Source organism: Apodemus sylvaticus, chromosome 21 (assembly GCF_947179515.1).
Source record: "Apodemus sylvaticus chromosome 21, mApoSyl1.1, whole genome shotgun sequence".
NCBI lineage: Eukaryota > Metazoa > Chordata > Mammalia > Rodentia > Muridae > Apodemus > Apodemus sylvaticus.
This window is the reverse complement of record NC_067492.1, coordinates 48,374,479-48,518,657: the sequence shown is the minus strand read 5'-3', so window position 1 is coordinate 48,518,657 and position 144,179 is coordinate 48,374,479. Positions and strand designations below refer to the sequence as shown.

At 39.7% G+C, this 144,179-nt stretch overlaps 1 protein-coding gene and 1 long non-coding RNA gene across 13 annotated transcripts; one reads left to right on the top strand and one right to left on the bottom strand.

Annotated features, from left to right (window-relative positions):
• Nucleotides 1-25,305: 25,305 nt before the first annotated feature.
• Il15 (interleukin 15) lies at nt 25,306-84,400 on the bottom strand. Of its 11 annotated transcripts, XM_052166343.1 has the most exons (10): nt 83,600-83,697; nt 80,015-80,094; nt 65,240-65,361; nt 63,004-63,197; nt 39,146-39,244; nt 37,915-38,012; nt 36,011-36,095; nt 30,441-30,485; nt 28,054-28,191; nt 25,306-25,705 (listed from the first exon to the last, which is right to left on the bottom strand). In XM_052166343.1, exons 5-10 carry the CDS (start codon nt 39,155-39,157, stop codon nt 25,595-25,597), a joined length of 489 nt encoding a protein of 162 aa, XP_052022303.1. In that variant the 5' UTR covers nt 39,158-39,244; nt 63,004-63,197; nt 65,240-65,361; nt 80,015-80,094; nt 83,600-83,697; the 3' UTR covers nt 25,306-25,594. The 11 variants fall into 11 exon arrangements, with proteins under 11 accessions (XP_052022303.1, XP_052022301.1, XP_052022302.1 ...); XM_052166341.1 differs by lacking the exons at nt 63,004-63,197; nt 83,600-83,697 and adding an exon at nt 84,302-84,400; XM_052166342.1 differs by lacking the exons at nt 63,004-63,197; nt 83,600-83,697 and adding an exon at nt 84,069-84,153.
• A 238-nt stretch (nt 84,401-84,638) lies between these two features.
• LOC127671533 (uncharacterized) lies at nt 84,639-86,960 on the top strand. Of its 2 annotated transcripts, XR_007974773.1 has the most exons (3): nt 84,639-85,042; nt 85,602-86,171; nt 86,664-86,960. It is a non-coding gene; the product is annotated as an uncharacterized LOC127671533 (long non-coding RNA). The 2 variants fall into 2 exon arrangements; XR_007974772.1 differs by having other exon boundaries at nt 84,639-86,171.
• Nucleotides 86,961-144,179: the final 57,219 nt, after the last annotated feature.

Below are 144,179 nucleotides of genomic sequence, written 5' to 3'. Positions count from 1 at the left end.
CTTTGGAGCGTACATGCCTGTGGGATTTGGATTAGGTTTATAGTCTCTTGCATATACCCCTTGCTCGGAAGGAGGCTTCAAGTCTAATCAGAAAGTGATGTAGTAACAGCCATACCCACCATTAGATCTGTGGGCCCATCCTACTTGAGAGGATAGTAATGTGCATGTGTGGTCCCATGCTGAGCAAGACCATCAGGGTCCTTTCTGCCAGCATCTGGAGCAACATGCAAGCTACTGCAGCTAGGGGATAGTGAGAAAGTGTCTTCGTTAGTTCCTGCTTGATTTTTCTATGCTGGGCAACAAAAATCTGTGTCTTGTTATCAATAGGACTGTACACATCTAGTTGTACAGTCTAGAGCTGTGGCCAAGAGCCCTGGCGACAGTTCTGTGCTGCTTGCAGGGCCTTTGCAGCTCCCTAAACAACAACCGGTAAGAAGGAAGGATCTATCCTGAAGCCAAAACCAATACACTTCTTTCTGTTGTCCCGATTAAACTAAATGAGTCACAAAACAAATCAGAAGTCGTGAACCTGGGAAAGCAGGAGGTACGTCTAAGAGAAGGTTAATGTGATGCTGCAGGAAAAACATTAGAATACATTGTATACATTATAAAAATTTCAATGAACAAAATTAATCAATTAAAATAAGTTATTAAAAATATTAACTGTATGCAACCAATTGGATCATTACATTGCTATTGATATTTTTAAAAAGACAAGGTACAGCAAATTAGAGGTTCTTAGAAACCTAGTGACACACTCAGATCTCTCCCTACTTTAGAGTGACCATGACTCTATTAACCCTAATAATCAAACGGTAGCCACATTATTTTTTTAATTATACAAAATAATCAGCCTCAAAAGGCAAGATTCGTATCATTTTATATCTTAAAAGCCTATGTCTCCTAATTAAATGAGTCTTCAAGATAACCCCAAAGTACACTTAGCTAGATCTGAAAAGTAAATGGATATTTACACAAGATAATGTCTATCAGAGGCCCATTTCTCTCTATGCTTTAGGATCTCTATCAAAGGTTTATTATTATTATTATTATTATTATTATTAAATTATTTTACTCATTTATATTCAAAAAGTTGTCTCCCTTTCCATCCACCCTCCCCTAGTTCTTTACACCATCCCCCCATCCACACCACCTCTGAGAGGGTGCTCCCCCATCTGCCCATCCACCCCCACTTCACTCCCACCAACATCCCTCTTTGCTGGGACATCAAGTTTCCACAGGATTAAGTATTTCTCTCTCACTGAGGCTGTGCAAGGCGGTCTTCTGCCACACATGTGGCCCAGGGCCATGAAACATCTCCATGTATGCTCTTTGATTGGTGACGTAGTCTCTAAGAGCTCTGAGCGGTCAGGTTAGTTGACACCGTTGTTCTACCTATGTGGTGAAATTCCCTTCAGGTCCTTCAGTTCTTCCTCTGACTCTTCCATATTAGTCTCCAGTCTCAACCCCATAGCTGGCTGTAAGTGTCTACGTTTGTCTCAGTCAGTTGCTGGTAGAAACTCTCAGAGGACAGCCCTGCCAGGCTCCTGTCTACACAGACATATGACCACAAAAAGAGTGTCAGGATTTGGTGTGCCAGCATGGGAAGTATCCCAAACTGGCTGGCCTTTCTTTCAGTTTCTGTTCCATTTTGTCCCTGCATTTCCCTTTAGACTGACAATTCTGGGTCTAAAATTTTGAAGTTGGGTGGGTGGCCCCCTGCCTCAACTGAGGCCCATGTCTATCTACTTGAGGTAGTCTTTTCTAATTCCATCTCCACTCTTGGCCATTTCAGCTAACATCCCTATTGAGTTCTGGTAGCCTCACATCCCAGATCTCTGGGACGTTCTAGAGGTTCCCTCTGTCCCCTAACCCACACTGCTGCATATTCAAATTCATTCTCCTGGCCCTCTAGGTATCCCTTCTGTCTCTCTCTATACCTGCCCCTGCCCCTCCATTTTCTCCCCCCCCTCTTCCTTCTCCCCTCTCTCTCCCAATTTCCTCCCTCCCTCTGCCTCCCATGAACATTTTGTTCCCCTTCTAAGTGGGTTTCAGGTAGCCACACTTGGGCATTCCTTCTTGTTAATTTTCCTAAGGTCTGTGAGATGTATCATGGATATTCTAAACCTTTTGATGAATAGCTACTTATCAGTGAATACAGATCATGCATGTCCTTTTGAGTCTGGGTTAGCTCACTCATGATGATATTTTCTATTTCTATCCATTTGCCTACAAAATTCATGATGTCTTCATTTTTAAAAGCTGAATTGCATTCCTTTGTGTAAATAAACCACATTTGGGAGTGCAAACTGGTACGACCACTCTGGAAATTAATCTGGTAGTTCCTCAGAAAATTGAAAATAGCTCTACCTGAAGACCTAGCTATATCATTCCTGAGAACATACCAAAAGATGCTCTATCACATCACAAGGATATGTGTTCCACTATGTTTATTGCAGCCTTATTTGTAATAGCCAGAACCTAAAAACAACCCAGATGTCCCTTAACCAAAGAATGAATACAGAAAATGTGATTTATTTATACAATGGAATACCCTATCACAATTTCTTAAGAGTTCACTCCCCCCATGGCTTCCTGTCTAGATTCTGTAACACCCTCTCGCCTCCCCACCCCCACCTCCCAAAAAGGAAACTGCCATGTACGTATTTAGCCTTTGTGGTCCTACTCCATACAAAGCCTTCAGTGGAAGAGCCAACGTGCCCTCCCCATACCAGGTTGACCTTGAAGACTCCGAGCAAAGAACCAAGGTCAGGCATGCTCCTTGTCAATTTTTTTTGAGGTTACAGAGAGTGAGGAATGTTTGTGAGTAAGCAAAGCTAGCATGTGGAGGACTAGACTTCCTGTCAGATAGAGAAAATACAATGCTCATTTTAGAGCTCATCAGAGCTTTGGAGGCCAATGAAGAATTGAGTGTACTGGAAATACTTGTGAGAAGTGTCTTCCCCTCCAAGATGCCTCTATATTTGAAAGTTAACAATCTAAAACTGCCGCTCATTTCAAGCTGTTTTGCTTAGTGCTGGCGCTCTGTGATGCATGTTAATCCCACAGTGGCTGCCTCCACCCCCATTGTTTTCTTTATTAGGAAGCAAAAGATCTCCATATGTTTCCTTGGAAGACAGAATGACTCAGCCATTCTATATTTAGTGCGCCCTGGGATAGCTGCCTTCCAGTTTATATCCTGGTACAAGAACGCAGCAATCGACTGTGACACCTTCTGTCAATGAAATGAAGAAAATGACCCTGGAGACAGAATTTTATGTTCTGCTTGAAATATGCAGAAAATCAGAATCTGCCCAATGCTATTATTTGCCAGTATTCTCAAATAAACAGTTGGTTTCTGCAGTCAATCAAATCAAATAACGTAAGTGTTAAGAGTGTCTTGATCAATGTAGAAGTCAGGGAGGAGGGTTCCATCAGCAACCAGTGACATATTCACACAAATTCATGGTGGGCACTGAGAGGGAGAGTTATGTGATGGGACTTACTTTGGTTTTTCCTTTAGATCCAATGTGTCTGGATTGTGCTCTATTATTTTCTTTGCAGCCTGTGTCTTCAGTGCCTTCAGAGATTTGTGAGCAATGTACTGTCTAAGGATCAGATATCAATTAGAAAGTTAGCATGAGAAAACTGTGCACATCAACCTCTAGTTCGGATACTTAAATGTTTTTATTATATTTTAATATAATTATGATACAAGGACATTTTATAAAACTATATAATGTTCTTGGGCTTAGTCCACATCCCCTGGTACGTTACTTGTCTTCCTCTCTCCCATGAGCCCCTTTGATCCACACACACAATTTCCCTTCTACTTCCATGATGTGAAGCAAAATTCTTAATAAGACACCGCAGATAATAAGGATGGGCGGCTGATTAGAAGCTCAGTGTTGTGAGGTTGCAATGTTCAGATCCAGAAATAATAAATCTCGCGTCATCTTTAATTCTAATACTCATTTTTATTTACTTAATTTTAATTGATTAAGTTTTCCCTTTGACAAGTTCATACATGCATTTATTTCATTGTTTACTCTCTCTACTTACCCTCTTTCATGTCCTGCCCACGCCTGTCACCCACCCCATTCTCCTCACAAGCCCACTTTTATATTCATACCCCTTTGCTTTGTTTTGTGACCTATTGGTTTTAAGTAACATTGGCTGGATATCCATGAGCTAGCCACTGAAGTCTGGCAGACTCCGCTCTCTATCTGGTACATGATTGAAGACAGTGATTTTCCCTCTCCCAGAATCTATCAGTTGCCAATAGTCAACAAGAAAATTTGGGTTTCACTATCCCCTCCTTGATCCAGGATTAGCTGTTAACAGGACAGTCTTATTCAGGCCCTGTATCAGCAACCACGGCTGTTGTGAGTTTATATTCTCAATGTATGCCATGCCGTATTACAGTTCACATCCCATCTTCTGGTGCTTGTGTGCGCCCCTCTACCTCTTCTACAATGTTCTCTGAGCCATAGAGGAGGCCAAGTGCTCAACTGCCATTTCTTCTAAGCATCTTGAGCAGTGGTGAGTCTGTGTAGGACCACCATTTATTGCAAAGGGAACCTTCTGTAATTGAACATAGCACTTGTGCATAGATGCAAGGGTTAATTTTTAGTCTCTGTTTTTTCCAATGTTCATTTAGCTAAACATCACAAATGGGTTTTTATTCTAGAGCCTATAACATCCCTAACCATGGATTTTCAACTGGGCTGAAGTCAAAGGGATACAAATTAGAAAGAAAGAAGTCAAACTATCATTATTTGCAGATGACATGATAGTCTACCTAAGTGACCCAAAAAACTCCACTAGAGAACTCCTACAGCTGATAAACAACTTCAGCAAAGTGGCAGGTTATAAAATCAACACAAGCAAATCAGTGACCTTCCTATACTCAAAGGATAAGCAGGCTGAGAAAGAAATTAGGGAAATGACCCCCTTCACAATAGCCACAAACAGTATAAAGTATCTCGGGGTGACTCTTACCAAACATGTGAAAGATTTTTATGACAAGAACTTCAAGACTCTGAAGAAGGAAATGGAAGAAGACCTCAAAAAATGGGAAAACCTCCCATGCTCATGGATCGGCAGGATCAATATAGTTAAAATGGCCATTTTGCCAAAAGCAATATACAGATTCAATGCAATACCCATCAAAATTCCAACTCAGTTCTTCACAGAGTTAGAAAGAGCAATTAACAAATTCATCTGGAATAACAAAAAACCCAGGATAGCTAAACCTATTCTCAGCAACAAAAGAAATTCTGGGGGAATCAGCCTGACCTCAAGTATATATTCCATCTTTGGAGCAAGCCTGGAATATTATCTGAAAGTAATCAGTTAATCCCATACTAGTTGAGCCACTACTGCACTAGTGGACACTTCTTGCCTGGCAGATTTTCCCTGCAGCTTTCAGGGTTCACAGCTGGGTAACACCATCAGTCCATTATGTTCCCTAGCAGTTTACATAGCACCTTCCAGCACTATGAAAGCTATCCATTGGAGAGGAACCTCCTACTCAGCTAATTGGTTTCAGCTGGATTTCTCTCTCAATGGCCAATGATCATCTCCCTTTGTAATAAATCCCTTGGAATGTAGGAAGAGGCCTTTAGTTTCTGCCAGAAGCTAAGGATGCCACTGATGGCATCTGAGACCTATATCAGAGGCTCCACAAGCACAAATTTAATGCTTGCTGGGAATCTTAGAATCACTCCTGATTTTTATCGCTAAAAATTGATGCTCACTAAGTTCTGTAGACTGTACCCTCTAAATGTTGCTTATTCCCATCTTTGCCTATTAGAATTTCTTAATATAGTTAGTTTCCCTCTTCCCTTAATTCTGTCATTCTGGGAACGAAGCCTTTGCCATATGGGTCTTTGAGTGATATCCAGACCCACATTATATGAGGAAAAAAATTGTCCTAAAACTAAGCAAATTATGATACCCTAGATACCATGAGCAGTGGAGTCTCTCGAATGCAAACATTCTGATTTGCATATAGAATAATATCGCCATTTTCTCCCTGTAAGAGTTTTTATTTTTTGCTACTATAGCCATTTTTGAGTGGTACTTTACTCAGACAAGTTTGAGAACTTTCAATGTTCTAAATTTAGCCTGTAGTTTCTTGTGTATTTGCCTCCATGACAACATACACATTGTTGTTTCAATTATAGGAGATTTTCCAGCCCTTTAAAACCTACCAAACACATATTCTTTCCTTGTTTTCAAATGTATGTAGCTTATTTCAGATGAAAACATTTTCTTTTATAGACCTTATTACATCTTTTTATATACATCTAAGATTATCTAATAAAGTATAATTGTACTGGGTATTTTGAGGTTTCTAAAGTTTGAGCAGAAATGATTAGAATTTGTGTACTTTTCATTTCAGTTATTTTTGAGTACACACTTTTAATATTTTTCAACTAAGTTAAAGTTTAAGGAAACATTTAAAATGTCACAAGCATGGGTAGTTATAAAATCCACAGAAACCATTAGAATTGTAACTGTATAATCTAGGTCATTCTGCTCTAAGAGGCAAGTGTCTACAGACGTAGACTTCCTGACAGCATAAGACAAACAGTAACTCTAGTAAAGGCTTCTCCTTTCGCTGCAATTCTTCTCCTGTGATGTATAGTGTAACACCTCGAGAGCCAGTCAATGACCCACGTTATTCTGGATAATCGGTACAGCAACTCAGCTCCCAGCCCAGTGACATTCTTTTTTCAATATAAAGGCCAACACTCAGTACCAGTTATTTATTAAAAGGTACTTAGTAAAAGATATTTGTTCAGGTCACTATCAAAGGTGGTTCCTGGGTAGTCATTCTCACCATGGCCAAGATGTTATTCACCCATCAGTTTTCCTTACAGTTGACAAGAGGTGCTCCTTTAAAAAAAATGCAGGATCCTATTAATGAAGCTTTTAAGTATTCTTAATGAGAATAAATTACCATCTTTAGAGGGATGATTTCAAAAATAATAATCAAGTATAATTTGGAACTATTTTTGAATAAAGAACATGATTAAGCCAATCTCTCAAAAACTGTAAAAAGTGTTTTGTCATGTGAGTTTTAAAATTAGCTGTTAAGATTAAAAGTATGTGATTTAAGTGAAGTCCTACTTCCAAGGACTTTCAAAGACAATAGTGACATAGTCAAACGAGATTAATATGATTTTTAACAAAATAATTACTTATTTATTGGTGTTTTAGGAAGCACTCTGGTACTTCTCTGTCTTCTGTGAGGTTATAACAAATAAATGTTCATTACACTTTTTAAAATATTCTATTTCTTAAAACATGAAGGGCAAATGGGGATTTCATTTTACAGCATAACCAGCTTGATGCATTTCCAATATTGATAAACTGTTCTACAACAATTCAGGGCTGCAATGTTCACACACTTTGCAGCTAAACAACTGTTTTAATTTTCCTAGTACCTGAGCTTATGCACTGTGTGCTGGTCCGGTTTAATGAGAGTCTCAAATCTGAGGACATAACTTTTGTAAGTACCCAGAGACTCTGACAAACAAAAGAAAATTTTCAAGATTCCTTTCAGAAATGACTAAAATCTGACTTTACTATGCTAACGGCACGTCCATGTATCCTTTTTAAAAAATGAAATTAAAAATTCAAAATATGCAGCATGGAGAGACACTTCACAAGGGCATGTTGAAGGTCTTAGTAAACACAGAAGTCAGTATGAGTGACAGTCTTTTGGTGTACAGAACTTATCAGCACCAAAAGAGTTTCCCGTGTGCCACGTACACCCAGATCTGAAGAAAACACCCAAAAATTGTTTTCCATATTCTTGATTGCCATGTAAATGGAACTTTTTAGTTTTTTCAAATTCTCGATTTTTATGTAAATAAAACTTTACAATAGGCCTATGTTGAGTCTCCGTGTTCACTCAACATAATGACATTGGTAAATTTCTGGTTAATTTAAAAACTGACCTGTTGTTGAACATATTTATTACTGTAGTGTTTAATATGGCTACATCACATTTTGCTACCCTAGTCAAATATTTTCTAATTCCTTGTTATTTTCTGTCTAGGGCTATGATGAAGAACATAACTATAAAGCTAAATAAAATAAAATAAAAAACTTTGTAGTTATGAGTGTAGTTGCTGAGTTGTGTTTAATTATATCTGCGCTTAAGATATTTCCCTTTTTTCTTTATTTTTTATTTTTATTTTTTATTGAATATAATCTTCATTTACATTTCAAATGGTAAAACCTTTTCCCATTTCCCCCCTCCCCGAAAATCCCCAACCCTTCCTCCCACCCCCTGCCTCCAAGTATTTGCCCCTCCCTTCTAGTGTCTGAGGTCGTTATGATATGTGGTATCCCTGAAGGAACAAATGAAAAGTGAAGTATTTCCACATGTAGCTTTAGTTACTTTTCTCATTGCTATGACACTGACTTTTAAGGAGAGGGAATTCATTTTGGTTCCTCATCTAGGGGACTACATTCCAACAAGGTAGGAAAGCAGCTGGTCTATCCCAAACATAGTCAGGAGGCAGAGAGGTGAATGTTAGGATGCCAGACTCTGCTGTTTCCCTTTACTCCTTTATTCAGTCTGAACACCCAGCTCACATTTAGAGTGGGATTTCCCTCTTTAGTTTCATATATATGAACACATCAATAGGTATATCTCCTAGGTGACTCCAAGTCTATTTAAGTTGACAATCACAATTAATATAACTACCCAACAACCAGAAATATAAATACCTGTCATTGTAGTCCTTTTAGAAGGTGCAGAGTTGATTCCCACACTTCCCTGAAGATTAATGTTCACTCTCCTTCCGTGTGCTTATTGTACATTTGTCTCTCTTCTTTGGGAGAAGTAGCTCTCTTATGCCAACTGGTTTATTTGTCTTCTTCTTTTGAATTATAAAACTTACTTATGTTCTGGAGAAAACATTATCAAATATTTGGTAAGACTATTTTCTCCAGAAGATTGTCTAGTTGTTGTTGTTGTTCAGTTGGTTTGGGTGTTTGTTTGTTTGTTTGTTATTTTGCTTTGAGACAGTGTCTCCTATATAGTTCTGGCTATCCTGGAACTCACTATATGACCAGGCTTACCTCAAAACAAAGACATCTGTCTGTCTGTGCCTCCTCAGTGTAGAGATTAAAGGTATGTACCATCATGCCTGGCTTCTATATATTTTCTTAATGGTAAACTTTCATGGGGATATATTTTCTGTTAAATTTTAGTTTCAAGGTTTCATTTAACAGTTAATCTTTCAGAGTTATTTCAGAAAGCTTTTCTCAACAAAGGTAGTGGATATTTTACTAAAAACCTTCTGGAAGTTATTTAGTTATTTAACTTCAGGTCCAAGCTTATAATCCATCTCAAAGTGCATATTATTTAGAGTATGTGATGGTGCTCTTTTCTTAATAAATAAGAATAAGCACTATTGTTGAAAATATGTTGATTTATCCAAGGGATTACTTTGCTATTTCAGTTTAAAGACCTTTGCTTTGGCAAATGCAAGACCATTTCCATGTTCTACAGAAAGTTTAAGGCTAATACCTGGTCTCCAGTACAAGACCTGAGCATGAGTATAGTTTCCTGAACTTTTCCCCTCTGTGACACTGATGACTGTCTGGTAGGTGACTCTCCTCACTTTAGATCAGTCTTATAAAGTGTCTCAGTTCCACCTGATACCATCATAGCTCAGCAGGTTACAAATGCAAATGCCACAGAAGAGCCTTTCTGACTATTCTGTTCCATAGCAAATCCAGGCTGCTGCTAGCTCACTTTCATTATCAAGCCTGGATTACAGGATAGCATCTCTCAGTTCTTTTGTATTGCCTTCAGACTGCATTATGCAGGAGTCTTTAGACAGTTCTCCCAGTTCCCTGACTTACCATTAGGCTTTCTGGGGAATGAAGTCCTACACTAACATGGTCAATAGCACAGTGTCTCCTGTATACTGAATTCCAAGGTTTCAAAATACTTTTTCAGCTTACTTACTTTAAAAAGAAAATATTTGAAAGTCTAGTTGTTTTCCTATCACTTGTGCTAACTTCTTTCCCTGCTATTCTATGGAAGATTAAGGTATGGGTTGGTTCCAGGTAATGAACATATCAAAATAGTTATTAACTGTTAAAAATAACCAGAGTAACATTTGTGTTTCTTTGAATTGTATTAGTGTCACTCTCTTATCTATATGAGTAAAGGTTACATAAGCTAAATAGTAACCACAATAAGAGCCTGCTCTACATGTTCACTGGTGGACAATATCTACATAACCACAATAATCACATGCTGTGTACTAGTTTAAACAACAATGCTGAATAGACGCGTTGATATGACATATCATGGGGTATGATGTATCATGGAATCAGGATCAAGTAAGAATGCAAATTCTCATCCATTGACAAAAATAGTCAATAGAGAAAGTCTAGAATTTAAAACATCAAAGACAGGTGTATCAGGCACAGTTCAAGGGCATTGTGTTTGTTATTTGTTTCATGAAAAGATCATATATGTGGAGTATTTTTATTAAAATTGGAACACATATTGAACACAGCACATCTCTCTCTTCTCTCCAATCCCTCTTTCCCCCTTCCTAGATGCATTTTGTACGAAAATATAATTTCACAATTTTGAATAATGGCGAGATGTTAGCACTTTCATTTTACGTAGTGGGGGGAGAGGCATCTGCAGGGAGAGAACAGTCTCCTGAATAGGTGAGATGTGCTCTTTGTGTAATACCAGCTCACAGGTTCAGATAATCACAAACAACAGATCGCTCCAAATAAATATTCTGTCTCTCTAATACCCAGTGCAGGAAAAACAGCATTAAGAGCAACATTTCAGGGGAAAATAAGTCAAAATGTAAGAGGGAATGACATATAGTGTAGGGAAGGGCAGAACAGCCCATGTTGTTTACTTGAAATGGGTACTAAACGGTCTGTGAAAAATGAGGAAATGAACAAAAGGGAAGATAGGATAGCTTATTATTATAATAGTTCATTATTTAAATAGACTTACTTGAGGCTTTCTCATATTGCCAAGTTTTTGCAAAGTATCATCTCCACCTCATCTCAAAGTTTAAGAACAAATTATTGGCATTTCTTTGTTATCTCTGTGTGCATGTGTGTGCATCTGTATGCATGCATCTGCTTGTGCATGTGTGTGCACCTGTGTGTGTGTGTGCGTGTGTGCATGCTCTCACACAGGTACATACACATTCCTGTATGTGAGTGGGGATTAGAGGACAATCTCCAGTGTAGGTCTTCATTTTGTATCTTGTTTGACACAGGGCCTCCTTCGCACTGCTGTGTATTTCTGGTGAGTTGCTCCACAAGCTTCTAAGAATTCTCTCTGCTGTGCTTCCCATCCTGCCTAGGAATACTGGGATTTCAGGTGTGCAGTATCACACTTAGGTATCCTGGGTTTGGGGATCTGAATTAAGATCCTCCTGCTTTCAGACTAAGTGATTTACCCACCGAACAGTGTCCTCAGCACTTTAAAAATTCAACTCTTTGTTTGCCCGATCCCACATAAAACTGTTTCAAAAAGAGTAAATAATATTTTGATCTGTCATCTGAACTACACCATTCAGGCATTAATAGACTAGATCAGCCATGGAATCCCTCTTTCTTCTAATCTCTTCCTACTTAAGAGGAAATTTGGTAATAAATTAGACACTATTATTTATTTTTCAGGAGGTTTCAACAGACCTATTGCTAATTCTTCCTTTTCTATTCAGTAGTTAATTTTTCTTACAGACAGAGATCACTTGGGGATGAATCAGTCCAAGTCATGGCCAGAAGTTTGTACTCATTGGACCAAGGCTTCATGTCTTGTACTTAAATAAATGTTGTTAACCCAGCTCAAAGGAAACATGTCTGAAATTACCAGGCTCCTGTATTTGCAGAAGCCAAATCTCATGACATCAACACTGACCAGTTAACAGAGACTGCAGTTTATACAATGTGTGCGACCAGAATCCTGGTCCTCAGGCCAGGACCTTCTCTTCCTACAGGCTAGAAGTGTGCTTTCATACTCAAAGTCGCTTGTTGACAAGTAAGTCAGAGCCAGGGAAAGGAAAGGATGCAAGCGTTCAGTGGTGCTTAGCCTCTGAGCTTTGAGCAGCTGGCGCGATTACTTCTGTGAGAAGCATAAACCACACACAGTAAGTTAACAATGCCTGTGAGCTGCTAGCATACATGCTTCGGGGAGAAGCTTAAACCCTCTTCAGTAAGATAAGCCAGATATTTAGCCATAACATCTTTCTCCTAAGTGCATATACACAGGCCTCCATTAAGTCTGATGTCCTTCATCTTATTCCAAGTTAAGACCAGTGTTCAGTACCTCTGACACACTCCTTTACACAAGCTGTTCAGTTACAGGGACTCTATCAATACAGTCGACTGTGTTCACCAGCTTTTTTTTTTAGAAACTGTGCATTGCAGAGTACAACTCCTTGATTTCTCTTCCCATCCACTCTGCAATGTCAAATTTCCATGTAATTTCTTCTTATCATTGCTAATAGCATTCACATAAAGAGAAAAATAGATGGATCAAGGGAAAAACATGAAAAGAGCTCCAAAAGGACTCTAAGACTATGTGTGGGAGAGAAATCATTTAAAAACACAATTAGATAATTTCTGATGAAATAATTAATAAAAACTCAATGCTTTACACTTCAACCCAAGGTAATAGGATATATTATTTTAAAACCAAAAATAAATCAAAAGTCTTCCTGGAGGAACAATACATGAATTTAAATTTGGGTTATGGAGTAGCTTTCAAGAAAGTCTTTGAGAGGTAGAATCATGAGGAAACACTTGATAAGATGGATGTCCACTGCACAGGCATTAAAGCCTCCAGCCAAGGTCTGGGAATCCAAGCTGAGTGGTAGACCTCTTGTCAGACAGTCACCAGGCACCCTGCCTTTCAACACTTCCTTTAAATGAGTTGAGATTTCAATTAACATCTGACTCAGTTCCACTCAAAGCTAAGCATGATGACAATGCCTAGGTGAGAAAAGGCTAGCAGGGTAGAGAGCTTGGGAGTCAGCTCAGACAGAGGGGGATGGTAGATGCACTCTACTCAGAGTCTCAGCATAAAGATCTTAACAATCTTAACCCTCTGTGGGTCAGCTGTTCTGGGGAGAGTTGATGTAGAAAGGTCCTATGGCTATCCTCTGACATATACCTCTAGAGAGAGGTATAGACATCTGCAGAACATAAGAAGAGGAGAAAGATCCCTCTCAACACTGATGGGTTCTTAAATACACCCTAGTTTTGTTTTGTTTTGTTTTATTTTCTTTTGGTTTGGTTTGGTTTGGTTTGGTTTGGTTTGGTTTGGTTTGGTTTGGTTTGGTTTGGTTTGGTTTTCCGAGAGGCGTGTATCTGAAAGGAGGAACTCAGCTCAGGGCCCTCACTGAGGTAAATGCCTCTTAACTACAAGTATAAAACAGGGCACAATGAGATATTTTAAACATCCTTTTAGTGATAATGTATATTGTATTGATATGATAGGCTATAGTAGTTTTGTGGCTACTCAAATGAGTCTCACAATAAAGGGTAAAATAGCTTATAAAATATTTTATGTTTGAAAAATTATGTAGAAAAGACTAAAAAAGACAAAAGTTGATAGTGGTTATCTGTAATGGTCATCATGTAGTTTTAAGATTTCCATTCATTAAACACAAAATTGTCTAATTTCCCATCAGAAATATATAGGATTTCTTTAAGTTAAGGACAAATTAAATATTGTTGACTTCTGTTGCAGTAGCCAGTTGGTTGCTAGTCAAATCAACCCTGGTGGTGGCCGCAGAGCTCCTTACTACTCACCTCAATGTTCTGGGTTCTTGAATAAAAGAAACACACACACACACACACAGCCTTTATATTTTAATATGCCTTAAACAGCTCAATGTCTGGGCCACTTCCAAATCTCCACACACTCTCCTCCAATATTCCTGAATTATGAATTGCTGAAACTTCCATTTCATCTTGGCTGCTGTAGACATAGACCTGCAGCCCCTTCTGAATTCCACAAAACCTTCCTGATGATTATGTTCTCTGTCTGGCATCTTTCAGGTGGGGCCTCTACTCCACTCCACCTTTCTGCTCCTTCCTCAGTCCCTTGCCGGAGATCCTCAAGTTCTGCCTCTGTCTCCCTGCCCAGCCACTGGCCACCAGCAACTTAATTTACCAATAAAAACCAGCTTGAGGCAGGGTCTCTCAGAGTCTTATGTGAGGACATGCTGATTCTCGTGCAATTTGGGGGACCAAATCCAAAAACAGATGTCAGTTATGATAATGAGCACAGCTATGTCCAAAATCGGAGTAGAATAAAAATGTGGAGTTTGTTCCTCCATTCCTCAAACACCCCAGTCAGTGAGGCTGCTGTGAGTCTAAAGTCTATTTCATCTAAAATAAATGTTTCCTGCTTTAACTTTCCCCAGTTTAACTGTGTATTCTTTATTGCAACCTTCAAATAAGCTGTGGTGGGAGATTTCTGGCTTTACTATCTGCTTGTTGAGTTACAAGAGAAGCAAACTCAAGCTTTGCTAGTACTTCGAGGATGCCCAAATCAGAAGAGACCAATTTCCTAAAAAGTTTGATGTGTTTGGGGAGGGGAAATTAGGCATGCTTTACACCTCCTGTGCTGCTGACATGATGATGTGGCACTGGACTGTAGACAAGGGGGAATGGGGTCACCAGTTCTCACAAGAGGAGAAGATTCATGGAGAACCTTGGAGAAGACGTGCCTTTACTTACTTTTCTGGATTAGATGAATTTTGATGTTTTAAAGAGGAAAGAGTGGCTTGCCTAATGAGATTAAGGGTGGGGAGAAACCTTAAAGAAACAGAAAGATGAAGATCGCAAGATAAAGTGGGACCACAAACAGTTCTTCCGTATTTATCTTATTATACCCATTGTTTAATCTGCTAGTGGAGCTAAATGCGCGTTCAGTTTTCCATTTCTATATAAGTCACTCTCCAAAACTACTAACTAGAATTATGTAAATTATGATCAGACACACTTTCCTAGATATACAACAGCATCCCAGAAGTCACAAGGTAAAATGTACCTCCAACCAAAGATAGTCTACTAAAACATTGTGTTAAAATATAGATAGATTTGTGCAATAAGGACCAAAATGGAGGTGTGTGTGTGTGTGTGTGTGTGTGTGTGTGGTGTCTACACTCTCTTTTTTTTCCAGAGCCTTCTTTTTTCTTTGGGCTGGTAATATAAGCACTTCATAGACATTCTAAGGATGCATAGGCCTTTCAAATCTACTCACTTCATACTCCATAGCTTAATGAAATATTTTGTCCTGTTTTATTTTTTACCTTAACTGAAGGTTTTTCTCTCCTTACTGGCTTTGACATTGATTGAGATTCAGAATTAAAGTATTCCAATCAAGAAGGACCATGGAGCATGGATCACCAAGACTCACAGAGCTCCCAAAGCGCCATACTGAGTCTTAGAGGAGCCAAGCACATACTAGAAGCTCTGTTTATACAGAGCCTGCCCATCCTCTTCCTTGTACACACATCTTTCTCAGAAACCTCTTTGGACAAGAGGGCACTGGATGGAATTTGTGTAGTAAATCCAGAGTTTCTGACGTGACCCTTTGAGGGAAAGATAGGTAAAAGAATTTGGTGGTTGTACAGAAAATAGCTGCAGAACTAAAGTGACATACAACTATCTGGGGTGATAAGTCCTGTGCTTACAGAGGGCCTTTCTTGTTGACTTAAAAAAAAAAAAACCCTCTGGGTGAAGTTGAGCAGCTTATAAAACACTTCTATGGCCTCAAAATGTCATTCGAATTTTTTAGACATGTGTGCGCAAAGTCATAAAGAATCTAAGCTACCCTCAGAGCCTTCCTGAAAGGTCCATGGCCAGCCCCCTTGATAATTCCTCTCAGAACATAACAGCTTTCACCTTGAGTGAGCCAAAAGAATTCCCTGGAAGATTGGTGAGGACCAATTCATGTGGACACTGCCCTCCTTTCAGACAGGTGCCATCATCCCTGATTAGTTCTTCCATGTGTGATTCTTGGGGCCCAGAGGAAAATCACCTGAAGTAACAATTTTGTTATTAAGTTGCTTGCAAAAACACTACACGGAAAAGACCAAATTGCTAGGTTTTAAAGGAAGGTGGTGATGGCAAAATAATAAATAATGTTCTTTCTCTAAGAGAAAGCAGTTTGCGAGGTACTGGAGATCAAAGATCATATTTTTTTTCTCTCCAGTGTACCTAACATGAGAACATTAAGCAGGGTGCTTGTGTGTTTCTACTCCTCTGTGAGAGAGGGTGAGCGAGGTAGCCACAGTGCAAAGGCACAAAGCCGAGGACGAGAAAATGAGGGCACAGAGTAGTTTTTGAAGAGAAAACTACAGACAGAGCTCAGAGTAGAAATCACCCACTTTTGTCACCTCTTTAAGGAGCCGTGATCCATTCTTTCAACCCCTCTAACATGTCCATGAACACAGATCTACCAGTGTGATGTTATATACCACTCTGTAAAACTAGATGGTAGTTTAGACTCTGCTCTATAATTCCATATGACATCAGAGAGAAGAGCTGGTGCCGTCTTGGAGTGGAGTGGATGTTCTGCTTCAGGAAAGAGGATAGTTATAAAACAGGACTTTGGCCACTGAGTCATGAGAACCCAGGAAGAAACCATGCCATGCAAGTTTAAGATGGAGCCAGGCATCTACAGACTGTAGGCAGACATGCAAACTGAGGTTGATCCTCTTTGGAGTTTCTGAAGCGGAATTCTGAAAGTGGAATCCATCAATCCAAGTTTGACGTGAATCGAGAATCTGCTAGGTAAATCTACTTGTGAGCTACCACAGCAGCCAGTGGTGACCATGCAAGGTGGTAAGATGGGGTGTGGGGTAATGCGTAAAGAGAGTGGAGAATACAGAGTAGAGCCGACATGCGTGCTGCCCCTTAGTGATCTACAGTCTTCTCATTAGGTGCACCCTTCATATATGGCTTTCCTGCCTCCTACCTTCCCTGTCTCTGATCCCTGAAATATTTATAGTGCACCTCATATTTACAGAGGGAGAACTTTGATTTTTTTTAATTTGCAAATCATCTTTCATGGCGAGTTACCCCCGAGATGGTAATTCTATTTTCCAAATTTGTTGCAAATTCAATAAATTGTTCATCATCCTAGCAATGGCTTCTATAGAGTTCAGTTATTTCTAGAATCTAAGTCTGCTCTGCTGCCCCAATACACAACCAGTGGACAATCATAGGCTTTGTCTTTGCCATCTAATAGCACAGTTAATACTTGTCTCCTTGTTTTATCGGTGGCATATTTATTGTAACAAAAAATAATAATTGTTTTCTATAGAAAGTGTGCTTCTGGAAATATGTTCTTCGGATGGCTTTTAACATGTTGTACTTCATTTTTAGTGGTCAGTCACAGAACTTGAAGGATGTTACACGTTTTGACTGGGTACGTCAAGTAACACTGCTACTTCCAAGGAGATCTTGGAGGCTACATACATCACCTCCTGATGCACTTGCAAGCTTAGGAGTGCTCTGGGTAGAGCAGTCATTTTGTACTTAATGTGCAGTGCCTGTCTCTGTAGCTCTGTGTCTTGAAGTGACATTCTATTAAAGCTATTCCTGACATAAACAGGATTAGATGGTAATGGGAGAACCAAACAAGAGTTATGCTTAGCTGTTAACCTTGAGCCTATCCATGTTGAAGAGAACACACAACCAACTTTTTCTTTCCATTTCTTTTTACATCGTGATCTGTTCAAGCAATAATTTCAGAAACTGAGATTTATAAATCAGTGCCAATGTTTTCTAACTAATTTGTTTACTATCATCTGTTTAAACTTTGTCAATGATGAAAATGTAGTAGAAGAATCAAATCAATGCTCCATTCTAGCTATGACCTTAGTGTTTTCTTAATTACAAGCAACAGCTAACAAAGGGTCCCTCCTTTGTGACTTGGGAGTAACAGCATGGAGTGTTTCTTTAGACAGCACTGTAAAATAAACTGAAAGAAGAAATAATCCCCACTGTGACATATTCCAAAGCACTCAGCCTCGCAGCGTTCCTGATACTTAACAAGCTCTAATATAAAGAATGCTCTTGGCTTAGACTTGAATGCAATGCAAGCCTCATATATTTGATTTTTGATGTGAGAAGGTCACGATGCAATAGAAAGTGCCCAGGGTCGTACATCCAATCAATAGTTGGTGGGGACAGTATAAGCAGCTGAATTCTGCAGTCACATTGGTAAAACTATTGCAGTTCTCATTAAAAGAAGGACAATGCCTTATATACAGAATAGCTTTAGGATGAGTTAGGGTGGGGAGAGCAGGAGCTGGAGAATATTGTATTTAGTGTAGAGACAGCAATCAATAGAGCCAGTGCCAGCAAATATTGAAGGAGCAATGGATAAGAGATGGAGCACGGGTTAGGTTGGCCTAAAGTTAGTATTCTGCTAGGCAACCAGCAAATATAACAGGAGCACTTAGTTATCTATTTTGGAAAGTACTGGTGCACACAGAAAGGTGGGAACATTTACAATCTGGAGCCAGGAAGTACTAAAACAAGCATAATTTCTCCAAGGAAATTCTTCACATAATAGCACTGCACTTGTTTTCAACCAGAGGCTAGAGGGGGGTGAGTGGAATTCCTACAGAAAAACTACACTACAGCAAGAGGAAATCTAAATGTGAGAAAAGGACAGGGTTGGGAAAGATGTCACCTACTCAAGAACCGTGGCTGACATCTAACTTAACTCACAAGAGCCTTCCTAGTCAATGATACCATACACTTTCTGCAATGTTAAAATCAACAGGTCTCACTGGTTAAGCATTTAGCCAGTGCACAGTGACTTCCCTGTCTCTCCAGATGGTATCTGTCTAGCCATGTCTATGGCTTCCTACAGCAACTCAAAGGCAAAGGCTCTTTGATGTCAAAGATTATGACATCCTTTCTGCTCAAGAGTATATCTTTAGAACCTGCTGGTACAGCACACCTATGGGAATTGCTTAGTAATAATGTGAATTTTGATAGAATCTTCAGTCACACCTTAAAACATATATGCACATTTTACAAATGTGCTATTATCTGACCCCTTGGCTTAATATGAAGGTCTGGAATATCCTAGAAGCATTCTTTTCTTTAGAAATATTTTATTTTATTAATTTCTGCATGTATGGGTGAATGAATGGGTGTGAGTTTGTGCACATGATTGCAGTTAGTCACAGAGACCAGAAGAGGGCATTGGAGGCTCTGGAGCTATAATTATAGGCTGTTGTGAACTAAAGTCAGATCCTCTGTCAAGAGCAGTGCATGCTTATTAACCTCTGAGATACCTCTTCAGCCTTCCTAGAGGCATTCTTAAACCCTCCAAAGTAATAGAAAACGCTCAGAATTTGTTGAGGATATGGACCTATTTCTCAAGAGGATTTTATAGAATTCTGCACACTGCTATGCACAGTTATATTGCTTTCTGAGATGAGGAAACCCCTGAATCCCATGCATGGTCAACCTAGTCATGTGTTCCCTCCATGTTAACATGTTTCCTGATAAAAGATGAAGGCAACACAGGACCCAAAACAAGCTCAAAAAAAGTGTATTACATGATAATGTTTTAAAATGGCAATCTGAGTAATTGCTTAACATGTGGAAAAGTAATACGTATTATGTGGGGTAGGGTATATCTTAGTACTAGGATTGCTTTCATATAATGATTGATGGTGTACAGCCATGAGAAATACAAATGACCTTTAGTTTGTTTTATCACTAGTTCTTGACAGTGGGCCTCCCTGAATCCTGCACCTGCAGCTTATGTCATTGTTCCTTGTTACCACTGCTTGCAAAGATTAATTCAATGGGCACACTTCATTTCTTTCAGAAGTAAACAGGACTATGGCATGAAGTGAATACCCAAGGACCAGATAATCCTCCAGAATACCAATTCCTTTGAATAAGAAGAAGTCTGAATGCCAATCCAATGCTTCAACGGGTTATCTCATCATCAGGAAGAGGTGGGACTTTTCTGGACCTGCAGTTAGCAGTATGTTCTAGCACAGAGTGCTCCATTTGGAAAACACACTTTCTGACCCATGCAAAGAATCTCTTCTTCTGTTTTTTAATTGAATATAATATTCATTTACATTTCAAATGATAAAACCTTTCCTGGTTTTCCCCCCTCCTTGAAAAGCTCCAACCCCTCCTCCCATGCCCCTGTCTCCAAGTATTTGCCCCTCCACCTGACCCACATCCCCCCCCCTTGGTTTCCCTTTGTTGGGGCATCTTTTGAGCCTTCACCTGACCAAGGACCACTCCTCCCACTGATTCCTGAAAAGGCGTTCCTCTGCCACATTTTTGGCTGGAACCACGTGTACCCCTTGGTTTCGTCCCTGGGAGTCCTGGGGCATCTGGGTGGCCAACATCGTTGTTCTTCCAATGGGGCTGTAAACCCCTTCAGCTCCTCTGGGCCACCATCCAACTCCACCATTGGGGACCCCACACCCAGACCAATGGTTAGATCTGTATGTGTAAGGCTCTGGCAGGACCCCTCCGGAGACAACCATAGCATACTCCAAAATACTCACAGGAGCTATAAAGGAGACAAAGTGTGGAGCAGAGACTGAAGTAAAGACCACCCAGAGACTGCCCTACCTGGGGATTCATCCTATAAAGAGTCACCAAAGAATCTCTTCTATCAAAAATCTATTCAGCTGGAGAGCAGATTAGCAGTGCCGTTCAGCCATTTAGAGGAGAGCTTGCAGCAGCCCACAGCCTACACTGCAGAGGGAAGACACTGAAGAACCAGGCTAAGAGAACCCCAAAGAGAGTGACCACTAAGTATTCTGCCTTTTCCTTGCTTTTCTGAACTGAGTGCTTTGTAGAATTCTTGCTCCTCTGTGGTTTTTCACACCTTAACACCCCCAGGGACACAAAAGGCTGATGTTCTTGTGGGAAAAAAAAAGAGTGGGAATCTTTTCAGATGGAATGTTTGAAGCCACGGTATTAAAAATGCTGTGTCTAGCAGCTGCCTTTATTTATTCATAAATAGAGTTCAAACATCCTCCTTGTCAAAAGGAGAAACTTTTTTTCTTTTACTATAAAGAGGTAATTAATTCAGGCTGGATAAACTTACTGGTGCATTTGCCATGTAGGAAGAGCCAAGGGGGGGAAAAAGCAGAATAGAATTGTATAAAGAAATAGTATCAAAACATGAACCAAAAATATGAACTTAAATGTTATCTTGAACTCTTGAATAAGACACAATTTTCCACCCCAAGTATTAAACTCATGTTTATTTTAAAAGAAATACAAGTGGCAATAGGGCATAAATATGCACACAGCTGAGTTCAGACAAAATTTTCAGGTCGTTTCTTGCCGGATTTTTTTCTTTTTACACATCACTGACAAAAGTCAAATATTTCCAAGGCTGTTTCTCATTGAATCAGTGCCCAGGAGAGGCAAACATTCTCACCAAATAAAATAATATAGATGAAAGTGCTTTGTGAAATGTAAAGATTTATACCTGTATAAAAGAACTGTTATTACTACCATCATCCTGATGCATCCTAAGAAGAGGGCTTACAGACACGTTGGTGGCTTTGACCTTGTTAATCCATCTTGGGAAACAGCTTGGCTGAAGACCAATTATCTTCAAGTCCTTGCGGAAGGATAGTGCCGGCCATCCAGAACCATCCAGGCTCTACCATTCTCATTTCCCCTCTAGGCTCTTTACTGTCTCATACTGAGAGGTGCTTTTTCCTTCCTCTGCCTCCCCTTAAGCCCATCAGCTCCCACGTCTACTGAACCTTCTTACATCTGTCCCCAATGTTATGTACAGCTAATTTTACTTCAGATGTTATCTCTCTCTACCCAGTTACATTCCACCTCCTCCTCTCAACTCTTCCAGCTGCCACTCCTTGGGCCTTCTTCTACTTGATTTATGTTGGTGAGAATGAGTAGCATCCCTTGTCTCAAAACAGTTTTCAGTGATGTATGATTGAGAAAACCCTCCATTCAAAAGCCTTCTTTGTCCAAGGATGCTTTTCCCACATACCTTTTCTGCCCCTGTAGAGCCCGATGCTTCATTGTACACATGTCTCTGACTCCCAGTCTTGCAAGCCCCAAATGATGGATGCAGGCCTGTCACAGTGAGTAATTACTTGCTGATATTGTTGTCCATTCAGTGTTCCAAGAAATCATCAAAGATGATAGAAATGGCACTCCCACACAGTGACGAATTTTATGAGCCTGATATTTATCTGTAAGGAGACTTTGACTTAAAGTCTTTTTTTTTTTTTTTTTTAGTGTTACAAGGAGTCTTCTTTCTATAGGTCCGACACAAAAGTCATTAGTGTAGATCAAGGAGGCAGTTAACTCTTGCGTTACCACACTTTCTTTTCCATCTTTTCCCCCTCCTGGCTATTCTGGGTTTTCTTTTGCGCTAGGACACGCCCATTTTCACTGCCTGGAGTGTCCTCTGACAGTCTTTCCACTCCTCCTATAGTTTAGTTCCTATCCACTGACAGCTCAGCTCACCAGTCACGCTGTCCAAAAGTGCTCGTTGAACCAACACCTTGAATCAACCTGGTTCTCCTTGATTCCCTTCATAGACTTGATGGACACAAAATAAGATCTCAGTAAAAGAGCTAGATAATGCGATGTTTCTGCAGGATTGTGAAACTCGGGAAGTCTGACACTAAGGCCTTCTTACAGCATCTGGTAAACTGCTCACACTGAGTAGGTTTCCAATAACTAAGGCAGCAGTAACCAATACGACTGACATAGTAAATGCTTAATGAAAAAAAAAACACATGACAATGGAGGTAAGTGACTTGGAAATGAATGTGCCTTCCATAATAATAGTCCAAAGAGTCTGACACTATTTCCAAAGGCTAAATATAGCAGCTTTCAAATCTGTTTTTATGTTACAATAGTCTCCTTGGTTTCTTTAATCCCAATTTCAAAATTCAGGGTTGAAGAAATAAATTATAGGATAAAAGCCTCTGTTTCATTAATTTTCTTCTATGTTGTGTTAGGTAGAGCACACAATTAGAGCCAAGGGATTCTTCATACAGCTAAATATTTTACATAACACATTCTTATCGAGAACACAATTCAGGCACGAGACATGTTCAGAAATACTAAACCAAATCTCCTTGGAAATGGGAGTTCCTCTGGGCAAAATATTTAGCCATCGCCCGCATATGTTAAGCATGATTTGCCTGTGAGTGCATATGGCTTGTGTTGAGTTACATGCTCACACAAAAGAAGGAACAACAACATGCTCTCTGGGATTTCTTGTTGCTTAGGGACAGAAATGAGGGAACAATCACATTACTTGATTTTTATTTTGTATATGTCTGTTTGATTTTATAAGTTATTGAGTTTGTCAGCCATAAACTACAATATCAAAACATATAATTCCCTCTTTACAGCTACAGTAACGATAGCAGAAGAAGGCAAATCTATCGATTCGCTCGTCTCAGATAAAGAATGAGATTATATGAAACTAGACTTGCAATTGGGTTATAAAATTCTCTTGGCTCACAAATTACTTACTAGTTACACTTGTGTTTCCAGAGCCCACCACAGAGTCCTCTTACTTTATACCAGAGAAAGCATGCAGATAATATCCTCTCATACATTGTTTCTTTGGTTGAAACAAAGAAAATGCAAGAATCTATCCATTAATGGTATGTTAGATTATCAGAATAATTTTTATTTGGCTTACCTTGTCCATTTGCCACTAGATATGATTTTGTGCTTCTTTCATTATAGGAAATGTGTGACAAATATTTTCAGCAATTAGGGCAGTAGGTGAAATGTAAACATCATATCTCCCAGGGACCCTAGGCTGGCCAATGGAAGGGTACAGAAATCGTGGACTTTGAAATAGATGTCAAGGTTTGACGTTAAGAGCATGAAGATGAAGTTAAATTCAGATGGTGGCACATGATCTCTTATGGTAACTAAAAGGTGGTTGTATATGACCCCTCATACACACATACTTTATATCAAGTTAAAGGATTTTAACAACCACAGACTTGAATTTTCTAAAATCATCTGTGGTGTGTGACATTTAAGAGGCAGTAACACTGAGCACTGGAACATTCCAAATTTTAAAACCATCCTCTGTTTGATTATACAATGCTGTGAGTGGGTTATTAGTCACTATCAAATAACATCAGTAATATGACAAGCATTTTGGTCTCCATTTCCTCATATAAACAAACCCTGGATGGAGACCAATTTTTTCTTTAACAATTAGACTGGAAAATTAAAGTTAAAAATGGTACATTTTCTCCATTTTCTAGCAATGGGGATGCTAGAAAGCTTGCTAATTTTAGACAGAACAGTGAATAATATTAGCAAAGATTATAAGAGCTTATGAATAGCTATTTTTAAGTTGCATTTGGGGGTTGAATGCATGTGTGTATACATGTGTATGGAATGCCCTGGTCTACTACTCTCCTCTATATCCTCTTAAGACAGTGTAACATTGAACCTGTACCCAAGCCCATGGCCAGCAAGCCACAATGATCCTTCTTTTCCTCCACAAAGCACAGTGTAGACATAGCCATGGCGAGCTTTCCAAAGATGCTGAGGATGCAAATGTGGATGCTCATGCTTGTGCAGGAAGATTCTCACCCCGAGCCACGCCGCCAGCACCTATGAACAACTGTATTTTTGTCAAACCAAATGGAGCGCAGCAAATCAGGCCTTTAAAAAAATCCAGCAATCGTGTGTGGCATTAAAATTTGTGAGAATAAAATAAAACTGTGAAACACTAACGGAAGCAGCGATTTTCTGTGTATTCTTGTACTTTCCTCGAAGGACTATCACCCTCAAACAAACAAAAACGTGCCATTCGTTTGCTACAACTTATGAGTTAGGGAGTGAAAAGACGGCTCAGGTGAGAATTTGCTTGCCACGCAAGCATGAGAGTTTGGACTCAGATCATCAACCCGCATGTAAGATGCCAGAGATGTGGCACGTGCCGGTAACCCTGCTTCTACAGAAGTAGAAACAGAAGGATCGTCAGGGGTCACTGGCCAGTCAGTCTCACAGAATTACTGGGTTCCAGATTACGGGCAAGATAACGGCCTTGCAAACAACAACAGCAACAACAACAAATAAGGCAGAAAATAATGAGCAAAGTACCCAAGGTCAGCCTCTTGCCTTGACACACTTGTGCATGTGTTCATTGCACGCCCCCCACACACACAAAAACAAGCATGTATACACACAAACATCACACATAGCCAAACACACATTAATAAAAGGGCAAAATAAGAGTTAAATTTCATAAAATACGCATACAACTTTATTCCACATCTCCTGTTATATTACAAATATGTACAACTGAAGTAATAAATTAAAAATAAGCAAGCAAAAATAAGTCCGAGAAGAGCTCTTTTCCTCTCTTCATTTCCGAGAGTTCATGTGATTCAAGTGGCTCATCAGCTCCTTGTTAGGAAGCTTTGTTTCCCCAGCAAATTGCAAGTGTTCGGACGGAGCTGTGCTGCTTCTGCACGGCAGGCGGGGGCGTCTTAATAACAGAAACACTGAAGAGGCTCGCGTGCAGTCAGGACGTGTTGATGAACATTTGGACAATACGTATAAAGCTCTGCAAAAACTCTGTGAAGCTTTTCTCCTCCAGTTCCTCACATTCCTTGCAGCCAGATTCTGCTACATTCTGCCAAACAAGGGGGAAGGATTAGATATGCAGACAGACACACTTCTTCCTTGGGGGTTATCCTAGTACTTGAAACACATGATGAGGGCTTCAGACATGAAAACATTAGCAAATGAAATCAAGTTTTGAAAACATCGAGAAAGAGTCTAGAGATTTATAGGAGTTGGGTATTCCTACACTGGATTAGAATCTGTGCAAATGCACGGGACATTCATGTTACATTGTGTCCTTCCTGCTTAAAGCCCATCACTGTGTTGTCATTGCTGCTGCTGTTGTTGTTGTTGTTGGTGGTGGTGGTGGTGGTGGTGGTGGTGGTTATGGTGTTTTGGTTTTGATTGTTTTTTTTTCCCTTGTTGTTGCAGTATTTTTTTTCTTATTTTTTGTATCTTTCTACAAGTCCATACTTCATGACTACTTTCCTTTCCATTCTATACATATAATGTGTGTGTGTGTGATATCATATATATAATAAGTAGATATGAATATATCTCAGACATTTAGCCTTTTTACACTACTGTTGCCTAACTACTATTCCTGAGAATCATAACCATATATCCTTTGTTTCCCAGCAATAAGCATAAAGCTACCTGAATGTTACTGGCTGACCTAATCCACTTAGACAAATGCCATAAACATAGCTTTGGGAACAACTAGAATACTACAAGGGCAACCACCATGAATAAACATTTTAGAGATCATCTGAACCACGAAGGCTGTGCCAGCAAAAATCAAAATTAGATTTCATATTCATTAGGCACTTGGAATTCAGATTCTCCAATACGTAACAGGCACACAGTGAATGCCAGACACTGCCACAATGCTAATAGGGCTCTCTAGCTGGACCTGAAAACAACGTCAGAGAGAAAAGCAAGCACGCCTAGTGGCTCATTGCCACTGACATGCAAACTGAAATTCTACATAGTTCTCCCAACCACGCTGTCCTGTTCACTCTTCCAGTATTTATGCCAAACTGTCACTTTGGAGGTGGCACTACCATGTAGCCTAAAGCTCAGCATTGATACTCTGGTGAGTTATCTGTTACCATTAATAAGTAATGATAAAGTATTGCAGAAGTGATTTAACCATGAACAGATTCACTTGGTAAGTATTCCAAGTGATGGATATCAGTAAGAAGTGTATGTCCTGGGAATCGTAATAACACGTTCAAATGAACTCTGAAATATGTATTCTGATGCTGACTTTCTAATGGTGACAGATAATTACTGCTACTGACTCTAGGGCAAGATTGTCAGTGTGGAGCATGTGTAGAGCTGGGGACAATGAGAGAGGGTGTGGGGAAAGCATGGCAAATATGAACAAGTGACATCGCCGAGGAGGTGGCATCAGAGCAGACACTTGAGGCAGCCCGGCACTTCAGAGGACAAGGCAAGGCATCTCAAGGTCATTGTATCTCCAGTTCTGCCTGCCTAAAGACAGTCCCTGAGTGTCCATGACACCCATTCCCTGACCTCTGTGTGATATTCCACCTTATTGGCTAACCCCTCTTCACACCAGAAAAAAACCTCGAAGTCCCCTACACACACACACACACTAATACACACACACATAGACACACACTTTCACTGTTGCAACTGTGATTAATGGCTAACTGTCCAGCTCACTCATTCACTGATCTCACATTACCTACTTCCTCAGAACATGCGTTTCTTAGAGGGTATATAGAAGTGCTTATTAAGTGAAGTTATTTTTACCATGCCCCCTCTGATGATAACTATCCTTTGTCTGCACTTGGTCTTGCTCACCATGGTTGTCCCTCTCAGGGACAATTCCTTGCACCTCACTCAGGGCATCCGTGTCACTGACCACGCGGCAGACCACAGGAGTCACTAGTATTTGTTTTTTGTAACCCACTCCTCCTCATGCTGTCTGGGATGTTCTAAATAATACTCAAACCATTGACACTTTTGATTATTCTAATTTTTCCATTAGTTAAATGTTTGGGAGGTGAGAGGACAGACGCTGGAGCAGAATCACAGCTCTTGTGCCTTTGGAGGAACAAACGGCCCAAACGGCGGCATGTGGTTAGCTTTGTGCTTCCCGTGTACAGCGTGAATCAACAATCAAACAGAAATAGAGACAGCTAGCCAATATGGCTCTGACACTAAAGCACACTGGTTGGCATGATTCAGAAATGTCTGTTTACCAAGGGGATCAACAAGTTTAGGATTCTGTGCATGCCAGCACTGGTACCACTTTTGGACACCACTCCACTATAATCAAATTCTCTTCTGTGCACATCATAGGAGACTCAGCCTATAGTACACGCTTTATCTCAAGGAAAGCAAAAATAATCAGGTGCAGCTCTCTATGGCTGCTGGGTCACTCACCTTGTTAGAAGACAGAGAGCTGTTTGCAAGGTAGAGCACGTTTCTTACTGTTTCATTAAGAGTCATGTTACTGTACTCGTGTAAAATAACCTGTAATTCCAGGAGAAAGCAGTTCATTGCAGTAACTTTGCAACTGGGCTAAAAAGAAAAGAGCCAGTTTAAAAAAAATAAACAAACAACAAAAACCTTTTCCCATAATTCATTTTCACATTGATAAGACTTTGATTGGAAGAAAACAAGAGAAAACAAAAACAAACAACAACAACAACAAAAACAACCTCTCAAACCCCATCTAGATATGTTACAAAGGAACATAATATCCACACTGCTTGGTTTGAATTGTCAACCTGAACAACTTAGAAGACAGTATTAATGAGGAATCACCTCTCAGGTTCACAGGTAGGCATGTCTCTAGAAGCTTGTGGTAATTCATGGAGGAAGACCCTAACTAGTGTGGGTGGCACCATTCCCTAGGCAGAGAGGGTCCTGAATAGTGTAAGACAGAGGAGAGGCACCTGAGAGCAAGAAAGCAAGCATTTGTGCAGTTACTTTGTTCCCATTCTTCACTGTTAGCTGGATACTTTACTGTCCTGACTTACCATAATTACGAACCGTAGCTTGGAATTGTAAGCCGAATAAACACTTTCTTCCCTAAATTACTTATTGACTGTGTACCAGTATAGAGTTTTATTTACATAGAAAGTGGCCTTCTCTTTCCATTTGATTTTGAAATCAAAACTAAAGACACTAACACAGAAGGACGGTACTATTATATTGATGGAAACCCAGTCATAAAAGGCTATCCTCTCTCACTGAACACCCTCTTGCAGCAGGTAAATGAGCGGCCTAGAAGAGACAAAAGATTTGTAAGAGGTGTTTAGGGTCATACTACAAGTTCACATCTTACAGAGTGGTAACTGTAAGTCACACTGTCCCTACAGATCCCAGCAGAAAGAATTCTAAGAAATTTGAGAGACAGCCCCAAGTAAAGGCAGGGCCCATTTACAGGCTGGCTATAAAAGAACTGTGAACAAGAAAATGTATTTCTTGTAAGAGTTACTTCACAAAACCCTAAACTTAAAAAAAAAAACAATAAGGAAACATTAAATGGAAAATTAGCTGTGCCTGAGCCTAAGTATTCACATCTACACTTCAATATGGGAATCTTTGCATCACCTTTGAGTTGGAAGGGAAAGCTTTCTAATTTTCCTGCACGGGAAAGCTTTCTAATTAGGAAAAAAAAGAAGAGAAAAACAGAAAATGTGCTAAAATCAGAGGAGAGGGTATCTAGATATTACACCTGTTTGGTGGGCATCTGCTTAACCGAGTCTCAGGCTCCACCTTCTATGCAACAAACCATGAGCAGGTGGAGGAGACTCCTTCCACCTCGGAGAGGTTCCAGGTGGCAGTTCCCAACACACAGTACACAGTTTGGTTTTGGTTCTAGGCCCATTTCTTCCTCTATCTCTGTGATAAAAATACTCTGACAAAGAGCAGCTTCAGGCAGAAAAAATGTCTGTTTCACTCACAATTCCAAGTTACAGCTCATCGTGGAAGGGAAGTCAAGGCCACAGAATGTAAGCTAGTCAGACGTCTGCAGTTAAGAGCAGAGAGACTGCGCACAGCTGTGCTCAGGTCTCCCCTGGCCTTCTCTCCTCTTTAGTCCAGGGTTCAGCCCATGAACTGATGCTGTTCACACCCGGAGTGGATCTTCCCACCACGATTAAAACATTCAGTAGACATGCCCCCAGGCAAACCTCACTGATGTTCTTACTAGGTAACTTTAAATTGTGGGAGGTTAATAATTATTTAACATTTTTCAAGCAATGGAATTATAGATCTATTTCTTCATTTTAGCAAGAGTCTAGAGTGAAAGGAGAAACCAAGTGACCAAATGCCATCAGCAACATCAGTATACTATAATAAGGCTGACTCATCCTTTAGAAATTCTAGTATATCATATGGATTATTCTTTAATCTCACATAGAGACTAGTGGAAAGACTTCTTACATGCAAAATACAAAGAATGGACTTCTTTAAGCAAGTTTCAGTATAAGTATTGATGTTCACATACCATAGCACTAGAGTAATGAGGGTAAATAAGACATTTAGATAGAATCATTTAGTCCCATTCTAGCATCTAATTCTATGATGATCTAATTGCATCATAGAAATAAATAAGAGATTTTTTTGACATTGATGGAAAGTTGTTTCTTTTTCCATTGTGATTTGACACCATTACAAAAGTAGCATTTATGCAGCATTTTGCTGTGAGTCCCACAAATTCAACACTCCCTCAGAAATGTCATGGGTCTGTTCCAGTGAAGTTATGGGAATACGGCTGAGAACTGGAAAATAGCAATTTTGAAAAATCTAATTATACTCACATGAAAGTCACTGTCAGTGTATAAAGTGGTGTCAATATGAATAGACTGAAAAAGAGAAAAGGAGATCATATGAAAAGATCTAGTTATGACACTAGCAACTTTCTGTAAACAATACATCTTGTCCCTTAAATTAAACTTGAATTTTGCAATCGCTTTAAGCTCCTGCAATTATAAGAGAACATATTGAGAGACTGCCTGACCCTCCTCTCCATTTCCCTAGGGACTTGCTTAGCCACAACACAATCTCCTAGCAGGGAAATTCACATTGATGTAATGTTTCTCGCTTCTCCAGATTTACCAGTTTCTATACCCCTGTCCAATCCTAGACCTTTAACATCTCAATATTGTGAAAGAAATGGAATTATATAGAATGTAACATTTTAAGATTAGCTTTTTTAAAATAACGTTTTGAGCAGTCATGTTATAGGAGAAAGACAGCAGCATGTCTGAGGTCTCTTCGGCCCCTTTATCTGACACGAGCTCCCATTGGTAATGTGCTTCACACACTCTGTGTGTAGACACTCCTGCATAGTTACGGTGTGTGTTTAATGCCCCAACAGTCTTGGCTCCAGGATGGACATGGTAAGCCCCTGGAGGGCAACAGTCACTGGGACTGGATTTTGAAGGACACTGTAGGACTTTCACCTCTTCATTTTTTCTTCTTTTTTGCTTTGTAGAAAATATGTGAGCAGTTTGCTTTTACCATTAGAAGCTGGGAATCCCACCAGAGATCCCAAATCAATAGTTTAATATATGATATAATAATTATATAATATATGCTCTATAGTTTTTAAATAAAATATACAATGGGAGATACCATTCTATCAGCATTCTAACAGCACATATTGCAGTGGAACTGTGTTTAAGAACACCACAGTCTCCTGGCTCTCCCTTCCTCTTTCCTAAACCCCAGCTAACCATCTGCCTTTGTTTGGACTCGCCCAATATGAAACATTTTTAGACTGGGTTCTTTTGCTGTATGGACTGCTTTCAGGGTATCTGTTTCCTTTTATGTCTTGGTCATATATATCTCTTGATCTACTGGATGGACACAACAAAAGGAAGAGCATGGCAAATACAAGTGGTGAGAGATTTGTTTTAATCCCAGGGGGAAACTGTCTCTCCCTCACTGACAAGAGTTTACGTATTCTAGTAATATTTTATATTAAGTTGAAGAAGTTGTCCTTTATGTCTATTCTGCTGAGAAATTTGTCTTGAAGTAGCTCTACAGAAGTTTGCTGAAGCTGCTGTAACAATTTCATATATGCTAGATAGCTTAAATAAAGACGTACTTTTCTAGAATTCTGAAGGCAGTCAGTCTCAGAGGGATGTGTCAGGAATGGTCTCCCAAGACTTCTCCCCTTGCCTTATCGATGCCTATCCTATCCTCTCTCTTTGTTTCCTTAGGGTGTCTTACTCCTGTGGGTATCCTCCTTGGAGCATGGTTTCCTGTCCTTCTAAGGAAATTGACCATATTGCATGAGAATCATCCTAATGGCCCTGATTTCACTTAAATGGCTCTTGAAAGATTCTCTATCAAAAGATAATCATATGATGAAGTATGGGCAGTCATTAAAAAAGGAAAATCCACCCTGTATAAAAGATGATGAATAAAGCATGTCTTTTCAAATCAATTGATATGATTTTCCCTTTTGGCTCCTGATTTGCCAGCCTGAATTGATCAATAGGTCTTGAAATAATGAAAAGATTTGCATACATAGAATAAATTCTAAATTCTGTACAGTGAGGATGTAGAATTCCTTTCATAATACACTGGTAGATCTGATTGGGTAATATTGTATTGGGAAATTTTATACTCAGTACATGAGAGTTGCTTATCTTTGGTTTCATTTTTTAATGTATCTTTATCAAGTTTTCATATCGGGGTAAGATTAGCCTCCTAAACTGAATTAGAAGGACTTGCTTCTTCCTGTGCTGTAAAAAAAAAAAAAAAAAAAAAAAAAAACCTGCATGCATCATGAGCAATGCTTAAAATAGGTTTCAGGATGCTAGAGGGAAACCGCTCCTGAGGGTTCTTCCAGGAGGTTCTATGTGGTGAGTTGAACAATGGCAATGGTTGTAGTAGTATTGGAACCACCAACTTAATCATTGTTATATTTTGGGGAGTTTATGGTCTTTGAAGAATGTTCCCATTTTCTGTAAATCATTGGTAAAATAACAAAACACTGAGGGAAACAGTGACAAATGTTATCCCCACAGATCCCATGACAGTTGCCACCAATTCCATCCATGGTGCTGATGCCTAATATCATCTCTCTTATTATTAGGTGCTGATAAATTTCATTGATTTTCTTTTCCTATTAGTACCTCTATGTTCCATTGATTTGCCTCCCTGTGTTCCTGGTTTCAGCTTCATTAATGCTTGCCCCCAGCTCCCAGATCTAGTCTTTCCTTCCTTCTACTTGTATTGAGTTCATTTTGTGATTCTTCTAATTTGGTGAGACAGAACTTCAGATACTGGCTTGATGCTTAGCACATTTCCTCTTTTCTAATTCATGCATTGAGTTTTTAAAGTGTCCTCATCATTAGCAGTTCACATTGTAACATATTTTGTTTTATTCATGTCTGTGAGGTTGTTTGCATATATTCAGAAATTAGTCTTTGACCCATGAATTACTTAGAAATATACTGTTTAATTTGAGAATTTGGGGAAGACTTTCCTGTTGTACCTTTCTATCTTCAGTTTGATTCTATTGAGTTCTTTCTGTACAGTCAAAGTCCTGGTGAGTTCTACGCCCCTTACTTTATGGCTTGGGAGATATTTAGTCTTGGTGATTGTTCTATGTGAATTTTTAAAAGTTTGTTTTGATGCCATTGGGTAGACTGTTTCATGCATAAATTCAAATCCTGTTAGTAGACTTTCTCATGGTTCCTAAGATTTTGGAATATTTTTACTTAATATTTTAGTTATTGGTCAGGAGATGATGAAATCCATAACTGTAATCATAAATTTGTCTCTTTGTCCTTTGAGCTGTTAAGTTTTTGTGTCATGAATTTTGAGACTCTGTTGCTGGGTGCATATATATTAAAAATCAATGTTTCTTCTTCATGAATTTTCTTTTGTCATTAATATTGCTCCTGCCATTAGCAGTTCCATTTTCCATCATGTTGGCTTTACCTGATGCTAATGTAAGACTAATCACGCTCTTGATAGTGCCTTTCCTCTTCTTGGTATGATTAATGACTTTCTGGACTTGGATATGATAGCTGCTATGTTAGGAGACCCTTGTGCTGCTTTACCACTCTGTTTTCACATGCAGTCAGTCACCTGCTGAGATGTTGTGTGCTGTGACTCTGATGGCAACTTAGCTTTCAGGACCTCTTTGGACCTTCCACTGTAATTCTCAGTCACTGCAATAAGAGCCCCTTCTTCAGACCAGGTTACTTAGTTCATGGGAACAAAATACAGCTTTCAGAGTTGTCACTAGAATGAGATTCCTAATGCTTCTTGATTAGATTGAGCAGAACCTGCTACTAGCTCATCTGGCATCTCTAGGTAGGAGCTGATCTATAATCCTCAGGAAAAAAAATACCTCTTTCTTGGGCTAATATAACATTGGATCCCTTTCCTGTAACCTATTTTTCCAGATAAATATGTTTCTGACTTGTGAGTTGGAAGTTGAATTTAATTTTTATTCCTTCTGTAGTTCCTTGACTTTTTTGTACACTTGTTTTGATATTTACTCCTCTTCCAACTCTGCCCATGTTCATGACCCTTCCCTACCCACCCAACTTTGTGCCCTCTTCTTTTTTCCTTTCTTAAGTATGATCTGTGCTGCCAATATATTTTTATTAGACGTGTCGCCATCCACTCTTGCTATGTGACCACCTAACCAGAGACAATACCCTTAAAGAAAGTTTACTTCCCTTCTCTCAGCAACTACTAATTGCCAGTACTTCTTTAGTTGGAAGTGAATTTTATGTTATCTTCTACATTTCATGTTGCGATTTTATTTGACTTGAGATAGTGTGGGTCTGGGGTATACTGTCAAATGTGTATGCATTCGTATGTGCAGCTGCCCTGCTATGTTGAGCCAACACTGTTTCCTTGGAGTCATCTACTGCCTCGGGCTCTATTTTTCCTATACCTCTCATACAAAGATACCTGAGTCTTGGGAAGAGGGAATGGGATACAGAATTCCCATTTAGGGCTGAGCACTCTGAAGGCGCTCATGCTCTGCACCTTGACTGGTTGTGGTCTCTGTGCTCATCACCATCTAGTGCAAAAAGAAGCTCTTGTGATGATTTTGGGGAAATACGCTAATCTATGGGTATACTGATGTCATTAGGAGTCACTTTTGTGCTATGCATTTAGCAAAATGGTAATAGGTTCTACACTAGAGCCCAGCATCTGTCTACACATGGTTCTTAGCTTGGTTAAAGGTGTAAATCTTAACAGTAATGAGAAATTAAAAGCAATGTCTTAGAAGGCTTTGCCAAGTTCATGTATTTCTTCAAAAATATTATTTCAAATAGCATTTCATAGGAATTTATAGAAAAACGTAAGACATGCATACTTCATATCCATTATATATTTTCTCTCTGGAAAAAATGATTATCAATGACCTGACCCAGCACTTGCCCCTATATATGCCACAAAACCAACTTGCCCTGTGGCTAGTGGTATAGCTCTTTTGGATAACTAACTGCTTTTAGATTGGATAGGAGGACTATTCAGTAGTAGTAGTAGTAGTAGTAGTAGTAGTAGTAGTAGTAATAACAATGCCTGGTAGTATATCCCTGAGCAAAAACCCATGGCTGGGCAGACATATGCCCTAGGGTGGAGCCTGCTACTGATATTTTCTCAATGGCCTTGCTGTCAAATTACCTTCTAAGTACTTATGGTTGTGTTGGTAGACCTGGTATCCATCAACCTTGGTCAGAGGAATAACTTTATTTCCCTCAGTAGTAAGCAGGGGTACAATTGGTCAAAGTGTTATGAAGAACAGAATGACTGTTCAGCACTAGATAAGGCATCTTTATGAACCCTACTCCCTGTCCTGCCAAAACTCTGGGGATACTGATGACAAAGACGCAGAAAAAAGTTAAAACCCAGAGGGTGGGAAGAAGTGCACTGGAATACTGCCCTCTGGATCTGATGTGGCTATCACACACATGAACTCACAGTACTTGTTATCTGCACAGATCTTGTCTGCTAAAATAACAGCTTGAGAGAGGATGTGCTCTCTTGGCCCAGCCCCCATAACAACCTGTTGGCATGTGATAGCCTCTGAGAGAAAACAAATTATTCTCTTCTGTTTGTGTCCCACTCTTATTTTTCTGTTTCAGTACATGGCAACATATCCCATGTACATACTGGCAGCATTAATTGGACAGAGTGGGTTATCAAGCAAGCAAGAAACAAAAGATATAAAGTTGGGAGCATACGCAGTGGGGAAATAGAGGTCTTAAGAGGAGTAAAATGGGAAGCATATATGATCATATTTTACTATATATATGTATATATATAAAATTCTTGAGACTAAAAGTTATAATACAAACAATATATATCAATTATCAAAACAAAAAAATGAAAAATGTGTACTCACTTGAATAAGCCTTTCAATTTTCTCCAGGTCATATCTTACATCTATCCAGTTGGCCTCTGTTTTAGGGAGACCTACGCTGACACAGCTGTAAGAAGACACAAAACCAAACTCTTTGGAGGAGGGTGCTATTGTCTGACTGAGTAAATAAGCAACAGAACAGTCAAGATCAATTATCTTCTCACTAGGAAAAAGGCCAGTCTTATTCTGTCCCTGTGTATATAACAGCCTGGTGGGTGAATGAAAATATCAAAAATATAGTACAATTTTTATAGTGTACACTAATTTGAGGAAGACTGTCCAAATTAATGATCAGAGAAAGGCTAGATGGACAGTTTATAAATGCCAGCAGTCATAATGGGACAAGCTTATAACTAGCAGGTGATTTTCCTGACATAGCTTGCTTCAGATTATTAAACAATATGCTTATCACAATGAAATTAGGATAGCACCTGGTCTGTGCCATAGCTTAATGAATGTTCTTGAATTGACTATTACTTGTCTAGAATTGCAGGCTCCATAAAAAATTTAAGGCTAGTAAGTATAAAATTTTGAACTCTAAACACTTTCTCTTTAATTTTTTTAATTTTTTAATTTATTCTCTATATTTTTTGTTTACATTCTAGAAGCCTTCCCCTTTCCCAGTCCCCCTCCCCATATGTCCTATAAGTCCTCTTCTCTCCATCCATTCTCCTGTCTTTGCCCCTCCCTTTTCTCTGTCCTGGTACTCCCCTACAATGCTGGATCAAGCCTTTCCAGGATTAGGGCCCTCTTCTTCCTTCTTCATGGGAATCATTTGATATGCTAATTGTATCTTCAGTATTCAGAGCTTCATGGCTAATTAATATCCACTTATCAATGATTGCATTCCATGTGTATTCTTTTGTGATTGCATTACCTCGCTTAGGATGATATTTTCCAGTTCCATCCATTTGCCTAAAAAATTCATGAATTCATTGTTTTTAATTGCTGAATAGTACTCCATTGTGTATATATACCACATTTTCTGTATCCATTCCTCCATTGAGGGATATCTGGGTTCTTTCCAGCTTCTGACTATTATAAATAAGGCTGCTACGAACATAGTGGAGCATGTGTCCTTATTGCATGCTGGGGAATCCTCTGGGTATATGCCCAAGAGAGGTATGGCTAGATCCTCCAGAAGTGTCATGCCCAGGTCTCTTAGGAACCGCCAGACTGATTTCCAGAGTGGTTGTACCATCTTACAATCCCACCAGCAGTGAAGGAGTGTTCCTCTTTCTCCACATCCTCACCAACACCTGCTGTCTCCTGAGTTTTTAACCTTAGCCATTCTGACTGCTGTAAGGTGAAATCTCAGGGTTGACACTTTCTCTTAACAACTTTGAGAGTAAATGTCCCTTTTTCATGATGCCCAAGGTAATCTGATGCTAGGATGATTTCCTAGTCACTGAAGAGTTGGCTAAATATAAGATGCGTGATTACAAGTTTATTCACTTTGGTTAAAACTCACATTTAATATCCCGAATAAAAGACACATTGATCACGTGACTGTGGAATGATTCTTAAAGCCCCAGGAAAAACAGTTATTCTAAAAAAGATCAGGAACAAACCATGTCAGCCAATGACAGTCTGTCTAAGGAGGACAACTTACATACATGATATCAGTATATGAAATAGTTATAGCAAAAAGCACAATTGCTTTAGGAGATAGAATAGTCATATGGAATACTGCCAAGCTGCCAAAATCCTCAATTAAGGATTCGCAAATCTTCCAAGCGCTCCACAGTCACCTGATATCCTACACTGAAGAGTGAAGACCTACAGACAAGGACACTGAACGTAATACAGTTTCAACATCAAGACATTCAGGGACAAATGATCATGGCCGCTAACATGATAACAGCTATGACCAAAGATGAAATTACCCCAAAATGAAGACATGAATGCCAGCCTCAGTCAAAAAGTGACTGTTTAGAAGGAAGCACAAATAGCACGAGATGGATGTATTCCTCATATATGGTTTCTGGAAAACATAAACATAGACAATATGGTAAAATATCTCTAGTTAAAAACATGGGCGATTATATTTTATTGTATTTTAGGTCCAAAATTGTAAAGGTGTCATTTCACAATTAATACTCTTTATGGAAACAGTGAAATTTCAGTGCATCTTCTGTTTTGTTTTATTCTAATCTCCATCTGTCTGTAAACACCATATCTCCAGTAGACATTTCGCCAGCTGAAGGTCAATGATAAACTGACATTCTTAGTGATTGACATGTATACCCTTGGGACTATTGAGCTCTTTCTGTCATCATCCTCTTCCTTTCATCCTTCTCTCTCTATTAATAGACTATACATTATATACTGTACAGATTAGCAATGTGATACAACAGCAAGCACACTAATTATACATTAATTTCATGTAAGTTTATGGAAATAAAAATACATATTATCACATGGAGAAAAACTGGATAAATATTAAACCCATAAAGGTATTTGGGCCAGGGCTAGGATTGATGTCTGCAAGGATGAGAGAGACAGAGACAAGAAATTCTGGGAACTCAGGACTGTCCTGCTCTATATAGTGAGTTCTAGATCATCCAACACTACAGAGTGATGAAATCCTGTCTCAAAAAGAAGTATATCCTTTCTCGTTCTAACCCCTACATGACAACTTTTCTCATATATTTAGAACCTTATTTGTCTGAGATAGACCCAATTTTAATTCTCTGTCCTGACTCTTCAGTGCTGTCAGAGCTTTTATAGTCACAGAGAACAGCATCAGTCAACACCTCAAGCACCAAGAGACTGTACTCTATGTAGACTCTGCTGAACAGATGCATGCGTAACACCAGACTTTGTCCTCGGAGACACAATGTATGGGGTGAATCAACATTTAGAGAACAAAAGAGACTGAAGAAGTGTAGTTAACACATTAACAATGGCACAAAAAACACAGGTATAATGTTAGTCTTGTTTTCAAAAGCCCATGCTACTTATTTTCAAAACCAAGATGAACTTTGGAGAAACAGATATCTGTCACAGCCAGATATGTTTAGAGAATAATCATGCCACTTATTATAAAGTAGAACTGAGATTAAGGTGACCTTATAAGAAAAGGGATATGCAATTTTCCTCTCTCTTTTTCCTTACCAAAATTTTCATTACTTAATGCCCAGTTAAGTGCTTCAGTGTTGACGATGAGCTGGCTATGGCGACGGGCTTCCAGCTGCCATCCATCCAGAACACCTCCTGCAACACAACCAGGGTAAGGGATGATGATCAAAACACAAGCAAGCCAGAAGCAGAATCATTTAGAAAATCTGACCTGGCGTCACAGAAATCCCATGACTGCCAGGACTAAAGACAAAAGTCTGATACCCAGGATGCTGGCCTTGAACTCTCAAGCACAATCCTGTCCCAGCCTCCCAAGCAACTGGGACTACAGGCATGTGCCACCATGCCCGGCTGTGTACTACTCAGCTATTAAAAACAATGGATTCGTGAAATTCTTAGGCAAATGGATAGAGCAAGAAAATATCATCCTGAGTGAGGTAACCCAATCACAAAAGAACACACATGGTATGCACTCACTGATAAGTAGATATTAGCCCAAAAGCTCGGAATACCCAAGATACAACTCACAGACCACATGAAGCTCAAGATGAAGGAAGACCAAAGTGTGGATACTTTGATCTTTGTTGGAAGGTGGATCAAAATACCCATGGCTCACAGCCAACCAATGGACTGAACATAGGGTCCCGAATGGAGCAGCTAGAGAGAGGACCCAAGGAGCTGAAGAGGTTTGCAGCTCTGTAGGAGGAACAATAATATGTACCAGCCAGTACCCCAGAGCTCCCAGGAACTAAACCAACAATCAAAGAGTACACATGGAGGGACCCATGGCTCCAGCTACATATGTACCAGAAAATGGCCATTTCAGACATCAATGAGAGGAGAGGCCATTGGTCCTGTGAAGGCCCGATGCCCCAGAGTAGGGCAATGCCAGTCAGGAAAGTGGAAAAGGGGTAGCAGAGGGAGGGGTAAGGGATTGGGGTTGTCGTAGGGGTAACGAGGAAGGGAGATAACATTTGAAATGTGAAAAAGCAAATATCTAAATTTAAAAAACGAAGATTAAAAAATAAAAAATAAAAGAACAAGGCCATTCTTTCTCACAGTGTACCAGATCTGACCGGTTTCAGGGCCATCTCAATTAGGATTAGAGCAATCAAATACACAGACTGACATAACCACCAACCAATAATTGAATTTACAACAGCCTCATCTACAGGCTTTACATAGATGTCTTAGGTGTGCTCTTTAAGATAATTTTTAATGGGAACACCATTTGAGAATTTCCTATATAACAAAATTATGATTTTTCTAAACCAAAACAGGGGAACATGTGATAGTTAAACACGCCCATGAAACTCCACTTCATTAAAATATTCAGACTCAAAATATGTCAAATATGGATGGTCGTGCTGTCAAAAATGATACACACTAGTAGCCCTTACCAATGAAAAGATGAAGCTCTGTTGCTTCACTGATATAATTTATCACAATTATCTCAATATTTTACACATTTCAGATGCTTCCTAGTGTTCAAATATTTGCTGTAAATTATGTGCAATATATTACCCTTATTTTTTTACATTTACTGTGTGTGTATGTGTGTGTGTGTGTGTCTGCATCTGTGTGTCTGTATATGTGTGGTGTATGTAGGAATCTGTGTGTGTGTGTGTGTGTATACGCTCATACACATGCCATGGTACATGTGTAGAAGTCAGAGAACATATTGTGATAGTCCATCTCTCCTTCCACCACTTGGGGATCTAGGATCAAACTTAGGCCATCAGACTTGGCATCAAGCACCTACTGAGTCATTTTGCCATCTTATTTACAAATCATTCTTAAAAGAAAAAAACAGGGTATAAAACAATATACTAGGCATGCGTGGCTAGTACAGTGCTTCCATGACGTCTTTTTTTTGGGGGGGGGATTTAGTTTTTCGAGACAGGGTTTCTCTGTGTAGCCCCGGCTGTCCTGGAACTCACTCTGTAGACCAGGCTGGCCTCGAACTCAGAAATCCGCCTGCCTCTGCCTCCCAAGTGCTGGGATTACAGGTGTGCACCACCACTGCCCAGCTGCTTCCATGATGTCTTGACCCACGTTCCTTGTGACCCTGGCGTTAGCCTTCCCCTCCACAGCGTTTCACATATCAAGCAGCAAGGCTGGTTTACACATGGCTGACACTAGTCCCCTGGGCCACAACACAAAGCATGAACAGCAAAGATGTGAGGGTCCACCAGGTTTCCCACTCAGCCTACACCAGCCTTCATGAGGTCTGTTCTTAACCACCTTGCTTTCATTTCAGTAAAGCTTGATTAACTCTTCCTCAAGACAACTTGTGTTCTTTGTCTAGAAAAGTGTTCTGACCATAGTCTTTTAACTAAGGACCATGGCTTTCCAGTTCGCCGGTAACAAGAGCCTATTAAGTTATCTCTGTGTTATGTCTGTGTATGCTCCAGGCATGGCAACTCACAAGTGACATATGACATGGACTAGGCAGAGAAATGGATTAAAAACTGTAAGTAAGCACCAACCAGACAGGAGCAGGGAGCTTGGAAGTATTAAGGCCAGTGGAATGTGAAGCATGCGTTGTTCTCTCCCTACACTGCAGGTCTCTATAGCAAAGTGTTATTTTAACCCTACCTTGAGGTATTAGCCATGAGTGAGGACTGATAGTGTAAAGTTGGAGGAAAGCACATGAGCAAGACTTTATCCACCCGAGTGGTGTATTTACAGCATAAAAGTGGGAGGTAACAGTGGACAAGTTATCACTACTGTACAAATTAAAGTCATTTTCCACCAAGGGCCAGGTAATAAGTTACTCATACTTTGAAGGTCCTGCACTTTTTCTCATAATTACATCGATGTCCACTATAGCTTGAAAGTGGCTGCAGATTCTGAATGGGGTTGGCTGCATCTCAGTTCAGCCTCATCATCAAAATAGGTGGCTGGTGCCCCCCACTTAACAACCAAGAGACCAGATCTTCTGACAAACAAGTATTTGTTTTGCTGATGACACCTGGTTCCTATGCACCCCTTACTCCAGCTTTGTTTGAACACAACTGAGAGAGTCACCTTGTGCCTCACAGTGGCAGATTTTCAGTGACTGCTCTCCAGCTGCCGTTGGAAGGTGTTAGTATAACTCTACAGGAATCCCACTCAGTTCCCATCAGAATGGGATGTTATGAAACCCAGATTATAGTCTCGCCATGCACTCTCTCCTTCTAGTGTGCACCTTCACCATGGGGAAGTCACATATACCTCAAATGACACTGTGACCAGGTGACACAATAATAAGGCCACCTCGTGTTGGACTTTCAACTCCAAAACAGTGTATTAAGTACTCCTCTTTCCTTCAGTGGTGTCCAACTTCAGAGATGTTAAATCTTACAGTTTAGCACAAGATAACGAGAACAAATGACCAGTTAAGATGGTTCATGTTTTTAAAATATCTCTTCTATAAAGATATGCAGGCCTACACAAACAATTTCAGTCTTAGCTCGGGATTCTCTTTCTTAGAGAGCTGTGCAGTCCACTCTTGGTTGTCAACTTGATTAACCTGCAATCAGTTAAGAAGAAATGCCCATGGAAAGGTCTCCTTATTTTCTTTAAGGAAAAGAGGGGAAGGTAGACTAGCATACATGCCTGGGTGGTCTGAGGAAAAGCTTCTCTTTGCCTGCATACCTTCTCCATTTGCTGGTGAAAACATCTACTCTACAGTTGCCATGGCTGCTGTCATCCTTCAATGACATTGAACAAGGCTTCTTTCAGTTTTCCAACATGGACTCAAAAGGAGCACTCTGGGCCTTCAGCAACAGAGCATGTGGTCTGAGCTGTTAACACTCAGGATGTGCAGGGTCCTTTGAATTCTTTACTCCCAATTGTGTAAGCCAAGCTGACAACTCTCCTTTGTAGTAGTGAGTCAGTCTATCAGTTCTGTTCTGTACAGAAACCAGATGAAGGCAGAACCCAAATATTGCAGAAAATAAAGCCAAAGCACCCGATTCCCCTTGTGCTACTACCTAGGTGTGTTTCCAAGAATCTCAAAGCAAATACCTGTCTCCCAATTCTCTGCCTCATCTGGTGTTCTACCATTTTCCTTTCTCTTTTCACTTACAATTACCATCACAGCGGGTTAAATTTCATTATGAAGAGAACAACAAACTGCATACGATATATAAATTAGCTGTGAATATGCATGCAATAAAATTTCATGGGCAGAAGGAGAAGCAACCTTATCGTGGTATATGAATAATAAGTGATACTAAATACATGTTTCCAAAAGAGAGGATGCTTTAGAGTCAAGTGGCAGTAAGAGGGAATAAAGTTTGCACAGAAGCAAAGAGGTTAGTACATGACACTGCTGTGCCGTGAGACTCCCTGAATGATGCCAGTCTCTGAAGAAGCACTGGAGAGGTCCAGAGATACAGCTGTGGAAGCTTGGGGCCAGCTTGTCTGTGACCTGCAACAACCAAGCTGCAGACTCTGAGTATCCCAGACACTAGAAACCCCAGGATCCTTAAACAGTGACACTGAGCAACAGTTGCATGTGGCAGGAATTCAGTGTGGTATTTTAATAGTTCAACTACAATAAAAACACAGACCAGAAGTTTACTTCTCAGACAAACTGTGGCTCTAAAGCAATAAACACCCCGTGTACTTGAATGAGTTGTTTTATAACTCCTGGTTAACCATGCTCACTCTCCCGGGAAGGAGAGGCTGTCGGTTCCGAAAATGTAAGAATTTAGTTGAATGGATGTGGAAGTTACATATTAATGGTTAACTAGCTGAGTACAGGGCTGTTCTCTAACAATTAAGACCCTTACATGCCCTCTTTCCATTTCTCCAACACAGACTGCACAGAAGCTCTATCGGGATGACTTTTGATTGTTGCCCCCACATCTGAATTTCCAAATATCTCCTGCATCCTATTTCCCTGCACTTTGACCTCTTCACAGAAGCTCCACAAATCTATTCTCAGTATTTTAGAAATCTCAGCAAAGACAGAAATAGAAAAGATTTGTCTGAAAATTTCTTATAAGCCCTCTCCTCCTAAAGATCTCTTCTGTATCTCTAACACTACCTTCTCATTTTTATACAACTGTTATTGTAAGAACCAAACAAGGAAGACATGGAATAGGTTCCTACATGTTCCTGTTTCTGCAGACTAATTTCAAGACCCTTCATTCTTGATACCAAACCCCTACTGATACTCAAGTTTATTATATATGATGATAGAGTACTTGTGCATATTTTAAAACATCTCTAGATTAACTATAATACTGAATCCAGTATAAGCGATATGGAAATAAATGCATTAAATTGATCAAGAAATAATGACAAAGAAAAAAGATCTGTGCATGGCCAGTGTGCTGGTTTGAATATGCTTGGCCCAGGGAGTGGCACTATTAGGAGATGTGGCCTTGTTGGAGTAGGTGTGGCCTTGTCTGAAGAAGTGTATCACTGTGGGCATGGGCTTTAAGAGCCTCAACCTGGCTGCCAGGAAGCTGGTCTTCTCCTGTTTGCCTTCAGATGAAGATGTAGAACTCTTAGCTCCTCCTGCGCCATGCCTGCCTGGATGCTGCCCTGCTCCTGCCTTGATGATACTGGTCTGAACCTCTGAACCTGTAAGCCTGTCCCAGTTAGAAGAGTTGTCTTGGTCATGGTGTCCTTCACAGCAATAAAACCCTAACTGTGACAGGCTTTTCCTCCAAATCTGTTTGATCCATGGTTATTGACTCATGGTGTTGAATGGGCCAACATTCCATGGCCAGCGGGAAGCAAGCCAGAAGTTGTTTAAGTACTTGAGTAACTCATTCCAGCTTCCTACAGTGATAAACAACTAAGAGCAGAGAGAATCTGCATTCCACTCTAACCACAGTCATTACACCTCATTGTCCACAACCCCTAGCTCCTCAGGACTTTGCTCTCTGAATAGGCCCCAGTCAAACCCAGAACCTCATAGAGTCCATGTGAAGCTGCACAACTTGCCAGTGAGACACTGGTTCCAAAAAGATACTTCTAAGAAATATAGTCTAGCCATAAATTTATGATTAAGATGGTTTTGATCAAATGTTTGATGGGGAAAAGATGTAATTCTTTATTTAAAAAAAATATGTGGAGAGCTTATGTACCAATATTTCCCACAGTTATATTGTCTAAAAAGGCTGCAGAGATGGCTCAGCAGTTAAGAGCACTGGTTGCTCTTCCAGAGTTCCTGAGTTCAATTCCCAGCGACCGCATGGTGACTCATAACCATCTGTAATAGAATCTGATTCCCACTTTCGGCATGCAGGTGTACCTATAGATATAGCACTTGTATATGTTAAAATAAATAGATAGATAAGCAAACAAACAAATAAATAAATCCTGGGTCTCAGATGGTGTAAGGAGAAAACTTACTCAGGTTGTTTTCCTCTGGCTGTCATAAGCTCCTGGAATACATACCCCACGGGCACACAAATAAATAAATAGATGTCATATTGTCTAACAAGACTAGAAAATTAGCCATTATTAAATATTTCTTATTTTAGATTTTATATTTTCTTTTAGAAATCATATTATAATTTACAATTTTTACTTAGTTTTAATTATGTACAAGTGTACATGAATGCAGTACATGAAAAGACCAGAAGATGGCATCAAATCCTGCAAAATTTAAGTTAATGGTTTTGAGTCACCTGACCTGGGTGTAGGGAACCAAATGTGGGTACTCTGCAAGAGCAGCAAGCACTCTTAGCCTCTGAGCCATCTCTCCAGCCTCCCCACCCCCAAGACACATAACCATAAATTTAGAAGTACATAAACAAACAGCAAATCTGAGTTTTGGTTTATTAGTAACTTGTACATGGTGGTAATAAATAGTTAATCTTACTTTTGTTGGTATCTGAACAAATATTCAGAAAACTATAACTCAGCAAAATGTTTCTGAAAGGGGAAAGTACAACCAAGAGCAATGTCCCACATTAATAATCTCTTCCATACAGAAGACCAGTTTTATTGTTCTGATGTTGACTACTTAGAATTGGGAAAAAAGTGTCTGCAAGATGCATGTCTCATTTAGTTCAATAAATTTTTATATTAAATTGAAGTGTATGGACAGTATACAGCCAGCAGACAATAGCACTTGCCCTCAGCATCCACACAACAGATCGATATTGGATACTCCGCAGGCGCAGCCCTCAGTCAAGCCCCAAGTGACTCATCTGGAGCCTGCACAGAAAGACTGTACACACTAACAGAAAAAGAGTCTTCTGGAACAGTTAGGAACCACTCAAGTGCTTGTCTTGGGAGAAGTGATTTCCCAGTTTCCAATAGAGACAGACAACATAAAACTTTTAAAGGATGAAAGACGCCATGAGAATCTCAGTTGCCTCAGCCCAGCCCTTCAGTCACTCAGGACTGTGCCTGACTAAAATCTTATCAAGCAAAGGGCAAGAGGAGTAGAGAAAATGTGTTTCCTGGTGGTTGATAGTGTTTGGGCATCACTACTGCTCGTGGCTTGGATATACAAGTAAACAGCTTGTTGGGGTCACTAATTACTCTTGGATTTATTTTCTTATTTTTAAAGAGAAATGCCTCTGTTGTTAAATTTCCTTCTGAACACCAAGTGTCCTGGATGGTTTTATGTCACCTTGACATTAGCTAGAATTATCAGAGCGGAAGGAACCTCAGCTGAGCAACTGACTCCCTCCATGAGTTGAGAAGTAAGCAAACCTGTAGAGCTTTTCCTTAATTAGTGATTGATGGAGGAGGCCCCAGCCCAGTGTGAGTGGTGCCACCCATAGCTAGTGGCCCTGGGTTCAGTGAGAACACAGACTGACCAAGCCATTAGCAGCCCTCTTCCATGGCCTCTGCATCAACTCCTGCCTCCTGCCTGGCTCTAAGCTCCTACCTTGGTTTCCCTCAGTGGACTAGGATTCAGGATATGTGAGCCAAAAAGACCCTTTCCTCTAGGAGTTGCTTCTGGTCATGTGGTGCCACAGCCCAGAAATAGTAACCATAACTAAGACATCAAGTAGCCTGTTTCCAGAGCAGACGAAAGATTACTGAGACTTATGTTAGCCTTTAAAGAATTTCTGCTCCTTTTTGTAGAAGCGGACGAAGCAAGCCAACTGTAAGAAAAACTGAAAGGAATGAAATGTTTCATAGCTCATGTTATAGAATAATGCAAAGCAGTAATTCAAAACTGAGGAAAGAGAGGAAGGAAAGAAAGGAGAGAGGGAAGAGAGAGAGTAAGAAAGGAAGGAAGGTAGGTAGGAAAGGAGGGAGGGAAGGAAGGAGAAAGAAAGGGAGGGAGGGAGGAAGGGAGGAAAGAAGGAAGGGAGGGAAATGGAGGAAGGGAGAGAGGGAGAGGGAGAGGGAGTGAGAGAGGGAAGGGGAGAGAGAAAGAAAGGAAGGAAGGGAGAGAGGGAAGAAAGGAGAAAGAAAGGGAGGAAGGAAGGAAGGAAGGAAGGAAGGAAGGAAGGAAGGAAGGAAGGAAGGAAGGAAACTAAGTCGTAACAGATATAGGCACTAGATCATACATCATTCAATTAATATATAACAGAACCACTATGTTGCTGAACTGTAGGTCATATCAGGTGTGCAGTGGGCCATGCAGATATCACCAGTGCTAGTATGTAAGAGAGCAAAGCCAGGGTCATGCAAGGGTAAGGGAGGGTCTGTGAGATGGATCTATGAGTAAGGGCAGACTTTGTGTATGAGAGACAGGGAGTGACAGGGCAAGCAAGCCTGCAGCCCTGGGCCGAGACATCTGGACCCATGTGCTTATGGGAAAGGCTGTGATTTAAAAGAAAGAAAGAAAGAAAGAGAGAGAGAGAGAGAGAGAGAGAGAGAGAGAGAGAGAGAGAGAGAGAGAGAGAGAGAGAGAAAGAAAGAAAGAAAGAAAGAAAGAAAGAAAGAGAGAGAGAAAGAAAGAAAGAAAGAAAGTGTTGGAACAAGAATTTGTAACACGGCAGAACTGAAATGAAAACATATTTGCCACAGTGAAATGATCTCCAAACCACCTGATAGATATTGAGGACTGTCTCATATGAAGTATGTCTCAGCAGTAAGGTCTGGGGTAAAAAGAGCACCTGTTAAATGGCACTTGGTTGTTGTCCTTTCAAATGTCCAAGGGAGACACCCAAAGGCTTGGTTGGTTTCCATGTACAGGGAGGAGAGATGCAGGGACTGTGTGGGTCTTTCTACAGGAGGCCGGTGGGGAAGCAGTTTGGAGAAGGAACAGTGGGTGGTAAAATGAAGGATACGTCCAAACACGCAAGTCAAACATGCCCTCAGTAAAACTAACACCGGGATTTTGTCGGTTCATTGGTAGCAAACCTGACGGCAACACATAAAGAAGCTTTCTGATCAAATTTTATGAAAGCTTCCTTTATAGCCAAGGCATAAAGTCATCTCCGGGTGGCAACTTTACAACCGTGCTTTCCATCCTGTGTCTGTCAGAAGCAGCCATCTTACAAGTCTCAGACAGCTTGAACAAAAGAAATGAAACTGGTGACATAATATTTACCCCACAGAAGGAAGCTCAGAGTCGGGGAGTGCACACTTCTGGACGTGGTACTGGTGGCCTGTCGCTTCCTGTCTCTCACACACAAAGTCATGCTCCTCCCTCTGGCTACAACCAGAACCGCTCTCAAGCTGGAAAACCAACCCATCACCTGCTTCCAAAGCACATGGCCTCCACGGTCCCCACTAACAGAATCCTACAGCTTTATGCAGCCATGCACCGACAGAGCAGCAATAGAAACAGAAAATAAAACCAAAATGAAAACATAAACAGCTGTTTCCTTTGCACTATGGCAACACTTAAATATATAGCAGTATCCGTGCCTGCGTGGTAGAGGTGCCTTTGGAGTTTTTTGAAACGCCAAATGGCAACACAAATAGATTCATTCTCTGTTGGTTGTTATTGTCCTAATTTTATTGCCAGGAAAAAGAATCTTTCCCTACGTGCATGTTACCCTTAATAGCCTCTCTTCCGGGGAGAGAAGTTATAGCTGAGGCCCAATTTATAATTTTACTGTTCATTTAATTTCCTTTAACGCTTCAAAGCGTTATGTGAAGGCTCTGACTTGTCAAAACTGAGCCATCCATTTCAGGCATAACCCATCAAAATGACAGCACGAACAGTTCTCATAATCTACAACAGAGGGAAAAGGCAGGCCCGACGTTTTAAAAGACAGTGTGTGTCCACACTAACTACTCTGCCCTATCGTGTTTGGCATTCATGTATTATTTTAATAATCTGTGTTGGAGAGCAGAAATATGTGTCTCATTTAAAAGGCAACCAAGTATAAAGTTTTCTCTTTCTTCTTTTTCATTTTTTTCTTTTTTTCTTTTCCATTTATATCAAAGTAGCATTTGATATAAATATATTTCTGGCCCAAAGAATAAAGAAAGATGTCTTTGAAAATACTGGGGGGGGAAAAGCCTTTTATTTCTAAAGGAAAAAATTATTCCTAGAGCTTCCCCACAGCTGTGCCCACACACTTTCCACAAGACTTTGCTCAAAGATGGACACAAGCACACACACCCAGAATTACTTTTTCCTCTTTCTACAAGATCCAGGAAGTGATTTCTCATTAGTCAAAGCCCAACTCAAAGCACATCATAAATGATACTTGTATCGTGTATGGTAATTTTGGAACTATGTATATTTATAAGTATGAACGTTGCAGCCCAGTGATGTCTACTGACTTGCCCCTATTGAGTTACCAAATAAGCTAGCTCTAAACTGTTTAACCCACAATCCACACCATTCAAAACACACAGGAAGTGACTACAGTCTGTCAGTTGAGCTGTGGCCTGGTGAATGCTAAGAGAACAGGTGACTCCCTGGGTACTCAGCACGGAGACAAACAAGCTGTCAGCTAAAAAGGCAATGGTTCTATCAACATGCTATAGTCTCCTGCCCAGGAAATGTATGCCATCTTTATCTTATTTAAGGTCAGTGGGATGACCCTTGTGTCAATTTCTCCTTTTGTGGGGAAGATCATTTTTGTTCATGTAAATGTTTGTGATCTCTAGTTAATTATCTGTGGTTATTTTATTATCCTGGATACGGTTTCCCTCTTCTCTTCAATATCTTTGTTTTTTCTTGTATGTGTGTAGGCATGTGTGTGTGTGTGTGTGCGTGTGCGTGTGCGTGTGCATGTGCGTGTGTGTGTGTGTGTGCTTTAAGACAGGGTCTCATTCTGTAGCCAGGCAGTCCTGTAACTCACTAAGAAGCTTAAGCTAAGGGTGATTCTCCTGCCTCAGGTACCCAAGCCCTTGGCTTACAGGCATGAGTCATGACGCCTGGTTGCCTTTTTCTCAATTGAGTTTGCATCTTTTGCAGTTCCCTTGATGCCTTATTAAGAGACTCAAAGCCATTTAACACAATTAACTTGGAAAAAAGCAAGTAAGTAGAATTTCCATGGGTATTTGGACATGACAACAGTTAACCAAATTTCTTCAGTGTGTTTACGAGACAGAGGGGAGAAGGCAGCATCAAGGCAGGTGATAAAATAGGGCAGATTACACTAACAAACACAAGCACAAATCAAAATTATGTAGAGCATAACGAAACATCATTTATGCCCTGCTTGACCATCTGGACCTGCTGTTTTATGGGACGAGGGGGGAGAGCTTGGGCTTGAGCCCTCAGAGGTGGTACTTTTTATAGTAGTATTGGAGACCCACACAGACTGGCTGGACAATGATATGGCTGTTTCCTTAAGGCCCATCAATCAAAATCGAGCTCTACAATGAATGCTGTGTAAGGACAAACCCGCAGGCTTGCTGACATTAATTCTGCCAATTCCTTGTGATTTGTAGATTTATGCTTCTCTCTTCAAGTGGGAGTGTGACAAGGGGCAGGCATATCATCCCTGTGCCTTGTGTTGCAATATCACCCCTGTGTTGTAGTATGTGAATGACAGGACTTATGACCATGTCGTGACATACTGAATGGCTGACCAGAGATGTTGCTGAGCACAAGCATAAAATATGACATTAATCATGAAGGAGACAGAGAGAGAGAGAGAGAGAGAGAGAGAGAGAGAGAGAGAGAGATGTTTTCTAACTGGTAGAGAGAGATTCTGAGAAAATAATTAGACTTTAAATTATGTATACCATATAAATCACCAATGATTTGAGAAGAATGAGTGCTATGAAACACAGCACCCATGCTTCCAGCATGGTAAGCAGCTTTTGCTGATAGCCAGTGAGGAAATATCAGTCTCACTACTAACCTACAAAGACTGAATTCTGTCAGCAAACTGTAATGAGCCAAGGAATGGATTCTTTCCATCATCTTCAGATAAGAGCTCGCTTCACAAATGCCTTTGCTTTCTACCTAGTGAGACTCTGGAAAGAATATCCAATTGAACTTGATACCCATGTAAACTATGACTCTCTTGAAGATGTTGTTTAAAGCCTCATTGGTCATGATTTCTTACACGCCAATAGAAACATAATTTATAGAACAATGTGTTTCACTGCAAGTGTTGAAAATAGATATATACTAAATATTTATTATGTTTATCTATTTTATACATAACTATGTATATATATATAGTTGTTTTAAATTATTTTAATAGTAAGTAATGAGACTATGCAATCAATCTAGAGCAATTTTTTGGATAATAGTTATTTTTAAGACTTTTTTCTTTTATTTCTGATGTTACATTATAGTTGTGTCATTTTTCCTTTCCAGTCTTCCCTCAGCCCTTCTATACACACCTCCTGCGTTCTTTCAAAGTCACGGCCATTTTTTCATTAATTCCTATTGCATACACACACACACACACACACACACACACACACACAATCATTGCATACTTCTTATTTTCAATGCCCAAACTCATCAGTACTGACCTGAAGGAGGGATTCTACAGTATTAGTTACTTACATGCGAATATGTAAAAGAAGGAGGGTAACTTTACTACAATCTATTCCAGATGAAATTAAACATCAATTGTCCACTGCAGTGCTCTAGAAATAGCGGGAGGAAATGATAGAGCCATGAACAAAGACATTGTTATATTTGTCTTCGCTGAGCTCACACTCTACCAAAGATAGATGAGCCCAGCAACTGCAGGTAGTAGTTTACATTAGAGGAAGATAATGTGTGAACATATAAAGGAAGATGTTCATCTAGGGGAGACCTTCTGTAAGACGCAATGGGAGTGGATCTGAGGCCTTCAGGACAAGACAGCACTCATTTAGAGGGTTTCAAGCAATAGTGAACTGATCCTTGATCTTGTTATAGGGGCATGAAATTGACAGCAACTGTGAAACAAAGCTTACTAAGTCCTACTAACACTGAACACAGTGTAATGATCAGGACTTTGAAATGCATAAACTGCTGGACTTTATCACAGACATAAATCATTCCCTCATGAAACATCAGACAGAAGTTAATCAAAAACTCATGCCAGCATCAACTGCAACCAGACTAAACTGAAGCTTGCTGGCCTGCTTTTCTTATTATTATATGCTACTTGTGGTTTTGAAATACAAAAAATACAGTGGTTGACCATCATAAATAAAAATGAATTTACCCTATAGTACATGGTAAATTAAAACCTCCCCCACATGTACATGGGCTAAGACAGTCACAACGATCTCACCTGTTTCATGTGCCTTTCCCCAAGTCCCATTACTGAGGCAGGGTTTCTACTTCTCTCCTCAAATCAGCACCAAGCCCTGTCCACATGTGAGTAGTTATGCCTGAAAATCTGTGTGAGTTCCAAGGTTAGGATTGAAAATGTCTGTCCTCTCTGTTCATTCTACTGGCATACAACAAAATTCAGTGGAGACAATAATGATTGAAACTGTATAGACGTTCATACCTGCCACCCCAAGAGTCCAGATGAAAATAAAAATAAATCATGGAATCAACCAACAAAACTATGAGGAATAACAAAGTTTTTCTAAAATCACTCTCTGTGACCTGAACTGAGCATTTATATGTACAAATCTAATGAACGATAGAATTTATCAACTTATGTGAAATGAAATATTGTCTTTTAAAATTTCGAGTTTGTATTTGGAGAAAATTTGAGCTCTATAGAAATCTCTTGTAAAAGCAACCTGTCTTGGCTAACCTTGCAACTAATAAAATCATGTCAATGAAATATATTTAATCTCTAATATCTATGTAATCAAGAAAACAAGATGGACTCCTTACTCATGGCTAGTTTAAGAAATTCCTTAGTTAGAAAGGACAGAATACCAGAACTCAGATTTTCTTTATTTAAATATTATCTAAGATGTAGATCTTGCTTTGGTCAGGATTTAAAAGAATTTAACAATATCCTTTCCCATAAACCTAATCATCACAAAGTGTTGGTGTCAAACTCTGTTTCCTAAAGCCTGTACAATTAATTCTGTCTCATACCATAAAACTCTTATAAATCAAAGCTATCACTCTTTGTTCTTGCAATACGAAGGAAGTCAAGAATTATTCTCCATTAATTCCATAAACCTACAAAATTAGGAATTTTCTGATATTCTATTAAAATAAAATCAACATTTAAAAAGTATGGATTTTGTTGAACCTAATTTTATAGTTGATAGACACCTTTAAAAGATGCTTCATGGTGCTGACAAGTTAAGGATAATTGAGAGTCTTCTTCTGGACAGCCGTAGTGAGAGAATCCAGCAGTGGCTGTTGGATGTTCATTCCTAAATGGGACATCTACATCACACCCACCAATGCCCAGGGATGGTACCCAAGATGGAAAGGCTGTAAAAGCCAGACCTAAGGAAGGAATGCTGAGAATGGTGGTGTCCTCTGGACATGGTCTGCCTGCTGCTCTCATGGACACATAGTGTCTGTGGCTGTGCGCACAAGAAAGGCATGCAAGCAGAAACATGGCTGGTTGAGATGAAAAAGGCCTGTGTGAGTAAGAAGGGCAAAAGTAAAATTATCTCCTCAGACACAGCACTCTCATCTTATAACTCTCCATCTCTCCTAAAGCCAACAGAATACAGACATTGATGGCCCAGGAGTACCCTAGGCTGGAGAACTCTTTGTTCTCAGATCAACCTTTCTAATCTACCTCATGACCATGATTCTGGAAGCCACACAGCCTGAACTAAGCGCATCTTGCCATTGTATCCATGCAACTGTCTCTTGTACATACTTTGCTTATGCTGTGTGCTCCTGATGGTGGGTTTCAACCAGCATCTCTTAGTCAAGTAATACCTGTAATAGGTTCAGGTCCTCTTGATCGTCCTTGACTCTAATGAACTTTCAAAGTCCTGCTCAATTATGCATCTGTATTTCCAGGTTCATTTCCATTTAGCTTCCAACAGGAAGACACTTGTGTCCCTCACTTTGGATATAAGAATAATGGTGCCACACCCTCTTTGCATTTTGCATCTTCAAATATAAAAATCAGAACATCTTGCTATCAATGATGACATGAACAATAGGTGAGCATTATCAAGACCTCTAATCTCATCTGTTTATTTGTTACTAATTTTTTGTATCAGTAATTTTGCTAGGAAACATTATTATCATGTTAAATATAATAAAGCTGAGGTACAAAGAAGTTGCATATTGTCTTAGACTATTGCTGTGATAAAACGCCATAACCCAGGCAACGGGGAAGAAAATATTTATTTTGCTTACATTTCCATACCACAGTTCATCACTGAAGAAAGTCAGGACAAGAACTCAAAAAGGGCAGGAACCTAAAGGGCAGGAAATGATACGGAGGGCCATGGAGGGGTGCTGCTTACTGGCTTGCTCCCCATGGCTTGCTCAGCCTGCCTTCCTATAGAACCCAGGACCACCAGCTCCGGAGTGACCCCACCCATGATGGGCTGAGCCCTCCCCCATCAACTAATTAAGAAAATGCTCCGCAGGCTTGCCTACAGCCCTATTTCATTTCAATCAGGGATCCTTCCTCCCAGATGACCTTAGCTTGTTGACACAAAACTGGCCAGCAGACATCTTACTGCAAGATCGCCCAGATTATAGCGGCACCAGAACAGAAAGTCATGAAGCCACTTTTAAGAATTAAACCAGGGTCAGCTCCAATGGTAACAGTCCCCCACAATGTAGGCTAGGCTTCCTAAAGATGCTACCTTGGAGATGAAAGTTACTCTAAATCTGGTTTTTTTTCCATATGAAGAGAAGAAATTTTTCACTGAGGACTCACTATGAGGATAACGTACATTCTGGTGTTCTTCCAGGAGAGGGGGATAACAAAGGAAACCAAAGCAGAAGCCAGCATGCATAGACTAACTTCTCATCTCAAAGCTGGTACCCATGGGAAGTGGGCTGAGCATCATCGGTAGTGAACTAAGTACTCTGTATCCAGAATTATCAGCAAGAAAGCCATCCCAGTCTGGAAGCAACCAGATGTGACCCCGTGATAAGGATGAACGTTAGTCAGGCAAAGAAGGACTGAGTTAACAGACACAAATCTCCTCTCCGGAAGATGAAGAGGTTTCTGCCAAAACTCACTAGGAACATGAAAGAGACCTGAGGAATTCGTACTGGAGCAGCAGTTGCAAGATTGCCTAAAGGAAGCTGTACCCAGCCAGCATGTCAGAGAAAATGTAGCCATGCAGCCTGGGAGACAGACGGGGTCAGGGGAGCACCAGTGTGTCCTCACAAAAAGCCCTGCATTCGTAAAACAAGGGTATGCATATGTTGTAGTTCATGTGACATTAATGCAGGAGCATTAATAAAATTACAAAATGGTGTTAACACAATTACATAATATGTATTAATAAAGAGAATGTGTTCACTCTACAATCATGCAGTGCTCAAATTATATTTCTGATGAAGTAAGCTTTACTAACTGTGACAATAGCAGAACTTTACGTCCCATAATAAAAATGTTAGCAATACCAGACTACAGAATAGTAACAAAGCCTGTTGTACCAGATGAAGAGATTAAATAAGTAAGGTCTGTAAGGGTTGACGGTAATGATGATAATTCACATATCAGTGCAGATCTGAGTAACCCCCAGAGTGTTCTAACAGTGTGTTCTATGCATTTTAAGATTAAGAGAAAAATAAACACATTCACATTATCAAGCACTCCTAGAGGATTTTACAAAAAGGGCCAAGCGTTTCAAAAACTCAGTGTTTGATTCAACTCCACCCTTCCTTCCTCCAACGGAAGAAACAGAGCCCTCAAAAGCAGAAGACCAGCTTGTTCCTTCATTTTTCCCCCCTGACTGGACACATGCATCCTTTTTAAAAAGACGCATAGGCTGTGAGAACGCAGCAGGAGTAAGTTAACCATGGGTGCACAGACAGACGTCCTCCTCACAGTGAGTCAGGCAGCCGTGCCGTCACACTTCATCCCTTCTACATTCCCATCTCAAGAGATAATGAGACATACACTATGGCTTTTCCTTGCAAGCATCTGCTACAAGTGCTGTGAAAGCAATGTTGCAGGCTGTGGACTGTTCCCGTGCCTAGGACATTTATGAGACACATCTGATAACAGTCTCCATTTTACAAGTAAAAAATAAGAGCACAGGAAGCTTGTAGGAGGTTGCAATAAAACTACTAAATGGCAAATCTGGGATCTAAATTCTGCTCGGTTCAATACTAAATACACAGAGGTTTATGCAAATATAGCCTATTAACACCACTATTAACAAGGAGAAAATACAATAGCCATGACTTCTATAATTATGCAATTGACAATGCTCAACAAACACCAGAGGTGCCACAAAGACTAACATGTCAGCATCTATTAGACATGTTGGGGGAAATGTCAATAATAAATAACAGCTATATAACAAATAACTTTCTTACATATTATTCTATATCCCAGCATTATGCAGGAGAAGCAGATTATACAGTTTTAGGAATGATTATAATAATGAACAGATCAGCATTACACAGAGAAAACAAGTGTAGATTGGAAGACAGATATGCAGTTAAATAATGTCAAGTGTGGACTTAATCCTTAAAATGGAAATACTACACATTACAAAAATGTCACTTTTTTCCCCAAATTATTTCCTAAGAAATGAAATTGAAAGCAAAGTTCACATACAAGAGCTGATTAAGGAAGTGAAATCGCCCCTGTGTTTCTAAGTTCATCTAGAAAATAATCCACTGGTACAGACATTATTTAAATAGTAAAAGAACAGAGAGGAAGCAGACAGACTGGAGCTTACAGTCCACTAGTTTATGAAAAGAAAATGGTTCACGAGTGCTAAAATAAGTCTGTCTGTGAAACCTTCTAACTGTGCGTCTTGAAGCAGCAGGTTAGCAGAACCACTTAGCAGAGCACATGAAGCAATCAACCCACTTTTTCAGAGAAAGCATAGAGTCTCAGCTTATAACATGTTACAAACTGCAAACTGCAGATTTTTAAAACAAAGCTATCCACAGAAAATATATCTGATTTCTTGCTAGAGATATAGATTTGATATTTTTAATTCAAAAACAGGAGAACAGCATATTTGATGGACATAAATTCATTAAGTTCTATACATTAATACATAATGAAATTATAAGATTAATAGCTTTTATAAAGTAAAATAAATATATTAGCATATAGCTCTTTAATATAGGAAGTGATTATAAAAAATTAAGAACCTTTTCATATTTTTCTATTGCTAATTATAAAAGAAATTGGGCAGATAGTTTAAAAATATGAAAAAACAAACAGTAAATGAATATACCATGGAACTCAGTCTCTATGGTATTGAAGAGTGATGCCATTTTTATATTTTACAAAGTTGACAAAAGCTAAAGCTTTGTGAGGCAATGGAATAGGCTCAGTGGGTAGAGTGACTTGTGACCTGCCAAGACCCGTGGCTTGAGGTCCACACTGGGAACTCCCATGGAGAAACGGGAGAAAAAGTTATACTCTATTCTCCACACTTGTGCACCACCCCATCCTGACTCTAATAATAAATTAAAAGCGCAAATTTTAAAGTTCCTAATTTGTTTTCTCCTTCAGTTTTCTATAGAGGCCACATATGGATGTGACTGAAGATGCAGGCAAGGTACTATGATTCTTACCTCCAAACCTAGAACACGAAAGGTAAAGGCAGGAAGGTCAGGGGCCAGGCCCAGTCTCTCTAAAGAGGTCACTTACTTGAGCTATCCAGAGCATTTCAGCTCTGCACTGAAAGAGGTAAACGGTGGGAATAAAAGAAACAAGAAACACGCTCTGAAACGATACTCATGAAAATGGCCCTCCAAAGCCTGCCCATCAAATGCTTTCTGCTCTACCCTGGTCATTAGGCAGAGCCTCCCAACAGTTCTTGTCCATCCTGAAAAATCTCCCTGTAGAATACAAGTATGTTCAGGGCATAGACATTCAATCCATCATTTCGTCAATAAATATTAAATAACAAGTAGCATTTTATGTCTCCTTGAATATCTATTGATGAGGTAAAGTCCCATTTATATTTCTTTTTATGCAAAATGTCTGTTCATGTTCTTTTTCCACACCTGGCCTTGGACCCATCCTTCTCTATCCACTTCCCCACAGTTTTCATTAGAGAAAAAAAAATCCCTACCTGTCTCCTCCAACCCCCGTTCACCAGTTTCAGTTTCAGTTTCTCCAGATTGTTCTTTTTCCCAGCCCAGGGGGGGTTTACATAGTGAGTCAGGTTTATGTTTTTAAAGATGCCTGTTTTAGATGTTGGAATTTTCCAATGAGATGCTTTGGGGAGTTTCTAAGTAACAAGTCATCAAAATGGAAGACCGTTTTTTGTTTTGTTTTGTTTTGTTTTGTTTTGCTTTGGTTTGGTTTTTTTATTTTTTTATTTATTTATTTATTTATTTTTTGAGTGCTAGCTCACCCTCTTGTCGGCATCGATAATTGAGCTGGTCCAACATCACCAGGATACACGTCATTTGTATCTTTATCAGAACTGCCTCTAGCATTTTGTCATTAGCTATGTCATGCTGTCTGGGCTACAGCTGTGTATATATGCATTCAAATTCAATGTGTATAAGATGTCTATCTCTTACTTTGTTGACTCACCGTTATTGTGTATGAATTTGGGCATATACGTATCATGTGCCTATGTACGTGTGCCTATGGATGTGTATATGTGGGTATGCAGCTACACATACAAGTGTGTGAGTGTGTGCATGGAGGTCAGAGGTCAACATCTAGTGTTTCGTTTGATGTGTCTCCACCCACTTTTTTGAGGCAGCATCCTTCTGAAACTGCAGCTCATTGCTTCATCAAGGCTGAGTAGTTAAGGAGCTCTGAGACTCTCCTAGCTCAGCCCAGTGCTGGAGTTACCAATGTGAAGCACTGAACCCAGCTCTAAATAGGTGCTAGCTATCCAAACATGGATCCTCACATCTGTGCATCAAGAACGTTACCTAATGAGCCTTCTTACCAGCCCTGAGTTATCATTATTTTTAAACATGGGTAAAGACTATTGACTATTTTTCAACTAAATTTATCCATCTGTGGGCATTTGTATATTATTTCCCTTTGGCTTCTAGGATATGATGAATTATTTTTAGACAATAAGCTTTAATTTCTAGGATAAATCTTAATTGAACATAATATGTTATTCTTTCCATGAACATCTAGATTACTTTTAATATACTAGCATGTTTTGAAATTATGTTCATAAGTCAATAAGCTAGGGTATCCATCACAATATTAATGTGAAGCAACATTAACTCAAATAGCCGTATTTGGAAAATGGTGTAGGATTTCCTTGGCTTAAGAAGGCCAGCTTATCAGGGAAGGCAACACAATGCAAAGTATTGTTTTAAAATTCAAGGCTTTGAGGTAGGAAGGAGAAGCAGTCAAATGCAAGATCACCTCGGACACTTCCTAAACATTTCTTTTAAAATCCAATGTAACAGAAAGTAGAAAATTTCAGCACATGTGGTATAGGCCCAGGACTAATTCCAGACATTGGTCCAGCTGATTCATGTGACACATGGCATTCAGCAATGGCACAGCTCATCAACACAGGCACAGCTCCCGCCATGCCCAAGCCCTCCGAGAACATTACCAAAACCAAGCATATCTTGTGTCATCAAGAAAGCCATTACAAAATTTGACAGAAATCCTTGGTGTGAAAAATGCAAGGAAAAAAATGGTATAAGAACTTTTCAATTGCTTGAAAATGAGGCAACACAGGTTTAAATAGTCTGTGGAAGAGCATCGATGTCCCAAAGACATCTGAAGAGCAGTAAAGACAATATGATGTTATCTTTAAACATGGAAGCATTTACATAAGTGAACTTCCAGGAAAGCCAGAGATTTTAAACTGGGAAAATAAGAGGAAACAGGAAAGTCTGCCCAGAGAAGGGTTGCAGAGTAAACATTCCCGGTGCAGAGAGCCAAGCAAACTGCACTGTAAGGAGTTACAGACAAAGAAAGGGGAAGAAAGTTCTGGTAACTTCTGCCTTGTGAATCAGAACTGAGCAGCAGCATTTTAAGTTTCCATGGGAAAAAGGAAACAGTTCAGACAAGTGCCAGAATGTGACCATTTGCATGGATGTGATGACGTTCACTGGCACTTGGGTGCCAGTCTGTCAACTCCAGCTTCACTGTGCGACGATGCCACCCAGAGACATGCCATTACCTTCCCATGCCTTTATCTGTTGTAAGTGAGCTCTAGGATGCCCAGACCATGCACAGCCTTCTCTCCTTCTTCCAGGAAGTGTTGCTGTTCAGATTAACTTTTCAGGCAGCAGGGCTCGTTGCCTCTCAGAATACTTGGTTGATGGTGGTTCACCATTACCAGTGGGTTTCTGCCATGCCCCTCTATTCCCTCTACCCCAAGGGAGGTTCTTACACAAAGATTGTTAGCCTCCGTTGCTTGTCCTACAAAGGCTACAGTCTGGATTTCACAGTATCTTTTACATTCCTCGAGCTTTGCTATAGAATTATGAGTACCCCACCCCCTCCCAGTCCCTGACACCAGGTTCAACCTCTTTATTCTCTGTATGGTTTCCTGAAAGATGGTTATTTTAAATTAAGTAGTAGATTAGTCAAAACAATTGTATTTCCTTACCTTTGCTAGTTTCCCAATAATCATACAGAGAGACTAAGATTTATTAAAATTGCCTTAAGCCAAATACTGAGCAATCATTACTCCATTCTAAATCTCCAGGCTAGTCAGGCTTCCTCCCAGACAACAGTCCCATTTTGTTTGCATTGACTTAAACTTTTTGATTCATCTGTCTTCTCCTGATGTTTTTATCAACCTGTCCTTAAGGTTCCCTCCTTCCCTTTCTGGTTCTTTCTTCACCCCTTCTAGAATCAGAAATCCCACCTCATTCTCTCTAAAGCCCTGTATTGGCTCATTGGCTTTTATTGGCAAGGCAGAAAGTGAATGAGCACCAATGTTTATGCAAACTTGAGACAGAAGCTTCTAAGAATAAACATTAAAAAGCCATATCTGAATTGAAACAAGATATGAGGGCAAAGAAATCAACATTTGAATAACACAAGGATAACCTTTATGCAGTGCACAAAACATTATGCCTACAGCTTCCTGAAAGATATTTACATTTGGCATCAACTGTTGCCATCTTCTGTGTGGAACCAGAAGAGTTCCGGGAAGGTCAGCATTGGTGAACTGCCAGTGTTAGGAAGATTCACAGAGATGATCAAATCAGTGCTCACAAATTTTCTATAATAATACCTATAAGTTCTTATGTCTATGATGGCTACTCAGGCTGTCAGCTTGGCTGAATTGAGAAGATGCCCAGAAAACAGGGAATGTCTGTGCAGGGGAATTTGGAGAAAATTGCTTCCTGGGTGAATGAGCAGGGCAGACATGAACCCCAAGAGGTAGGACTGGCTGTGAGCAAACTGGACCACAAAAGTAGAAGCGGGAAGCCAGCTTTCATGTACACTCTCCATTTCTGGCCAAGTTCACTTATTTGTTGCTGTTGCCTATAGACATAAGACTCAAGCCTCTTTAATTATTGACCTTAGACTTGTACCAGAGCCTCTGTAGGGACTGCCAGGCCTCTGGTCTTGGAGCAGGGCTGCCCCTTGGCCCTTCTCTCATTCTGAGGCTTCTAGCTTTTCCAGTCTCGGCAGATTCAACTCTCCACTCTACAAGCAGTCACTGCAGGATTTCTCAGCCTCTCTGATGTCCTGAGTCAGCTCAATAAGTCCCCATTTGTAATAGCATGTACTTTTGGTTCTGTTTCTCTGGAGAAGCCTGAGTAAGATGCCCAAACTCCAAATTTTTTTCTAACAAAAAACTGTTAGAAATATGCAAAGTCATACACAAAAGAAATACATTCTGTTGAGTATATCCAATATCTACCCAAATTAAGGAAATCAATGATGGAGTTTAATATATTTAAACTGCATTACTATGTGCATGATATTATTTACCTCTAATGCCATAGGTAAAAATGCCATGATATGGTTTTAAGTTACAAAGCTACAAAGCAAATTTTTCATTCTTTTTTTAATGGAAAGTGTGTAGAAAACTAAGTCTAGAAAAAAATCAAATAATGAATTATCTGTTAGTCATTATGTAACTGGCAATATGTCTTCCACTTCACACTTCTATTTAGGCTTTACCCTTACTATAGTGAAAACACAGTTTTGAAAATCAGAAGGATAATAAGAAATATAATTGAAAGCTTTAGCCAAATAGAGTTTACCATGGATATCAGGACAACCAGAGCCTGTAGGCAGTGGTACCAGGCTGAAATACCAAAGGAGAAGGCATGACATGAAAACACATACAACAGAGACCTCTGAAGTAGAAATTCTTTGGAAATTCGCTTATGTCATATGATGTTTTGCTGGGGCAGACAGGTGAAAGGGTGTTTTGATGAAGCAGGCAAGTGAGAGGATGTTTTGCTGAAGGAGACACATGAGAGAGGACATGTGATGTTTAGGAAGAGTGTAAATATGGCCCCACAGACAATGGGGGGGGGCTCTGGCATTGGTTCACTATGCACTGCCTTGTTAGTCTTCACTGATGGTGCTCTTGTGTTGGTTCACCTTGCATCAAGTTGCTGATCTTTGCTCGTGGTAATTTCATAGTATCTCACGAAGAACTTCTCTTGATATTCTGGCACCTTCTTGCTGCATCAATGGACTTGGGCCATTTGGCAAAGCCTTGAGATTTCTTCTGGATTGAGCTGCTGTTGCTGATTCATGTTGGTATTTTGCTAGTAGACTGAACTGCCGATATCCTGACAATGAAGATTGGAATCATCCACAGAACTATTTCTAAACAGGTCCACGACCTATTTCCTATTAATCTTCCTTTCCCACTACCTCTGGTGGGTGGTGGGTTAGAAGAGAGGTTGAAGCAATAAAAACCCCTCGTTAAAGTAGGTCTCAAAAAAATTCTAAGCCTACAGACCCTGTATTTACATACCATATAAACACATTTTTCATTATACAAACATTTATTTTCAGGATGTAAAGAGCATGAAGAATTCTACAGGTGAGATGGACCAACAAGACTGTCACTGCAGCCCAGGCTTCTTGACTGTAGGCCTTGTGAAAATTCTCAGTTGCATGTCCAAAAGGAAAGCTTCTTTGGTGGCAAAAAAATCCTATTCAAATTGTGCTTCCTTGGGTCCGTAGGACAGTAAAGATCAAGGGTCACTAAGTGACAAATTTTACTTAATTGCCTGTGTTCTAGATGTAAAGTAAAAGAGATTCCTGAAGTCTCTAATTCTACTCAACCTAAATTTCTAGCCTTCCCTCACATTCCCCAGAAAAGCTATCACTGGTCATCATTCTATAGCCAGCTGAATGACCTGGTTTAAAGCATTCAAACAAAGGAAGCCAGAATCAAATTATTTAGGGAAGCCAAAAGAGTTGAAAATTTCATAAAGAATGTGAAGTTTTTCTTATGTCTTCAGGAGCCTTATTTGTTACTGGTTACTACAGGGTGGGACATTTCCTTTTAAGTTTTTTACATCCTTCAGGTGTAGTTTGAGTCAAAGAAAACTGCCACAATAGCTTATTAATCCTATAGTTTATCACAAGGAATTTTTTAAAAAATATTATGGTTATTTACTTTTAGCACTATCTCACAGTGACAGAGTAATTTGGGGCTACAGCAGTTTTGCTAAAAATGCCCCAACTTCTATAGCTTCAACATCCATATTTCCGTGTCTCTTCCTTGAGCCCCATTGCAACAACACCTAAATGTGTGTGTCTAAAGCATTAAGAACAAAGTGTTTCTTGAGTTCAGGGAATTTGCCACAAGATTTCTAGGAACCAGTTTCCTTTCAAGAAAGCCTGGAAGGCCACTAAGTAAATGTTTGCTTACAGTTAATCAGAGCCCAGGACATGTTCTTCACATTTTTTCTTTCAATTTTTATTATCTTTATAATTTTCCAACAACAAAATCAACTGAAGAAGATGGGAATTGCCTTCCTGTTCTGGATTCTTGTAAAATTATTCTTCTAAGAACTCAGTTCACAACTATAAACTCCCTTGCCTTTTCTACTGTCAATCTTGATCTGACCACACACTACAGAATTTTTTCTGAAGGTCACACAGAAATTACATCTGAGAATAACAATGAAAGACATGCATTTAGACACCAGAGCTTAGTGTTCTGGGTTTTTGTTTGGTTGATCAGTTTGGTTTGGTTTTGCTTTGCTTTTTTTTTTTTTTTTTTTTTTTTTAGCTCCCCACACAGAACCTGTCCAGTCAGTGTTCTCATATAGTTTGTAAATGTTGAAATTATTCATCAAACAATCAGACCTGTGCCAATTTCTAATTTGTTTGCATTAAAGTACTCACTGACAAAAGGGATCTCCGAATTACTTTTGTGTAAAGCATGAATATTCTCTTCCTTCAGATTTCCCAGTAACAGAGCAGAAAGTGAAGAACAGAATTTATTCGACACAGGTGCCAGAACCACCTGGTTTGGAAATTAAACTGCTGGGGACACTCATGTTCATCAAGGTTCCTACCAACCCGCATGACAGAGGATGACTGGTCTGTACAGAGAACGTCTACATCAGATGGCCTAAAATATTTCTGATCTGACTTCAGGTAAAAGTAAACAACCACCTCTGTTATGTGGCATAATTTCTGTTCTTTTAACTGTTGGTAAAACCTGCCTTTTCCTTCTCCACCAACATGCTCATTTTCTTTAAACATTGAGTGTAAACAATGGCACCTTGCTTGCCACGGCCTATTGACTGTTGGTCATATTACATTATTATTACATCATTGTTGCATGATACAGTTCCTAACGTTTGCTTACTTGGCCTCCTGCGGGCTGATTATCTGCTGACATGGGCTTCTGCGATCTTAAGGACTTCACCAGCATGGACCATGAAGGGGCACTGCTTTGAAGAGCTGGGGGGCCATGTGTCAAAGTGGATTCTGTAGGAGCAAAAGGAAAGGCGTAAAGAGATAAAATTCATACTGACTCCTTTTCTCAAAGTTATGTTTAAGTATGGACATGTTCATTCTGTGAAAGACTTGTGTGGAGAAAACTTGAAAATCTAGATCTGAATTGTTTTTAAAAAGTTCATGCCTAAGGGCTTCAGTTCCGCATAATATAATTGAAGCCCATGTTGACTGTAACTCTAATAATTATTCAAAGCAAATAGGATATCAAAGATAACTGTGGACTTTATATACAATTATAAAGTCTGAGCAAGAACATGGAAGTTAGTTGTATACCTCTATTCTAAGATGTTCTACTCAGGTACATAGAAATGTGTGTGTGTGTGTGTGTGTGTGTGTGTGTGTGTGTGTGTGTGTGTGTATTTGTATGTGTGAATGTGTGTGTATAATTGTGTGTATGTGTGTGTACATATGTATGTGTATATGTATGTATATGTTTGAATGTGTATGTATAAGTGTGTGTATAATTGTGTGTATGTGTGTGTACATATGTATGTGTATATGTATGTATATGTTTGAATGTGTATGTATAAGTGTGTGTATATATGTATGTGTGTGTGTCTGTGTGTAAGAGAGAGAGAGAGAGAGAGAGAGACAGAGATCATTTACAACAAATATCTGCTTTAAGGTGTTTGGTTATACTGTTGGAGAAGCTTAAAATAGCCTACTTCCTATTTTGCTTTCAAAAGTATACACTTTATGCTTTTCAAAAGAGTAAAATAATATTTTCTACTTTTTAAAATAATTAAGAAACATCTTACACACATTTCAGAAGGATTAATGATACTAAGAATATCCTGCTTATAGCTCTAATATTATCTTAGATAAGTTCTTCTGATCGTTGTTGGGGTTTTAGGAGTTTTGAATAAAAAAGAAGCAGCAGCATTGTGTTGCCTAAAATTCCCAAGTGAGTTTTTATAAGAGGGTTTAGATATTACCTCTCAGACTAAGTCATAGATAGGAGTGCTCTCTTGCTTGTTATTTAACATCAGCAACCTACTCCAAGACTTCGTCTCTGGTACACATAAGGAAGAGTGAATGCCAGGGATGAGAGGGAAAGGTAAAGATGGGAGTGCCATTCGAAGACATCCATCCTAGAGGATTAGCACTCTCACAAGATGCTAGCTTCTTCCTGCCCTTCTCTTTCCCACCTGTCTCCTTCTTTCCTTTCTATCCTACCATGAAAGAACATGGCAAGATGATAGCTATCTCTGGATCAGGAAAAATCATCTCTCACCAGAACACAAATCAGCTGGATTCTTATTCTTAAAATTCCCAGCATCCAGAATTGTAAGAAACAAACTCTCCCTGTTTAAACCATGCAGTCTCTAAAATTCTATTTAATACCCACAGCTGATTCATACAAATTATGCCGCATCCCCACAGTCCAGGAAAACTGATTTCCCTTAAATATACCTGTAGAAAGGAATAAAATAACGGGAAAAAAATGAAGGTTTTGTTTCCATTGTTTCCTAACAAAATCCTATGTGTTCTCACCAATGTCCTACTGAGGTTCCTGTTGGAACTGTGAACTGTGATTCCTGTTGCTGTAATACATACCATATGCAAAAACAACTTGGATTGGAAAGGATTTAATTCAGCCCTCAGTTTACAGTACATGGTGAAGGGAGGTTAGAGCAGGAACTAAACAGAGGTCATGGAGGGAAACTGTTTACTGATCTGTTCTCCATGTTATCCTCCAAGCTGACTTTTTTATACCACTGAGACTAGCTTCCCAGAGATTGCACCACCCACAGTGGCTGAGACCTCCCATATCAATCATTAATCAAGATGACACTATGGGGAATCTTCTGGAGCATTTTCTCAACAGGTGTTCCCTCTTCTCAGATGATCCTGGCTTCTGTCAAGTTGACAAAAAATCTAACAAGCTCAAGGAAACTATCATCGTCAGATTTGAATTGAAAGTGAGAAGTTCAGCCAGACAACCACTACAGGTCAGTGCAGGAGCACTGTTGAGGAGAACCTACACCTGTCCAGGAGGAGCATCCCAAACCAAGGTGCCCCCACCTAGACGTCTTTTTCAGTCCTTCTTAGCTGGTCCAGGAGAATTCATCCCCTTAGTCCTCTACAATCTCCTCCATCTCCAGCTTGAGGCAGTTAGAATCAGAAGGAAGCTAGAACGCATGCTACATGAACTGTAGTGTTTCCCCTACTGATCTACAGGTCTGACTTTAATTAGGGAATATGGTCATAAGACTCTCAGTATAAGACTAGATAAATAAATATAGTCACAAAGCTGTTCCCTACATAAAAATTAGAGAAAGTAATAAAAATTAAAAGTAGGGGAAAATAGACAACAACCCAAATAAAAGGCATAAAAAACACCTTGTAGATTTTGAAGTTTAAAATTGCAATTTGAATGTATCTATGGACTCAAGCACTAAGTGTGAGAAAATAATAGCAAATGTTAAAAGTATTAGACAGGGGAGGTTTAGTTGCTTTCATTACTCATTAATCAAGCAATAATAAAATATAGCTATGTTATCGTGTATAAAGGTACTTAGGCTACGTGGTGCTTGGTAAGATCATGACCATGTCACTTAGCACTCTGAAAACCTAACACTGTGTCTCATTCAGAGGAGATGAGAAATATGTTTAACTGAATCACCACCACTAGTAACCCCATTAAGACCCTTTACTTTGCTTTTTCTAGGGGGGGGAAAACAACTCTAGAAATAGTGAGCTATTTCTACTTTCTTTGAATGTATTTTCTGTGCCTAGAAAATAGCTCACTATTTCTAGAGTTGTTTAGGTTTTCCTGATCCTAACCTGGTGATCCACATCTTGAAAATATCCAGAGCTTTGCTGTAAAGCTGTGCACCGTAGCCACAAGCCCTACGTTACCATCTGAAAGTAAATGAAGGAAAAGAGAACAGAACTCCACTTCCTCACTGGAGTCAACCACATCTCCGGTGCTGAAAAGCTGAGGCACATGCAATTTTGAAACATGACTTAGCCACCAGCTAGCAATACCACAGCGAGCATGAGTCAACTCAAGATATTTTCACCCGTGGAATTGCAAAAGTGGTAATATCCACCTCACAGGATGATTGTGCAATTCAGTAGCTCATTCGTGTAAGCTGCATAAAACAGGCTATGGCACATAGAGAAGGTTCAAAACTTCTGTTGTACACATAGTATAATTTTATGTTTCTATTTGATTTTTACTGCTACTGGTGATTGGTTGACTGTGACATAAACTATTTACCAGATCTAAGAGCGGGAGGTGTGTACCTGAAAAGGTGATGGTCTATGTGAGGGGACACAGTTCTAGACAGGGCTTTTAAATTCTGAAGAAAGCTGTCAAAGATCATGAGGAGATGGGCAAAGCTGCCCAGCAGAACAGGAGGTGAGGTTTTCAGAAGTATGGAGTTTGAGGGAAGTTTTAAAGAGCGTAGGCATTGCAGAGGTAGAAGACGGAGAGTAGAGAAGATGTCAGAGGAATCAGGCCATGTTGATGGAACGTGATGGGGGCAGGGCAGGAAGAAGCTCTGTAGTATTTCCTCCTTGCAATCATATACTTTCTTTCCATCCCATAGACCAATCCATATCTTGTTTTTTGTAGGTTGCAGCACCAAAATAGTCTAGCTAGGCTTGACTTTGATAGTGATCACTTCTGTGATCCTTCATTCCTTCTCCGTGTTATCTTTATATGATAAAGGTATTGTACATGTATACCGCTTTTAAATTGTAGAAATAGATATGGAAATCTGTTTCCTGAACCTTGGGGATTGGCTGTTAAAGATTAAACTACCTCCTCCAGTCCAGAGAAATGTAATAAACACAAAAGGTCTCCAGTTATGCATTTAAAATAAAGGCTCTGCTTTTGATTCCTTGTGGTATTGATATAAAAAGATCCATATAAAACGTCTTCTTCCTTATAAAAATCAGCAAATCATCACTAAACAATTTTCCAGTGCTGCCACTGGAGATAATTGTTTAACTACTAAAGTGCATGCTATGGTTCATAGCAGTCACTCTGATTCCAATCACAGCGTGATCACTCAGCAGGGCCACAGAAGACACACCCCATCTGTTTGTCTCAGGAAATATTGCATGACAACTATAATGACAAGTACCTGCTATCACCTGCTGATAACACCCCGTCAGAAGAAAGGACACCCTAATGACACAGCTCAGCTCCTACTGGCAAATGACCAGATTCAAATATTTCTATTGCCTCCTGTAGAATTGAGCAGCATGATTACCACAGTCCTTAGGAATAATGCCATCAAATAAAGCAACCTAGTACAAAGTGGTTATTTTGTTGAATACTGGTATACTTTTGGCCACAAAATCCCTTGGGGTTTATTCTGTCTACAGACAGTCTCGCCAGCAGTGACTGCCATTCTTCTTTGCTTTAATTATTCTTGCTGATGAGACCTTAGACATCACTTATTTTGGATACTTGGCCTTTTGTGCAACATAGTGGTTTGCACTGTATATGTCAATCGACAGAGTAGTAACAGATTCCTGGAGTGATCCCAGGCATCATTTGTCTACAGCATTGCTTGATGGGCCCTTCCTGACAAGGGAACGCTTCTAGCAGCAATCCAACAGCTTGCTGAAATGCTAAGATCCAGGCTGTTTCTATTAACCAAGTTTATTTACCAGCTGGCATTACAAACTTCAGAGCTCCTGGGCGATGAATGTGGCAACTGTTTTCCCTCTCACTGGCCAACTCAGCAGATAGTATCCACACTCTCAGTTGTCATTCTTTTTTCTTCTATAGGGGTTATGTGTAATTATTTCAAGGAGAGCCCATAGAGCCCTGCCCCCCCCAAGACAAGAGACTCATTTTTTAATTATATCTTCTTTCCATTGACCTCATCAACTACTATTCATTCAAATAGTCATCAGAAGGCCAACTATTACTCTGGTAAAGTAGTATCCATCAATCCACTACTAAGGATGGTCATTTTTACTTTCTTAATTTTTTATTTTTTTTCCACTGATTTATATTACTTTGCTTATCCTCTAAAGATTCAGTATCAACAAAGTGGGTTTCCTAGATAACAGCCAATACTGTGCCATTCCTTGTGAAATCAAGTTTGCTGTGCTCTCAGGATTTGACTTGTTGAGGGAGAAACTGAAGGATCTGGCAGATAGACATCGATAACTTGCTTCTTGCATCAGGACAATCTCTACATATGGAAGGCTGCCATGCTACGTGACTAAAGTACTGAAAAACATACCCTTTAACACACACACACACACACACACACACACACACACGTTAAGAACAAAGACACATTAAAAGGCTTTGCTGTAACTTAGGACTTAAAGTATCCTAAAAGGCTCATATGACCCAGGTGTGGTCTCCTGTGCAAATGGTGTTTGGAGGCAGAGTTTTGGGGAAGTACTTGCATCATGGAGGCCCTAGCTTCAGAAATAGATTATTCTATTGGTATCAGTCTTTGAATAGGTTGTGCGGAGGTGGTAGAGCTGGGTCCTAGTTAGGGGAAGTAAGTGCTGAGGGAACGCCTTGAAAAGATAAATCAACCCCTTCCCTTTATATTATGCTATCTGCCCACGAGCACCCTGATTTGAACCTTTGCTCTCTGACTTGTTTCTATCATGCACTGCCTCACTACAGGCTGAGAGACACTGGAGTCATGGACTTTAACCTAAACTGTGAATCAAAGTAAATTATTCCTACTTTCCCCCCTGCACTGTTTGTCATATTAACACCAACTATAAAAAAATAACATGGTCTTATAGAATATATATCCCATGTAAAACATAACTGAAATCATCTCCATGTAAGCACAGGCCATAGCCTTCTAAGTGAGTAACATTCAGTATACCCCTAACATCTTCTAACAAGAATTTGTTTCTACAAAGAGAGAATCTCTGTCTTTGGATTGTTGTCTGAACAATGGTAGAGGATTCACCATCTTCTATTTTATTCTCATGCATGCTACCATGTTCCCATTGAATTGCTAAAACCAGAGTAGCTTGTATCACACTGAAGCTGAAGAATTTGTTATAAAATCTGAATCCTCATCCACTTCATCAGAACTGTGAAGGATATGGGAAACCAAGAAACAGGAATACATATTTTAGTTCTGTCTTCAAATAGCTTCATGACCTTAGACAATTTATCTCTGAAACATAGAAATTATATTGGAGGTGACTCTAATTCAGTGTTGAAGTACAATATATAAGGCCACAGTTGACTACCATAGCATATATTGCCAAATCTTTTCTTTCTTCAGAATATCAAATTTAGCAGCCCCAGAATTTGGTCTAATCATCTTTTTTTATTTTTCAGAAGAGAAAGCACATAGAAATTAAATGCACCGTTTAGATTTACACAGTGAGATATAGTTTGAGTTCAACAATGTATTTTGGGACCCCCTGTAGGGCCATTTCTGATGCTAAGGTGCCATTCCCCAATTGGTTCTTGATCTGTCAGTAAAGAAGCCTTGAGCCAATTGCTGGGGGTTGGAGAGGGGAAGGAATAGACAGAATGTCCAGGTCCCTGGAGGAAAAGAGACAGGTGCAAGGTAAGAGGAGAATTTGTCAGGTTTTGGAAAGAGAAAAGCTAAGTAGCAATGTAAGGTCTCCGGAGGAGTGGCAGTCTGTGGCCGCTCCCATAGGTGGGTGGTCAGGTGCGTTTAACAGGGACTAGATGTATCTGAGTCACTAAAGTTTAGGGCAGGTGGGATGTGCAGATATAAGAATATTAATAAGGGTGTGCTTTTCCAGCTGGAAAAGAGTGGTGCCCAGCAATTGTGCCAAAAGGCAAGTTGAAAATGAGCAACCTATGTGTGTGTGGGGGGGGGGGGGGTGGAGGTCGGGGGTGGGGTGTTGTGTCCTTTGTCTATGGATTCAAAGGAAACTGGATCAGGGCTGGTAATGCAGTCTGTTCCCAGAGCTTAGGCGAGATAGGGAAAGCTACATGCAACACCCCCTTCCCCAACACACACATTAGTTATCCACTAGGCTACCAAGAATATGTGATTATGCTGCCCATACTAACTTCAGTTCCAAGATGAAAGTAACTTGTTCTGATTAAGTAGGGTTGTGATGGTTCCTGTTGCAACTCCACATGGATTGATTACATTAAAAGGTATAGTTATTAGTAGATTTTGAGTTGCTGTTTTACATCTTAGAATTAGCTGTCCTACAGCATCACCACTATGATTCAAAAATGCTGCTACACTGCTGTGAATCCAATCTATTGTTCGCAAGTAGCGAGCTTAAGGATCAGAACCAGCCACTGCTTCAGAGTAATTCTTCTTATTCTTATCCACAATAGCTCAGCTATCCCACTTCCTCCTTGACACTTTTGCTAACAGCACTATCCTCTCCTTTTTGCACTATCTGGAACACCGTAAGTATCCTGTCTAAACATGCTCTGATCATTGTCTTCAGCACTTCCTTTAAGGTTGAACCAATGTTCTATCCTCATCAGGGCCCAAGAACATTTCTTCACATTTCTGTATTAAATTCAATTTTTACTATACTTTTGTTATACCTTTTTATGCATATAGTTTTCCAACTCTAAAAGGCCACATTCATCCTTTCTTTCATCCTTACCCCCTTTGGAGTTTAACATTCGCTTCTTTTTTTTCTTTTCATTACTAAGACTGTACTTACAGGTTTTTTTGTTTGAGTCATCTATTCATTCCTCAAACTACAATTTGTCATGGAGAATTGTTGCGTCCCTGTGGGGGAAGTTATATGATCTATTTTACTAATGTATTATGCTAGCTAATAATAATTCATCATTGAAAAATACCATAATTTTGCATCTCTCTGGTAAACTTGCTGAACTCTCTTAGTTTCAATAATTTGTAGTTTTACACAGCTTTCATCTATAAATTATGGAATTATGGAATTTTACGTTCTTTTAGTTACATTTTTATACTTGCTACTGATTATTACCAGTGAGAACTACTAACAAATAATAGTTTTCATATGAAGAATGCAGAGTCTAAGGTGAGACTGGAATTCAAACCCCATTTCTATCACCTTCTAACTGACAGCATTAAACAGTCTATTTGAGTCATGGTGCTCCAGTGAATGAATATGAAATTAGTTTGGGAGAAACGATTAAGTTAAAGTCTTTAGCACTTCAGAAGAAGAAGAAATGTACAGAAGTATTTACCAACTAGAGTTAAGAATCAAAGATTTATGACCCAGTTTGAAGGTTTATAGAACTATCCCCTTAGGTAGTCCACTAGATGAGACCACTGGATGAAATATGTGTCAGGGATAAGGACCAGACACAGAAGAGAAGGAGATTTTAGATGAAGCAGTATATTCTTAACAAGGTCAGCATGTCCTGATGCCTGTCCGTGAAGGAAAACAATGCATTTAAAGTCAATCATTCTACACCAAGTGTACTCAACTCTAGATAAACAGCTATTAACTGCCCCATTCGATAATACGTCTCTGGAGTTTCATGATTACTTCTGTCTGTCTCTCACATACCTTGACAAAGAACCATGCACAAAGAGAGGGATCAGTAAACAGGTACTATTGTTTAGCAGAATTCAAATACTGTTCTGTGCCATCAGCTAAAAGGTGATAGAAATGGGGTTTGAATTCAGGTCTCACTTTAGACTCTGCATTCTTCATATGAAAACTATTATTTGGTAGTAGTTCTAACTGGTAGTAATCAGTAGCTAGTCTTCCAGAACTAAAATCCATGGCTTGGAAGACCTAATTGGTAAATAACAGGGGCTGAGGTTGAAAAAGGCCAAGGTTAGTAAGATAAACACATTCATGGCAAGTCAAACAAGACTTCAGCAAAATTATGTCTCATGTTTCTTCACAAGCAACCACTAGGACATTGCTTTACAAGAGCTAACATCTAAAACTATAAAATACAGATTTGTAAATCATCATTGGACTCACACTGTGACATTATAATTCTAAGATGATATATTTAATCTTTTATATTCTTATGAGATGAGGCACTAGATAAATTGCATATCAACAGCATACCTAGTTTTACAAACTTCCCTTATCCTCTTCTGTTGAATTGTTTCTAAAATACTTGGCAGCAAGAATTAAGAAAACAAAAAGAGCCCTGTTTGAATGAATTTAGAGATTAGGGTTTGCCATATTTCAATTTCCTTTCATTTATGACAGCATTCTCTTTGTAATTGCAAATTTACCCACTCTATAATAAAAACTGGCATAAAATATTAAACAGTCCTGGGTTGGTTCTATTCTATATTCTATATTCTAAAACATTCACATTCCTAATAATGAATCCAAATATTCTGCCTGCATCCTGGGTCAAATTATGCTCCTAGGAGATTTTAGTTCACTCCTTGATCCTAAAAATAAGGAGTACACTGAGATTTCTCAAAAGCCATATGATCTGACCAGGGATAATTCATACTTATTAAAACTAGCTAAATAAGTTTTCTCAGACACGCAGTTTTCTTTACACTTGACAACAGGGTTGGCCTAGAGGCAACACAAATAACGTTTATAAAGCTCCATAATCTTGCAGGCAAGGCGACACGCATACAAGGATTCACTGCGTCCCTAATGTGAGCCCTTCTGACTCCATTATTGCAACTCTGAGTATTTTCCATGCCTGAGAATTTTCATGAATATGTCTCCATTAAACTGAGTATTACTGAAGCTTTTTTCCATACATATCATTCTGAATCAAAGAATTCAACAAATAAATAATAGACATTAATAAATCAATTATCCTGAAATTGATCTTCTTTCTTTCCCCAGTTGTTTTTTTATATCTGTGATGCATGTGACTAGTTGGTTGATGGGTTGGTTGATTGGTTGGGTGATTGGTTGGTTAGTTGGCTGGATAGCTGGCTTTTGGACACAAGCTATTACCAAGGTAGCCCAGGGTGACCATGAACTTAGCATACTTCTTCCTCCACCCACCAGTACTGCTTGGTGAGTTCACGAAGGTAGTATGCAGACAAATTTCTAAGAGCAAGACAGGAGACTGGGATAAAGTTTGCTTTTGCATAGGAACCTTCATACAGGACGTGACTTTTTAAAAACAGACATGTGAAGATAGGCTATTACAAACTTGATTGTATTTAACAACAACAGAGACGTAGAGAGGGTGTGAGGTGGTGGCTGTTGTTGGGTGTGCAATTTGAAGACTGGTGAAAACAGAAAGCTTCAATGTAAATGGGGTACTCAAGTCAAGCCCCAAAGGAGGAGGTAGAGGAGAGTGGACGCGTCTCAGATAAGAGAATTCTAGGCAAAGATAAAATAACAGCGAGTTCAAATGTTCTTGGGCCACACCGTAGAATGATGTTTAATAAGCAGAAACACTGTCTGTGTTAGTAAATCAGTGAACCAAGAAAAATGGGAATAGATGAGATATTAATCATATCAGTCATTGTAACTGAATTTGGATTTTACTTAAAGGAGAAATCAGAGGAAGATTCTGAAAAGAACAGTAGTACATCCCAAGTTTTCTTACAATGCTAAAATATAATTTCTAGAAGTAGCTAACATAAAGCAATGGATTCCAGCCTGTGAATATCCATGCCAGTCCACTTGTAAAAAAAAATTATGTCTATGTCCTCTGATCCTGAGTAGAGGATGGCCTTATGAGTCCTATTTCCCAGAAGAAGTATATGAGGATGGCAGTCAGAATTGAATGATCTGTAGGTAAGTGTCTAGGCATCAACAAATTTTCAAAGGAACACATGGTCTTGGGCAAAAATCAAATCTAGGGTTCATAAGAACAACCTATTCTCAGGTTATAGATTATATGACTTATGTATCTGAATCTCTCATTAAGACCTGAGAAAGTTTTAAGGTCATGTCTTGCAGATCTGGCCAGGTAGTCCAAAGGTTCTACAGCACCATATTTGTTCTTCTATAATGTTCAGATTCACAGACAAAGAAGAACCAGTCTTGGGGGTTGTTGGCGTATTGTCTCTTAATTGAATAAATATCAATAAAACGCAAAGGAAACCCCAATGTTTAAAAGATATTTAAAGTTAAAAGAAAGAAATAAAGAAACAAACAGAAACAACTACATAAAAGAATGTCTCTAACAGCAGGAAGTATACAACTTAATTGAAAATCATGTGTTCCTATGGAAAAAAGAGGAAGGGTCCAAGAAGAAGCCAATTATCCAAAAGGTGAAAATAAAGGACAAAAAAAACTTATCCTCTGGTGTTCACCACTAGAGTTGATGGTGTTAACCTGGAAGAGCAGAGCCTAAAAATGAGGCAGACAAAAGTCCCATGCATAGCCAACTTTATTCAGAGCATCAGACAATTTATACTCTGAGGGTTTAAAAAGAGTCACCTAAGTAAAGTGTCCAATCAAGAACAAGCCACAAGTGGTAAAAATATCTTTTTCCATAAAGACATATGAACGACAAGAGCTGAAGTAAACTCACACTTATCTGCTGCACCTGAGAGAAGAATGCAAAAACATTCTGAGAATAAGTCTGTGTTCTGAAGAAACTGAGGTCACAGGACACATGTCTTGTTTCCTTAGAGTTTTCTCACATGTGCTCAGAATTCTCCTCACAGAACTCTATTCTTGGACTGTGTTCTGACACCTCGGGAATAAATCTGAGCTTTTATAGGGCCTACTGTCTGCTTGGAGGGCAAAGAGAACTAAGGAAACATGCCTGACTGAGTTTTGAACTGCTAGGAACCAAGTGCTATCACTGCCCTCCTTTCTCATTTTTAAATGGCACTGTCTATTACAAATCTCTTGTTAATATCATCTCACTCTACACTGCAGGCAAGAGAAAGTAGTTGTATTTTTAGGCCAGAGACCTCGGCACTAAGGAAACAAATAGTACCAGAAAAATTGTAGCCATAATTTAAAGATCTAATTTAAAACCTTCAAGTCTGAGCTACAGACAGCAATATAATAAGCCATGGGGCAAGAAGTGGCAAAAAGGGTCAAAGTCCATCATTGATATCATTGAGATATTGAACACCATGGCTAAGTCAGTGTAGGCAGGAGAAAAACAAATTAAATATAACTCACACTGACTTACTCATTGGTTATTTATACAACTTTAAAAAATGGAACTGTCACCAAGTAACATAGGAAGGATTGTGGGGACAAGTGGATTATGGAGTAAAGTTGAGAATCCAATGGATTAAAGATGTAGTCAGGGATGATGGGTAGACTCTGAATATGAGTCTGGAGTTCACATGGAAGGTCACAACTAGACACAAATTTATGAATCATCAGCCTGTGAAAGCAGTAAAATCAATGAGCCAAGAGGAGATAACCAGGATAGGATCTTCAGGTTAGAGACCAGAGGTAGAGGTCCAGCTCTCAACTACAGGTTGAGAAATAAACAACTAGTAAAAGAATGAAACGGTAAGTTAGTTAATGGAAAGACACAGATGGGGTAGAGTATGGAAGGGCACATGGGAAGAGAAGCAAGAACTAGTCTATGAAGTTAACCACCACTCCATTCTTTGAATCTTTAGAAGTACACTTTCAGGGAAGAAGTGGGCATATTTTGGCTGCAGTTTCCTCCTAGACTCAAACCTTTTATCTTCAGAAGCTCCTTAGGATACAAGTTAAACAACTCAAAATTGTTTCAGGAAGTCCATATAACTCAGCAGACTCACTAGGACCTTCCCACACAGAGTAAAGAATCAAGACTGCTGACAGTCACTCTCAGGAAAGCCAAGTTTCAAAGACAGAGGACTCTGAGATTAGACCAGCTGCCTAGAAAGTCCAGAAAACAGATGTGCTGCCCGCAAGAGGCTCAAACCAACTAAATCACCTGGAAAGGGCACACTTTAACCTTTCGAGCTGCCTGTAGGCCTGTGTGCAGTGTGCTCTAGGTTTCCAGGTTTTATGAGCTGTCACCATGTTGAAGTGGGTTTGGGTGATACAGCTGGCTTTGAGTTATTTCTGCTCTTATAAGTAATCCTCACTCATATTTCTGTAAGTAACCCAATTTTAAAAGTTGGACTTTGGTTGTTCTGATGTTTTGTACATTCTTGGCCCAGAAAGTGGCACTATTAGGAGGTGTGGCCTTGTTAGAGTAAGTGTGGCCCTGTTGGAGGAAGTGTGTAACTGTGGGGGTGGGCTTTGAGATACTCCTCCTAGCCACATGGGACCCAGTCTTCTGTTTGCCTTCAGAACAAGATATAGAACTCTCAGCTCCTCTAGCCTGCCTAGATGCTGCTATGCCTTGATGATAATGGATTAAATCTCCGAACCTGTAAGGCAGCCTCAATTAAGTGTTGTTCCTTATAAAAGTTGCCTTGGTCATGGTGTCTCTTCACAGCAATGAATCCCTAAGCCAGCGGTATCCCTAGTTTGGTAGGTAGTAGACTTCATATATAGGGTGAATAGTGGTCTGTGTGTGTGTGTGTGTGTGTGTGTGTGTGTGTGTGTGTGTGTATGTGTGTGTGTGTGTGTGTGTGGTCTTGTATCTCCCCAAGAAAAGCCTTCTCACACAGCCGCATGAAATTCTGGTTTGTTCAATAGAGTCTAAGAATACAGATATGTCAGATACGTTTGAAATTTTTTTCTACATAATGGGATAAATGACAGATATGGTGGGAAGGGATATAATAAAAACATTAGGCTACTTATTTCTTAATAGGAGAAATTAGAGCAGAGGCATGATGGCAGGAGCTGGATCTCTAAGACTTGACAAGGAAGCATTGCCCATTCAAGCCATGCATACACTCAGTTCCACTGATTGGAACTCCACTGATTGTGGAGACCCTCCACAGCTGCCAAGCTAGTTCCATTAAAGCTCCTACTCTGCCTGGTTAGCAAGATGCCCAGGGGAGGAGTGAAACTAGATGAGGGACCTCCCTGACTTGACACTTGACTTTATCACTTGACAAAAGGGGAGTAAGGCATGGGAACTAAAGGAACTAGAGGAACTAAAAATCCACACTCACTGTGTGTAGAGGAGTTTTTGACAGATGAACCTGGTTCTCTTTTCCCTCGTGCCTTTCATAATTACCCTTCTCCTATTTTTCAAAGAAAGACACACACCTCTCCCACACAGAGTCTCACCATGAACCATGTTTCTCCAGGGTGCTACATGCAGGGAAAATGTTCATAAGAAGAAACCTTTCATCAAAGCGTTGACATTAATGTCTTGTCCATTTCTTTGATACATATTTCCAATATGGTTTTAGTTTTATACATAGTTACTTACTAAAAGTTCACAGGTTATTTAATTTATCCATTAAAAATAGCACAAACAAGAATAGTATAATACAATGCACCAATAGTATTTCGTTTCAATTTTATGTACTTAATTTTGTTGTGGAGCGGTAAGAACGAAAGCTGGAAACAGTGGGGTTGGAGAAAGGCTAGTCCAGCTGCTGAGTGTTTAGTTTATAGACCTGAGATCCTGAGTTTATTCAGCAGAACACACATTTCAAAAGACTGAGGCATGTTGACCTGAGATTAGAATTCACGGCTGGAGAAGCAGAAGCAGGCAGCTCTCTACCGCTTACTGGCCAGACAGCCCAGCCCTTAAGATGAGTTCCTGGACTATGAGAAATACTGTTGTAAGAGAAAATAAATGATGGATGCCTGAGGAATGACCCCAACACACACACACACACACACACACACACACACCTATAACCCTTTCCCAACATAAACACATAATAAAATTGAAAAAACATACGTCTATGAAGATTTTCAGCAGAGGGACAGTTCCTTGATCACCTCAAAGCTTGGTCACGAATTCTCAAAAGCTGTCTCGTCCTGTACAGTTCAAGTGGAAAGAGCAAGAGTAAACTGTCCATCTGGAACCGTGACTCAATGTTATTGGCCGCCAACAGCATTGCCAGGTCCTCTTTCTGTTCACAACAATGAGTTCAGCTCCCTTCCCCCCACCAATCCTGTGGTCATTCCTTCCCGGTGCCACACCCTTGACCATTTTCAGTTTCTATTTCTTCACTTAGCAAAATAAGTTCTATTTACACCCTAATGTGGTCTGTGACCTCTCAAGAAGATATAGAAGAAATCACTATTTGGAGACAACGTGCATATTTTACACTCAGGTACATAGATGAACATCATAAAGCGTTGACACACACATGCACACAAACACTCCGGTCTCCAGACAGAGAAGGTGTGCAAACACTGATCATCAAATGGCTCAAATAACCTCACTTTGCTAATTCTGACCTCAGCACTGGACACCTTACTCTTCGTTTAACCTTTATTATGGTGTGTGTAGGCACAGTGAGGGTGGCAGGCTTATGTGCCATGTCACATATGTGAGTGAGATCAGAGGACAGCTTTATGGAATGGGCTCACTTTCCACCTTTGAACTCGGGTCACCACGGGTCACCACGCTTACGTAGCCAGCTCCTTTATTCAGCAAGCCACCTCAGTGGCCCAGGACAACACTTTGGAAAGAGATAACATTGTTTAATATACTGCAAAATAATCACTCAGATGCGGGCCAGTGTCTGCATCCTGGCAGAGATGAGCGTTTCATTTCTCACTGTACTAAACACAAAGAACTCGACACCCACAAAAAGAACACTGATAAGAGTGAGTCTTAAGCTCAGCAGCAGACCGTGCTCCACTAGGAAGGGACAGGAGCACCACCTTTTACCTTTTTCCTTTTGGTATAGCGGGAATAAACATGGACTGGCATCAGAATTCAGTGGCACTGTGCCTAGGACATGCCTGCACGGTGCCATCCTGTTAGCAACTTTTAGGTTCATACTAGGTTACTTCTGAACATGTTAATAATTTTTACTTCAATATCTGTTAGGATTTCTAGGCTAACCTTGATTTTTTTTCCATCCACTGTAATCCAAAAACAATTTCAAATGGCTTCTTCTATCTACTGACAGCCACTGACACACAGAAACACACATATACAAATCTACAGGATATATAAATATATGTATATATGCGTATGTAATCTTGATATTAGTTAACTGAAATACCATAAAAAGAATTCTTCATCAATCGTATGCCACTTCTCCCTAACAACATTCATTATCTCTCAACAACCTGGTAGAATTTTTCCTCCCGCCCTTGCAAAGGTAAACACAAGCCTCACATAATGTTGAGTTGCAGCCTCAGGTATGATGTAATGGGAGAGTCTTCTCCTTCTATCTCTCTTTGAGTCCTAGCTTCCTACTTGGATGGATGGAAGAACAGAGAGATTCAGATACAGAAGTGAATTCAGATTTATCCATTATGAGTAATTATTAAAAAAAAACCTGATATTAGGCAGATATTTTCATTCAGGGATCATGAATTTCTCTAAGAGACCAAATGCATACAGATATTATGTGATTATAACCCTTAAATACATAACTAATAATATCAGCTACAGAAATATTAGAAGCCAAAATTCTAGCAATATACTAAAATAAATTAGTAACTGTCATTGTCAAACTATGGGAAGACAGTTGAATAGGAAATTACTTCATTTTTATTAGTATTGCAATCCTAGCTCTCTCTGGATTGGAAGAGGTAAACCCTATTTCCCTGCAGAAGTCATTGTTACTCTAGCAAATGAGCCATATGCACTAATATTTATAAACATGTCTAGTATGACATTCTCTAAACATGTGTATACCTGGAACAATATTTGGGGAACAACTTAAGTTGTTGACTGTTATTTAACTACCCAACATTCAGGCTGTGGGATGAAGACATTATTTCCTGGGTTGTGGTTAACCAGCATTCAGAAGAAAAGGTACATAGATGGAGACCAGATTCTAAAAGTTTTAAAGCCTTGGGTTAAATATCCATTTATAAGAGCTGATTGGCATTACAAATAGTTCTCTCTGGAAAATCCACAGAGTTCCTTTTTTAAGTTTTCCTGAAATCCCTGAGTGGCAGCACACACCTCCGCTGGAGTGCTTCCCACAGTCAAAATTCTGTTTCCAAATTGTTTCAATAACCTCAAGCCATTCTTTTTAAATCTTCAAAATTAGTTTCCAAAAAAAAAAAAATCTGTGTCATTGACAAATGTTATATCATGCAATATAGCCACGCGGACATTTCTTAGAATTGAAACTAGATTTAAACAAGAAAGCACCACTGTATTTTTCCTTTAACCCACCAGCAATCTGCAGGAAAATTCCAAGAAGTAGCCTCCCATCGCTCTGTGGAGCTGCACCCCCCTCCAATCAGCAGCTAGCGGTAATATGTAAACTACTGGAAACCTGTGGGGGGGGGAACCTGAACCCCTATCAAGTTGCAAAACAGATCACAAGGCTAGAGGACCCATTATAGTCAGATTCGTACTGCAAACTCCCAGACGGGAAATGGAGAAGCATGAAGATTGGATCCTGACAAGCAGACACATTTGTAACAAGCCTGAAGCAATCAATTTCTGACGCTTCCACATTCTAAGTAAAACCCCCCAGTTTATTTATTTTATTCTAAACGTCGCAAATAACTACAGTTTTGTCTCTACTCATTTATTTTCGTATTGATGTTCCTTCTTGAGTAGCTTCTTTCTTATTAATCCCTCTAAACTTTCTTCAGGAAATCCTTTAAATTTTAGTGAGTATTCAATGTTGATAAGGATCTAACTTGAGGCGGCAATCTTAGTAAGCTGTTTATTTACCAGCTCAGACTGGAGAGTCTTGCCAGGTCACTGGGGCCTCCCTGGCACCACCAATGAGAGTAGCAGAAATCCACTTAAAATCACCAATGGCAAGTAGCTGCTGTCAATCATTTCATTTCCATTTCAGCTTCTGCGGGGACTCTTGTCTCTGGTTCTGTCTGAAACCTGTCAGGGCTCTGGCTGGTTCTGTCTGGAACCTGGATCATCAACAATGCTTGGCTTACATATTCTTGGAAGCTAACACAATCTTAAACGCGGGGGGGGGGGGGGTGCTGCAGACAATCTTTTGCGCTTCCCATTGCAGCTCTGCACTCCAACCCACTTAGAGTTAGCTGGGTCTTTGTCTAAAGCCTGCTTGAGTGTGGCTTTTATTTCAGGACTGTTTTTCCCCACTGCTACTCTTCAACCTGACATTTCAAACAGACAACTGCTTTGATTAAGCCTTGAGCTAAGCTGTCCCTAATACTGTCACAGGCGTATGACCATCCCTGCACATTTATTTCCCTAGAAAACTCTTCAGCAAGGAAGAGGTGAGTACTTTTTGGAGAGAGAGAGAGAGAGAGAGAGAGAGAGAGAGAGAGAGAGAGAGAGAGAGAGAGAGAGAGAGAGAGTCCAGCGCCAGAAGTTTGGAAGAGAATGTGGCAAGTAGAGCCGCGCTAGTACCTTTCCTGATCTCTCTGAGCTGTTAGATGTGGAACTCAGCCTTCCAAACACAGCAGGATCCCGTCTTCATCCAACTCTGCAACTGGGCGGGGGCAGCCAGACACACGCTGTTCCCCCAAGTCCTGCCCTGGCAGGATCCCTGCAGAGCGTAATGAGATGCACTGCAAGCCTTTGGGAGCAGAGGATTGGAAGAGAATCGCAGGAGGACCCGCAAACTGCCCTACTCTGCAAAGGGAGGATGGAGAAGAGAATTCCGGAGAATGGCTGGACAGAAGGGGAAACACTGCAGACGGTGCCACTGAGTATCGAAGTCTTGGTCAAGAGGGCGGGGCGGCCTGGCCCGCAGCTGGAGGGGAGAAGGGTGCCTGAGCCAGAGCCAGAGCTGGGAGGGGCCCGGGGCGTAGGCTTTCGGGAAAAAAATTCCATTGTTGATCCACCACCACCAGCACTACTACCTCCCATTCTGTACCTCCATTGGGTTCTGGGTGAAGGGTTCAGGATGCCGGACAGCAGCCAGTGTGAGCAATCAAGGCACAGGGAGCGAATCAGCTGGGGTTTCCCCGGTTTCCCCCTGAGCGCTTTCCAGCTGGGGAGTCCCAACCCCAGCTAATAGAAAAGTGAAAGAGAAAGAGCCCAAGCTGAGGCGGAGATCAACACCCTGGGGAGGGTGAGGGAGGGGCACATGGTCCCCGGCCACCTTACCAGGTGCCCACATGATTCTGCCACTGCCAGGTCTCCAGGGCGCAGAACCTGAAAGGCAACTGAGAGCAGAGAGCAGTCTCCGCCTCCTGGGAAGTTGGCCACAGCCTCTGTGTGTCCTGGAATGCTTTTGCCTCTGTGAAGTCTCAAGGAGTTGGCCTGAGTTCACAGGTTGCTTGCTTCTACAGCAACTGGCCTTGCAGGGCAGCAGTTCGGCCTCAGGATAGAAGCCTGGAGGTCTGGCAGAGCCCGCACCAGGAGGAAACGGAAAAGGACCTCGGGTCTGGAATGGGCGGTCCTCCAGGACAACCCTTGACCAGCTACAGAGTCTTAAAGACGGAAGTTTCTTTCTGAACTCTTACTAGGAGGTGCCTGGGCACCCTTTGGGGACAGTAAACTTCCGCTAAATGAACCGCTCTTGGGTCATTTTTCCAGCCTAATTAGTAGTTGAGTGTAAAACACTGCACATGTCTTTTGACGGGAAACAAGGCATGGTAAGGCAGTATCTTTAAGTTGGAAGTTGGGAGTGATTGTGGTGAGGAGTTAATGATGTCAACTTTGTGTCTATTCCAGACCGCAGGAGAGCCTGACTCCCAGCTTTGGCATCCAGATAAGTCTTTGAAAAGTCTCTGTGGCTTGCGTTCACCAAAGCTTTTAAGGAAGCAGGGAGAAACTGATGCGGCCCTTAGCACCGAGTTTAAGACACAACTATGTTCTATGTTTTTATGGATTACATAAAAAATGGTAAAAACTAGAATATTTGAATGATTAAATATTAACTGTGTGTGACAATCCACATAAAATCATTGCTGTGAGAAGTTTGTTTTCACAAACTTCATAAGGTTTATATTTGAAATAATAATACACATTTTGGTAACAATCACACCAAAGTTTACTTATAATAAAAATAAGTGAAAATATATATTTTTATAACCATTAAACTTTTTACTACCATTATAAATTATATTTAAAGAAATATAAAAAAAAATCTGACTGGAGAAATTGCTCAGCAGTTCAAGTGCTTGCTGTTCTTGCAAAGGGCTAGACTTCCATTCTCAGGACCAGACTGAAGTGCTCCACTAACAGCTGGGACTCTTCCTCCAGAGGAAGCAACAGCATTGATCTCCTAAGGGACCTGCACTTACACGCACACAGACACACAGACACACTCATGCGCGTACATACACACGTACAAATACATTTTAAAAAACCAATATCCTTTTTGTACATGACAATACAACAAATTGTCTTCAACAACTTCAGTGAGTTTCAAACCCAACCACTTTTCCATTTTACACTGAAGCCCTGATTTGCGAAATGAGCACGTACTATGAAAACAGGCCTGAAGTTGACTGAATTCTGTCACAATGGTGCACTAGCCCTGAACACCCCAGCATGTGAGTGACGCAGAGGTGAGCAAGTAGGCCAATATCTCATCTTGGACCAATACAGAGCTCTGTGTTCTCTTGCAAGGTGATTCCTCTCACATCTCTCCTGATCACCCTGTCTTCTGTGTGTTGTTCAACTGGTAAAGGAATCGTGTGACCATCAATAAGATACTTCATTGACCACACCCAGAGCCCCCTTGCAGGGATGTTTGTTGCTTTGGCCAGAAGACCCAATGCATCCCAATCGTCCTCTTCTGTCCATGGGCTCTACTGAGGCAGTTGCTTTGACCAGAAGTTCACCAACCTTAGGATCCAGATGATGCTGGTTATCCCCAGAACTGATCAGACATCCCTGCCTAACAATACGCTTTTATACCATGGCAGCTGCCACCAAGTATTAAATATTCTGAGCTACTAAAGAATTTTCATAATACTTACGAAACGTGGAGAGTGCTTTCCTCATGAGCTGAACGCCACAGAGGACTGTAAGTATATGTATGAAAAACAAATAACTGGTGTTTAACTACTGATCCCACGTCAGATATATGCAGTAGGTTTCAAAATAAGATGACAAATGATATATGAGGCATTTATGCAGCTCTGTGGTAAAAATAATTCTGATGACAATGAAGTCAAATGAGCATTGTTACCTCAGGACTCTATAAACTCTCAGCATAAGAGCATGGTTTGGGCCAAGCAGTGGTTGCTTCATTCCCCTTCCTTACTGTATGTTGTAATCTGGGTTCAATATTTTTATACATGGAAGGAAACACTAGAGTAAAATTAAATGTTCTATAAGTGGGTGTGTCCATGCAGGGAAAATTTGTTTTCTTAATTACAAATATAAGATGAATGTTTAGACTCCTCATGAGTGCCCACAGTCCAGTGACATTCACTGGGTGGCATAATTTGTTTTTGTTTCATTCCACTCAAACAAGATTTTAATATATGCAACTTGTACTTTCACTTTGCCACAGGCTGTTTGGCAAGATATTGAAAATTACTCACACCAATGAACAAGTAAATTCCACCTCATAAATTAAAAGAAAAGACCAAGATTGATGGGATAATCTTGAAATTGCCTCAAGAGAACTTTTGACAATTACAAAGGGAGAAGGAATGTGAACAAACTCACTGAAACTCACAGAAGAGGCCGTGGCCGTCACTTTCAAAGAATGAACAAGAAAAAGCAGAGTTTAGGAAGTTAAATAAAATCTCTGACGACGTCCCAAAGATTAACTTTGCTGTCTTTAAAATAAATTACTAGATGGGTATAGTGGCTTATGCTCACTTGCTGGTGTTCAGAATTCTGAAACCATGGGAATAACAATCCTGGGATTTTGATTTCTTTAAAACAAATCACGGAAATATCATAAGAATATGTTTTCATTTTAATCCCAAATGTGGTGATATGGGGCTGCTGGTAGTCCGAAGCAGTTGACAATGACTCACCTCCTGCTCTGGCAGAAGTGTGGTTTTGCCAGCTGCAGATAGTTTCTGTGATTGTGTGAAGATATTTGGAATTTTGGGAAGTTTTCAGAGGGTATATAAATGCTAGAGCCCTGATGGGCAGAATCAACGGTCACTGGTCATTCAGAAGTGGTTGGTTGTGGTTTGTTAGTAGTAATGTTCAAAGAAGAACTAAATTAGATTCAAGAATCTCTCTCTCTCTCTCTCTCTCTCTCTCTCTCTCTCTCTCTCTCTCTCTCTCTCTCTTCCTCCCTCCCTTCCCCCTCCCTTTCTCCCTTTCTCCCTTTCTCCCTTTCTCCCTTTCTCCCTCCCCCTCTCCCTCTTCCTCTTTCTCTCCCTCTCCCCCTCCAACACCCTCTTCTTCTTTCTGTCTAGCGATAGGTAGTAAAACCTGGGGGATGGAGTGTGAAAATAGAAGAACCCACAACGTAGCAAAGACCAGCTGCAATCAAAGAAGAAAGAAGAAAAAAGAAACTAGATTCACACATATCTCCCTCCTTCATTCTCTCCTACTTAGTTATAGGGAATGAAACCAGGAGACAAAGAGTAAGAAAAAGAAGAATTCACAAATATTAAGACCAGCGGCTGACAGGAGTTCAAAGCATACCTGGGTTACAGAATAAGATTCTGCCAGAAAGAAAGAAAGAAAGAAAGAAAGAAAGAAAGAAAGAAAGAAAGAAAGAAAGAAAGAAAGAAAGAAAGAAAGAAAGAAAGAAAGAAAGAAAGAAAGGAAAGAAAGGAAAGAAAGGAAAGAAAGGAAAGAAAGGAAAGAAAGGAAAGAAAGGAAAGAAAGGAAAGAAGGAAAACAAAAAGAAAAGAAAGTAAAAAAGAAAAAGAAAAGAAATTGAAATAACTTTTTCAACATATTTTTTGAGTCAAAGAGAAGTTAAATGTTGACTTGTGAAATCTAATGAATACAGCCCATAGCAGTGGCCTCACAGTCCCCCTAAGGGTAAGTTACATGGCAGGAATTCATTGGTTCTCTGATCTTCAGAACCTGACTTGTTTCCTCTCAAGTTGCCTTGAAAATGTGCAGACCTTGAAAAAGTGTCCAGACCTTAAGATACAATTCTCCTCCCTCCCTCCCTCCCTCCCTGCCTCCTCCCCTCCCTCCCTTCCTCCTTCACAGTGAGGAATTACATTTGCTTGCCAAGATAGCTCCCAAGCATCTGGAGGGCTGTGAGGACTGAACTACACTAGCTACTTCATTTGTAGATCTTTCACAGTGGCTCTAGGCCCATGTTCTTTGTAATTATTTTTAGTTTCATGGCACACAATAATGGGATACATACGGTATAAAGTTCTATGCAGTCACACAAATAGAACAAATAATACACTTGTGCTCACAACCGTCAACAACACTTCAAGATAACATCATTGCCTTCATTTTAAGTATTCAATCAAGGCTGAGGTACAGTTTTCTGCATTTGTTTCTCTCTTCCTGATTTTTATTTATTGTTTCTTTGGTTGGTTTGGTTTTTTTAATGCTAGGATATTTAGATTTTTTTTCCCATTCATCTCAGACTCCATGACAGCTGACTGATGCATAATAACTTGAACTTAAGCAGTCTGACTTGAAAAGGACCTGTATGCTCAGCTACTTCCTGACTGAGAACCACACTCCATAGCTTCTGAAGCACACACTGGATTATTGTCTAGGGCCACTCTGGCAAGATCACGTTAGGAGTTTAGCCAATAGGAAGGAGGATGCTTATCATTTACATGGATTTCTGTCTGCTGAGCTTGTTGGGTTTCTGTAATGAGAGTGTCCTAAGGATTGCAGCCCTGCTATAAACACAGGCCATTTGAATAAAGTGATTGACAGCTGGCTGGCAAAGAGCTGTTGGAAGGTGAAAACCACAAGGGGTTGCTGCTAGTTCTTAATAAGGAAAGGCAACTGTATTGAACTGTGGTGTCCAGGTGTATCCATGGCAAAGTAAGAGAAGATGCCTAATTCAAGGTAGAGAGGAATAAGCACTAGAGCATATTTCATATCTCAAAATGCATGTAAACTTATACGAAATGCTTAAATCCTATTTAAGAAGTTTAAATAGAAACAAGAAGTGAATGCGTTTGGTAATAGACGTATTCTGAACAGGCTTCTAAAGTTGACCTTCTCCATCTAAAACAAAGCACATAAATTGCCTGTGTTAGATTTATCACTTGAGAGGATAGAGAGGCACATAGAATATATTGATATTGTTGACATCTAATACTCTGCATCACAAGTACTTGATAAAGGTGATAAAGACACATGAAATTATTATATGACTCCTTATTCCATTGATTTTTCAGTTGAGTGTGGAGAAGTGAGTACATTCCAGGCACACATGTGGAACTCAGCAAAAGAACACACATCTCAGTCAGTGCTTCAGTTTGCCTGTCAACCATTGAGTTCTCAGCAGGAAGCTTACAGGAATGCCTTGGAATTTGCATTTAGAAAACTAAAGTGAAGTCTCCCTCCCTTCCCTACATCCTTATAAAAAAATCCACTTGAAATACATCAAAGGCATAAATATAAATTTAAAACTTATGAAACTAAACAATGCATATTAGTTAGAATTTTCTGGGTCAGTTGTCCTTACTACTCCTAGTGCTATGACCCTTCAATATAGTTCTTCATATTGTGCTGACCTCCAATCTTAAATTATTTCTGTTGCCACTGCCTAATTGTAATTTTGCCACTGTTGTGAATAGTAGTATAAGTATTTTTGGAGATAGATGTTTGTCAAAGTCTTTGGAAAAGGGAAAACATTTGATGTAAATAAAGGAAAAAAATCCAATGGGAAAAAAGAAAGAAAAAAGAAAAAAGAAAAGAAAGAAAAGAAAAGAAAAGAGAAGAGAAGAGAAGAGAAGAGAAGAGAAGAGAAGAGAAGAGAAGAGAAGAGAAAAGAAAAGAGATGGTTATGAACATACAAGAAGCCTACAGAACTCCAAACAGACTGGACCAGAAAAGAAATTCCTCCCTTCACATAATAATCAAAACACCAAATGCACACAACAAAGAAAGAATATTAAAAGCAGTAAGGGGAAAAGGTCAAGTAACATATAAAGGCAGACTTATCAGAATTACACCAGACTTCTCGTCAAAGACTATAAAAGCCAGAAGATCCTGGGCAGATGTCATACAGACCCTAAGAGAACACAAATGCCAGCCCAGGCTACTATACCCAGCAAAACTCTCAAATTACCATAAATGGAGAAACCAAAATATTCCATGACAAAAACAAATTCACCCAATATCTTTCCATAAATCCAGCCCTTCAAAGGATAATAAATGAAAAAATCCAACAAAAGTAGGGAAACTATACCCTAGAAAAAAAAATCTTATTTTAATAAGCCAAAAAGAAGATAACCATATAAACATAATTCCAACTCTAATAACAAAATTAACAGGAAGCAACAATCACTTTTCCTTAATATCTCTTAATATCAACAGACACAATTCCCCAATATAAAGACACAGACTAGCAGACTGGATACATAAACAGGGCTTAACATTTTGGGGCATACAGAAAACCCACTTCAGTAAGAAAGACAGACACTACCTCAGAGTAAAAGGCTGGAAAACAATTTTCCAAGCAACTGGTCCAAAGAAACAAGCTGGAGTAGCCATTCTAATATTGAATAAAATTGACTTTCAACCTAAAGTTGTCAAAAAAGATAAGGAAGGACATTTCATACTTATCAAAGGAAAACTCTACCAAGAAGAACTCTCAATTCAAATACATGGGCACCCTCATACGTAAAAGAAACTTTACTAAAGGTCAAAGCACACATTGCACCTCTCACAAGGATAGTGGGAGACGTCAACACTCTACTCTCATCAATGGACAGATCATGCAAACAGAAACTAAACAGAGACACATTGAAACTAATAGAAGTTGTGAAGCAAATGGATTTAACAAATATCTATAGAACATTTTATCCTAAAATGAAAGAATATACCTTCTTCTCAACACCTCATAGTACCTTCTCCAACACTGACCATATAATTGGTCACAAAATAGAACTCAACAGATATAAGAAGATTGAAATAATCCCACGCATCCTATCTGATCATCATGGACTAAAGCTGATCTTCAATAACAACAATAAGAGAAAGCCCACATTCACATGGAAGCTGAACAACTCTCTACTCAATGATAACTTGGTCAAAGAAGAATTCAAGAAAGAAATTAAACCACTTTTTAGAATTTGATGAACATGAATCCACAACATACTCAGACTTATGGGACACAATGAAAGCAGTGGTAAGAAGAAAACTCATAACTCTGAGGGACTCCAAAACAAAACTGCAAAGAGCATACACTAGCAGCTTGACAGCACATCTGAAGACTATAAAACAAAAAGGAGCAAATACACCCAGGAGGAGTAGATGGCAGAAAAGAATCAAACTCATGACTGAAATCAACCAAGTAGAAACAAAAAGAACTATGCAAAGAATCAACCAAACCAGGAGCTGGTTCTTTGAGAAAAACAACATGATAGATAAACCCTTAGCCAAACTAATCAAAGGGCACAGAGACAGTATTCAACTGAACAAAATCAGAAATGAAAAGTGAGACATATAATAACATAAATTGAGGAAATCCAAAAGATCATCATATCCTACTACAAAAGCCTATACTCAACAAAACTGGAAATCTGGATAAAATGGACAATTTTCTAGACAGATACCAGGTACCAAAGTTAAATCAGGATCAGATAAACCATCTAAACAGCCCCATAGTCCCTAAAGAATTAGAAGCAGTCATTAATATTCTCCCAACCAAAAAAAAGCCAGGAACAGATGGGTTTAGTGCAGAGTTCTATCAGATGTTCAAAAAAGATTTAATATCAGTACTCTTCAAACTGTTTCACAAACTAAAAATGGAAGGAACACTATCCAATTCGTTCTATGAAGCCACAATTACTCTGAAACCTAAACCACACAAAGACCCAACAAAGAAAGAGAACTTCAGACCAATTTCTCTTATGAATATCAATGCAAAAATGCTCAATAAAATTCTTGCAAACCAAATCCAAGAATACATCAAAATGATCATCCATTATGATCACATAGGCTTGATCCCAGGGATACAGGGATGGTTCAGTATATGGAAATCCATCAATGTGATTTACTACATAAACAAACTCAAAGAAAAAATCCACATGATCATTTCATAAGATGCTGGAAAAGCATTAGACAAAATCCAACACCCCTTCATGATAAAAGTCTTAGAAAGATCAAGAATTCAAGGCCCATATCTAAACATAATAAAAGCAATATATAGCAAACCAGTAGCCAATATCGTATTAAATGGAGAGTAACTTGAAGCAAATCAGGGACTAGACAAGGCTCTTCATTCTCTCCCTACCTGTCCAATGTAGTGCTCAAAGTCCTAGCCAGAGCAATTAGAAAACAAAAGGAGGTCACCAAGATGCAAATTGGAAAGGAAGAAGTCAAAATATCACTATTTCCAGATGATATGATAGTATAATTAAGTGACCTCAAAAATTCCACCAGAGAACTCCTAAACCTGATAAACAACTTCAGTAAAGTGGCTGGAAATAAAGTTAATTCAAATAAATCAATGATCTTCCTCTACTCAAAGGATAAACAGGCTGAGAAAGAAATTAGGAAAACAACACCCTTCACAATAGTCACAATAATATAAAATACCTTGGTGTGACTCAAACTAAGCAAGTGAAATATCTGTATGATAAGAACTTCAGGTATCTGAAGAAAGAAATCAAAGAAAATCTTAAAAGATCTCCAATGCTCATGGATGGGCAGGATTAATATAGTAAAAAATGGTCATCTTGCCAAAAGCAATCTACAGATTCAATGCAATCCGCATAAAACTTCCAACTCTATTCTTCATGGAGTCATAAAGAGCAATTTGCAAATTCATCTGGAATGACAAAAAGCCCGAGATAGCTAAAACTATTCTCAACAATAAAAGAACTTCTGACAGAATCACTATCCCTAACCCCAGAGCAATCATAATAAATACTTCATGGTATTAGTACAATGATAGGTAGGTAGACCTATATTATATCATAATGTAATAGAATTGAAGACCTAGAAATGAACCCACAGACCTATGGTCACTTGATCTTTGACAACTGAGCTAAAACCATACAGTGGAAGAAAAGACAGCATTTTCAACAAATGGTACTGGTTCAACTGGAAGTTAGCATGTAGAAGAATGCAAATCAATCTATTCTTATCTCATTTTACAAAGCTCAAGACCGAGTGGATCAAGGACCTCCACATAAAGCCAGATACACTGAAACTAATAGAAAATAAAGTGGGAAAGAGACTTGAGCACATGGGCACAGGGGAAATTTTCCTGAACTGAATACCAATAGCTTGTGCTATAAGATTAAGATTTGACAAATGGGACCACATAAAATTGCAAAGCTTCTCTAAGGCAAAGGACACTGTCAACTGGACAAAACAGCAACCAACAGATTGGCAAAATATCTTTACCAACCCTACATCTGTTAGGGGGCTAATATCCAATATATACAAAGAACTCAAGAAGTTAGACTCCAGAGAATGAAAATAACTCTATTAAAAATAGGGTACAGAGCTATAAAGAGAATTCCCAACTGAGGAATACTGAATAGCTGATAAACACCTAAGGAAATGGTCAATATCCTTAGTAATTTGGGAAATGCAAATCAAAACAATCCTGTGATTCTACCTAACACCAGTCAGAATAGCTAAGATCAAAAACTCAGATGCTGGCAAGGATGTGGAAAAAGAACACTCCTCCATTGCTGGAGGGATTGCAAACTGGTATAACCACTCTGGAAAGCAGTTTGGCCAAACATCAGAAAATTGGACATAGTACTACCTGAGGACCGAGCTATACCACTTCTGGGCATATATCCAGAAGATGCTCCAACATGTAATAAGGATACATGCTCTACTATGTTCATAGCAGCCTTATTGATAATAGCCAGAAGCTGAAAAGAACTCAGATATCCTTCAACAGAGGAATGGATACAGAAAATGTGGTACATTTACTCAGCTATTAAAAACAATGAATTCGTGAAATTCTTAAGCAAATGGATGAAACTAGAAAATATCATCCTAAGTGAGGTAACCCAATCACAAAAGAACACACATTGTATGCACTCACTGATAAGTGAATATTAGCTCAGAATATATCAAGATACAACTGACAGACCACAATTAAGCTCATGAAAAAGGAAGACCAAAGTGTGGATACTTCAGTCCTTCTTACATGGGGGATTAAAATAACCATGGGGAAAAAAAAAAACAGAGACAAAGTGTGGAGCACAGACACTCCACACTCCAGCAGAGAAGGAAAAGCCATGTAGAGACTGCCCCACGTGGTGAACCATCCCAGTTACCAAACCCAGACACTCTTGTGGATGCCAACAAGTGCTTGCTGACAGGAGCCTGATACAGCTGTCTGCTGAGAGACTCTGCCAGTACCCGACAAATACAGAAGTGGATGCTCACAGCTAATCAATGGACTGAGCACAGGGTCCCCAGTGGAGGAACTAGAGAACAGACCCAATGAGCCGAAGAGGTTTGCAGCCCCATGGGAGGAACAACAATATGAACCAACCAGTACCCCCAGAGCTCCCAGGGATGTAACCACCAACAAAGAGTACACATGGAGGAACCCATGACTCAAGCTATATATGTAGCAGAGGATAACAATGAGAGGAAAGGCCCTTGGTCCTATGAAGGCTCGATGCCCCAGTGTAGGGAAATACCAGGACAGGGAAGAGGGAGTGAGCGAGTTGGCGAACAGAGGAAGGAGGGAAGGGATAGAGGTTTTTCAGAGGAGAAACAAGGAAAGAGGATGGCATTTGAAATATAAATAAAGAAAATATCTAATAAAATAAAGATGATTTATTAGATTGTCTTATATAAAGGAGGAATCAAACAAAAATAGCTGTCCTCACACCAAAGAGGCTGAGATGCTAGTAGCTTCACAGTCTACTGAGCTGAATGCTTGCCTCAGATGGCCTGTGCAGACGCTGAATCTCTGGAAGGTCCTGGGGGACCATTTGTCTCTAGTCCATGCTGAAATGCCAAGAGCAGCAGCAGCAGGAGAAGCAGCAGGAGCAGCAGCAGGAGCAGCAGCAGCAGCAGGAGCAGCAGCAGCAGCAGGAGCAGCAGCATGAGCAGCAGCAGCAGGAGGAGCACCAGAAGCAGCAGCAAGAGAAGCAGCAGGAGCAGCAGCAGAAGCAGCAGCAGCAGGAGGAGGAGGAGCACCAGAAGCAGCAGTAGGAGAAGCAGCAGGAGCAGCAGCAGCAGTAGGAGAAGCAGCAGGAGCAGCAGCAGCAGCAGCAGCAGCAGCAACAGGAGCAGGAAAAGCAGCAGCAGGAGCAGGAAAAGCAGCAACAGAAGCAATAGCAGCAGGAGGAGCAGCAGCAGCAGCAGCAGGAACAGCAGCAGCAGCAGCAGCAGCAGCATGAGTGTAATTTTCCAGAACAATGGAAAAGAAACAAAAAGGCAGTCAGATAAAAAGCAAGGCTGTTCCTTCACACTAGAAAATGCCATGGTCAAGGTGGCTCCTCTTAGTTCAAATAACCTGATTGTATTAGTCAGAGTATCTTGGTTCTAGATTCTGTTTCTATAAATTCTAGAGAAACAACTGATAGTGTGTGTGTGTGTGTGTGTGTGTGTGTGTATATATATATATATATATATATATATATATAATTTTATATTTAATATATTAAATATCACAATGACTATCTCTCAGTGGAAATCAGCAATCAATATTTGTTCATTCTAGGATGTCTGGATGTCTTAGTTGGTTTTTAGTATATGTCAGCATTCCAAAGAAGTAGGTTCAATACCAGTGAAGGACCTGAGTTGTCAGTGAGAGTGAAGGCAAGCAGAAAAAGAATGAGCTGTTTCTTCTTCCATGCCCTTTAAATAGGCTGCCACCAGAAGGTGTGGCTCAGGTTTAAGATGGGCCTCCACACCTCAAATGACCCAATCCAAAGAAGGAAAGAGAAGTCCCTCATAGGTGTGCCCAGTTGTTTGGGCTTTTAGTTAATTACCAAGGTAGTGAAACTGATGATAAAGAACAGCCATCGTATGAATGGATTAGGATTTATGGCAGGCTTGCCCCATGGGCCTCAGTATCCCATGCTGGTGCCAACTGTGGCTCCTAACCATTGTGCGGCCTCTATGCCTGTAGGTCACACAGTGGAATAAAAAGGAAAAGAAAATAAAAGAAATCAAGAATATCCATCACACTGACTACAGAAGTCCCTCATAGGAGTGCCTAGAGGCTTGCCTCATAGTCGACTCCAAATTCAGTCAAGCTGAGAACCAAGATGAACTTCACAGTGAAATTTTTTAAGTACTGTAAGGGACACTGTTGAAGGTATACCACAAAGAGATACGACCTGATGTCAAGAAAAATGGATACCATCGAAAAGACAAAGAAAAATTGCAAGTGAAGGTGTGGGTAAATGGAGAACTTCAAACTCTGTTGGTGTAAATATGAATTATCAAAGCCATTGTGGAATAAAATATAAAACTTCTGTTAAAACTTAAAATAACTATTATACGGTCCAACAACCCTGCTCAGGAATATATACAAAGGCGCGGAACCCCTCAGAGAAAGAGGGATCTGCAGGCGGGCTCCTCAGCTCGCTGCTGGCAGCACTAAGAAATGAAGGTAAAAATAAGAAAGAAAATGTGGCCAGACACTATGGGAAAACATTCGCCCCTTATATAAGTGTGAAACCTTGCCATTTGCCACGACATAAATAGAAACAGAATCTATTTCACTCTATAAAATGAGCTGGGCCAAGAAGCACAATTATTGTTCAATGCCATTCATCCGAGGCATCCACACGCTCATCTAGAAATAGAAACTAAAGGGGTGCTTATAAGAAGTTGGGGGATGAACCTGCGTCAAGGAATGTGTGGTCATGGATGCTAAGTTACAGGCTGAGGGAAGAAGGACTTCCTGACAGCCATTATAAAAGGATGGCTATAGCAACATAGCATGTATGTGTGTTGAGAAACTAAAACAGATGACTTTGAATGTTTTTCCATGAAGAGGTGATAGTAGTTTGAGGGGACTGATTACTTAATTTAATTCAAACATAATTAATATATTAATCATCACATGGTACACTTGTGATGGTTTAACTGAGAAGTGTCCCGTGAGCTTGTATATTTAAACACTTTGTCCCTACTTGAGGGCCAAGTTTTGGGAGGTTACAGAATTTATAGGAGGTAGAACCTTACTGGAGAAAGCACCTCACTAGGTGAGCTCTAAGGGCTTTTTACACAGCCCACTCCCCTCCACTCTGCCCGCTGTGTCCTGTGCAGCCCTGTCATGCCTTCTGCACCAAGGTGGATTTTATGTTTCAGGATCCAGAAGCTAAAGAGATCTGGTTCTCCTTCATTGCTTCTGGTCATGGTATTTTATCACAGCAGGAGAAAAGTAATTAATACAATGCATCATTGACAGGTATAATTCTCATGCATCAATTAAAGATAAAATGTAAGCATGATAGAGCCTGCTTGTGATTTCACCACCCACAAGTTTAAGTCTAAGAGATTTTAAGTTTCGGGTCAGTGTGTGCTATGTAGGGAGGCTGTGCCATCAGAAGCCACCACCAATGATAATTAAAACAAACTGCTTAATTTAACTTGATAAAAATAGATATTAAATAATGTGGGAATAAAGGAGGAAAATAGCATTGCTTTGCAGTAAAATTTGCTTGTAGATTAAGACATTTAAAAGAATCCTTCTGTGGCAGTTGAAACAGCAGGTGAAATTGGAGGTGGGTGATACAGTATTTGAGTTCTTACCCAAACAAAATAGAAAATGTGATACTTGCCAAGAAAACAAAACAAAACAAAAAAACACATTAAAACCTATACTTTTGGTGCATAAAAAGAGAAACTCGCACAAACACTAAGTGGTCATTCCCTTGAAAACTGGCTTTCACAGTACAGGCCTGACATTTTTATTGTTTGTAGCATGAATTAGAAATGAGATTACTGAGCATAAAAAAGAAATCCTACATTCACAAAGGTGGCTTTTGTGTTTAGTAAAGATAAAAAAGTACCAGAAGAATCCATGCTTTGTATTTGAAGACACCTCCATCCATAAGTAAATATTCAAACTTGTGTAAACCAGTCATAACAGCAGTCTTGCTGTTTTCTTTGCAGCTCTTTACATGGATCTTCCTTCTCAAATATGCCCTCCTTTGTACTTATAGCTCAGCATATTAGTGAATATCTGTAGAATAGAAATAGGCTTTTGACAGCCCTCAGCTAACGTTCCTGGCATTCTTTAACACTTTGCTGATTGCCACCTCTGTATATGCAGTGTACATGCAGTATATGCAGTATATGATGTTGTCCCATGGTCATTTTGTATTTTAAATTTCTCCACAAGTGTATAATATATGCATAGGATTGCATTCCATTTTCTTTGTTGAATTCTTAGATGAATTTCCTAAAGATATGTATTAAATAGCATAAAGAACTACTTCCTAAATTTTCCTTAATATTTTACTAAAATACACAGATTTTCATACACTTTCTTGGAGGCAGTGCTAGTAAACAATCATAGACAAAGTACTCAGTTAAAATAATTTTGTGAGACTACTTCAAAAGAAACCATGAACCATTTATCTTCTGGACACCCAGAGCTCATTTAACTCATAACCATATTCCTACAACTTATATGAATTCAAACTACAATTTCTAATGTAAAGCCAAAAGTCATGTTCATATAAAAGTTCCACAAATTATTCAACTATTCTTTAATTACAAATTTTTGGTAGCTTTTTTGAATTAATACAGAAAGACAAAGATGATAAGGTAATGTTTTGAGGTAAAGTTTTGACTTAAACTAAAATGTAAACATAAAATACCAATTTTTGTATGCTCAATGGTTGCATAGATGAACTGCTAAAGAATTGCCCATAAAATCTGATAACATTTCTCCCAGTATATTTGAAGGTATTTTTTGTGTCTACAATTTCCCTTAGCTTTATGGTCAATATAGTGAGGACAGTCATTCTACTTTTCAGTAAAATATCTATATGTACTTTTTTTTTTTAGTTTTTCTTTTCTTACTAGATATATTATTTATTTACATTTCAAATGATTTCCCCTTTCCTGGATGCCCCCTCCCCAAAAGTCCCATAAGCCTGCTTCCTTCCCCCTGTTCCCCAATCAACCCCTTTCAGCTTCCCTGTCCTAGTATTCCCCTACACTGCTGCACTTTTTAGTCTTTAAGAATTTCACACATGCCTATGATAAAGTAGACCTCTCTCTATTCTCCCTCACCCATTCCCCTTTTACCCTCAACACCTCCCCTTCCAAACTTCATGTCTTTTTTAATTTGGGGACCCATTAAGTCCAATGAGTCCTGCCTATAAGCAGATGAATATAGGGCCCACCTGCGGTACCTAGAAAGCCACCAGTGGCTACGCCAAGGAAGAAGAGGTTTTCCTCTCTCAGCAGCTATGACCACCAACAGCTCCATCCACAGTAAGCGAAGTGAATTCCATCTGTGTGGGACATTTGGCTGACTTGATTTCATATAGGTCTTGTGCAGGCAGCAAACACTGTTGTGAGTTCATGAATGCAATCACCATGTCATAACCAGAAGACAGGATGATCTTTCACAAATAATCTCTTGGTCAGCTGTTTCGGACATTCTTAGTAACCGGTCTAGTAGGTTTTATTTCATTTTATCTCCTATAATTGAATTTACTCTAATGAGCTTATGGTTTTGTTACCTGCTTCCTGAGACTTCAGGCAGAGAATAGACTCTTCCTAGACATAAATGAACTGGGTGATTTTCTCATTCTATTCTGACATATTAAGAGTTCTCTCCTACTGAAAGTTCTTTCCTTCAAGGAGACTTTGCATGCTAGCATCAGTTCATGCTCATCTCTCTTCCCGATGAGGTTTTCTTGCTTGGCCACGTTTGGTTAGGCATATCCATTATTTTTCTCAAGCTAGTTGAGATTTGTACATTTCTTCATTCCATGGTAATATAGACTCAGAGACTCTCCCCCTCCACTTCCTCCATTTCTCCTTCCACCTTTTTCTACCCACCTCCTCATTTGAATTAATACACAAAGACACAGAAGTCGGTTGTAATCTTAGCACTGAAAGGTCACAAATGCTAACTGAAGAATTAAAAATGTTCCTTGTGAAGATCATATTCAAAAATTCTTTTAGATTTTATTATAAAATCTTACTTTAGAGTAAAACATAAAATATATCTTTTCCAGTAAGCATTAACATTCTACTCCCATATCAACCAATACTTTTCAAAATAAGTGCTTGATGGGTAAGAAATGGAATGTTTTAATAAATATTGTTATTATTTTATTAGATATTTTTAAATACCTCACTTTGTGACATCTTGTACTTGGCATAATAGCAACCACCTTTATAGGTACATACTTTGGCATGTATGTACCTGGCTGATTTTAGGGTAATCATAGCTGTTAACCAAGTTTACAGCACTGTTAACATTTTAAATTTTATACCTATAGGGTTTGGAGAGATGGCTCAGTAGATCAGAACACTGCTGTCCTTCCAGAGGGCCAAGGTTCAATTCCCAGTATCCACACAGTAAGTCACAACTGTCTGTAACTCCACTTCTAGAGAATCTAATACACTTTTCTGGCCTCTGTGGGCAATGCATGTATGTGGTACATAAACATATACTCAAGCAAACACTATTATGCATGAAAGAAATAAAATCTCAAAAGGAGTTAAAAATTATTACCTACATACTATTATGAGATCCCCATAAATCTATACCCTGCCAATGTTCAGAAATGTAAAACAGTATAAGTATCTGAATTAAAATTTTTTAATCAATGCATATTCATCTGCATAGATTATGTTTGTTAAAGCTGCCCTAATAGCTATTGAATTGAATAAAATTATTCCAGAATACTTTGAGATGTGCTGGTGCCTTGTGTATTGTTTATATTGAGAACAATTCTGGTATTTTAACCTTACGTGCTCTTCCAGCTGTGAATTAGAAAAATAATATTCTTTATATAAAAGAATAAGTACTTTTCAATAAGATTCTTAACTTCAGAAGAATTATTTATGGAATAGCTTTATGATCCAAGTGAGGTTATCTTATAACTAAATCTTGTTTTGGCTTGTGTAACTGTAATACAATATTTTATGCCAAAATATTTTTATGCCAAGATCATTAGATAAGTTTCACTTGCTTTAAAAATTGTGACTCATTTCACACACACATGAATGTATTTAACATATATAACATATATTATGTATCTATGTAGTACAATCTAACATTGTCCAGACCACGGAAACTCCACCGTACCCTGCCCAGTTATTACCCTGTGGCCATCTTTTCTTTCCTTGTCTCAGACCCTCCTTCTAGGTTCTCCTACAGCACATCCTTCCTAACAAGCATCTTTAACACCCTTTCTGAGAAGATCAGAGAACTTTTCCTCTCCTGCCATCTGTGCGGTTGGGTGTGTTTGATCTGTCTGTCCCTAACAGAGCTTTGCTCTGTCCCTCTTGGACAGCACAGGAGCCATGATATGAAAAGGGATGAAGTATGCTTGCTATAGAGATTTTTTAACAAGATTTTATGAGTAAGGAAGTGACTTAACTGACCCCAGCTGACATAGAATACCATTCACTCTAAACCACATGCGACATTATCAAACTATAGCCACACAATGCTTACATTTATGGGATGTTTATTTTGTTTAAGGTTGCTTTCAATCTTTTGGCTGCTTTCAGCAAATGATTGCCACAATAATCGCACATTTGCACACACAGACAGACACACACACACTATTCTGAGTCAGGTGTATGAACTTAAGATCAAAGCTATGCTATGAATTTAGCTTGGGTTATAAAGCTGACTACACGGGAGATCCAAGCATCGTAAAGTTGATCACACTGCACTCTTAAAGGCAGGTTAAATTTAAACAGGCTGAGTACACAGCAGATCATGAATTGAGTGCATAGTCTCAAATGACTTCAAGGAATATTAACTTGGCTGCAAGATCCAGCAAAAGTCCAGGCTCCTTGTGACCAAGAGGTATTTTCAGAAAGTACATGGCCACAAAATCCCACCACTAACTGAGGAGCTATTGGGATTTGATAGCTGCTGGGAGAGAAAAGGTCAATTTTAGGGTTTGTTTCCAGAGCAGACCCCAATCTCAAGTCTAACTGGGCAATACAAACTGCATTTGATTTGGAATGAACATAACTTTGTAAAAGTAAGTTCAAAATTTCCTGAGAAGAGATGGGAAGGTTGATGGCTGTGGTAATAGGAGGAGTTGAAGGGATGGAGATGTTCAGAATATACTTAATCATTGTGTAAAATTCTCATACAGTTAATAAAAATTAGTGTAATAAATGGTTTATAGGGCTTGAGAAATGATATTAAGGTTTAATGAGAGAGGGAAGGAGAGGAGGAGGGGGGAAGGAAGGAAAGGGAGAAAGGAGGGGGGAAGGACCAGGAGGAGAGGGGAGGGCAGGGGGAGGGAGCACTTCACAGAGCTGTAATTACCAAAATATTGTATCCTGGCTCAGTGGGCTGCTGAACAGTTCATATGCAGACTCAGGCTCCTTTCTTGATTTAAGAGAATTTCTATCAACTTCTTCAGATGTCACTAATTTATAACATCACTAATTCTGTTTTATACGTCCTAAATGCTTTTTTGGCATTCCTTATAGAATATTTTTTAGAATTGTGTGACTAGGTTTATGTGACTATTTTAACATAGTCATCGTGTTCACTATTTCTAGGGCTCAGAGAAACATCTATGGTATTCACTCCCTATCATTTACAGCAGTCACCTGCAGTTCTCAGACCTTCGTCGGGGATACTTTGTCACTTGGATGGGTGGACTTATAAAGCCAGGACAATTGCAATGGGATTTGTTTTTTATTTATTTATTTATTTTTATTTACATTGCAAATGATTTCCCCTTTTCTGGGTCCCCACTCCCCGCAAGTCCCATAAGCCCTCTTCCGTCCCCCTGTTCTTCCATCTATCCCTTCCCACTTCCCTGTTCTGGAATTCCCCTATACTGTTGCACTGAGTCTTTCCAGAACCAGGGCCCACTCCTCCATTCTTTTTGGACATCATTTAATTTGTGGATTATGTCCTGGGTATTCAAAGTTTCTAGGCTAATATCTACTTATCAGTGAGTGCATACCATGATTGATCTTTTGAGACTGGGTTACCTCACTTAGTATGATGTTCTCCAGCTCCATCCATTTGCCTAAGAATTTCATGAATTCATTGTTTCTAATGGCTGAATAGTACTCCATTGTATAAATATACCACATTTTTTGTGTCCATTCCTCCGTTGAAGGACATCTAGGTTCTTTCCAGCTTCTGGTTACTACCAATAGGGCTGCTATGAACATAGTGGAGCATGTGTCCTTATTGCATGCTGAAGAATCCTCTGGATATATGCCCAGCAGTGGTCTAACAGGGTCCTCAGGAAGTGACATGCCCAGTTTTCTGAGGAACCGCCAGACTGATTTCCAAAGTGGTTGCACCATCTTGCAATCCCACCAGCAGTGGAGGAGTGTTCCTCTTTCTCCACATCCTCGCCAACACCTGCTGTCTCCTGAGGTTTTGAACCTAGCCATTCTGACTGGTGTGAGGTGAAATCTCAGGGTTGTTTTGATTTGCATTTCCCTAATGATTAATGATGTTGAACATTTCTTAAGGTGTTTCTCAGCTCTCCGAAGTTCTTCATGTGAAAGTTTAGCTCCGTACCCCACTTTTTAATGGGGTTATTTGGATCTCTGGGTTCTACTTTCTTGAGTTCTTTGTATATATTAGATATTAGCCCTCTGTCGGATTTAGGGTTGGTGAAGATTCTTTCCCAGTCTGTTGGTTGACGTTTTGTCCTTTTGACGGTGTCCTTTGCCTTACAGAAACTTTGTAGTTTTATGAGGTCCCATTTGTCAATTCTTGATCTTAGAGCATAAGCTATTGGTGTTCTATTCAGGAACTTTTCCCCTGTGCCCATGTCCTCCAGGGTCTTCCCCAGTTTTTTTCAATTAGTTTCAGTGTGTCAGGTTTTATGTGGAGGTCCTTGATCCATTTGGAGTTGAGCTTGGTACAAGGAGATAAGAATGGATCGATGCGCATTCTTCTGCATGCTGACCTCCGAAGAAGATCTCAGAAAATGGAAAAACCTTCCATGCTCGTGGATTGGCAGGATTAATATAGTTAAAATGGCCATCTTGCCAAAGGCAATCTACAGATTCAATGCTATTCCCATAAAAATCCCAACCCAGTTCTTCATAGAGCTAGAAAGAGCAATTCTCAAATTCATCTGGAATAACAAAAAACCCAGGATAGCTAAAACTATTCTCAACAGTAAAAGAACTTCAGGGGGATTCAATATCCCAGACTTTAAACTCTACAACAGAGCAATAGTGATAAAATCTGTATGGTATTGGTACAATATCAGGCAAGCGGATCAATGGAATAGGATTGAAGACCCAGAAATGAACCAACACACCTATGGTCACTTGGTCTTCGACAAAGGGGCTGAAAGCATCCAGTGGAAAAAAGATAGTCTTTTCAACAAATGGTGCTGGTTCAATTGCAATGGGATTTGATCAAGACAAGGGATTAGAAGGGAAAGTTTCTCTTGGTAGACTACATTCTGTGATTATATCTCACTCCCCTTACCATTGGCTAATTTCTTCTTGTATGTCTACTTTCTCCTTACCTCAGCCCCAATCAGATTTAATTTCAATTAAAAAAAATTGGATTTTCTGTGGGTGGGAAAGCATAATAATCGCTCACCGCTCTGCTCCTGTGTTGCTGGGTTTTGCTTCTGTGTTGAACTCTGATGGAGCTGAGGGGAGCAAAAACAGAGCCCAGACAGAGCTTGATGCTCTGATTCTTCTTGGGAGGTTTCAGTTTCTGTGAGGTACATAGGCTCTGAAGTTTTCTTAGGGCATCCCTGCTTTGTTAAGGTTACCTTTCGGTTTCCTGGGTTAAAGGTTGTCCATTCATTTTACACTGTTTCACAGAGCATTTTCCTAGCTGCACCAGAACACTGGAGTGCTGTCCTGTCAAAGATTACTCTGTTTACTATTTACTGAAGTCAAGGACCCTAGATTACTCTGTTTACTATTCACTGAAGTCAAGGACCCTAGAACAACATTGATCAAGCAACACTGTGTGGTCAGTTGCCCCTGCTCAGCCACAGAGGCAGGCAAACCTGTTTACTAATCTTCAGTCAGAGCTGAAATGCACACAGCTGTGCAGATCTAAGGCTTTGGGGTTAATATTTAAATCACTTACTGAAGCGGGGCACAATTCCAGGTGCTCCACCCACTGATAACAATGAGGCGTGTTTACTCTCTTGTCTCTCTCTTGCCTCTGGCCCACTTGCTCCCCTTCTCTCTCCACTCCCTTCCCCACCCCCACGTGGTCATGGCCAGCCTCTACTTCTCTGCTCTCTCCTTCTCTCTGCCTCTACTACCCCCTTAACTTCCCTCTACATGCCCTAAATAAACTCTATTCCATACAAGAAGAAGAAGAAGAAGAAGAAGAAGAAGAAGAAGAAGAAGAAGAAGAAGAAGAAGAAGAAGAAGAAGAAGAAGAAGAAGAAGAAGAAGAAGAAGAAAGAATGAGGCAAATGAGGCAAGCTTGCAGGGTTTTCCTTGACTTGTGTGTGGAACATTTCAGGTTTTGGCTCGCTGACTCCTCTCTTCCCCCTGTAACCTGACCGGTGATGTGTTTTGGGCATGCAAGAGACTAACACCACAGTTTCAGAGAGCGACTTCACACACAGAGATGAAAGAAAATTTGACCGGCATAGGGAAGAAGGCATGCGAAACTGCAATAATTGGGAAAATTATGGGAGACTCAAGAAAAGAATATGTTATTTAGTCTTTATATGTTAGCAAAACCAAAATGTTATGTTAAATATAATTTTATCAAGTGCAATCTGATAATGTCAGTAATTTAGCTGGTTTGATAAAGTAGATTTTGTAGATCTTTAAATCTGGTTGTGGTGACGCACACCTCTATTACCAGAACGTAGGTGGCAGATAGGAAAGAATTGTCACAAGCATAGGGGCAGTCTGTGCTGCATAAGGACACTGTCTCAAAAATAAAAATATTTTAAAAAATGGTTTACAGAAAGATAATAATATGTTACCAGTATGGTTCATAATTTCCTATACTCTACTGGAAACTCTTAGATTGAAAAAAATCTGTTTAGGGATTATACTTATATACAATAAACAAAAGTTCATGTCTATTTCTTTTTAAAACATGTTACAATGGAGTAAAAAGATATAAAACCTCAGAAATGACAAGTTATTTGAGTTGTTTCCAGAATATTTAAGTCTAATATTCTAATTTAACATTAGCATAGTGATATGCTTGATATATATATATATATATATATATATATACATGCACATATATATATATATATACATACACATATATATATATATACTCAACTCATGTATCATGTTAGAAATAGAAACATTTTTGAGCACTTGGAATATATATACTTTTTTTTCATCCTGTATTTTGGCAGTAAAGTATGGGTAGCAATTGTTAAATTTTGGACTTAATAGAATGTGATCCAGAGAATTTACATGTCTTACTTACCCCTGAGACTCAGTAGTAGGTATACATGAGTTCCAGACTTCAAAACACTTGATTTTATCTATGTTGTATTTTTAATATTTTGTGAATATTTTTTAATGTTTTAGAAAGTCATACAATTTATATACAATGAGGGTTTGATCAAATCTTTCCCTTAATCTCTCCCATCTAATTCTTTCAATACCCCATTCCACTTCTTCCTCTAAACCAAAGACAAATATTTTTTTTCACTTTATGGAGTTGAATTTGTTCCAGCAGTATGCATGTGGGTGTAGAGCCATCCAGTAACCAGCAATTGCCTTCAGCTTCTCAGTTATGGGTGGGACTGCCTGAGCCCTACCCACTGCTCATGCTGGGTCTTCCATAATGAAGAACACAGACTTGAGAGTGCAATCATTCTTTAAACCTACTTGCTACAAGAGATCATTTCTTGTGCAAGAATCCTCTCTGGAAATAGAATAATTGACCTATCAATGAACAAACCTGTACAGCCCTATTGCTCCCACACTATGAGCCAATGTGCCTGGTCTGTTGCTGCAAACTCATGGAGGTGGGGTGGAAGGAAGCGTGCTCATATCTGGTATCTGTTAGACTGTTTAAAATACTAGCTCAGAGCTTTTTCTGCTCCTGATAATGTTAAAACCCATTAGGTGACATCATTACCTTTGGAAAGCTTGTTGAGCTTCCAAGGTTGAGCTGATAAGAGGCAACTTCAGACAATCAGTGGAACAGGATAGGACAGGAGGCAGGGTTCTATCTGATACAGAGATCTGTGAAGTAGTACAGTGCCCAGTTAGTAGACCCACATTGCTGATAACTCTTGGTAATCCGGCAGCAATGAAACTTTAAGATTTCTGTTTCAAATTGTTTCTATTGTTTTCTTCAAATAGGCACTGGGTTTTGAAGCTAATTATGAAAGTGTTTGTGCGTAAGTCCTTTCAAAATGAGCTGTTGGGGTTGGGAAGATGGCTCTGCAGTTAAGAACAGTGGCTGCTCTTGCACAGGACCTGCTGAGTTTGATTCCTGTCACCCATACAGTGTGTCACAGTCTGTAACTCTAGTTCCAGAGGATCTGATGCCCTCTTCTGGCATCCATGGTGACTAGGCACACACATAGCAAACAAACATACATGAAGGCAAAATAAACACACACACACACACACACACACACACACATATACATATATATATATATATATATATATATATATATATATATATATATATATATATATATATATAATTAGCTGTAAGCACCTTGGATTTTACTGAAACACTAAGTATGGGAGAACAGCAATAGCCACAAAAAGGAGAAGAACTTTTGATCAACAAAGCATGGTGGTACATGCTGAAGTTCCAGCAGGCAGGAGTGTGCCACCATCCTGGACTACACTGTGTGTTCAAGGCTACCTGTACTACAGAGTGAGTTCCAGGCCAGCCTGAGCACATAGTGAATTTGATGTTGCCTCAACCCCATACTGACTTCACACACACACACACACACACACACACACACGCACACACACACAAGCTGAGAACTGCTGACCCTATCTGTAACTGTAATTTTTTCAATGCTTACTTTTTTTTTTTTTTTGTTTTTTTTTTATTTGATATAATTTATTTACATTTCAAATGATTTCCCCTTTTCTAGCCCCCCCCACTCCCCGAAAGTCCCGTAAGCCCCCTTCTCTTCCCCTGTCCTCCCTCCCACCCCTTCCCAGTTCCCCGTTCTGGTTTTGCCAAATACTGTTTCACTGAGTCTTTCCAGAACCAGGGACCACTCCTGCTTTCTTCTTGTATCTCATTTGATGTGTGGATTATGTTTTGGGTATTCCAGTTTTCTAGGTTAATAACCACTTATTAGTGAGTGCATACCATGATTCACCTTTTGAGTCTGGGTTACCTCACTTAGTATGATGTTCTCTAGCTCCATCCATTTGCCTAAGAATTTCATGCATTCATTGTTTCTAATGGCTGAATAGTACTCCATTGTGTAGATATACCACATTTTTTGTATCCACTCTTCTGTTGAGGGATACCTGGGTTCTTTCCAGCATCTGGCAATTATAAATAGGGCTGCTATGAACATAGTAGAGCATGTATCCTTATTACATGGTGGGGAATCCTCTGGGTATATGCCCAGGAGTGGTATAGCAGGATCTTCTGGAAGTGAGGTGCCCAGTTTTCGGAGGAACCGCCAGACTGCTTTCCAGAGTGGTTGTACCAATTTGCAACCCCACCAGCAGTGGAGGAGTGTTCCTCTTTCTCCGCACCCTCTCCAACACCTGCTGTCTCCTGAATTTTTAATCTTAGCCATTCTGACTGGTGTAAGATGAAATCTTAGGGTTGTTTTGATTTGCATTTCCCTAATGACTAATGAAGTGGAGCATTTTTTAAGATGCTTCTCCGCCATCCGAAGTTCTTCAGGTGAGAATTCTTTGTTTAACTCTGTGCCCCATTTTTTAATAGGGTTGTTCGGTTTTCTGGAGTCTAACTTCTTGAGTTCTTTATATATATTGGATATTAGCCCTCTATCTGATGTAGGATTGGTGAAGATCTTTTCCCAATTTGTTGGTTGCCGATCTGTCCTCTTGATGGTGTCCTTTGCCTTACAGAAACTCTGTAACCTTATGAGGTCCCATTTGTCAATTCTTGCTCTTAGAGCATACGCTATTGGTGTTCTGTTCAGAAACTTTCTCCCTGTACCGATGTCCTCAAGGGTCTTCCCCAGTTTCTTTTCTATTAGCTTCAGAGTGTCTGGCTTTATGTGGAGGTCCTTGATCCATTTGGATTTGAGCTTAGTACAAGGAGACAAGGATGGATCAATTCGCATTCTTCTGCATGCTGACCTCCAGTTGAACCAGCACCATTTGTTGAAAAGGCTATCTTTTTTCCATTGGATGTTTTCAGCCTCTTTGTCGAGGATCAAGTGGCCATAGGTGTGTGGGTTCATTTCTGGATCTTCAATCCTGTTCCATTGATCCTCCTGCCTGTCACTGTACCAATACCATGCAGTTTTTAACACTATTGCTCTGTAGTATTGCTTGAGGTCAGGGATACTGATTCCCCCAGATTTTCTTTTGTTGCTGAGAATAGTTTTAGCTATCCTGGGTTTTTTGTTGTTCCAGATGAATTTGATAATTGCTCTTTCTAACTCTGTGAAGAATTGAGTTGGGATTTTGATGGGTATTGCATTGAATCTGTATAGTGCTTTAGGCAAAATGGCCATTTTAACTATATTGATTCTACCGATCCATGAGCATGGGAGGTTTTCCCATTTTTTGAGGTCTTCTTCCATTTCCTTCTTCAGAGTCTTGAAGTTCTTGCCATACAGATCTTTCGCATGTTTGGTAAGAGTCACCCCAAGATACTTTATACTGTTTGTGGCTATTGTGAAGGGGGTCATTTCCCTAATTTCTTTCTCAGCCTGTTTATCCTTTGAGTATAGGAAGGCCACTGATTTGCTTGAGTTGATTTTGTAACCTGCCACTTTGCTGAAGTTGTTTATCAGCTGTAGGAGCTCTCTAGTGGAGTTCTTTGGGTCACTTAGGTAGACGATCATGTCGTCTGCAAATAATGATAGTTTGACTTCCTCCTTTCCAATTTGTATCCCTTTGACCTCCTTATGTTGTCGAATTGCCCGAGCTAGTACCTCAAGTACAATATTGAAAAGATAAGGAGAAAGGGGGCAGCCTTGTCTGGTCCCTGATTTCAGTGGGATTGCTTCAAGTTTCTCTCCGTTTAGTTTGATGCTGGCTACCGGTTTGCTGTATATTGCTTTTACTATGTTTAGGTATGGGCCTTGAATTCCTGTTCTCTCCAAGACTTTAAGCATGAAAGGATGCTGAATTTTGTCAAATGCTTTTTCAGCATCCAATGAAATGACCATGTGGTTTTGTTCTTTGAGTTTGTTTATGTAGTGGATTGTATTGATGGATTTCCGTATATTGAACCAACCCTGCATTCCCGGGATAAAGCCTACTTGATCATGGTGGATGATCGTTTTGATGTGTTCTTGGATTCGGTTGGCAAGAATTTTGTTGAGTATTTTTGCATCGATGTTCATAAGGGAAATTGGTCTGAAGTTCTCTTTCTTTGTTGGATCTTTGTGTGGCTTTGGTATCAGCGTAATTGTGGCTTCGTAGAAGGAATTGGGTAGTGTTCCTTCTGTTTCTATTTTGTGGAATAGTTTGAAGAGTATTGGTGTTAACTCTTCTTTGAAGGTCTGGTAGAATTCTGCACTGAAACCATCTGGTCCTGTGCTTTTTTTGGTTGGAAGACTTTCTATGACTCCTTCTATTTCTTTAGGCTTTATGGGACTGTTTAGATGGTCTAGTTGGTCCTGATTTAATTTTGGTATTTGGTATCTGTCAAGGAAATTGTCCATTTCCTCCAGATTCTCCAGTTGTGTTGAGTACAGGCTCTTGTAGTAGGATCTGATGATTTTTTGGATTTCCTCAGTTTCCGTTGTTATGTCTCCCTTTTCATTTCTAAGTTTGTTAATTTGGATACTTTCTCTGTGCCCTTTGGTCAGTCTGGCTAAGGGTTTATCTATCTTGTTGATTTTCTCAAAGAACCAGCTCCTAGTTTTGTTGATTTTTTGAATGGTTCTCTTTGTTTCTACTTGATTGATTTCGGCCCTGAGTTTGATGATTTCCTGCCTTCTACTCCTCCTGGGTGAAATAGCTTCTTTTTGTTCTAGGGCTTTCAGGTGTGTCATTAAGTTGGTAATGTATGCTCTCTCCATTTTCTTTTTGGAGGCACTCAGGGCTATGAGTTTTCCTCTTAGCACTGCTTTCATTGTGTCCCATAGATTTGGGTATGTTGTGTTTTCATTTTCATTGTGTTCTAAAAAGTCTTTAATTTCTTTCTTTATTTCTTCCTTGACCAAGGTGTCATTGAGTAGAATATTGTTCAATTTCCACGTGTATGTGGGTTTTCTGTTGTTTCTGTTGCTATTGAAGACCACTTTTATTCCATAGTGATCAGATAGGAGGCATGGGATTAGTTCTATCTTTTTATATTTGTTGAGGTCTGTCTTGTGACCAATTATATGGTCGATTTTGGAGAAGGTACCATGAGGTGCTGAAAAAAAGGTATATTCTTTTGTTTTAGGATAGAATGTTCTATATATATCAGTTAAGTCTAATTGGTCCAAAGCTTCAATTAGTTTCATTGTGTCCTTGTTTAGTTTCTGTTTTCCTGATCGGTCCATTGAGGAAAGTGCAGTGTTGAAGTCACCCACAATTATTGTGTTAGGAGTAATGTGTGCTTTGAGTTTTAATAGAGTTTCTTTTATGAAAGAGGGTGCCCTTGCATTTGGAGCATAGATGTTCAGGATTGAGAGTTCTTCTTGTTGTATTTTTCCTTTGACCAGCAAGAAGTGTCCCTCAGAGTCTCTTTTGATGACTTTGGGTTGAAAGTCAATTTTATCTGATATTAAAATGGCTACTCCAGCTTGTTTCCTGAGACCATTTGCTTGTAAAATTGTCTTCCAGCCTTTTACTCTAAGGTAGTGTTTGTCTTTGACCCTGAGGTGTGTTTCCTGTAAGCAGCAAAATGTAGGGTCCTGTTTACGTATCCAGTCAGTTAGTCTGTGTCTTTTTATTGGGGCATTGAGTCCATTGATGTTAAGAGATATTAAGGAATAGTGATTGTTACTTCCTATCATTTTTGACGTTATTTTTTAAATTTGATTGCTTAACTTCTTTTGGGGTTGATGAAAGGTTACTATCTTGCTTTTTTCAGGGTGGAGTTTCCCTCCTTGTATTGGTGTTGTCCTCCTATTATCCTTTTTAGGGCTGGGTTTGTGGATAGATATTGGGTGAACTTGGTTTTGTCGTGAAATATCTTAGTTTCTCCATCTATGGTGATTGAGAGTTTTGCTGGATATAGTAGTTTTGGTTGGCATTTGTGTTCTCTTAGAGTCTGCATGAGATCTGCCCAGGACCTTCTAGCCTTCATAGTCTCAGGTGAAAAGTCTGCTGTGATTCTGATAGGTCTTCCTTTATATGTTACTTGGCCTTTTTCTCTTACTGCCTTTAGTATTCTTTCTTTGTTTAGAACATTTGGTGTTTTGATTATTATGTGACGGGAAGTATTTCTGTTCTGGTCCAGTCTGTTTGGAGTTCTGTAGGCTTCTTGTATATTCATGGGCATCTCTCTCTTTAGGTTAGGGAAGTTTTCTTCCATAATTTTATTGAAGATATTTGCTGGCCCTTTAAGTTGTAAATCTTCACTCTCATCTATGCCTATAATCCTTAGGTTTGGTCTTCTCATTGTGTCCTGGATTTCCTGGATATTTTGGGTTACAAGCTTTTTGCACTTTGCATTTTCTTTAACTGTTGAGTCCATGGTTTCTATGGAATCTTCAGCATCTGAGATTCTTTCTTCTATCTCTTGTATTCTGTTGTTGATATTTGCATCTCTGTCCCCTGATTTCTTCCCAAGGCTTTCTATCTCCAAAGTTGTCTCCCTTTGAGTTTTCTTAGTTGTTTCTACTTCTGATTTTAGATCCTGGATGGTTTTGCTTAGCTCCTTCCCTTGCATGTTTGTGTTTTCCTGTAATTCTTTAAGAGATTTTTGTGTTTCCTCTTTCATGAGCTCAGCCTGTTGACCAAAGTTCTCCTGTATTTCTTTAAGAGATTTTTGTGTTTCGTCTTTCATGACCTCATCCTGTTGAGCAAAGTTCTCCTGTATTTCTTTAAGTGTTTTTTGCATTTCCTCCTTGTTGGCTTTTGTATTCTCCTGGATTTCTTTCAATGATTTTTGTGTTTCCCTTGCAAGGGCTTCTAACTTTTGATCCATTTTCTCCTCAATGGCCTTCATGTGTTCCTGTACCAGCATCATGACCAGTGATTTTAAATCCAAATCTTGTTTTACTGGTGTGATGGGGTATCCAGGACTTGCTGGTAGAGGAGAATTTGGTTCAGATGTTGCCATATTGCCTTGATTTCTGTTAGTGACGTTTCTGCGTTTGCCTTTTGCCATCTAGCTCTCACTGGTGTTACTTGGTCTTGTCAGTGCTGGACTCACCAGTGCAAGCTGCCCCTTCCCCGTTGGCCTCTGGTGCACAGCTTACACTCTGCACTGCCTATAGACAGGGTGCTGTTGTCCAGGCTGTTCAGATCCCGAAGCAGGCACCTGAAGGCTCCCGCTGGGGCCCGCAGGATTTATTGGAGCACACCGACTTCTCCCAGCTGGCCGCCCGGAAGCCCCCACTAGCCTCTTGAGGGACCTGGAGATGTGGCGGCCACCCAGGCTGATCTGAAGCGGAGAGAGTTGGGCTGGGGGCTTCTGCCTGAGGCCTTGCCCCAGATTGTGTCTGTGGACCAGGTGGAACCCGTGTGCACCCCCAGGGAGCTCCGAAGGTGAATGTTGCTGTGACCTCCCCTGTGCTCCGCTCACTCCGCTGGGCAGCCGATTTCCCCAACCGGGCTGGCGCACACTAGGTTAGCCTTGTCGCCTGGGCCCTGAGTCCAGGCAAACGCCTGGGAGGCCAAGGTCCGAGCAAAGTTCCCCTAGGGCTATGTCTGTTATTTGGGTCCGCCAGGTGACCCGGATGGCGGGCGTGCACGTCCGCGCTCCGCGAAAGCACCGGGAGAGTCTGTTGTGCTAATAACCTCCTGGGCTGGTTGACACACAGATGGCCCACCAAGCCGCCCAGTTCTTGGGGTCAGTCCTGTGCCTTTTGGGGCCTAGACCCCCGTTTTGTTAGCCTCAGGCTACGCTTGTTAGCAGTCTCTGCCCTCCCGAGCACTCTGGCTCCTGTAGGCAAAATGGCGGCGCGTGCACCGGCCGGGGCAAAAAAAAAACTCCTGGCTGGGTTGGCGCCCCGATGGCCACTCGAACAGCCCAGGGCCTGGGTGCAGGCCAACGCCCGTCTGGCTCCGACCCCTGCGGTGTTGGGCCTAGGATTATGTTTGTGTACCTCGGTCTGACCGATCTCTGGAGCCCGGGATCAAGATGGCGGTGAGTCTCTCCTGACTGGCGGGCAGCCGAGTTCTGAAGTGGCTTCCGTGCAGCGAAAGGCTCCACAGAACCGCAGTTGCTTGCCGCCCGGCTGGTCAGCGAAGGTCAGTGGTCGTGGGCGCAGGGCCTAACTGGACCCTGTGTCGCCTTGGTTCCACCGCTGATGGCCCTTCAGCTGGAGCAGCCACTGCTACCGCCGCCGCCGCCCAAGAGGTATGTGCTGTCAATGCTTACTTTTGATGATGGTTCTTAAATGTTTTAACTTCCCTTCTAACCCACCACCCACCAGAAGTAGTGGGGAAAAATGGTTCTTTGGAGCAAATCCCACCTGCACTGTCAGGAAATCATCAGTCTAGTTCTCAAGTCAGTAGTTCCATCTGCTTGCAAACGCTTCATGGATATACCAGCAGTCCAGTTCAGTAGTGTCTGGATAGCGGAAGGGGTGGCAGGATAGCAGGACTTAGCAGGAACAGCCAGGCCTTCTCTGAATTGACATGCGTCAGCAGGAGGGAGAAGTACCAACAGAAACACCAGGAAAAGTTCTCACTGTACGCGATCTCAGTGAAGTGAAGATCAGCGAAGACTCAAGACCAACAAGCATTGCACAGCCAGTGCTACAGGCAGCTCAGCCAAGCCTGTGAGTTGAGTCCTATTTATATTCCCTCCAAACATCACGTGTTCTCCACAGGTCTTATTTCACCACATGTTTTGCCTCAGCACGTGAGTCTTAGAAAAACTCCATGTGACTCTGTCTCAGCTGACATCACTCTGCCAATCAGCCCAAGTCTGAGGAAGCAGCGAGAATCTGCAGCACACCACCACAAGCATTTTGGAGTTTATCTATGGAGTCCTGAAAATGGAGCTTGACTAAGAAATGTAAGTTGGACTCATACATGCAAGCTGTTCGGGAAGAATCCTTCATCATGTGCTTGCTTGAGCAGAACATCCTTTCACCTGTGTCTGCTTCAATGTACCAGTCCATCATGTGTTTGCCCCAGCAAAACACCAGCCAACACGACTGACTTTCCAAAGAACCCTTAGGTTTCCACTTCATGACTAAGTGTAGATTTGTTTGATTCTTTGTTTTGATTTTGTTCTTTTTTTCCATGCAGGGGTTGGTGCCTTTGAACATATTCAGGACTTATAAACACCAAAAAAAACCCTGGAACACATAAAAAACAAACTATACAGTTAGGTCAACCTTGCAGGATTATGCTTGCATTTAAAATTATGAATCATGCATACCTTTGGGGTCAACTCCAGCAAGCCCGGCAGTCATAAAGCCTGCCCTGACCCCTTTGTGCTCCATATTCTGGTTCCACAGTTCTAACCACAACCCCAGACACTTGCAACCATCCCTGACCACCAAGTGATACTTCTACCCCCACGCTGCTGCCTCCGTGCCAAGCTGGGCAAACCCAACAAGAACAAGCTCTGCCCTGATGCCCTCCTCTCCCCCCACCTACACTCCAGAGGCACAACTCCACCTACATCCCTGCGGCCCTGCTGCTGTCTTCGGGACCACCAGCTCTACTTGCATCCTTGGGGGCCTGCTATCACCAGGAACAATCATCTCTAGCTGTAACACCAAAGGTCTGCTGGTGCTGGAGACTACCAGCTCTATCTGAAGGCCTGGAGTCCTACTCCCATCAGAGACTACCTGACCTGCCAACACTAGGGCCAACCAGATGGCTAAAGAAATCATAGGAAAACAATCAACAACAAACAGGGCAATATGGCACCAATAGAACCCAGCTAAACTACTACCGCAAGCCCTGAATATTTTAACACACCTGAATTGCAAGAAAATGACCTTAAATCTAATTTGATGAACATTAAAGAGGAAATGAACAACTACTGAAGCTATGGTGTACTTACAGACAGGAGCTACATACCTACCCTCTGAGAGGACAAACAAACAGCTGAAAGAGTCAGATGTGGATACTTACACCCAACCAATGGACAGAAGCCAGAGACCCCTGTGGTTGAATAGGGAAAAGCTGGAAGAAGCTGTGGAAGAGGACAACCCCATGGGAAGACCACAGTCTCAACTAACCTGAACCCCAGTGATCTCTCAGATACTGAACCACCAACCAGGCAGCATACTCTAGCTGATATAAGGCCCCAGACACATACAGTAGAGAACTGCCTGGCCTGACCCCAGTGAGAAAAGATACACCTGACCCTTGAGAGATCTGAAGCCCCAGGGAGTGTAAAGGTCTTGTTGTGTGTGTGTGTGGGGGGGGGCACATCCTGTTGGAGATGGGGTAGGAGGAATGGGATGAGGGACAGTCAGAGGGCAGACCAGGAGGGGGATGACGACTGGCCTGTAAAGATAGTCTAAAGAATATTAATAATAATAAATAAAAAGAAAAGCAGAAAAAGAGGAAATGAGTAAATCCATTAAAGAAATACAAGAAAGTACAATCAAACAGGTGAAAGAAATAAAAAAAAAATCTCTTCAAGACCTGAAAATGAAAATGGAAGCAATAAAGAAAACACAATCTGAGGTAATCCTTGGGGCTCAAATACCTAGGAAAGAGAACAGGAACCACAGACACAAGCATCACCAACAGAATACAAGAGATAGAAGAAAGAATCTCAACTGTAGAATATACCATACAAAAACAAATGATACATCTATCAAAGTAAATGCTAAAGCTAAGAAGTGTCTAATATAAAATATCCAGGAAGTTTGGGATACTATGAAAGACCAAACCTAAGAATAATAGTAACAGAAGAAGAAGAGACTCACAACTCAAAGGCCCAGAAAATATCTTCAACCAAATCATAGAAGAAAATTTCCCTAACCTAAAGAAAAAATGCCAGTAAACATACAAGAAGCTTATAGACACCAAATAAAGTAAATCAAAAAAGAAAATCTTCCTGCCTCATAATAATCAAAACACTAAATACACAAAACAACAAAATAAGAATACTAAAAGCTGCAAGTGATAAAGCCCATGTAATACATAAAGGCAGACCTATAAGCTTAGATTTTTCAAAACCTACTTTAATAAGTGTTCTCCAACACCTTGACCCCTTTTCTAGCCCACCATCCAAAAGTAGGCGAGGAAATAGGACAAGACGATGTTGACCTGTTTAGAACTAGTTCTTTGAGGGAATTCCAATCTCTGCTGTCAGTATACCAGCAGTCCAGTACAGTAGTATCAGGATACAAAACATAAATCAAAAGAGGTGGCATGATCCAGCAGAAACAGCCAGGCTTCCACCAAATCAACACAAGTGGGATGCCAGGAGAAGTTCTGACATGCTCCTCTCAACAAAGTAAAGATCACTGAAGATGCAAGACCAATGAAATGTTGCAAGTCTAACTATGCAAGCACCCTCTCACTGTCCACTTAGTCCTATTTATAGTGTCTCCAAAGATTATGTTTCCCCCCCCCCCATTACCCCATGGGTCTTGCCTCAGCAAAATACCATGTGAATCTGCATCACGTGACACTACCAGAAACTTCTACTTCACAAACCTATTAGAATCACACAATGCCTGTCAATAGAAACTATAAATCTCCGAAAGGCCTGGGCAGATGCCTTACAGTCTGTAAAAGATTACAGATACCAGCCCAAACTTCTATACCCAGTAGTAAAACTTTCAATCACCAATAGATGGAGAAAGCAAGATATTCCATAACAAAACCAAATTTAAACAATATCTTTCCGCTAATCCAGCCATACAGAGAATACAAGAAAAAATGTCCAACACAAGAAGTGTAACTACACCCAAGAAAACATAAGAAATTGATAATTCCACATCATCAAATCCAGAAGAGAAGCATGCATGCACACGTGTGCACACGCGCGCACACACAGTATCACCATCAACATCAAAATAACAGGAGCTAACAGTCATTGTTCATAAATATCTCTCTACATCAATGGTCTCAATTTCCCAATAAAAAGACAGGCTAACGGAGTTGGGGGATCCATCATTCTGCTATATACAAGAAACACACTTCAGTAACAGAGATAAACATTACCTCAGAGTAAAGAACTGGAAAAAGGAATTCCAAGCAAATGGACACCAGAAACAATTTTTTTACTCTTTTTTTATTCGATATATTTTTTTATTTACATAATTTTGAGTAGCCATTCTAATGTCTAATAAAATAGACTTTTGACCAAAATTAATTCAAAGAGATAGGGAAGAAACTTCAAATTCATCAAAGAAGAAAATCAACCAAGATGATGTCTCAATTCTAAACATCTATGTCCCAAATGCAAAGGTACCCACCTTTGTAAAAGAAACTTTACTAAAGCTCAAATCACACATTGAATCCCACACATTAATAGTAGGAGACTTTAACAACCCATTCTTACCAATGGGCAGGTCACTGAGACAGAAACTAAACAGAAAGATAATAAACTATCAGAGGTATTGAACCAAATGGAACTAACAGATATCTACAGAACATTTCACTCAAACACAAAAGAATATACCTTCTTTTCAGCACCTCATTGAATCTTCTTCAAAATTAACCATAAACTTAGTTACAGAGCAGGTTTCAACAGTTATAAAAAATTGAAAAAAACTTGTATTCTATCAGACTACCATGGATGTAAGTTGGATTTCAACAACAGAAACAACAGAAAGCCTGCATACTCATGGAAACTGAACAACACTATACTTAATGATCATTGGGTCAAGGAAAAAATAAAGAATTTAAAGACTTTATTGAATTCAATAAAAAAAACAAAGGCACAGCATACCTAAACTTTTGGGACTCAGTAAAAGTAGAGCTAAGAGGAAAGTTTATAGCACTAAGTGGCTTCAAAAAGAAATTGGAGAGTTCTCATAATAACAATTTAAAAGTACACCTGAAAGCTCTAGAACAAAAAAAAAAGCAAACGTACACAAGAGTAGTAGACAGCATAAAATAATCAAACTCAGGGCTAAAATAAATAAATTAGTAACAAAGAGAACAATACAAAGAATCAACAAAATCAAGAGCTGGTTCTTTGAGAAAATTAACATGATAGACACACCCTTAGTCAAACTAACTACAAGGGAGAGAGACAGTAACCAAAGTAACAATCAGATATGAAAAGGGAGACATAACTAGCAATACTGAGAAAATTTAAAGAATCATCAGGATGTATTTCAAAAGCCTATACTCCACAAAAATGGAAAATCTAATAAAATGGATGATTTTCTAGACAGAAACCACTTAACAAAGTTAAATCAAACTAAGTTAAACTATTTAAATACTCCTATAACCCATAAGGAAATAGAAGTAGTCATTAAAAGTCTCCAAATAACAACAACCCCAGGGGCAGATGGCTTTAGAGCAGAATTCTGCCAGATTCCTAAAACTGTTCTACAAAATAGAAACAAAAGGAACATTGCTAATCTCTTTCTATGAGGCCACAGTCACCCTGATAATTAAACTATACAAAGACTCAATAAAGAAAGAGAATTTCAGACCACTTTCCCTTATAAACACTGATGGAAAATACTCAAATAGTTTCAAATTGAATCCAAGAACACATCAAAGACATCATCCACCATGATCAAGGAGGCTTCATCCTAGGGATGCAGGAATGGTTCAATATATAAAAATCTAGGAACATAATTTATCATGTAAACAAACTAAAAGGAAACAACCCACATATTCATCTCATTAGATGTTTCAAAAGCTTTTGACAAAATCCAACACCCCTTCATGGTAAAAGTCTTGAGAAGATCAGAGATACTAGATGGATACCTAAACACAGTAAAGGCAATATATAGCCAGACAATAGCCAAAATAAAATTAAATGGAGAGAAACTTAAATTACTACCACTAAAATCAGGAGGCAAGACAAAGCTTTCTAATTTCTCTCTATCTCTTCACTAGAGAACTTGAAGTCCTAGTTCTATAGTTCTAAGACAACTTAAGGAAATCAAGATGATAAAAATTGAAAAGGAAGACGTCAAAGCATTAGAATTTGCAGATGATATAGCAGTATACACAAGTGACCCCCAAAATCTACCAGAGAACTCCTGCAGCTGATAAACACCTTCATTCACCAACATGGCGGGCTTTAAAATTAACTCGACGAAATCAGTAGCTAGCCCTTCTTTATACTAATGGCAAACATGCGAAGAAAGAAATTGGGGAAACAAGACCATTTAAAATAGCTACAAATAATAAAAAATACCTTAGTATGACTCTAAGCAAGCAAGTGAAGGACCTATATGACAAGAGTTTCAAGCCTCTGAAGAAAGAAATTGAAGAAGATATAAGAAGGTGAAAAGACTTCCCAGGTTCATGGATTGGTAGGATTGACATAGTGAAAATGCTACCATCTTATCAAAGATAATTGAAAAAATTCAACGCAATTCCTATCAAAATTCCAAGACAATTCTTTAAGACCTTGAAAGAACAATTCTTGATTTTGTATGGAAAAAATACAGAATAGCTAAAACTATCCTGTACAATAAAAGAAGCTCTGGAAGTATTATCACTCTGATATCAAGCTGTACTACATGCTGTACTACAGAGCTATAGTAAAAAACAAACAAAAAAAACCCCAAAAAAATAAAAAAAAAACAAAAAAACAAAAAACATGATTTTGGTCTAGCATCAGACAGTTCGATCAATGAATAGAATCAAAGACCCAGCAATAAACCCACACACTTATAGAGGCTTGGTTTTTCACAAATAAGCAAAAATGATACAATGTAAAAGAGAGAGCATCTTCAACAAATAGTACTGGTCTAACTGATTTCTGCAACTAGAAGAATGCAAATAGATCTATATTTATTACCCTGCACAAAACCTAAGTCCAAGTGGATCAAAAACCTCAATATGTGGCCACATAGAGTAAGTCTAATAGAACAGAAAGTGGACCATAGCCTTGAGTCCTATTGCAGAGAAGACAGCTTCCTGAAGAGGACATCAATAGCTCAGGCACTAAGATCAACAATTAATAAATGTGACTTCATGAAACTGAAATAAATAGGGCAAAATGGCAGTCTACACATTGAGAAAACATCTTCATCAAACCTACATCTGACATCTGACAGAGGGCTAATACCTAAAATATATAAAGAACTCAAGAAGTTAGACATCAATCACCGAAATAATACAATTTAAAAAAATGGGTACAGAGCTAAACAAAGAATTCTCGACAGAGGAATCTCTAGTGGACAAGAAGCACCTACAGAAATGGTCCTTCGTCATTAGGGAAATGAAAATCAAAACAACTTCACACCCATCAAAAAGGCTAAGATCAAAACCTCAAGGGACAGCACATGTTGGAAAGGATGCCACTCCTACCCTGCTTGGGAGTGCAAACTTGTACAACTACTCTGGAAATCAATTTGGTGGGTTCTCAGATAATTAAGAATAGTTCTGCCTCAAGACCCAGCTATACCACTCCTGGGCATATACTCAAATAATGTTCCACCATCCTACAAGGACACCTGCTCGACTATGTTCATAGCAGCTTTATTCGTAATTTCCAGAAACTGGAAGCATGTCCTTCAACTGTAGAATGGATAAAGAAAAAGTGGTTCATTTACACAACGGAATACTATTCAGCTATTGAAAGCAAGGATATCATGAATCCTACAGGTAAATGGATGGAACTAGAAAAAATCCAAAATGAGGTAATGTAGACCCCAAAGACACATAAGCTATATACTCACTTGTACGTAGATATTACCCATAAAGTACATGATAGCCATACTATAATCTACAGACACAAAGAAACTAAATAACAAGGAGGGCCCAAGGGATGCTCGATGACTCTTTCTCAGAAGAGGAAATAAAATAGATATCAAAGGTGTATGGAAAGTTGGAGAAGGGATGGTGAAGTTATAGGGCGGTGGGGTGGCAGACTCTGGTGTAGGGAGAACAGAGGAGAGAGAACAGAAATCAGCAGTGGTCCATAGGGTGCATCTCTAGGATATGCCAGGGACCTGGGATTCAGGGGGAGGCCCCAGGGTGGCAATGGGGGTGACTCTAGCTGAAGCTCCTAGCAGTAGAAGATATGGATCATGAAGTGGCTTCTTCCTGTAGCCAAGCAGGACTTCCTGAGGAAGGATAAGGACAGCAACCCACCCACAAAACCTTTGACCTAAAATGTATCCTGTCTACAATATGTGCAGGGACAAAGATAGAGGAGAGATGGAGGTAATGGGCAACCAATGACTGGACCAATTTGAGACCCATCCCATGGGCTAGAACCAATTCCTGATACTGTTAATGCTACTATGTTACACTTTCACACTAGATCCTAGCATAACTGTCCTCTGAGCGGCCCTACCCAGTGGCTGACCGAAACAGATACAGAGACCCACAGAGAACATTAGATGGAACTCCAGAAGTTTATGATTTATTGAGGGGAGGGACTTGACCAGGATAGGACACCAACTGAGTCAACTAACCTGGACCCTTGGGCCTCTCAGAGACCAAACCACCTTCCAAAGAGCATGCGTGGGTTGGACCTAGGCCTTCTAGCACATATGTAACAGATATGAAGCTTGGTCTTCATATGGGTCCTCAAATGACTGGAGCATGGGCTGTCCCTGAGTTTTTTGCCTGCCTGTGGTTCTGGTTCCCCTAACTGGACTACCTTGTCTAGTCTTACAGTAACTGATTTGTCAAAGACTGAGGAAATATCTCCCCTTTTCAGAGGAGAAGGGGGTGGGAATGAGGGGAGGAGCTGTAAGAGCCAGGGACTAGGAGGGTGGCTGATATTGGGATGTAAAGTGAATTATTAATTAATTAATTTAATAAAAAATACGAAACATTACACATACCCACATTCTGTGGGCTTAAGCTTGTCTTGTTCACATTTAGTCAGCTCAGCATCAAACAAATGAATTTGTGTCTCCAAAAGAAGTCTTTGTTGTTTGTTTCTTTGTTTTTTGTCCAGCTGTCTCTGTGATCCTAGGATCCTGAGATCCTGGGTGTAAGAGCTCCTGGGAGTCAAGCTGCCTCTGGGATCCTGAAATCCTAGTGTGACCAAGCTCCTGAGAGCCTATGATCCTATGATCCTATGATTATGGTTGTGCTAGAACACCTAGAAGTCCAGCTCCCACTGGATGTTGTGGTATTGGGTAGAGAGCTAAGATCCTGGGCCTTTTAGAGCTCCTGGGAGTCGAGCTTCCTCTGGGTGTTGTGGGATTGAGTGTAGAGCTAGCTTCCAAGGTCTGCTCAAGGCACTGGCTCAGACAGGAAGGAACCTTAGCTTTTCAATTAGCATTAGAAGACCTTTAAAACACACACACACACACACACACACACACACACACAATGTCAGACGAAGAAGCCAGAAACCTTGTTTCTTTACTCTTTGTGCTAAATTATCAAAATTCAATTGCGCCTTCTTTGCCTGGTGTTTCTTATATTCCTAATGGTTTTTCTTTTACTTTAAAATGATGGTGTCAGGTGCACATAAAATTCATGAATAATAGCACATTGGTATTGTGCCTATAACAATGTATAAAACTGTCATGTTACATTTGTTTTATCTGTCTGGAAATGTGCACTTTCTAAAATTCCCAGGAAGCATTTCTTTTAGTAAGATATTTTCCTGGTATATTGTTTTTCCATCTTCTAGCCTTACCCCTTTTGGGTTTTCAGTATTTCACAGGTGTCTCTTGCGTATCACAAATGACTGGGATTTTAAATTTTGCATTATTGAGGCAATTTGCACAATTTGAAATGTCTGTATAATTAGTGTGTTATTGATAGGTTGGAACACTTTGAGCCTCTGCCTTGTGCTATTAACATATATTATCATTTTCCTTTAACATATTCCTTTATTTTATATTGCTGACTGGAGCTTCTTTTCAATTTGGAAACTTTATATCAAAATTTAATTCCTCTAATAATTATATTTTAGCTTTCATTTATGTGTGAAAGTCTAATTTTTGTGGTAATTAATTACAGACACCTTGCATATACAGTTTAATCCCAAACCTGTTATGAAAATGCACTCCTCCAAGATGCACTTTTATCAGAATTTCTGGCCACACTGTTTTCATTTCTGTAACCTTAAACTAATTATGATGGAGGTGTCTGCTTCGGGATCTGAACATCCCGGGCCACAGCACTCCAGGAAGTGCAAGAGGCCTGCTGTGCACCCAGAGGCAGGCTGGTCCGGCCCCACAGAGCTTAGGTTTCAGTCCTGAGGCCTCTGGCCAGAGCCTTCAAATCTCCACTTCTGGATCCAGAACAGCCTGGGCTACAACACCACATTTCCAGGCCCTGCAAGAGGGCAGAGGGGCACCCAGGAGGCCAGCTGGGAGGAGTCAGTGTGCTCTGGTGAGTCCAGCAGGCCCCAGTAGGGAGTCTTCAGGTCTCTGCTTCGGGATATGAACAGCCTGGGCCACAGCACCCTATGTCCAGGCAGTGCAGGAGATCAGCTGTGCACCAGAGGCCAGCTGGGAAGAGGCAGCTTGCACTGGTGAGTCCAGCATTGACAACAAGACCAACTAACACCAGTGAGAACTGGATGGTAAAACGCAAACGCAGGAATGTCACTAACAAAAATCAAGGCAATATGGCAGCATCTGAACCCAATTCTCCTTTAACAGCATGTCCTGGATACCCCATCACACCAGAAAAACAAGATTTGGATTTAAAATCAATGGTCATGATGCTGGTACAGGAACACATGAAGGACATACTTAAAGAAATTCAGGAGAAAATGGATCAAAAGTTAGAAGCCCTTACTAGGGAAAGACAAAAATCATTGAAAGAAATTCAGGAGAATACAAAAGCCAATAAGGAGGAAATGCAAAAGTCACTTAAAGAAATACAAGAGAACTTTGGTCACCAGGCTGAGGTCATGAAAGAGGAAACACAAAAATATCTTAAAGAATTACAGGAAAACACAAACAAACAAGTGAAGGAGCTAAGCAAAACCATCCAGGATCTAAAATCAGAAGTAGAAACAACTAAGAAAACTCAAAGGGAGACAACTTTGGAGATAGAAAATTTTGGAAAGAAATCAGGGGACATAGATGCAAATATCAACAGCAGAATACAAGAGATAGAAGAAAGAATATCAGGTGTCAAAGATACCATAGAAACCATGGACTCAACAGTTAAAGAAAATACAAAATGCAAAAAAGCTTGTAACCCAAAACATCCAGGAAATCCAGGACACAATGAGAAGACCAAACCTAAGGATTATAGGCATAGATGAGAATGAAGATTTACAACTTAAAGGGGCCAGCAAATATCTTCAATAAAATTATGGAATAAAACTTCCCTAACCTAAAGAGAAAGATGCCCATGACTATACAAGAAGCCTACAGAACTCCAAACAGACTGGACCAGAACAGAAATACCTCCTGTCACATAATAATCAAAACCCCAAATGTACTAAACAAAGAAAGAATATTAAAGGCAGTAAGAGAAAAAGGCCAAGTAACATATAAATGAAAACCTATCAGAATCACACCAGACTTCTCACCTGAGACTATGAAAGCTAGAAGATCCTGGGCAGATCTCATGCAGACTCTAAGAGAACACAAATGCCAGCCAAAACTACTATACCCATCAAAACCCTTAATCACCATAGATGGAGAAACTAAGATATTCCATGACAAAACCAAGTTTACCCAATATCTGTCCACAAACCCAGCCCTACATAGGATAATAGGAGGAAAACAGCAATACAAGGGGGGAAACTTCACCCTGGAAAAAGCAAGATAGTATCTTTCATCAAACCCAAAAGAAGATAACCAATCAAATTTAAAAAATAACATCAAAAATGACAGGAAGTAATATTCACTATTCCTTAATATCTCTTAACATCAATGGGCTCAATGCCCCAATAAAAAGACATAGACTAACCAACTGGATACATAAAGAGGACCCTACATTTTGCTGCATACAGGAAACACACCTCAGTGTCAAAGACAAACACTACCTTAGAGTAAAAGGCTGGAAGACAATTTTACAAGCAAATGGTCTCAGGAAACAAGCTGGAGTAGCCATTCTAATATCAGATAAAATTGACTTTCTACTCAAAGTCATCAAAAGAGACTCTGAGGGACACTTCTTGCTGGTCAAAGGAAAAATACAGCAAGAAGAACTCTCAATCCTGAACATCTATGCTCCAAATGCAAGGGCACCCTCATTCATAAAAGAAACTTTACTAAAGCTCAAAGCACACATTGCACCTACCACAATAATTGTGGATAACTTCAACACTGCACTTTCCTCAATGGACCGATCAGGAAAACAGAAACTGAACAGGGACACAGTAAAACTAATTGAAGCTTTGGGACAATTAAATTTAACAGACATATATAGAACATTTTATCCTAAAGCAAAAGAATATACCTTTTTCTCAACACCTCATAGCACCTTCTCCAAAATGGATCATATAATTGGTCACAAGACAGACCTCAACAAATATAAGAAGATCGAAATAATCCCATGCCTCCTATCAGATCACTGTGGAGTAAAAGTGGTCTTCAATAGCAAAAAAAAAAAAAAAAAAAAAAAAAAAAAAAAAAAAAAAAAAAAAAAAACAAAAAACAGAAAATCCACATACATGTGGAAACTAAAAAATATTCTACTCAATGATACCTTGGTCAAGGAAGAAATAAAGAAAGAAATCAAAGACTTTTTAGAACTTAATGAAAATGAAGACACAACATACCCAAATCTATGGGACACAATGAAAGCAGTGCTAAGAGGAAAACTCATAGCCCTGAGTGCCTCCAAAAAGAAAATGGAGAGAGCATACACTAACAGCTTAATGACACACCTGAAAGCCCTGGAAGAAAAAGAAGCTATTTCACCCAGGAGGAGTAGAAGGCAGGAAATCATCAAACTCAGGGCCAAAATCAATCAAGTAGAAACAAAGAGAACCATACAAAGAATCAAGAAAACCAGGAGCTGGTTCTTTGAGAAAATCAACAAGATAGATGAACCCTTAGCCAGACTGACCAAAGGTCACAGAGACAGTATACAGATTAACAAACTTAGAAATGAAAAGGGAGATATAACAACAGAAACTTAGGAAATTCAAAAAATCATCAGATCCTACTACAAAAGCCTATACTCAACACAACTGGGGAATCTGGAGGAAATGGACAATTTCCTAGACAGATATCAGACACCAAAACTAAATCGGGATCAAATAGATCATCTAAACAGTCCGATAACACCTGAAGAAATAAAAAGGGTCATAGAAAGTCTCCCAACCAAAAAAAGCACGGGAACAGATGGCTTCAGTGCAGAATTCTATCAGACCTTCATAGAAGACCTAACACCAATATTCTTCAAACTATTTCACAAAATAGAAACAGAAGGAACTCTACCCAACTTGTTCTATGAAGCCACAATTACGCTGATACCAAAACCACACAAAGATTCAACAAAGAAAGAGAACTTCAGGCCAATTTCCCTTATGAATATTGATGCAAAAATACTTAATAAAATTCTTGCCAACTGAATCCAAGAACACATCAAAATGATCATCCACCATGATCAATTAGGCTTAATCCCAGGGATGCAGGGATGGTTCAATATAAGGAAATCCATCAATGCAATCCAATACATAAACAAACTCAAAGAAAAAAGCCGTATGATTATCTCATTAGATTCAGAAAAAGCATTTGACAAAATTCAGCATCCTTTCATGCTAAAAGTCTTGGAAAGAACAGGAATTCAAGGCCCATACTTAAGCATCATTAAAGCAATATACAGCAAACCGGTAGCCAACATCAAACTAAACGGAGAGAAACTTGAAGCAATCCCACTAAAATCAGGGACTTTTCAATATAGTACTTGAAGTTCTAGCTAGAGCAATTAGACAACATAAGGAGGTCAAGGGGATACAAATTGGAAAGGAAGAAGTCAAATTATCACTATTTGCAGATGTCATGATAGTCTACTTAAGTGACCCGAAAACCTCCACCAGAGAACTCCTACAGCTGATAAACAACTTCAGCAAAGTGGCTGGTTATAAAATCAATTCAAGCAAATCAGTTGCCTTCTTATACTCAAAGGATAAGCAGGCTGAGAAAGAAGTTAGGGAAATGACACCCTTCACAATAGCTACCAACAATATAAAGTATCTTGGTGTGACTCTAACCAAACAAGTGAAAGATCTATATGACAAGAACTTCAGGTCTCTGAAGAAGGAAATCGAAGAAGACCTCAGAAAATGGAAAAATCTGCCATGCTAGTGGATTGGCAGGATTAATATAGTTAAAATGGCCATCTTGCCAAAAGCAATCTACAGATTCAATGCAATCCCCATCAAAATCCCAACTCAGTTCTTCACAGAGTTAGAAAAAGCAATTCTCAAATTCATCTGAAATAACAAAAAACCCAGGATAGCTAAAACTATTCTTAACAACAAAAGAAATTCTGGGGGAATCAGTATCCCTGACTTCAAGCAATACTACAGAGCAATTGTGTTAAAAACTGCATGGTATTGGCATAGTAACAGACAAGTGGACCAATGGAATAGAATTGAAGACCCAGAAATGAGCCCACACACCTATGGCCACTTGATCCTCAACAAAGGGGCTGAAAACATCCAGTGGAAAAAAGATAGCCTTTTCAACAAATGGTGCTGGTTCAACTGGAGGTCAGCATGCAGAAAAATGCGAATTGATCCATTCTTATCTTGATATACTAAACTCCACTCCAAGTGGATCAAGGACCTCCACATAAAACCAAACACACTGAACCTAATAGAAAAGAAACTGGGGAAAGCCCTTGAGGACATGGGCACAGGGGAAAAGTTCCTGAACAGATCACCAATAGCTTATGCTCTAAGATCAAGAATTGACAAATGGGACCTCATAAAATTACAAAGTTTCTGTAAGGCAAAGGACACTGTTAAAAGGACAAAACGGCAACCAACAAATTGGGAAAGGATATTCACCAACCCTACATCTGATAGAGGGCAAATATCCAATATATACAAAGAACTCATGAAGTTAGACCCCAGGGAACCAAATAACCCTATTAAAAATGGGGTACAGATCTTAACAAAGAATTTTCACCTGAAGAAATCCGGATGGCTGAGAGGCACCTTAAGGAGTGCTCAACATCATTAGTCATTAGGGAAATGCAGATCAAACAACCCTGATATTTCACCTTACACCAGTCAGAATGGCTAAGGTCAAAAACTCAGAAGACAGCAGGTGTTAGCGAGGATGTGGAGAAAGAGGAACACTCCTCTACTGCTGGTGGAGCTGTAAGATGGTACAACCACTTTGGAAATCAGTCTGGTGGTTCCTCAGAAAACTGGACATGATACTTCCAGAGGACCCTGCTATACTTCTCCTGGGCATATACCCAAAGGATTCCCCGGCATGCAATAAAGACACATGCTCCATTATGTTCATAGCAGCCCTATTTATAAAAGCCAGAAGCTGGAAAGAATCCAGATGTCCCTCAAAGTAGGAATGGATACAGAAAATGTGGTATATTTACACAATGGAATACTACTCAGCAATAAGAAACAATGAATTAACAAAATTTTTAGGGAAATGGTTTGATCTGGAAAATATCATCCTAAGTGAGGTAACCCAATCACAAAAGAATACACATGGAATGCAATCTCTGATAAGTGGATATTAATTTAGCCCAGAAGCTCTGAATACTGAAGGCAAAAATTGCATAACAAATGACTCCCATGAAGAAGTATGGAGAGGGTCCTGATTCTGGAAAGGATTGATCTAGTATTGGAGGGGAATATAAGGACAGAGAAAAAAGAGGGAGATGATTGGAGAATGGGTGGAGAGAAGGTTTATGGGACATACGGGGAGGGGGAATCTGGGAAAGGGGAAATCATTTGGAATGTAAGCAAAGAATATAGAAAATAAAAATATTAAATAAAAAAAAAAATAAAAGCCATCAGCTGATGGAAAAAAAACTAATTATGATGCCTTCAGAGTTTCATGTAAACAAAAGCACACAGGATTTGCCCCTCCCTGCCTCTACTATTTCACTTTCAGTCATTTGGAGGATTTTCCCATGCTTCATTGTGCATGTCCATAGTTCATGCCCTTACACTGTCACACTTGAGAAAATTCCTGCATTGGTTTATCCATTCACCAATTGTTGTGTATTATGTTTCCATATACCTGTTATTATTAATGGAAATACAATAAAATAATCATTATGAGATGAGCCTTTCTTCTCGTGTGTGTGTGTGTGTGTGTGCGCGCGCGCGCGCGCGCGCACGCGCGCGTGTGCTCTCATTCGCAGTTAAGGGTAGGGAAAATCTAGAAGGTTATTATTCTATATAACAAGCAAAGAAGCTTGCCTTTAATGGTTTCTCAGATTCTGGCAGATTCCAGACATTTCAGTCAGAAGCATACTATGTTATTGATTTTCTTTTTGATTTACTCTATTTTATGTGTGTGAATGACTTTGCCTGTATGTATGTATGTGACCCACATGTGTTCCTGGTACCTACAAGGACCAGAGAAAGTGGTGATCCCCTGGAAATAGAGTTACAGGTGGTTATGAATTACAAAGTGGGAACAGACCCCTTTAGGTCCTCTATAAGAGCAGCCAGTGCTCTGAACTGTTGAGCTAGCTCTCAAGGGCAAACCCATTATTCTTCATAGTAACATAAACACCCTCAATATACAGATATTTGAGTTACTTTTCTGGACTCTGTTCCTGTGAGGACCACGAGTGGGCCTCAGTGGACATCATTCATGAAATGATTGAAGTGTACCTCAGACTTAGGCGGCCTGCATTGTCTATGCAAGAATGGAGGAAAACCCACGAACTTAATAATTCTTTGTGCTAACACTGAGCAAACTTGTCTTTGAGCCTGAGGGAGATATTGTTTACACAGTGTAAAGATTTTTGTTATGATCTCACCTTAGGAGAGACTTTCTGAATCCATTCCAACATGCCAATTACTAGTCAGATGTCATTGTCATCTTCACAAGAAGAAAAATGGCCAGCCAAACCAAAGGTCAGCAAGTGTTCTTAACAACCATCAAGAACCAGTGTCAAAGGAAAGTTCCCTCTCAACTGGATAGACAGGAGGATTGTGGCATCATTTACCAGGAACAGAAACAGGAAATGGGAGCCATCTAAAGTGTAATTGATGAATTGCCGGGCAGTAATTAAGGACGAGGTTAACGGATTAAAAAGAGTTGAGGTTCAGTCTTACAGGACTGAGGTTGACTTCATATTTTCAGGAGTTTAAGTTACAGAAATGCAACTAGACTCTCGGGGTAAAGAACACTGGGGAATCTCCTCTCTGTCACATAAGGTATCTTTAAATATAGACAGAGTATGTTGTATTTAATGAGCCCCTTCTCTTAAGAAAAACCACAAAGGGCTTCATCAGAGTCTAACCAAGCTAGGGAAAATAAAATCTATTGCCCATTAATTCCTATCCAAATGAAAGGTGTGCAGGGGATCCTAGGGGAGAGGACTAGGAATCCACGCACAGTTTTCAGTCAGAGGCTCACGCCCACTGAAAACATGAGACTAACCAGCAGCCTGCGTGTTGCTTACCTTTCCCACACCTATGAATGTTTCTCAGAACTGTAAGACTCTCTCAGCAGAAGAAGGGGAGTGGGGCATGAGGTGGGAGACACATGACACTCAGGAGGTAAATAAATGTCATGCCGGGGAAAACCTGAAACTTACAAGACTAGCGAGAGGCCTTCCCCAAGGTCCTGGAAGCGGGAAAGTACTGTCTGGGGAGGAGGCTGAGCAGAAGAGCTGGGATCCCTTGATGTGGCAGCCTGTTGAGCAGCTTTCCAAGTCCTGAGTATTTCCTTTCACAAATCACGTGTCCCTCAGTGTTCTACCATTCTAGGAGATGTGGTTCCCCTCCTTAAACGATTTTCTTCTTCCCATTTGAGAAGCTGCCATCGATACATCTTCATACTCACTGATGTCGTCTTTGTGCCACGACTACGGATAAGCCTAAGACATGAGCCTACTGAGACTGAGAAATGGGTCTACTGTGAGAGTTGAGTTTAGGGAGCGCCCACATGGGGATAATGCTGATCTTGAAGGACTCTCTCGTGAGAGTGAGTTGCTATGGAAGAGACCCCAGTTGTCTGGTTTGTGCTCCAACGCGTTGATGTTTCCATCACAACACTCTCAGCAGAGGCCAATTCAATGTCACCACCTCAATCTTTGGTTCCTAGTCAGGTAAACTGTGAGGATTGTATGCTCTGCATACGCTTACCTATTACCACAATTCGAAAAGGGAAGAGAGACCCAGATAGTTATTCTCATGTCAATTTTAGCTATTTTAAATTCCCAACCTGGTGACTCCTTGGAGCTCTCTTTGGGTAACATCGATCATAAATGCACATCTTTTTTATATTACAAATAGAAAACATAAAATTTTTCTCAAAGGACTTTTTGTTGTGACATAATATATATATATATATTGCTTTCATGAACTTCTAACCCATACTGACATCTGGTTATCTTTGTGGATTCTTTGTACTGTGGATCACTATTAATATTGTTATTTTAATTTATATTATATTATATTATATTATATTATATTATATTATATTATATTATATATTGGTTTTTTTCAAGACAGGGTTTCTCTGAATAGCTCTGGCTGTCCTGGAACTCACTCTATAGACCAGGCTGCCTTGAATTCAGAAATCCACCTGCCTCTGCCTCTCAAGTGCTGGGATTAAAGGCGTGTGCCACCACTTCCTGGCTAAAATATCATGTAATAGTCCATATATTTTATTTTTCTTAATTTAGAATTTGATACCATTGCATGAGTGAAGAGGCTGTGTATCTTTTTAATATTTTTAAATTCATCAACCATAAAGTTTCTGACTCATTCAATCTTCTCTACTTCCCTGCAAATAAGCTCATCAAAGAATTTCTTCATTTTATTATTTGTTTGTTTGTTTGTTTGTTTGTTTTAAATTCAATCTATGCCCCAATCGCAGCTTCCTCCTTCTTCTCTTTCCAGCCCCACCCTTATAAATCCCTCCCCCATTGCCTACCCCCCTTGGGCACCGCCCCACCCTGGGGCAACTAGTCCCAGGAGGTCTAGGCACTTCCTCTCCCACTGAGGTCCGACCAGGCAGTCCATTAGGGGGAAAGAGGTCTTCCTTTTATTATAAATTTTTATTTTCAGCCTTTCTATTTGTCTTTCATAATCCTTCTCTCCGATGAAGTTCTCTTTCTCTATTAAGAACAACAATGACCTTCCAAAGATATCTTACCTTACTTCCCCAAACCTGTAAATGGCATGGACAAATATTGATTTGGGTCACCTCTGGTTCTAGCTCCTGTGGTTTTCCTCTTATTTCCTTGCATGTCTCAGGTTTTATACTTTGATGTTTGGTACTGAGCAAACCAACAGCAAAGACTCAGTCAACAATGTTTAATGCTAAAGAAAAACACTTCCTTCAGGATGCTATAGTGGATTAAGTTGCAGTTATTTTTGTTGGTGATTCAAATGATACTCACTGCATGCTTAGACTTGTGTGAAGGCTGTGTCAGACATTAGTTTGCAGGAACAGAGGTCTGCATGCTTTGGAGGGTTTGTCCTAGTTTCTTTTGCTCTACTAGTTACCTTCAGAAAGCCCCAAAGAACTATGTCTAAAAACAGATACCAATTTGTTGGGTAATGCTTTATGATAAATATATGTCTTATGTTCTAAGAGACTGAAACTTTTGCTGGAGATCACAGCAAAAGTTAATAATAAAATTTTAGGTCACTTTAGACTGTTTTCCTACTGTTTATTCAGCCTGCCTATATAACCTGCTTTTAAGATAACAATGTAAGAACCAGCTGTAGTTACCTTGAATTTCCCATGTAATAAACTTTTACAACCTAAGGTAATGCATACATCTACTCTTTCACAATCCTGACACGATGGTAATTGATATATGTGTGTGCATATTATAATAATCATTTGGTGAAAACAGAAACTGTTGGTTGAAAGCAAAGTTACACAATGAAAATCCACCATAAATTTTGAATGGGACATAACAATATTTCTTGAGAAAGAATGACATTTGTAACATTGTTTGTTATCTGAGTCAGCTGAGGTCTATTGAGACATGACTTAATCCCTTGTAAAACTTTTAAAGGTATTTTTAAAGTATCCCATCCTTTCCTCTTGTGATGCTGTATGTCCTGTATGTCCCCTTTGTTAGGGACAGACACTCAGAAACAGGGTCATGAGACAAGAATTAGGAAAACACAGGTTTAGACTCATACAATAGACAGACAGAGGACAGATGACATAGTTCAAACTAGAGAATTCAAATCTTGGCTAGCTCTTGGTCAGATGATACCAAGGCAAAATGCTTTATTGATTTCAGTCATTGATGCTATACTGATGCATTATTGGTGACTCAGGGATGATAAATAATGCATTCAAACTGACACTAATCCCCAACACTGTTTAACAAAGAAATGTTCTTTCAATAAATGCTTATTGAGGCCTTCCTATGAACACGTGGTTCCAGGATAAAGATAACATGACTCCCTCAAATTGATCACAAGTAATTGGTCTTTTATACTACAGTCTTTAGAAGTGTTAAGAAACATAAATTCAAGGTAAAGTGTTTAGAAACAGCAGCTATGGCAAAACTAGACTGGCTCAGCCTCCTAGGAGATACCCTTTTAGTTTAAACAAAAAGGTAGAAATGAAGGAATTTATCCTGGGGAGTGGGAGTTATGAATTCAAAACCCCAGAAGCAAAGCAGAACATGGCAACTCCTAGTGACTAAGATGGTTGTATTCCACGTAGTATAGAGCATACACTATAAAATAAGAGATATATACATATATTTGACACATATGTGGCATGCTGATATTTGTGTGAAAATTTTTAGAAGGTATGTCCTATAAGAAATTATTTTGAAATATGTATAAAATTAAAATCAACAAGATTAAAAACGTCTGTAGCCCATTGAACAATGGACATGAATTTTGCAACCCCTGACTTTCATAAACATTGTGAAATTATCAGAATCTTGTGGGTTCTTTGTGTGACTATAGATAGATGACAAAATTATTCGTACAGTAGCCTCATCCGGAATCATTTCTAGTTCTAAGGTTAGCAGTGTAAAATACTAAATCACTGAGCTGGAGTTACATTATCTGTGGAGGCTGCAGACAGTCAGAAGACAGAGAAGGTGACCCTGAAGGCTGGAAGCACAGCACTCAACTTTCATGACATTTTAATGCTATTTTCCATATGCTATCATGCTATTAGAAGGTCCTTATTTCTCATACAAAGACCCTGTCACAGATCTAGAAGCTTTGTCTGTTGATTTAATTCCACATCCACTTTATCAGTGTCACATGTTACATTTTTTCCACCAGCAATGGATACTTCTGCAAGAATTTATTATTGTCAGAGAAGGAATAACCATTTCCCAGGTACATTTAGCTGAGCTCAGTTAAACCTGCAGGAAACCCCCTTCCAGGCACACCAAAGATGAGTCTAGTAGGTGTTCCCAAGTTCAGTCAAACTGACACGTGAGTTTTAATCACCACACCCATGCAAACTAAACTAAGATTTAAAAACTCTTACTATAGCTTATGTATCAACCCTGTAAAAGAAACGCAGATGGATGTGAGAGTCATCATTGAAATTGTATTTATTACCAGTTACAGAAGTCATGGAACTTTTCAATATTTCTAAATTTCTTACATCATTAACTTCATTTTACCACAAGTAATTTCGTTAAAATTTTAGTCATTCCTTTAATCATTCTCAGTATCCATGAGACCTACCTACTGCAAGTGACAGAAAAATCATCTAGAAAGAGAAGGACCTTTGTGTATCACCTATGTCTTCAGACCTGGAGCAAGTTTCAGGTAGCTGTGTAACAATGATGTTTTACTGCCTATTTTGGGTTTCTGTAGTAAAGAACTATAGTGTTTATGACTTAAATAGAGATAATTGATCCATTTGTGTATGATGTGTTTGAAGATATGGATCTAATTTCATTCTGCTGCATTTGAAATCCAGTTTTCTCAGCACTATTTGTTTCTGAGAAATAACAGTATCTATTCTCCAGTGTATGTTTTGGCTTCGTCATTAAATATTACATGGCTATAGTTATAAGTATGCATGTTTGAGTCTTGCCCATTGGTTTTTCTGAGTCTGGGTTACCTCACTCAATATAATCTTTTCTAGGTCCTTTGACTAGTAATAAATACAAATTTAATTACAATTCTCCCAGTTATTTTTCCAAAGTCCTCACCACCAAATACCATTATTTTGAGATTGCATTTTTCAACCCATGAATTTCAAGGGACACTAATGTTCTTCCCCCACAGTTCACTTGGCACCCATTGTCTTCATCATGGTTACAGAGTACAGCTGCTGATCAAGGCCCCATATCTCTAAGAATCTAAACCAGAAAAAGACAGTTTGTAAGAACCCTGAGTCTTCTTTTTATTGCTAAGAAGTAAAACATCCCAGAATTTACATCCACCATTTGTTGGCCAAAGCTGAGTAATAGTCCCATGAACCTATTCAAAGTCAGCTAAGACAACCACTCTCTAATTGTGTAGAACGTGTACTGTCTGCTGTGGGAAGCAATGTCTTCCAGCCATGGTGCTGAGAGTCTAGGAATGAAGTAAGTTAGAGGTGACTTGTGATTTCCAATAGGTTTCTTAACCTCATTTTAGAGGTGGGAGCCAAGAGTCAGCAATTACTATACTGAAATGCCATGACTGTTAAAAAAATAAGGTATCTTGCAAACATTGAGTGAAAAATCTCAATCAACAGATTAGCTGGCAATCCAAATGCCTAGGAATGATTCAAGTCTGGAGCCATCTCAGTTAAAGCCTATTAATTAAATCTCTCCCTTTGCAGACCATGCTTAGCTGGGAACTAACAATTCTCACTTCTCATCTTTCCCCTTTTCCATTTTTTCTTTTTCCTCTCTCTCTCTTTCTCTCTTTCTTTCTTTCTCTCTTTCTATCTTTCTTTACTTCTTTTTCTCCAGTAAGACTTCTGGTACCTACTTTCAATCTATTGCAACATTAAATAATTTTTAGTAGAGTTAATACAAACTGTCAGGAAATAATCAGCTTTCCCCATCTTAGATTCTTTTCCTGATGCTGCAATAAAATCCCCTGGCAGAGGCAACTTAAAGAAGAAAGGGTTTATTTGGCTCATACTTCCAGGCTACAGTCCTTTTTGTAGTGGAATTAGGTGCAAGAACTTGAAGCAGTTAATGAATTATACCCTCACTCAAGAGCAGAGAGTAGTGAATGAATGCACTCTTACACAGTATAGGATGAACGAACTAAGGAATGGCACCTCTCGCAGTGGGTGAGCATTCCCACTCCAATTAATGGAACCCTTGTAGACATTGAGGTTCATTCCCAGATGATTCTAAGTTTCGTCAAGCTGGCAACTAATACTAACCGTTACCTTTTGTGCCAATGGGTACATGGGCATCACAGATCCTGAATCTATGGCTCAGGACACATCCAGAAGTAGAAAGATTCTAAGAGCCAAAATACCAGGAAGTCTACTGTGGAACAGCATCTCCTAGAAATGGGTACATAAATAAGACCATAACAAATGCCAATATCAATTAATATGATTAATATGCAGATCTCTGAGATACCCTCTGAATATTTACATTGTTTGTACTATTACTCTCTTCTTGGCACAAGTAGAAACCTCAGTAGAGAGTCCAATTTTGAAAACTAATATAGATGTTTTTTAATCATTTTATCTGCTTCTAGTCTATTATTAATATGTTCTAGAATGATCTTCTCCCTCTCCTTTTTATTATTTACTCCACTACTAACATGCAATGGATAGACTTAAAAACAACTATTAAACCTCAACATTTTTTCAAGCAAAAATGTATAAAATTTTTACTATAATACTTAATCTTTTTAAAGCTCTTGTCAAAATTTCTATTTTTCTTAACTATGTTGCCTATTATGTCAGAAAAGATCATTACTTGAACATATATTCGAAGTTGTTTTATACTAAACTACAACAATTAGTATTTGTAATAGGTATATTATTTAAATTACTTACTCTGATCTGACAGAGAAGGTTCCTTTTAAATGCCTTCATTTAAAAATGGCATTTGCGTGATATGAAAACAGTGCTTTAGTTTAAACTTAGAAAACATCCATATCATAGTTATCCATGAAAACTAATGTCAATGTAAAGAAAGTATGTGTCTGCTGTCCTGATTCGTAGGAGGAAGATCTTACTATGGTCATCTAACTATTGCCTTCAGCAACCAATTTACCACATACAAAAGGCCAATGCTCCAGACTTTCATGCACTCATATCATCACAAAAGGCTTTATGGGAGATTCTGTAGCTTTGTTTGGTACCCAGATTTGTAGACATAAAAACCTAATTTGAAAGAAGGTTCAATGATAAATAGAGCATTGTTCAACAAACAATTTCCGGCATGTGTTTGAAATGATTTTTGACAACTTACTTACAGTGATCTTATGGCTCAGTGAAGATATCTGTAAGTGTGGCTGAAATTCTCTCCTGCAATTCACCAATGTGCAGGAAACACCAAGTGTCTTTCTTTATGCCTGATCGATCGGGGTTGTTCTTTACAAACCCCTGTATCTCTGTTGTAATGCTGATGTCACCTTCCAAACTAATGCTGCAGTCTGATCTCTCAATGAAGCGGGTTAAGTGTGTGTGATGCTGCCTGTGACTGTCCTTCTGGTGAGAATAATGGAGAACAATGCCCCATAAACCAGGCTTAGGAAGAGTGAGGGGGATGGGTTTTTCCTTCTGCCTCGACCACATAAGGGCAACTTAGAGGCAGCATCTACTGGTAAGCTGATGCTGGACCTTTCACCCTCTAGAATCATGAGGAATGCATTGGTCTTATGGATAAATTATTCAGCACGAACATAAGAAGGCAGTCATGAATTTCTAGGTGAAGGACTTAGACTGAGATTATAGAAAAACTATGTTCACTTTCATCTCAGGGAATGTTTTGCACTCCAAGAGTTTGATCTATAGGCTTTTTATTTATGGATAATAATTTATATATTTCCAATTTTAAGAAAATATTTATTGTGTTTTTAAACATTGTAATGTAATTGAATCACTCTTTCTCCCTTCATTTTACTCCCTCTAACCTCTGTCTTCTTTTTTTAATTTTTTATTTTTTTATTTATTTTCTATATTCTTTGTTTACATTCTAAAAGCTTTCCCCTTTCCCAGTCCCCCCCCCATATGTCCCATAAGTCCTCTTCTCTCCATCCATTCTCCTATCTTTCCCCTTCCCTTTTCTCTGTCCTGGTACTCCCCTACAATGCTGGATCAAGCCTTTCCAGGATTAGGGCCCTCTTCTTCCTTCTTCATGGGAATCATTTGATATGCTAATTGTATCTTCAGTGTTCACCTCTGTCTTCTACCTCCCTTGTTTTCTTTCAGACTCATGGCCTCTTTTTCTTTCATCATCGCCACACACACCACACCACACCACACACACACACACACACACACACACACACACACACACTCCTAAATATACAAATACAAGTTGATTGTTCTGTATAATGTTTCTCTTATGTATACAATTTTAGGCTGACCACTCGGGTAATCTGATGGGGGATTCTTCCCTGGAGAAGACTGTTTCTTCCACATCTATCATTCCTTGCGCTCTATAGTTTTCACATACAATTTGTTCTTTTTATGCCAGTCAGAGACCTTTGGTTGTTTCTGGGAATTTCTTCCTCCCTTTGTAATTGACATTTAGCTGAGTAGGGCAGCTGCTTGTTTGCACATGAGCACTGCATCCTTGAATTGAACTGCTCTTGTTGCTGTCGGGATCCCAGCACAATATCCTTCCAATTCACTAATCTACATCAATCTCCATCACTGACACCTAGGACTGGAGTTTCTTACAGGCTCCATTCACACTGTGGTTCTTCACCTTAAGAGATGACCTCTGACCTACAGTCAGCATCAAACCAAGCTCTCAGAATGCCACATCCACTGTAGGCAGCTTTTTGCTTTCATTTATTAGATATAAGTATCTCCTGCCATAGAGCCAGGGCTTTCCCCCTCATTAATTTGACAATTGTTTCTGAAGTCCTCTTAACCTCCTGAGACTCCCAGCAAGTCTCCTCACAGGCTATATAATGATCCACAATATGTGAAAGTCAAGGGAATGCTAGTGAGCCCTGGCACCTAAGCCCACAGGTAAATATACATTGGTGAGAATATCTAAGACCTGGCACTTTTGTACTCCCCATAATAGCAGGAGGGCAAGAGAGGCTGAGAATACTTTTGCCTTCTATGTTATTTCTAATAATCTTCCCAACCATTGAAGAGAAATGGGAGAGAAAAACTAAATGTTCTCATTTTACCCTACTTCCTCTCATTCTGAGAACACAGATATATTCTTGTCTTTTGAACTCTATAGAAGCAATTTTCAAATTTCTGAATACTGATAAATAGTTGTAAGGACATGCCCTTAATGTAGAAGGATCTGTGAATATTGGCTTGCAATATTTGTGCTACATGTTTGTATGTGTATACATTGAATATTAAAGAAAACATTCTCTTCCTCATAACAAAAAAGTTCAATGCTCATGGCTTTGATGAGGTTCTTCATCTTATAAAAAGTGTGGAGAAACATCTCTACCACACTGAGAGAAATGTCTCGGTTGGCCAAGGGGAATCTAGCTTTGGGTGTTTTAAAATAAAACTGAAAGGAATTTAGACAAACAACATTTAAAAAAGAAACCAAGCAAAAACTCCCCAAGCATAAATGGATTTCCAGAGCCTGGTTGTCTTAAACATGTCAAGCTCCTCGGTGATAGTGATTGCTTTTCCTCTCAGATCAGCACTGGATTTTCCATGTGTGTCAACCCAGCCCACCTCGTTTGCTTGGGTCCCTCTTGTGTTTTAGCAAAGAGCAGCTGTTACTCTCAGCATCTGATGAAGAGTAGAATCACTTGACCTCCCATTTGGGTTCCCTGATTCTTCCTTTGTCTAGTGCAGAACTGAGTGTCATCAGTTCAGGATGAGGAGTTTTGACTTGAAGTCCTCCTTCACTTGAGAATGTCCAACAACACTCTGCCCATCCCAGCATTTTCAGAAATGTAACTAATAACACTTCAAAGACGACATTCAGGGCGCTCACCCATGGGACCGTCTTTTTAATACTTCACTGCGTCTTTAATGTCAGTTTCTTAGAAATATGTTTAATTTGAAATGGAATGACACAACCCTTCCCTCCCTTTTCCCTTCTCTATATATCCCAGATATATCATCTATCTCTCAGATCTCTTCCATGCCCTAACACTCTCAAACTGATGCCTCTCTTTATTTGATTAGTTTTTTGCAGGTGCACATGTAAACACACACGCGCACGCACACTCACACACACACACACAGACACACACACTGAGTCCATTTTGTTGTTTATGTGTATATGGTGTCACGACTGACCACTCTGCATTAGATGAAGCAAATAGGAGCTCATCTCTGTGAAAGGCTAACTCTCCTTTTCCCAGATGCTATCAGTTACCTGTAGGGTTTGTTTGTTTGTTTGTTTGTTTGTTTGTTTTTGTTATGTCCTTTGATATTGGTATAATTCTGGTCTTATTTATGCAGCCATTTCTAGAAAGAGCTGTTTCACAGCTGACTTCCTTGTGTTCTGGCTCTTAGCGTCTTTCTAACCCCTGTTGTGTGACAGTTCCTGAGCCACAGATATAGAAGCTATGATATAGATATGTCCTAATTCTCATAAAGACACCTATCTTTTTCAGAACTTCATTTGAAGCACATTAAAGTTTCCACACGGTCACTAAGTCAGCCTCACGTATACAAGATGGAATTGGACTAAAGGCCTCCAGGAGGCCTCCAGCTGCTCGGAGCCTCTAGCTGTCAACTTTGCAGATGATTATCCTTACATACACTCCAGAATTTGGGATGATAATACCTAACTTGAAGACTATTTGTGGACTCCGAAGAGTTATGGACTCAATGAGGACCTGTCTAAAGCTCAGGACTGCGGTGATGAGCAGCAATCCACAACAAACACAATACTCACTGACCCCATTAACACTACACTGCGCTGGGTCACACAGGCTCTCAGGCTCTTCAAAGCATCTAGCTTTCCTTTGAGTCACCGGCTGCTTTAGTGGCAGATAATTAAGATCCTGGATGTGCTTTCTTAGAAAGACAACATTCTCCACAACCCTTTGTTTTCCTACGGGCCTTATTTCAATCCCCAGTAGAATCTGCCTTAGACATATTATGACATCATGGCTCAGTTGCCTAATTTGAATCGCATTCCATAAAGCCCCTTGTCTTCAGAACTTTGTCTTCTGGATCTCTAGGCATTCAATTATTCTATGTGAAAATCTCAGGCTTAAGAGTACTTGAATATTTCAGAATAACAGTCTATTGGATTGGTAAGGCATTTTCATCAGTTTTCATTATACCTGCTAGGAAAAAGGACTTTGGCTCCCTGAAGAGACTTTGCCAGGCTTCTATGCATCAATTCTAACACCTTTACCTTTGTAGATAAAACCAGAGAGGTGAAATAGCTAAGGTCCTACACAAACATGGGAGCATTCGTGAAACCAACTGTGCAATTTGGCAGTAAAATCTGCTCCTGTCCATAAAATGTTTGCCCAAGTTAAACGCAGATAATGGGAGAATATATTTTTTAAATATTAACCTGATTTTATTTCCCCATTAAATCACCTTCACTGGCAGCCTCATACTTTCCAGAACTGAGTTCAAGGTTGTCTCTCAAAGAAGATGCTGATTCAAAAGGTCAATCTGACCAGTTCAGTGTTCAGATTGCAATGTATTAGTCTACATGGGAGAAAGATCTTACAAAGCAATATTGTCTAAAATAAAAAGGCCACCCCAGTGTGCTTTATTTCACTTTCCATGCCCCAAGAGGCTTATTTGATAGTCTTGACCATACATTATTTTTATAAAGGGAGAGCCTGCCCAGACAGGGAAAGGAGGAACCAGGCCCTTGAAGTCTGGTGACTGGCAGACAGATAGGGACTGAGAAGGAAACAAGAGGCAAGCCCTGAGACGCTGGTTTGTCTGTCAAATACCTCTGCTTTCTCGCTATAGCATACATCAGCCAAGCTTGACTGACCAAGCCAATCTTTCATCGTCACTCAGATGAATTGTTAAGATTCTGGCGAGCTGGCCTCCTCACTGTCTTTCTCTTTCTCTTATGTCAGTGTATTTTCTGATTCTCCTGCACATTTTTTATGATTCCTAAGAAAATAAACTTTTCCTCTTATACTGATATCAGCAGCATGTATGTTACCTGAGTGTCAACATAAACTAAGCGACAGAACGCTGCTGGCTTCCCCATATACACTTTCCCTTTCCTCGACTATGTAGACCTAAATCATTCCAGACTATATAATATGCAAATATTCTCATCTTAATTTTCTTTTTTCTTATCTTTTCTTTTTATATTATTA

Coding starts and splice junctions, on each gene's coding strand:
- Il15 (XM_052166341.1), bottom strand. Junction 28,192..30,440: donor ACACTGACAGTGACTTTCAT/GTGAGTATAATT, acceptor TTTTCTTTTTAG/CCCAGTTGCAAAGTTACTGC. Junction 25,706..28,053: donor GCTCTCTGTCTTCTAACAAG/GTGAGTGACCCA, acceptor CTTGTTTGGCAG/AATGTAGCAGAATCTGGCTG.